The 144,179-nt window shown below is 43.1% G+C and overlaps 1 protein-coding gene across 3 annotated transcripts; it reads right to left on the reverse strand.

The window, feature by feature from the left end:
• Window positions 1-41,349: 41,349 nt before the first annotated feature.
• On the reverse strand, window positions 41,350-113,783 carry LOC129820974 (PDZ and LIM domain protein 4-like). 3 transcript variants are annotated; one of them, XM_055878159.1, is made up of 7 exons: window positions 113,454-113,783; window positions 92,746-92,897; window positions 67,797-67,884; window positions 53,142-53,416; window positions 52,192-52,367; window positions 45,133-45,286; window positions 41,350-44,473 (listed from the first exon to the last, which is right to left on the reverse strand). In XM_055878159.1, the coding sequence occupies exons 1-7, from the start codon at window positions 113,544-113,546 to the stop codon at window positions 44,269-44,271; spliced, it is 1,143 nt and encodes a 380-aa protein (XP_055734134.1). In that variant the 5' UTR covers window positions 113,547-113,783; the 3' UTR covers window positions 41,350-44,268. The 3 variants fall into 3 exon arrangements, with proteins under 3 accessions (XP_055734134.1, XP_055734142.1, XP_055734150.1); XM_055878167.1 differs by lacking the exon at window positions 113,454-113,783 and adding an exon at window positions 94,692-94,911; XM_055878175.1 differs by lacking the exon at window positions 113,454-113,783 and adding an exon at window positions 94,719-94,904.
• Between the last annotated feature and the right edge of the window lie 30,396 nt (window positions 113,784-144,179).

Raw genomic sequence — 144,179 nt, forward strand, 5'->3', positions numbered from 1 at the left:
CAAAGCCTACTAGATGATAAATTGTTTAGAACTAGGACAGAAGAATTTATAACTGACTTTTTTAGACATAACATAGGTACAGCAGATCCCCATATTGTATGGGACACTTTTAAGTGTGCCTTTAGAGGCCATGCAATTCAGTACTCATCTATAAAACAAAAGCAATTTCGATCAAAAGAGTCCATATTAACAAAGGAAATTGAAGGACTAACAGTACAGTTAGATAACAATAAAAACGGTACCATAGAGGCACAGAATAAGTTAGAGGAAAAACAAAAAGAAATGGAGGAACTTATTCAAGAAAGATCCAGTGTAATATATTACAAAAATAAAGCGAACTGGATGGAATATGGGGAAAAATGCACCAAATTCTTTTTCAATTGTCAATATAGAAATGCTACCAAAAAAACGTATTAAAACTTGTTACAAATGATGGAGTCACGCATGATTCACCAAATGATATTTTGAAAGAGGAAGTAAAGTACTTTAAGAATATATTTTCGTTTCAGGCTCCTCCATCTCCACTAACTGAAACTAATTGTATGGATTTTTTCCCTAATAATAATGTAAAATTAACATCTGTACAGAAAGACTCATGTGAAGGCCTAATTACAGAGGAGGAACTACTTGATGCAATTGGGGACTTTAAGGATGGGAAAACTCCAGGACTGGATGGCATACCAGTGGAAGTATACAAACATTTTTTTGATATACTCAAATGACCATTATTAGCTTGTTTTAACCACTCCTATATAAATGATAGATTATCAGACACGCAACAAGAAGGTGTGATATCATTATTACTGAAACAGGACCCAAGTGGTATATATAAAGATCCAGTCCATTTAAAAAATTGGAGACCTCTTACACTTCAGTGTTGTGATGCAAAAATCCTAGCAAAATGCTTGGCGCATAGAATAAAAAAAGTTTTGTCAGATATTATTCATCCTAATCAGACAGGTTTTTTACATGGACGATACATTGGAGATAATATAAGGCAAGTACTGGAAACATTGGAACACTATGAAATATCGGGGACACCAGGCCTGGTTTTCATAGCTGATTTTGAAAAGGCTTTTGATAAAGTACGACTGGAGTTTATATATAAATGCCTAGAATATTTCAATTTTGGGGAATCTCTTATAAAATGGGTAAAAATTATGTATAGTAACCCTAGGTGTAAAATAGTAAATAATGGCTACATCTCAGAAAGTTTTAAACTATCTAGAGGAGTAAAACAAGGTTGTCCACTATCGGCATATCTATTTATTATTGCCATCGAAATGTTAGCTGTTAAAATTAGATCAAGCATTAATATTAAGGGATTAGAAATCCAGGGCCTAAAAACGAAGGTGTCATTGTACGCTGATGATTCATGTTTTCTTTTAAAACCACAACTAGAAACTCTCCACGGCCTCTTAGAGGATCTAGATACATTTGCTATCCTCTCTGGATTAAAACCAAATTATGATAAATGTACCATATTACGTATTGGATCACTAAAAAATACACATTTTACATTGCCATGTAGTTTACCAATTAAATGGTCTGACGGTGATGTGGACATACTCGGTATACAAATCCCAAAAGAAAGAAATGATCTCACTCCAATAAATTTTTATAGAAAGTTAGCAAAAATAGATAAGAGCTTGCTACCATGGAAAGGAAAATACCTGTCTATTTGTGGGAAAATCACCCTGATTAACTCTTTAATCATATCACAGTTTACCTATTTGCTTATGGTTTTGCCTACACCTAGTGACCTGCTTTTTAAACTATATGAACAAAAAATATTCAATTTTATTTGGAACGGCAAGCCAGATAAAATTAAAAGGGCCTATTTATATAACGAATATGAATTCGGAGGGCAGAAATTATTAAATATTAAAGCATTAGACCTCTCACTAAAGGCATCAGTCATACAAAAGTTATACTTAAATCCAAACTGGTTCTCTAGTAGATTGGTACGAATGTCTCATCCTATGTTCAAGAAGGGCCTTTTTCCCTTTATTCAGATTACACCTGCTCACTTTCGGTTGCTTGAAAAGGAAATCATTTCCAAAATATCTTTATTTTTTAAACAAGCCTTAGAAAGTTGGTTGCAATTTCAGTTTAATCCACCTGAAAGGACGGAACAAATAGTACAACAAATCTTGTGGTTAAATTCAAATATAGTAATTGATAAAAAAAACTGTATTTATCGAAGAAATGTTTAAAAAAGGTATAATTTTTGTGAATTATATCATAAATAGGACTGGTGGAGTAATGTCACACATGCAGCTAACACAGACATATGGAAATGTCTGCTCTACCCAAAATTACAACCAATTAATTGCGGCATTACCACAAAAATGGAAGAGGCAGGTGGAAGGGGATAAAAGTAAGGAACTTGTATGTCGGCCTTATATTAAAGAACATAAATGGTTAAAGAAAAGTGTGATAAATAAAAACATATACCAATTTCATTTAAGGACCAAAAAACTTACAGCTGTGCCATATAAATTGCAAAATAGTTGGGAAGAGATTTTCGATGTACCCATTCCATGGCACATGGTTTATGAATTGATACGCAAAACAACGCCGGATTCAAAACTTCGAATTTTTCAATTTAAATTATTGTACAAAATTCTTGCAACTAATAGAATGTTATATATATGGGGGATACAATCTTCCCAGCTCTGTAGATTCTGCTGTGAGGAGGCAGAGTCATTATACCATTTATTTTGGTATTGTCCGCATGTAGCTCGTTTTTGGTCACAGGTCCAGGAATGGTTGAAGAATTGCAACATTTGCGTAGAACTAACGCTACAGATAGCAATACTGGGGGATCTGAAAAGCCATAGTCAATCAATCAATAATATAATAATTATTTTAGCAAAAATGTTTATTTTTAATTTACAATCCGTGGAAGCTATGAGAATAGGAAGATTCAAATCTTTTGTGAAGCATCACAGCACAGTTGAAAAATATATGGCAAATAAAAATCCAGAATGGATGATGTTGGAAGATAGATGGGAAAGGTTGAGTGGAGCTGAAGGGTGGGACTAATAACAAGATAAACAATGTAGGGCATACGGGATCTGTGAAATGTGTATAGGTGCGGAGCTATTGTGAAATAGCACAGTTACAAGTGGAAATCAAACTGGATGTACAACAGAAATAGAGGAAGGACTAAGAACAAACAAAAGAGAACTATTATAAAGTAGACTGTGTCTGTAAAATGTGTATAAGATGTATAAATTGAAGGTAAAAACAGAAATGTTTATCTGTTTACTCCAATTCGGGGATCGGTGGTAGGGTTTGCGGGGAATAATAATAAAGGTATACTCTTTAAAAAAGTATGTATGTCTATGTAGGTATGTGTATGTATATATGTGTATATGTATGCATACGTGAATGGATATATATATTTACCCCAAAAAATATGGGGGATTGGAAATGATGCAGACAATTACATTGGAAGTAACATTCTTTCCGCAATATTAAGCTGATCCAACCCCCCCCCAAAAAAAAAAAAAAAAGACAAAAGATTGAAGTGTGGTAGTAGGTGCCAGGCGCACTGGTTTGTCTCAAGAACTGCAAAGTTGCTGGGTTTCCCGTGTGTATCAAGAATGGTCTACCACCCAAAGGACATCCAGCCAACTTGACACAACTGTGGGAAGCATTGGTGTCAACATGAGCCAGCATCCCTGTGGAAGGCTTTTGACATCGTGTCGAGTCCATGCCCGACGAATTGAGGTTGTTTTGAGGGCAAAAGCGAGGGGTGCAACTCAATATTAGGAAGGTGTTCCTAATGTTTTGTACACTGTGTATATGGAAGTAGTTTAGTGGGGGAAAAGGGGTTAAATATGGGTAACCCCCCCTCACATCCCTCCTCAAATTGGTTGTTGATAATTGCTAGACAACCATTTTCAGGTCTTGAAGTAGATTTTCAAGCTCGGCCACTCAGGAACGTTCACTGTCTTCTTGGTATGCAACTCCAGTGTAGATTTGGCCTTTTTTTAGGTTTTTGTCCTGCTGAAAGGTAAATTCATCTCCCAGTGTTTGGTGGAAGCAGACTGAACTTGATTTTCCTCTAAGATTTTGCCTGTGCTTAGCTCCATTCCGTTTCTTTCTTTATCCAGAAAAAACTCCCCAGTCCTTAACAGTTACAAGCATACCCATACCATGATGGAGCCTGAGCCACCACCATGCTTGAAAATATAGAGAGCGGTATTGACGAATGTGTTGTATTGGATTTTGTAACGAACGTTGTTGGAAGGATTGGACCAAGGTGCAGCGTGGAAGGCGTTCATCATGTTTATTAATGTGAACCAGCAACAAAACAATAAAGAGTAACAAAACGAACGTGCAGCTTTGTAGTGCAAAAGGCTACAATACAAAAACAAGATCCCACAAAAAACAGGTAGGAAAAGGTTGCCTAAATATGATCCCCAATCAGAGACAACGATAGACAGCTGCCTCTGATTGGGAACCGTACCAGGCCAACATAGAAATAACAAAACTAGAATGCAAACCCTAGTCACACCCCGACCTAACCCAAAATAGAGAATAAAGGATCTCTAAGGTCAGGGCGTGACAGATTTACCCCAAACTTTTTATTCAGGACATTTTTTGCAGTGTTACTTTAGTGCCTTGTTGCAAACAGTATGCATGTTTTGGAATATTTTTTATTCTGTACTTCCTTCTTTTCACTCTGTATGCTACCATTAGGTGCCCTTCTTTGCAAGGCATTGGAAAACCTCCCTGGTCTTTGTGTTTGAATCTGTTTGAAATTCACTGCTCGACTGAGGCACCTTACAGATAATTGTATGTCTGGGGTACAGAGATGAGGTAGTCATTCAAAAATCATGCTAACACTACATTATTAGTCCATGCAACTTATTATGTGACTTGGTAAGCACATTTTTTTCTCCTGAAGTAAACACAACAAAGGGGTTAAATACTTATTGACTCAAGACATTTCAGCTTTTCATTTTTTATTAATTTGTAAACTTTTCTAAAAACATAATTCCACTTTGAGGGGAAAACTGAAAGCAAACTGTTATTGGCAGAGAGGTTTGGAACTTTAACGTATATATCGCCTGGCCAAAACTCCACCATGCAAAACCTGCTGATTAGAAGGTCCTGCGTAGATTGCATTTTCAACTAGTAAAACTATTAGGAAATTACACGGATCACATTTTTTCACACCTTAACAGTGTTAGGGCCAGATTCAATCAAAACCGCTTTAGTCGACATCTGCATAGCAGATTTCTTTTATGGTATCGGAGGTAGAACTGTGTTAGAGCTGTCAAATCCACAAGCGGCTCCCGGCATTATACTTAAAGCGGACAATTCCTATGCTGGAATGTGAGATGTAATCTACACCTCGATTTAAGATCATAGAAATCCTCATTATTATTCAATTTTAGTGTAATTATTTCTATACAGCCTACACTTTCTCCTTCAGAACTTCTAACTGCGAGTGGAGTGGGTGTGCCTTCGTGAAAATGATTGCAAGAGCAGCTGCTCACTGATTTGATGGCTCCAATGCAGTTCCACCTACAACACCGCCAAAACATCCGCTATGCGGGTGTCTGCTATCACCGGTTAACGCTTGATCTGATTGAATCTAGGCCTTCCACCAGCTGTTGTAAATATAGAACAAAACACAGGAAAAATTGAATTTGGACTGCACTGCACTCTGGATATACCTGAGGTCATCCTGCTCTTTTAAAACATAATCCATTGTAAATGAATCAGTAACTCGAGCAGAGCTTTGTTACATCCCCATAGACTCTTACTGCCCTGGCCAACTTCAACAGCAGCTTATAGAGAGAGAATTTGTTTACACTGACCTCAGTGTCTATGGTGGACTGGAAGATGTAATTGCTGTAGCTCCATCATTCCACACAGCGCTCCTGCTCCACCCCAGTGAGGTTGACATGCAGGCTGGGGATGTAGCCCAGAGCAGACAGGATTCTGACCAAGTCCAGGCTGTAACTTCTGCACTTGCTCTCCTCCTCCTGTCCATTCACCATTTTTATGGGAATGACGGCCTTCATCCATGCATCGCTCAGGTTGCCCGAGTCTGGGATAAAACAGTGGTGGGGGGGCTGTCCACCAGAAAGATTACGGAGAAAGCGCTGAATCCATTGTGAATGGTGCTGGCACGGAGCAGGAAGAAAGTCTCTCGAAAGCATCCCCACTGCCCCAGGAAGGCTATGGAGTAAAGCTTCAACCCAGTAACCACTTCCTGACTTCTTCACCTTACCTTAGCCGTACCTCACCTTACCTTAGGAGTATATGGCAGCAAGGGAGCACTCTGTACATTCTCTGTTCTGGCCTTTGTGTACACATTAACCCCATCACACTAATGATTCCCAGCCTCTAGCATCGGCAACCTGTCTATGTCTGCGTGATTGATTGACTAGCACTCGCTCAGACACATTTCAGACTGGGACCAAAACATCCACAATCTTCCAACCTACAACCAGTTGTGGAAAAAGTATCTAATTGTCATAATTGAACAAAAGTATAGAAACCTTAATAGAAAGTTCTCAAGTAAAAGTAAAAGTCACCCAGTAAAATACTACTTGAGTAAAAACCTAAAAGTATTTGGTTCTAAATATACTTAAGTATCAAAAGTAAAAGTATAAATCATTTAAAATTCCTTCTATTAAGCAAAGCAGGCGGCACCATTTTGTATTTTTTAAATGTATGGATAGCCAGGGGCACACTCCAAAAATCAGATCAGTCTTCAGTCAGTCTTTGTCATTTGTCCCTATTTAATTACCTAGTAAATAAATAATTAAACCAATTTGTGTAGTACTGAATCATAAGTAAGGCTCAGGTTTTTGCAGATGCAAGGAGGTTATGACTGTTCAGAATGATGATATGATACGAGGTTGTGATTAATAAGTTGACTGTTTGTAGATGTGAAAGTTACAGACCTTTTAGAGTTTAATTCGGGAGATGGTAACTTTTTAAAGAACCGCTCTCGTGGTGCCCCAGATCCTAATGAGTTACTTGTTACATGATTAATTTAATCGAATAACAATTAAACATAATTAGTTAATTAGATAATAACAGTTTTCAGAATAATGTTAAAGTCAAGTCACGACATATTGGTGCTGCCGTGCAAGGAATTTAAGACAAAAAAAGGATGAAAGGAAGGAATTCAGTCTACAGGAATTGTGTAGCAAATTATACCCCAAAAACCAGTAGGCAGGATTATCGTTGAGTGGTGTGTGTGTGTGCATTTCCTTTCGACTCAGATACCAGCAGAGATTGTCTCCGGTGTTGTATACCTGACAAAGGGTCAGTGTGTCGGGTGAATTATTAATTTCCAGAGCTAGGACATAAGTGCCAGCCGATTTAAGGAAATTTGAGAAGATATATTAGTTTGCCTGAAGCAAAGTACTATCTCTCTGTCTCTCACACTTCAGGAACGTGATGTTTGGGTAACATTGCTAGCAAGAAACGCTGATTGGGTTGAACGTGAGACGTCGTTAGTAAACCCCCGTTCCCAAATTGAAGGGGACCTTTATGTGCTTGAAGTGAACATTATTGTGCAAGAACGGCTAGCTTAGCATTAGAAGCTAAGCTAACAAAGAAAGAGAAGCCATTTTCTTTGTTTACAGCGAAATTCTGCGCTTTGGGTGACAGAAGTGAAGAATAGGCATTTACAGTAAGATTTTTTTTAAAGTACTAAATTCAGTGTGAGGGCAAAACGTCTTTTCACATCTGTAACAACTGGTTACACTTTATAGTATCCAACCAATCTCAACTGATTGGATATCGTTGTCTCATTCGATTTAAAAGGAAGTTAAATTGCCAAATATTTTATTTTTACCAGGTTGATCATTCGACTAAGGACAAAATACATTTCTTCCAACCAATGAGCCCTTTTAAACTTGTCAATCTTAACCTAGATACAGAAACACTTTCAGGTTAATTAAAGTTTAATTCCCATATAGCCTATACATGTATGATTCATTCTTAACATTGCTAAATCAATTAAATGTGCTTTTGCAAGTTCATTGAAGTCCAACTCCAACATTATGCAGCTTCCAACCAGTCAAAACCCAAACTTTACAAAACAAAATAATAATAATAATAATGAGCAAGCTATCAGAGGGGGTGCCCCCCATTCCCCTGCTAATAAGTGAACCCTCACCCACAGAAAGATTGATTGCTGACCTCAGCAGCGATGCAAACCCAAACCTAAAGGGCTGAGTATGTTAGATCACAATGCCATAAGTGAAAAACGGCGACAGACGCCCTCCACAATAGACCATCAGGCACAGGCCTTGTAAAAGTTCTCTCCAGTTTAGCCCTGAACTATGGCCTCCAGCAGAGATTGACAATTAAAAACCTGTCAAAATGTTATGACGAAGAACTAGCACAAAACCGTCTTCCACAGGAACAACTCGATTTAGCCAAAAATAAATATGACGAAGTCCATGCAAAACTAGATATATCTGACGAGCTAGCTAAAAACAAGGGCAAGCAACTTGATACCCTGCAAGCAGTTTTGTGTGACACCACTCAAAGCAATAATGTTCTATTTCAAAACCTGCAGCCCGAAGATTAGCAGTTAATGAAGATAATGACCAAGTTGGATGTCAAAACAGCGAAACTCATTGAAGTCGCTGTTCAAATGAATGATGAGAGAACCCAGGTGAGGAAGGTGGAAAAATGATATCTAAGCAAGCGGAGGAAATTTCATCACTGAATCTCTCGCTCTGCACTCAATACCTTACCATGCAAACCATGACAGATAAGTATGAGGCCGAACGGAGCAAGTGCGACACTCACGTGTCCAAAATGATGCAGCAGAATATCACCCTTAGGTAGCATTTGGAGGAACTCCAGAACAGTCATGCACTACAGCGTTACTACCCAACCAAGCAACCGGAGCTCGGTACACAAAGGAGTGAAGACACAGAATGTTTCAGACTTTACCTCTCTCAGGTGTCCCTTAGTCTTTTCCTCTTGGCCATTCGACAGAGTAATATGATGCCTCTTCACCAAAATAACCTAAGCTTGGCTTCTCCTCTTGGCCTTTCAGCCCAAGATTCCCCATAGGTTGAAGACAATCCTCTCCACGCTCTTTGCGCAGAATGCCTTGACAAAATTATTGAAAATTTCCGCACCTTTGGCCCCATTCAGGGAAGCTAAATGACACTGAGACGTTCTTAGCAGATATAGAGGAAGCCTTGGATGGCTACCTGAACGCTACGGATACTGACAGGCTTTACCTGTTGAAGCAAACGCCGAATAGATGCAGCCACCAGGGGGATGATAATCTGTTGACGATGTGCTCATGAGGAGTGAGACATGGTCATACCACCTCAAGGAGATGGATCATGTTCCTACCCAACTAGGTGCAGCCAGGGCTAAATTGTTAGTCATGAAAGGACAGTCGTGCAGGACCAAAGTAAATTATGTTGGACTTCCGATGGGTGTTGAGGGCATCCTGCCACAATCTAGCAGAACCCAGGCAGTCCGCAACATCAAAACTCCAACAAACCTTCATGAGGTGCACCTTTGACCCGTCTTCTTCAGAAAGAGACCCCATTAGTTTGGGATGCCACTCACGACGAAGCTGTGACTTCCTTGAAAATCTTGCATTTTGAGGCACCCTGCCTGGTATACCCCAAAGACAATACTTTATTTTTGGAAGTAGATTTCTCAGAACACTGCCTTAATGCTGGGTTGTACCAAGAATACGACCAAGACTTACACGAGAAAAACACTAAACCCTGCTGAACATAAATACTCACACTGTTAAAAAGCACTGCTGTCGACAGTCTGGGCAGTCAAGCACTTCACCAGTTAAGTCGGAGGACACAAATGGATCATAGAAACATGTCACCAATCGGTGAAATTTCTGACGAGCCAACAACTCCAGGAGGGAGCGGTACACAACAGCAGGATAGCGGATTTGGCTAATGATACTGCAGAGACATGATGTGATAGTAAACTACGCAAAAGGGAAAAACCTGCCTTTGGGTGGGGCTTTGGCGGTGTGACAAAGCTGTGGTAACGATGACACCGACTTCAAACCGTCCCCATGTGACGTAGCTCTGGCGTTGCCTTCGAACCATCACTACTTCGAAGAGAACATACTGTACCAGTCAAAAGTTTGGACACACCTACCCATTCAAAGGTTTTTCTTTATTTTTACTATTTTCTACATTGTAGAATAATAGTGGACATCAAAACTATGAAATAACACATATGTTATGTCATGCAGTAACCAAAAAAGTGTCAAACTAATCAAAATCTATTTTATATTTGAGGCTTTTTTATTTGTGATTCTTCAAAGTAACCTTTTCTTTGACAGCTTTGCACAATCTTGGCATTCTCTCAACCAGCTTCATGAGGTAGTCACCTGGAATGCATTTCAATTAACAGGTGTGCCTTGTTAAAAGCTAATTTGTGGAATTTCTTTCCTTTAATTCCTTTATTCGAGCCAATCAGTTGTGTTGTGACAAGGTAGGGGTGGTATATAGAAGATAGCCTTATTTGGTTAAAGACCAAGTCCATATTATGGCAAAAACAGCTCAAATAAGCAAAGAGAAATGATAGCCCATCATTACAGGAAGGTCTGTGAATCCAGAACATTTCAAGAACTTTGAAAGTTTCTTCAAGTGCAGTCGCAAAAAACATCAAGCGCAATGACAAAACTGGTTCTCATGAGGACCACCACAGGAAAGGAAGACCCAGAATTTCCCCTGCTGCAGAGGATAAGTTCATTGGAGTTACCAGCTTCAAAAATCGGCAATTAGCTGCACCTCAGATTGCACCTTTTAATTTTATTGATTTATTTCACCTTTATTTAACCTGGTAAGCTAGTTGAGAACAAGTTCTCATTTACAACAGCGACCTGGCCAAGATAAAGCCAAGCAGTGCCACACACACAACACAGAGTTACACATGGAATTAACAAGCGTACAGTCAATAACACAATAGAAAAAAATAAAGTCTATATACAGTGTGTGCAAATGGTGTGAGGAGGTAACGCAATAAGTAGGCTATAGTAGCGAAGCAATTACAGTTTAGCAAATTAACACTGGAGTGATAGATGAGCAGATGATGATGTGCAAGTAGAAATACTGGTGTGCAAAAGAGCAGAAAAGTAAATAAAAACAATATGGAGATGAGGTAGGTAGATTGGGTGGGCTCACAGAGTTCAAGTTACAGACACATCTCAACATCAACTGTTCAGAGGAGACTGCGTGAATCCTGCCTTCATGGTTGAATTGCTGCAAAGAAACCACTTCTAAAGACACCAATAATAAGAAGAGACTGGCTTGGGAGACTTGCTCCATGCAAACCATTTCAATTTCAGCTAGGCAAAAAGACCAGCCAATATGCAGAAGTTACTGGAGTACTTATCACCCTGCAAACTGCTGTGGAACACGACTTGTCAGAACTTGCAATCTGCACTGACTCAAACTATGCCGGACTCACCTTCTTATGCCACTTGCTGTTTTGGAAACAAAAGCACATGACTACTTGAAGTGGCGAATGAGTAAAGAACAAAGAGCTCCTTCTAGCTTGTGACGACCTAATAACCAAACACGACCTACAGGTGCATTAGAAGAAAGTCAAAGGACACTCCAAATCACCTTCTTGTGACAAACTTGGCAACGACCATACCGATAGCTTACCGAAATCTGGTGCAATTCACAGCACTCCTTGGGTGTTTGATGCTCAGGACACATTGATCACTGGTGCCCCCATGGTGTCACGCGTAGCTATGTACTGTAGCACTGCGGGAAACATCTTCATACGAACATAACGTGTTGCTAAGTCATTCATTCCAGAATGGTGACCTGCTTCCCCAATGCAACCCCAAGTGAGACCCTTGCCACTTTGATGGCTTTCTTGTCTGATCCTGTCAATCACCCAGTGACCGAGCTGGCTTTGGCAGGCTCACATAACTTGCGTTGGCTGTACACCACTTAACAGCACCTCACACTTGTAGATTACCTACTGGTATATGTTACAGAAACCAATGCCACGCAAAGGTGGGTGGTTCCCAAAACACACAGGTGGATAATGAAAGCTCATGCCCACAACAATTCATGCAGAGGCCATAGGGAGGTCAAGGCTAAATGCGAAGCATTTGGAAAGGTGGCCCACTGACCTCACATGGAGCAAGACGTGGTACAATGTGTGAGGGGGTGTCCAGTTTGCTGACAGTTTCAATCTTCCAAGCCACTTCACAGAGTATCTTACCCTTGGAGCTTGATCCAGATCGACTGGTTCGGCCCAGGTGCCAGGTCGGCAGGAGGCAACAAGTATCTCTTCACTGTGACTCTTCACAAAGTGGGTGGAGTCCCTGCCAGCAACCAGTGACACAGCGTAAACCACGGCCATTCTCCTGCTGAACCACGTTTTCAGTCATTTCATCCTGCCAGGAGAAACCGTGGACAGCGACTGAGGAAGCCATTTTCTCGGCTGCTGCAATGACTGAACTATGGGAGGCTTCTGGTAGTCAAATCCAAACTCCACATCGCGTACCACCCTAGGAGCTCCAGCAGAGTAGAAAGGAGCAATCAGACAATCGTCAGAATCCTGAGGAAATATGTGACAGCCAACAACAAAAATTGTGACCTCAAAACTCCCACTGGTAATGATGGCAATCAGAGGTCCACAGGAATAACATAATTCGAGATGACGCTTCCACTGCATCTCCTGTACCAACCGGAAGATGTTGCTGCAGCCACCGCATACACGGCTCATCAATACGTGGCTGACTTGCAAGCCCATCTCCAGACTACCTTCGTGTTTGCTCAAGGAAAGATGGAAAGAGGTGCAGAATTATGACAAAAAGGCCTCACACCAGGAGTTTGAGGTCGGGGATAAGGTCTGGTACTACATATACACTAAACTTGTGGGCGTCGCCAAAATGTTCCTGCCCCACTGGACCACACGAGATTGTGTTCAAGCATGTGGGAAGGTCTCTCCAGAACACTATTCTGGTGGTAAATACGCACGCTACTCTCATGAACAAAGCCCTCCTGTCGGTAGGAAAGCTGATAGAGGTCATGAACCATGACTATGCCCATGTCTAAATAGTTTGCTTGTTGTCAGAGGATTTTCTCTGTGAAGTTAGCTCTTCTATGGATCACCTGGCAATGAATAGAATTCCCTCATATCTAGTGCCCCTTTCAATTGTGCACAATATATTGACCTCAGCTATCACAACCACAATAAAGCCATTACAGTCACACCTGGTCTGGGGTCTGCAATTCCAATACATGTTGATGTTAATCGTAAGGAAGTGTGAATTTTACTGACGCTGACGATTGTTGAACTAGAGAACATCTATATGTTGAAAGGGTTCTAAATGTAGGATTTTGGCACGACAACACCCACGTGAAAATCACCACACCCCCAGTCATAGCTTATCAGGAAAACAATCCAGATTTCTATCTCACCCCATGCCTGTTAATGTGTACTCCAACCAAAGACGTCCACTACCTTTGCCATAGCAAACCATTCGTCAGGGATAACACTTTGTGGCCTTAAGCCTATCACCAGCGAAGAAAGCTGTAGAGCCAAACTAACAGCAAGAGATGGGGTCACCACCACACAAGTGGAGGTGGTAGGGAATCAACGGCTAGTTAATTTAGCCCCTTTTTAAAAATGTGTTTTGCCTAAAATGACATACCCAAATCTAACTGCCTGTAGCTCAGCCTGTGAAGCAAGGATATGCATATTCTTGGTACCATTTGAAAGGAAACACTTCGAAGTTTGTGGAACTGTGAAAGGAATGTAGGAGAATATAGCACAATAGATCTGGTAAAAGATAATACAAAGAAAAAAAACAACCGTTCTTTTGTATTTTTTTTACCATCATCTTTGAAATGCTAGAGATAGGTCATAATGTATTATTCCTGCCCTGGTGCAATTTAGCTGATGGCCACTAGATGGCAGCAGTGTATGTAAAACGTTTTAGATTGATCCAAGGAACCATTGCATTTCTGTTCAAAAATGTTTGTCAAGACTGCCCAAATGTGCCTCATTTGTTTATTAATAACTTTTCATGTTCAAAATTGTGCTCTTTCCTCAAACAATAGCAGGGTATTCTTTCACTGTGAAAGCTACTGTAAATTGGACAGTACAGTTAGATTAACAACAATTTAAGCTTTCTGCCAATATCAGCTACAGTTGAAGTCGGAAGTTCACATACACCTTAGCCAAATACATTTAAACTCAGTTTTTCACAATTCCTGACATTTAATCCTTGTAAAAATTCCCTGTCTTAGGTCAGTTAGGATCACCACTTTATTTTAAGAATGTGAAATGTCAGAATAATAGTAGAGAATTATTTATTTCAGATTATATTTCTTTCATTACATTCCCAGTGGGTCAGAAGTTTACATACAATCAATTAGTATTTGATAGCATTGCCTTTAAATTGTTTAACTTGGGTCAAATGTTTCAGGTAGCCTTCCACAAGCTTCCCACAATAATTTTTTGGCCCATTCCTCCTGACAGAGCTGGTGTAACTGAGTCAGGTTCGTAGGCCGCCTTGCTTGCACACATTTTTTCAGTTCTGCCCACACATTTTCTATAGGATAGAGGTCAGGGCTTTGTGATGGCCACTCCAATACCTTGACTCTGTTGTCCTTAAGCCATTTTGTCACAACTTTGGAAGTTTTCTTGGGGTCATTGTCCATTTGGAAGACCGATTTGTGACCAAGCTTTAACTTCCTGACTGATGTCTTGAGATGTTGCTTCAATATATCCACATAATTTTCTTGCCTCATGATGCCATCTATTTTGTGAAGTGCACCAGTCCCTCTTGCAGCGAAGCACCCCCACAACATGATGCTGCCACCCCCCGTGCGTCACGGTTGGGATGGTGTTCTTCGGCTTGCAAGCTTCCCTCTTTATCCTCCAAAACATAACGATGGTCATTATGGCCAAACAGTTCTATTTTTGTTTCATCAGATCAGAGGACATTTCTCCAAAAAATGCAATCTTTGTCCCCATGTGCAGTTGCAAACCGTATGGCTTTTTTTATGGCAGTTTCGGAGCAGTGGCTTCTTCCCTGGTGAGCGGCCTTTCAGGTTATGTCGAAATAGGACTCCTTATACTGTGGATATAGATACTTTTGTACCTGTTTCCTCCAGCATCTTCACAATGTCCTTTGCTGTTGTTCTGGGATTTATTTCCACTTTTTGCACCAAAGTACGTTCATTTCTAGGAGACAGAACACATCTCCTTCCTGAGCGGTATGATGGGTGCGTGGTCCCATAGTGTTTATATTTGCGTACTATTGTTTGTACAGATGAACATGGTGTCTTCAGGAGTTTGGAAATTGCTCCCAAGGATGAACCAGACTTGTGGAGGTCTACAATTTTTTTTCTGAGGTCTTGGCTGATTTCTTTTGATATTTCCATGATGTCAAGCAAAGAGGCACTGAGTTTGAAGGTAGGCCTTGAAATACATCCACAGGTACACCTCCAATTTACTCAAATGATGTCAATTAGCATATCAGAAGCTTCTAAAGCCATGACATAATTTTCTGGAATTTTCCAAGCTGTTTAAAGGCACAGTCAACTTAGTGTATGTACACTTCTGACCCACTGGAATTGTGATACATTGAATTATAAGTGAAATAATCTGTCCGTAAACAACAATTGGAAGAATTACATGTGTCATGCACGAAGTAGATGTCCTAACCGACTTGCCAAAACTATAGTTTGTGAACAAGACATTTTTGGAGTGGTTGAAAAACTAGTTTTAATGATTCCAACCTAAGTGTATGTAAACTTCCGACTTCAACTGTATGTATGCGGATGACTCAACACTATACATGTCAGCCACTACAGCGACTGAAATGACTGCAACACTTAATAAAGAGCTGCAGTTAGTTTCAGAATGGGTGGCAAGGAATAAGTTAGTCTTAAATATTTCAAATATTTGGGACAAATCATTCACTTAACCCTTAACCTCAACTAAATCTTGTAATGAATAATGTGGTGAGCAACTTGCTCAATGTATTGAGCAAGTTGAGGTGACTAAACTGCTTGGAGTAACCCTGGATTGTAAACTGTCATGGTCAAAACATTGGGAGAAGTCTGTCCATAGTAAAGTGCTACTCTGCCTTCTTAACAACACTACCAACAAGGCCCTAGTTTTGTCGCACCTGGACTTCTGTTCAGTCGTGTGGTCAGGTGTCACAAAGAGGGACTAAGGAAAATTACAATTGGCTCAGAACAGGGCAGGACGGCTGGCCCTTAAAAGTACACAGGGAGCTAACATTAATAATATGCATACCAATCTCCCATGGCTCAAAGTGGAGGAGGGATTGTCTTCATCACAACCTGTTTTTGTAAAATTTGTTGACAAGTTGAATGCACCAAGCTGTCTGTTTAAACTACTAGCACACAGCTCGGACACCCATGCATACCCCTCAAGACATGCCATCAGACACCTCTTCATTTTCCCAAAGTCCAGAACAGACTATGGGAGGTGCACAGTACTACATTGATCAATTTTTTACCTTTATTTAGCTAGGCAAGTCAGTTAAGAACAAATTCTTATTTACAATGACAGCCTAGGAACAGTGGGTTAACTGCCTTGTTCAGGGGCAAAATGACAGATTCTTACCTTGTCAGCTCGGGGATTCGATATTGCAACCTTTCGGTTACTAGTCCAACGCTCCAACCACTAGGCTACCTGCCGCCCTGTAACTGCACAGAACTCTATTCCACATCATGTAACTGATAACAAGCAGTAGAATCAGATTTAAAACGCAGATAAAGATATGTGGAACAGCGGGGGCTGTGAAGAGACAGACACAAAGGTACAGACACACGCGTACGCACACAAGCCCGAGCACAAAAACTCCACACTCATACGCTCTAATATTGTTGCATGGCGGTATTATGCATTTTCAATTGTAGATATGTGGTGGTGTAATAATATTATATGATGTACTGTTTTGTCTTTTGTTTTATATGTACTGTACATATTTTTTCTTCTTCTCGCAACTTCAAAGTATACAGTATCTCCATGTGGTTATTCACGTGCACTATTCATCTGGAATGTGTCGTGTGTGCTCTGGCATGTGTGAAAGGGAAGAGTTCAACTTGTAGGCCTGCATATAAATCTAGGAACCTGTTTCCACCAACTCAACACACCAGTTCCCAGGGCGAATCCACGGCCAAGCGAAAACGCCACAACGTCTCTAATCGCCAAGTGATTCTTGAGAGAAAATCAGTGCATGGTGACATAATGTCCATGTTGGTGTGTTTTACAGCTGAACCACAACCACAGATAACAAGACCATGCTTCTTAGAGATGTTGGCGAGTCAGGTGACATTTGTAACAGCACACACTCTCCACTAGATGGCGATCGTGATCCAGAAGTGAGTTGGGAGGGGAGTAGTAGCCAATAGCACAAGAGCATGATGAGGCAATGAGCAATGATGACAATCACAATATAATGTAAGAATGGAATCAAATCAGATCCAACGCCTGCACACTTCTTATGTCATCCTCTGGTAACTGTTTATTTCCTTTTGAGATCACATTGGGAATGACTTGCCAAATGACAAATAAAGATATCATTGCACCCTTACTGTGAAACGAAGCGATGTTATCTCGTCAATACATGACGATGTCTCAACAACGTCCTCCTGGGAAAGTACTAGTTAAGCATTTAGAAGGAACCAGGATGGACAATCCCTAATGAGTTATCAGATGCCTTCTTAAAACCCTACAGCAGGGCTATTCATTTCAGTTCCTGGAGGGCGGAACCGTTTCTGGTTTTGGATTTTTGTATGGTTCTTCATAGAATCTATTACTGAGACGAGAATTGTATTGGATTCATCGTTTGTCTGCTATGTCTCCTAAAGGTCTAAACCAAAGGTTTAATGTCAAAGCATTTGTTACATGAATATGTAGATTTGTTCTGCAGTCCTAGTATCCACTGGGTCAGGTTGTATGTATGTATATATTAGATATATTTTCTGTAAATACTACATGTGTTAGTTGTTTTTGAAACAGGTCACTATAATTATATCTACAGCCACCACGTGTCCTGTGCATAATGGTTATATGCGTCGGTATTCCAACAGTTTCCAAAGCATTATATTTTTTTACTGTTGCCTAGGTCTTAACTTGGACCAAATTGTACGTACACTACATGGCCAAAAGTATGTGGATATCTGCTCGTCGAACATCTAATTCTAAATCATGGGCATTTAATATGGAGTTGGTCTCCCCTTTGCTGCTGGAAAGGCTTTCCACGAGATGTTGGAGCATTGCTGTGGGGACTTGCTTCCATTCAGCCACAAGTGCACTAGTGAGGTCGGGCACTGATGTTGGGCGATTAGGCCTGGCTCAAATCGTCGTTACAATTCGATCTCGACAAACCCTTTCTGTATGGACCTCGCTTTGTGGGCAGGGGCATTGTGAGGGGAATTGTCATCCTGAAAAAGGAAAGGGCCCTCCCCAAACTGTTGCCACAATGTTGGAAGCACAGAATCTTCTAGAATGTCATTGTATGCTGTAGCGTTAAGATTTCCATTCACTGGAACTAAGAGGCCTAGCCCGAACGATGAAAAACAGCCCAGACCATTATTTATCCTCCACCAAACTTTACGCACTTTGCATTAGGCAAGTAGCGTTCTCCTGGCATCCGCCAAACCCAGAAATGTATATATTCTGGGATGTGAGCACATAGTCTGTTTGACTTGACAAATAAAGCAGTGAATTGGGAGCATAAACAGTGTGCTGGCCTTCCTGTTCTTCACAAGTCTTCAAAGAACAATCCCGTTTAGGGTTCTTCAGAGGCACTAAAATGGTTCCCATATGACACTGGTGTCAAACTCATTCCATGGGAGGGCTGAGTGTCTGCGGGTCTTTGCTCCTCCCTTGTACTTGATTGATGAATTAAGGTCACTAATTAGGTAGGAACTCCCCACACCTGGTTGTCTAGGGCTTAATTGAAAGGAAAAAAACAAAAACCTGCGGACGCTAAGCCCTCCATGGAATGAGTTTGACACCCGTGCCCTGTGACATTGCAATCAAGAACCTTGTTTGGTTCCAACTTGCACCTATATTTTAAAATATATTGGAGGATATATCTGGAGGATTTTGCTAAGATACGTAGAATATTCCCGTAACAAACGGAAAACTGGACACTCAAACGTCTGGGGAACATTACTGGTAACATGACAAAAATATTCTCTCTCCCTAGAATAGTTTGCTGGGAATAGGGTGCCATTTGGGACACAGACTAAGGCTTTGTAGGAAAGGCCTCTGACTGAATCAACGTCCAAATAGTCTTGTGGTACAATGGATATGGGGCAATAGCCAATCGGCAGAGAGCAGGAGCAACTTTGTTGATTTGCCTCTCTCCTCTGAAACCATGGAGCTGAGTAGAAAACAAGTAGTGCCCACATTCACAGGCTTCTTCTGTCTGACATCAGCCTCTAAGTTCTGCTGCTGTGTCAGTGTTCATGATGAAAACACCACAGTAACTTTAAAGTGTTCGGTAGAGAACAACGTTCAAATGACCAAGGACAAGTCAGGCATTAGACATTGATGTTCCTTTTTGGCTCACAGATGGTTATGTTGAATCAGGGAACTTCAATCAACTTTGGTTGACGTGGGCATGGAAGGGGGGTAGATAGGGTGTGGATGTTGGTTATACACACATGCTTTACAAGAAACACGAAGAAACAGTTTCCACACACACACACACGCGCAAACACACATGCTTGTTTTACAATCCTTGTTGGGACCAAACAATGAATTTCCATTCAAAATCCTATTTCCCCTAACCTTTCATCTAACCCTACCCTTAACGTTAAACCCCAAACCTTAATCCTAAACCTAATCCCTAACCCTAACGCAGAACTTAACCCCTATGCCTAAAATAGCCTTATTCCTTGTGGGGACAGGCGAAATGTCTGCCCTTCTCCGAATTTTCCTTAATTTACTATCCTTGTGAGGACTTCTGGTCTCCACAAGGATGGTAAAACCACACACATCACAACTGTGTTGGTGTGTGAGGACCATGATGGATCCTTAGTGAAGTGGAAACAGAGGAACTTGAATCTCTCAAGCCACTCCACTACTGCCCAGTCGATGTGAATGGGGATTTGCTCGGCTGTCCATTTCCTGTAGTCCACAATCAGCTCCTTTGTCTTGCTGACATTAATGGAGCGTTTGTTGTCCTGGCACCACACTGCCACGTCTCTGATCTCCCCCCTATAGGCTGTCTCATCGCCGTCGGTGATCAGGCCTACCACTATTGTGTCGTCAGCAAACTTAATGATGGTGTTGTGTGCGGCCAGATGAATAGAGAGTACAGGAGGGGACTAAGCCCGCACCCCTGAGGGGCCCCCGTGTTGAGGACTAGTGTGGCGAATGTGTTGTTGCCTACCCTGCATCCTCACATAGGTGTTCCACCTGCCCAGGTGGGAGTGGGAAGTGTGAAGCTCAATATTGATTGCATGATCTGTGGATCTGTTAGGTCGTTATGTGAATTGGAGTGGGTCCAGGGTGTCTAGGATGATGGTGTTGATGTGATCCATGACCATCCGTCATGGCTGTGGGTAGATTGATGGTAGATAGAGATTCGCCTGGCTTTTTTATACACAACACACGCAATATTTATTTTTTGACGTTCTTTCAGAACTGTCCTTAATCTAAACCAAACATCTCTCTCTCTCTCTCTCCACAATAAAAAAAAAAGTTGTGTACCGTGATCTCTGCTGCCAGAGATACCTGATTTAGCACAGTGGAAGTGGGGGCTTTTCATAATGTGGTCCATAAAAGAGAAGATCAATGTATTCTGATTTCAGATGAATTCATCTAAATACTTGTGTATAGAGCAGGGGTGGGCAACTCCAGACCTCGAGGGCCTGATTCATGTCACACTTTTTCTCCATCCCTAGCAAACACAGCTGATGAATCAAATTGCATTCTAAACTGAAGATCATGATTAGGGGATTATTGGTGTCAGGTGTGTTTGCTGTCACAGTTTTGCCCCAGCTATCAGGCCCTCGAGGACTGGAATTGCCCACCCCTGATACAGAGCTTTGTAGAAACTATCAGTAGTGTAGACAGCACTAGTCTACTAGCTAATTTTATATACAACCATCTGGTGTAGACTTGCTAACACAATGCTTGACCACATAAAAAGCACAATGCAAAAAATAGACTGGCCCTGTTTTTTTATTTAGGTGAATAAGTTAATTGGTCAAATAATGTCGGCCAACACAAAAATACATTCTGCCCCTTCTGGGAAAGAAAGCCATGGACCAAGTATTCATTTGACTCTTTAAATAGTAGCATAGCAGAATGTATTTACCATTGTAAGCAGCAAGGCTACATAAGCAGCACTGGGGGGAGATGGGGTTAGAGGGGGGGATGGTATAAATGACATGTCTCTCAGCGATGCCCTTCCTGGGCAGGATGTTGATTCGTAGCAGATATGAACAATGTGGCACCAGGATATGTCGACATATTAAAGGGAAATTTGAACCAGTGTGTGGAACACCTGCGGTAACAGGTGGAGCCTGGCTGGGTGCTCCTCAGGGCTCAGTACAGGGTCCCATGCAGGGAGTTTGGAGCGGTAAGTGAAAGCACCTCAAGGACATCAATCAGCAGAGCTCCTCTGTGCCCTAGCAGCATGTCTGGATCCCTGCCTTCATGCTCTGGTTCTGGTTCTATTAATCCAGCCACCTCATAATTACCCTGCAGGGTATTGCAGCATCCTCTCTACTGGCATGCCATGATTTGTGCATTCTCACAATAACAGCTCATTGTTTCAGCAAACTCTCCCTCTCTCTCTTGCTCAATGTTCACATTTTCAGCCTCCCAGGGCTGCGATTCTCATTTTGCGATTGGCTGGTAATGACTTCATGCTTTCTAACAATATAATATACTGATTTGGTTTTACTCAGGCTGTCTTTAGGAAACCCCAGCACATCTGCGGCGGGCTCGGCCATTATGTCATATTAACTCATCTATAATTACACCACTCATGTCATTTCGAAGAGTAGCACTATGGATGAGAAGTATTGGGGATTTTTGTGTTCTGGATGTGCGTCCAAGAGGTTATTTGCTTTTCATGAACTTCATATTGTGGTCAGTGTTTTAGTTGCTGGAAAAGCAGGAAGAGAGAGAAAAACGTAGTAGTCATACCAAGAACGAATAATGATGTTGGCAAAACCTTATGGAAGCTGCATACATTCCACGTAAAAAGACTATGCTCATTCTTATCGGTAGTGTGCAGCTTGGAAATCTCATGAATAAAAAGCAAGGCTAAATTAGACTCAGGCCTAGAGTCAATCCGTAGCGCTGAAGATCCACAGTATAGAAAGATTGAAATGTAAAGACAATGTTTCCGCATTCGCGGAGACTGCATTCATGGTAAACGCTGCATATGTCCGCTCAATCAGAAATGACCTTCAAATGTAAATTGCCCTACTGACTGAATCTAGCCCTTACTCTTCAAGTACGCGAAGTCGGAACTTGTCCAGTTGTGTGATGCTCGGAGCGACAGTGTCAACAGGGGCTAAATGACAAAGGCATGCATATCATTCTTTATCTTTCATCTGTCAGTAAGATCGAAGACACTCCCTGCTGTACTTTTATTTATGTATTTAACTAGGCAAGTCAGTTAAGAACAAATAATTATTTACAATGACGGCCTACCCTGGCCAAACCTGGGCTAAATGTGCGCCGCACTATGGGACTCCCAATCACGGCCGGATGTGATACAGCCTGGATTCGAACCAGGGACTGTAGTGACGCCTCTTGTACTGAGATGCAGTGCCTTAGACAGCTACGCCACTCAAAAGCCCAGACATACTTAGTCCAGACACAATTGCCTGAGCGGTCATATCACGGCTATCTTCTTTTATGAAGTTGATGCCAAGTTGTTGATGGAAAAGGAAGCCTTGTCTCTTTTCTCACAGTGGCAGAGAGGCCAAGGTGGCAGTCCCACGGTTGGCCTGTTAATCTCAGTGCCCGCTGGTGTTGCACTTTTCATGCAGTTGCTATGGACACCACTAAAACACTTCACCCGCTGCTCTGAGAGAGAGAAAGGGAGAGGAGGAGAGAGTGGAGGGGTAGAGGCAGAGTGTATGAGATTGAACGAAAAAACTGAAAGGAGGGGGTGCAAGCAGAGAGAGAGAGCTTGTACAATAAATAGTCAGAGAGAGCTTGTACAAGAAATAGTCAGAGCGAGAGAGAGAGAGAGCTTGTACAATAAATAGTCAGAGAGAGAGAGATTGAAAGAGAGGGCGAGCGAGCTGGTACCTGGTGCCACTTTGTTCATATCTGCTACGAATCAACATCCTGCCCAGGAAGGGCATCGCTGAGACACATGTCACTTATACCATCACCCCCTCTAACCCCATCTCCTCCAATCAGTCCTCGAGGGCCTGATTGCTGTCACAGTTTTGCCCCAGTCCCAGTTAACACACCTGACTTAAAAAATCACCTAATCATCATCTTCAGTTTAGAATGCAATTTGGTTCATCAGCTGTGTTTGCTAGGGATGGAGAAAAAGTGTGACACGAATCAGGCCCTCGAGGACTGGAGTTGCCCATCCCTGCTCTATACACAAGTATTTAGATGAATTCATCTGAAATCAGAATACATTTATCTTCTCTTTTATGGACCACATTATGAAAAGCCCTCACTTCCACTGTGCTAAATCAGGTATCTCTGGCAGCAGAGATCACGGTACACAACTTTTTTTTATTTTTAGAGAGAGAGAGAGAGAGCTTGTACAAGAAATAGTCAGAGAGAGAGAGATTGAAAGAGAGGGCGAGCGAGCTGGTACAGGAAAGAGTCAGAGAAAGAAAGACATACAGAGAGAGAGAATTATAGAGCGAGAGAAGCTCCTGCCAGTATTGTTCCTGAGAGGGGACCTCCGGCCGTACAGTCTTTTCTGGCCTAATGTTTGGGACAGCTGAGCTTGTCTTTCCTGTTTCCTGTCTCCATCAATCCATCCCTGACTGGCCACCCCCTCAGACAATCTGCAGGAATTTGAGGAAAATACTGACTCATACTCTAACAATAATGACCAAAAAAGATAGAAGGAAAGTCTGCCCTGGAAGCTGTTTCAAAGGTTAATGAAAGGATCTATGCTCTGTAATGTGCATGTTTGACCCGGGATCAGACTGCACATTGGCACTGATAAATGTACAACTTCGATACCAAAATATGAAATGATTCTAATTACAGTGAATTTAAATGTGAATATTTGGGATATATTGTACTTGTTTGAGAGCACTTGGATGATGGCTTACTCTATCTAAGCAGTGTTGTCATAGATTGGGAAAGGAGAAACAATGTCACGATCGTGTACTGGAGAGAATGAGGACCAAGGCGCAGCTGGATATGAATACATCTTCTCTTTTTTTATTTAAAAGACGAAGATGAACACGACACGAAACACTTTAACAAAACTATACAAAATAACAAAACGACCGTGAAGCTACAAACGTTGTGCATAGACAGACATGCTACAAACGTACTGACATAGACAATTACCCACAATTAATGAGAGCCTATGGCTACCCTAAATAAGGCTCCCAATCAGAGACAACCGACATCAGCTGTCTCTAATTGGGAACTCATTCAGGTAACCATAGACTCTTCTAGATCACTCACCAACATAGACAACGCTAGAACTCTACACTAAACACAAAACCATATCTTACACCCCATAACCCCTTTACCAAATAAACACCCAACACCAACAAAACATAAACATTACCCATGTCACACCCTGACCTAACTACAATAATAAAGAAAACCAATAATACTAAGGCCAGGGTGTGACATAACCCCCCCCTTGAGGCGCGAACTCCGGGCGCACCATACACAGTCTAGGGGAGAGTCTGGGTGGGCTTCCTTCCACGGTGGCGGCTCCGGCTCTGGTCGCGGTCCCCTCGTCACCACAGTACCTAACCACCTCCTAGGCTTTCTCCAAACGACCCCCCTCCACATTAACCCCATTGCATTCAGGGGCAGTTCCAGACTAAGGGGCAGTACCAGGGTAAGAGGCAGTACCAGGGTCAGGGGCAGTACCAGGGTCAGGGGCAGTACCAGGGTCAGGGACAGTACCAGGGTAAGGGGCAGCACCAGGGTAAGGGGCAGCACCAGGGGAAGGGGCAGCTCCGGACTGAGGGACTGCAGCTCCGGACTGAGGGACTGCAGCTCCGGACTGAGGGACTGCAGCTCCGGACTGAGGGACAGCCCATGGCTGGCTGACAGATCTGGCTGCTCATGGCTGGCTAACTGATCTGGCTGCTCATGGCTGGCTGACGGATCTGGCTGCTCATGGCTGGCTGACTGATCTGGCTGCTCCTGTCTGGTTGGCGGCTCTGGCAGATCCTGTCTGGTTGGCGGCTCTGGCAGATCCTGTCTGGTTGGCGGCTCTGGCAGATCCTGTCTGGTTGGCGGCTCTGGCAGATCCTGTCTGACGGACGGCTCTAGCGGCTCCTGTCTGGCTGGCGGCTCTAGCGGCTCCTGTCTGGCGGACGGCTCAGTAGGCTCATGGCAGACGGGCGGCTTTGCAGGCTCATGGCAGAAGGGCGGCTTTGCAGGCTCATTGCAGACGGATGGCTCAGATGGCGCTGGGGAGACGGATGGCTCAGATGGCGCTGGGGAGACGGATGGCTCAGATGGCGCTGGGGAGACGGATGGCTCAGATGGCGCTGGGGAGACGGATGGCTCAGATGGCGCTTGGCAGACGGGCAGTTCAGTCATCGCTGTGCAGACGGCAGACTCCTGCCGGCTGAGGCGCACTGTAGGCCTGGTGCGTGGTGCCGGGACTGGTGGCACCGGGCTGGGGACACGCATCTCAGGGCTAGTGCGGGGAGCAGGAACAGGGCATACTAGACCCTGGGGACGCACATTAAGCCTAGTGCGTGGGGCCGGAACTGGTGGTACCGGGCTGGGGACACGCATCTCAGGGCTAGTGCGGGGAGCAGGAACAGGGCATACTGGACCCTGGGGACGCACATTAAGCCTAGTGCGTGGGGCCGGAACTGGTGGTACCGGACTGGGGACACGCATCTCAGGGCTAATGCGGGGAGCAGCAACAGGACGCACAGGACTCTGGGTATACACAGGAGGCTTGGTGCGTAATTTAGGCACTGGTGGTAAAGGGCTGGAGACACGCACCATAAGGCTAGTGCGTGGAGGAGGCACTGGTTGTACTGGGCTGGGGACCGTCACAGGAGAGTTAGTACATAGGGCTAATATAGGAGGTGCAGGACTAGGGAGGCGTACAGGAGGCCTGGTTCGTGGGACTGTCCTCTCCAGACGGGTAGCACGCACATCAGGACGAGCATGGAGAGCTGACTCAGGTAACCTCACATCCCGCACACGCTCTGTCGGGCGGATCTTGTGCCTCACGCACCAACACAGCAGCTCCCTCATCTCACTCTCTTCCAACCTCCCCAATAAATCCTTAACCGTCTCTGCATCATTCCCATTACTCCCCTCCAATCTCAGCCCGACTGGCTCAGGTTCCCTCTTAGAGGAAGCACGGGAAGCACGGGAAGTTGACGCAGTCCTCCCATCTGGACTCGCCACATTCCCCATGAGCCCCTCCCCAAGAAATTTTTGGGGTGTACTCACGGGTCTCCAGCCTTGTCTCCGTGCTGCCTCCTCATATCGCCTCCTCTCGGCTTTCGCTGCCTCCAGCTCTTCACGAGGGAGGCGATATTCTCCAGGTTGTGCCCATGGATCTTCTTCCAATTCCTCCTCCCAACTCCAAAGATCCTGTGTAGGTATGTCCTGTTGCCGCCTTCCATGCCGCTTGGTCCTATGGTGGGTAATTCTGTCACGATCGTGTACTGGAGAGAATGAGGACCAAGGCGCAGCTGGATATGAATACATCTTCTCTTTTTTTATTTAAAAGACGAAGATGAACACGACACGAAACACTTTAACAAAACTATACAAAATAACAAAACGACCGTGAAGCTACAAACGTTGTGCATAGACAGACATGCTACAAACGTACTGACATAGACAATTACCCACAATTAATGAGAGCCTATGGCTACCCTAAATAAGGCTCCCAATCAGAGACAACCGACATCAGCTGTCTCTAATTGGGAACTCATTCAGGTAACCATAGACTCTTCTAGATCACTCACCAACATAGACAACGCTAGAACTCTACACTAAACACAAAACCATATCTTACACCCCATAACCCCTTTACCAAATAAACACCCAACACCAACAAAACATAAACATTACCCATGTCACACCCTGACCTAACTACAATAATAAAGAAAACCAATAATACTAAGGCCAGGGTGTGACAAACAACAAGTGGGATGATCTATGAGAATGGGATTTTTTTGGTGAAAGGTACTCCACAGGAGAGGATGTGTTCGGTGTCATCCCATTTGACAAATTCCCTCGAATTTTAGCCAAGTTTGGTGGAGCTGACATGTTTCTCAAACCTAAAGCCATCTGTTTGGTTTTTATATCCAGTTTTATGTGCATAACTATAAGAAGGTGCATATTTACTGCATTGCATGTGTTTATAAACCCACGGCTCATCTCATAGATGGATCTCAGCCACTCTCAGACCTTGGCTGCTCGCGCTGGATGTAAACAAACTCCCAAGGATAGATTCCCTCTGTGTCATATTAACCACAGGGCAATGGATGATCAACGTGTCCTTAAACAATGCCAAAATACCGTATGCATTCATGCTTGTTCCACTGATGGACAGCATTCCTTTCTATTCTTCTTCTCTGCTCATGTAGTTTCTTTTCCCAGGCGTTAAGGGAGGTCAAGATCCCCCCCGGTCTGTGAATGTTTTCAAACCCAAGACATTCTTTATTCTCAATCCCATTTTGATGAGTCTACGAGCACAGCTCCCCCCAATAAGAACTAGCCAAACATTTGGAGGTTCAAGGGATCCTTCATAAATCCTCATAAAGCAGTGGGCGGAATAAACATGGTTACAAAACCAAGCCAAACGCACAAGATGGGGCATGATGCTCCTCTAGCCTTGTTATTATTGCGTTCTTGCACTGCACAATGATGCAATCTAAACTGAAGTGTTATTTGCAAGGCGTGTAAGTATCAAATAAGCCAGCGCTCTCCTGTGTTGTGTGACAGAGGCGCATTGGAATGGAATTTGGTTGCATCTCAGAAATGTCCTCTGATACTGAAAAGAGAGAGAAATAGTTCATATCTACAACCTCTCTCTTCATCAACCAAACTATGTTTACACACCATTACATTACTGTACGTATTCACTTGAAAGATTTTGGAAATTGAACTATTTCAAGGAATGCTCATAGATGAAGATAATTCCACCTCATTAGAAACGCTTTCATCTTTCAAGTTTTGCTGCATCTTTCAAATCAAATCAAAATCAAATCAAAGATTATTTGTCACGTGCTCCGAATACTACAGTGAAATGCTTACTTACAGGCTCTAATCAATAGTGTGAAAAAAATGTGTGTGTGTGTGTAGGTAAGTAAAGAAATGAAACAACAGTAAAAATACATTTGAAAATAACAGTAGCAAGGCTATATACAGACATAGGTTAGTCAGGCTTATTGAGGTAGTATGTACATGTGGGTATGGTTAAAGTGACTATGCATATATGATGAACAGAGAGTAGCAGTAGCGTAAAAGGAGGGGTTGGCGGGTGGTGGAACACAATGCAGATAGCCCGGTTAGCCAATGTGCGGGAGCACTGGTTGGTCGGGCCAATTGAGTTAGTATGTACATGAATGTATAGTTAAAGTGACTATGCATATAAGATAGACAGAGAGTAGCAGAAGCGTAAAAGAGGGGTTGGGGGGGGGGGGGGGCACACAATGCAAATAGTCTGGGTAACCATTTGGTTACCTGTTCAAGAGTCTTATGGCTTGGGGGTAAAAACTGTTGAGAAGCCATTTTGTCCTAGACTTGGCACTCTGGTACCGCTTGCCATGCGATAGTAGAGAGAACAGTCTATGACTGGGGTGGCTGGGGTCTTTGACAATTTTCAGGGCCTTCCTCTAAGGTCCTGGATGGCAGGCAGGTTTGCCCCAGTGATGTACTGGGCCGTACGCACTACCCTCTGTAGTGCCTTGCGGTCAGAGGCCGAGCAATTGCCGTACCAGGCAGTGATGCAACCGGTCAGGATGCTCTCGATGTTGCAGCTGTAGAATCTTTTGAGGATCTCAGGACCCATGCCAAATCTTTTTAGTTTCCTGAGGGGGAATAGGCTTTGTCGTGCCCTCTTCACAACTGTCTTGGTGTGTTTAGACCATTCTAGTTTGTTGTTGATGTAGACACCAAGGAATTTGAAGCTCTCAACCTGCTCCACTACAGCCACGTTGATGAGAATGGGGACGTGCTCGTTGTTCCTTTTCCTGTAGTTCACAATCATCTCCTTAGTCTTGGTTACGTTGAGGGATAGGTTGTTATTCTGGCACCACCCGGCCAGGTCTCTGACCTCCTCCCTATAGGCTGTCTCGCCGTTGTCGGTGATCAGGCCTACCACTGTTGTGTAGTCTGCAAAATTAATGATGGTGTTGGAGTCGTGCCTGGCCATGCATTTGTGGGTGAACAGGGAGTACATGAGGGGGTTGAGCACGCACCCCTGGGGAGCTCCAGTGTTGAGGATCAGCGTGGCAGATGTGTTGCTACCTACCCTCACCACCTGGGGGTGGCCCGTCAGGAAGTCCAGGATCCAGTTGCAGAGGGAGGTGTTTAGTCCCTGGTTCCTTAGCTTAGTGATGAGCTTTGAGGGTACTATGGTGTTGAACGCTGAGCTGTAGTCAAGTAATAGCATTCTCACATAGGTGTTCCTATTGTCCAGGTCGCAAAGGGCAGTGTGGAGTGCAATAGAGATCGCATCATTTGTGGATCTGTTTGGGAAGTATGCAAATTGGAGTGGGTCTAGGGTTTCTGGGATAATGGTGTTGATGTGAGCCATTACCAGCCTTTCAAAGCACTTCATGGCTACGGACGTCTGTAGTCATTTAGGCAGGTTGCCTTTGTGTTCTTGGGCACAGGGACTATGGTGGTCTGCTTGAAGCATGTTGGTATTACAGACTCAATCATGGACATGTTGAAAATGTCAGTGAAGACACCTGCCAGTTGGTCAGCACATGCCCGGGAGCACACGTCCTGGTAATCCATCTGGCCCCGCAGCCTTGTGAATGTTGACCTGTTTAAAGGTCTTACTCACGTCGGCCATGGAGAGCGTCATCACACAGTCGTCCGGAACAGCTGATGCTCTCATGCATGCCTCAGTGTTGCCTGCCTCGAAACGAGCATAGAAGTGATTTAGCTCGTCTGGTAGGCTCGTGTCACTTGGCAGCTCACGGCTGTGCTTCCCTTTATAGTTTGTAATTATTTGCAAGCCCTGCCACATCGGACGAACGTCAGAGCCGGTGTAGTATGATTCAATCTTAGCCCTGTATTGACGCTTTGCCTGTTTGATGGTTCGTCGCAGGGTATAGCGAGATTTCTTGTAAGCTTCCGGGTTAGAGTCCCGCACCTTGAAAGTGGCAGCTCTACCCTTTAGCTCAGTGCGAATGTTGCCTGTAATCCATGGCTTCTGGTTGGGGTATGTATGTACAGTCACTGTGGGTACGACGTCCTCAATGAACTTATTGATAAAGCCAGTGACTGATGTGGTGTATTCCTCAATGTCATCGGAAGAATCCCGGAACATGTTCCAGTCTGTGATAGCAAAAGTGTCCTGTAGTTTAGCATCTGCTTCATCTGACTTTTTTTTTTTATAGACGAGTCCCTGGTGCTTCATGCTTAAATTTTTGCTTGTAAGCAGGAATCAGGAGGATAGAGTTGTGGTCGGATTTACCAAATGGAGGGCGAGGGAGAGCTCTGTACGCTTTGTACTCTTTGTGCGGAGTACAGGTGATCTAGAATTTTTTTCCCTCTGGATGCACATTTAACATGTTGATAGAGATTTGGTAGAACTGATTTAAGTTTCTCTGCATTAAAGTCTCCAGCCACTAGGAGAGCCGCCTCTGGGTGAGTGGTTTCCTGTTTGCTTATTTCCTTATACAGCTGGCTGAGTGTGGTCTTAGTGCCGGCATCTGTCTGTGGTGGTAAATAAACAGCCACGAAAAGTATAGCTGAGAACTCTCTAGGCAAGTAGTGTGTCCTGCAATTTATCACAATATACTCTACTTCAGGCGAGCAAAATCTAGAGACTTCCTCAGATTTCGTGCACCAGCTGTTGTTTACAAATATGCACAGACCGCCCCCCCCCCCCCCCTGGTCTTACTGGAGTGTGCTGTTCTATCCTGCCGGTGGAGCGTGTATCCCGCTAGCTGAAAATCCATGTCGAGATTCCGTGAAACATAGGATATTACAGTTTTTGATGTCCCGTTGGTAGGATATTCTTGATCGTACCTCGTCTAGTTTATTGTCCAATGATTGCACTTTGGTGAGTAATATTGACGGTAACGGCAGCTTTCCTAGTTGCCTTCTGCGGGTCCGGACGAGGCATCCGGCTCTTCTTCCTCCGTGTCGCTTCCTTTTGCGAATAATTGGGATGTCTGCCCTGTGGGGTGTTTGGAGAATATCGTGTGAGTCCTGCTTGCTGTTGTTGTTGTTGTTGTTGTTGTTGATGAAAAAATCTTTATCTAATCTGAGGTGAGTGATCGCTGTCCTGATATCTAGAAGCTCTTTTCTGCCATAAGATATGGTTGCAGAAACATTATCTACAAAATCATTTACAAATATCGTGAAAAAAACCACATAATAGCACAATTGGTTAGGAGACCGTAAAACGGCGGCCATCTCCTCCGGCGCCATTTTCTCAAGCTGCATTGTTCTGATGGTGGATTGGGAATAACAAACATACCACTCTTTAATACCCTAGTATCTAAAGCGATTAACGGCAGGTTTCACAGCAATGTGATCTCAGGGCAATTCGTATTATTCTGTATGTAAATCTGTGACAATCCGTTTAATATAATATTTTACATTAGGTTACCTTATGAAGGGAATAGCGGTCATACAAAATAATACAAATTAGAGGACTTACAGTATCATTATACGTCTGACCCGGTCGTAGAATATCATACGAATTGGATGATGCAATTTATCATACCTCTCGGAGGATGTATAGTAATGCACTTTATCTGAGACCAGGTTGCTTGTTGCGCTGTAGCAACAAAGGAGAATTACTAATGGACACAGACACATAAAGATACAATACACAACAAAAGTGAGGTGAATTTACGCAGCAGGTTAGTTGAATTAGGTTACATTTAGAATAAGGGTTAGGGGAAGGGTTAGATAAAATGCTACAGTTGAGCCAATTGCAACTCGAACATGCAACCTTTGGATTGCTAGACTGTCACAGATTATGCCCAGCCATCCTCTTAGACCGACCTCCCTACCTTAGTTTCTGTCTCAAGTAACTACACCATCAGTAGGTACAGTGTCATACGTCTTGGAGGTGCTCAGAAATAGGTCAATATATATTTTGTATGGCTCTGAGGCCAGGCTGTTTCACAGGCACCCATCCAATAACTCACTACAAATCACAACTGTTGGGAAAAAAACAGGTTGGTACCATATGGAAGGGGAGGAGAGAAATGGACTGAAGAAAAGGAGAGATGAAGTGACTGAGTGAATGATTGAGGCCTGGTTTTAGACACTAAATGGAACAAAGCCCAACAGTGGGCTCCATAAGCAGAATGGACTGAAAGGAATCCTGCACATCAAGTGAATGAGCTGCGTTCCTATTTGATCCTGTTCATCAATTACACCAGGGGAATGTGGAGGGAGAGGACAGGGAACCACACACCTAATGCTTTCCAGATACAGCACTTTAATCTCCCTCTGAGCCTTGGAAGAATATATTTATTTGTTTAGGTGTTAGAAGTTAGAACCCTCCAGCGGAATCATTCTAAGACAATATCACTTGATTCAATGAAAGATAATTAGCTTAGATGTTGTATATGCATCAAATCAACATGTTATTGGTCACATACACGTGTTTAGCAGATGTTATTGTGGGTGTAGCGAAATGTTTGTGTTTCCAGATTCAGCAGTACAGTAATATCTGACAAGTGATATCCAACAATTTCACAACAATACAACAATCTAAAGTAAAGGAATGGAATTAAGAATATATAAATATTTGGACGAGCAATGTTGGAGCAGCAAAGGCTAAAACACAGTAGAATAGAATATAATACAGTATATACATATGATATGAGTAATGCAAAATATGTCAAACATTTCAAAGTAACTAGTGTTCCATTATTCAAGTGGCCAGTGATTTAAAGTCTATGTATATAGGGCAGCAGCCTCTAAGGTACTACTGATGGCTATATAACAGTTTGATGGCCTTGAGATAGAAGCTGTTTTTCAGTCTCTCGGTCCCAGCTTTGATGCACCTGTACTGACCTCACCTTCTGGATGGTAGCGGGGTGAACAGGCAGTGGCTCGGGTGGTTGTTGTCCTTGATGATCTTTTTGGCCTTCCTGTGACATCGGGTTCAGTAGGTGTCTGGAGGGCCGGTAGTTTGCCCCCGGTGAAGTGTGGATTCCGATTGGTTAGACCAGCATTGAACAGTCCTTGTTTGAGTTTTTGCCTATAGGAAGGGAGGAGCAAAATTGATTCGTGATCAGATTTGCAGAAGGGAGGGCAGGGGAGGGCCTTGAAGGCATCCAGAAAGTTGGAGTAGCAGTGGTCGAGTGTTTTAGCACCGTGAGTACTACAGTCAATGTGTTGATAGAACTTCTGTAGCGTTTTATACAAATTTGCTTTGTTTAAAAGCCCCAGCTACAAAAAATTTGGCCACAGGATATGTGGTTTCCAGTTTGCATAAAGTCCAGTGAAGTTCTTTGAGGGCTGTCGTGGTAACGGCTTGAGGGGCAATATACACAGCTGTGACTATAACCGGAGATAATTCTCTTGAGAGATAATACGGTCGATAGTGAGGTATTCTAGGTCGGGTGAACAAAAGGACTTGAGTTCCTGTATGTTATCACAATCACACCATGAGTAGTTAATTATGAAACACACCCCCGCCCTTCTTCTTTCCGGAGAGACATTTATTCATGCTTGTGCGATAAACTGAGAACCCAACTGGCTGTACAGATTCAGACAGTATATCCCAAAAGAGCCATGTTTCCGTGAAACAGAGTATGTTACAATCTCTGATGTCTCTCTGGAAGGAAATCGTTGCCCTGAGCTCGTCAACTTTATTATCCAGAGAATGAACATTAGCTTTCTTCCCGGCTGTATGTAATAACACAAGATTTTTTGGGACAATAATGTAAGAATTAAAAAAAAAAAAAAACACTGCAAAGTTGCCTAGGAGCTAGAGGCAGGGCTGCCCTGTCTGTTGGCGCCCTTTTCAGGCGTTTTGTTGCCGCCAAGCCGGACAATTTGTCGCTAGGTTAAAAGCTCTCACAACACACTCCTCACATCAAGTTTATTCTGATGGACAGTCAGCTAGCTGATGCTGAAGTAGTGACGTTGGCCACAATACACAATACAGACAGTTACTGAGAGACATGAAGTGTTTATTTTCAGCTCAGGCTCAGTGTTTAGAGTAGAACTGAGATGAGTTGAAACACTGGAGCTCAGAATTATTTCCATGGAGCAAAGGTCTCTCACTCTGTGTCTCTCCCTCTCTGTCACGTAAAGTAACTTCATCACTACATACAGTGCCTTCGGAAAGTATTCAGACCCCTCAACTTTTTCCACATTTTGTTACGTTACAGCCTTATTCTAAAATGGATTTTTAAAAATAAATCCTCAGCAATCTACACACAATACACCACAATAATAAAGCAAAAACAAGTTTAGACATTTTTGCAAATGTATAAAAATAAAAAACGGAAAAACCTTATTTACATAAGTATTCTGACCCTTTACTATGAGACTCGAAATTGAGCTCAGGTGCATCCTGTTTCCATTTATCATCCTTGACGTGTTTCTACAACTATATACCTATGGTAAATTCAATCGATTCTACATGATTTGGAAACCCACACACCTGTCAATTTCCAAGATGGCGTAGCAGTTCAGACGTCTTTGTCTTGTCGTGCCTCGTGTATATACAGTGGGGAGAACTTGAGTATTTGAAACACTGCCGATTTTGCAGGTTTTCCTACTTACAAAGCATGTAGAGGTCTGTAATTTTTTTATCATAGGTACACTTCAACTGTGAGAGACGGAATCTAAAAAAAATCCAGAAATCACATTGTATGAATTTTAAGTAATTAATTTGCATTTTATTGCATGACATAAGTATTTGATCACCTACCAACCAGTAAGAACTCAGTCTCAAAGAAAACCATTAGTAACACACTACGCTGTCATGGATTACGCACCGGAGACACAGCGCTGGCGCAGGATATCCCAGGCCGTAGAGACGTACTGTGCACGCGCACTGGAGACACCGTGCGCCACCGCATAACACGGTGCCCGACCAGTATGATGAGCACGGGGAGTTGGCTCAGGTCTCCAACCTGACTCAGCCACACTCCCCGTGTGCCCCCCAAAAATGTTTTTTTTGGAGCTTCCTCTCGGGCTTCCTTGCTAGCCGAGTCCCTGCGTAACGCTGGACTGATTAAACCAAGATGGAACTCTTTTGCCTGAATGGCAAGCGTCACGTCTGTAGGAAACCTGGAACCATCCCTACGTTGAAGCATGATGGTGGCAGCATCATGTCGTGGGGATGTTTTTCAGTGGCAGATACTGGGATACTAGTCAGGATCGAGGCAAAGATGAATGGAGCAAAGTACAAAGAGATCCTTGATGAAAACCTGCTCCAGAGCACTCCAGACCTCAGACTGGGGCAAAGGTTCACCTTCCAACAGGACAACAACCCTAAGCACATAGCCTAGACAACGCAGGAGTGGCTTTGGGAGGCATGAAAATAGCTGTGCAGCAGCAATCCCCATCCAAACTGACAGCGCTTGAGAGGATCTGCAGAGAATAATGGGCGAAACTCCCAAAATACAGGTGTGCCAAGCTGGTAGCATTATACCCAAGAAGACTCGAGGCTGTAATCACTGCCAAAGGTGCTTTAACAAAGTACTGAGTAAAGGGTCTGAATACTTATGTAAATGTTTTATTTTAGTTTTTTATTTGAATATATTAGCAAACATTTCTAAAAACCTGTTTTTGCTTTGTCATTATGGGGTATTGTGTGTACTGTAGACTGATGAGGGGAAAAAACTATTTAATACATTTTAGAATAATTTTGTACCTTAACAAATTGTGTAAAAAGTCAAGGGGTCTGAATACTTTCCGAAGTTAGTGTTTAGCTGTTCTGCCTGCAGTTATGGAACCCCTACCTGTCCCAGACCTGCTGTTTTCAACTCTTAATGATCGGCTATGAAAAGCCAACTGACATTTATTTCTGATTATTATTTGACCATGCTTGTCATTTATGAACATTTTGAACATCTTGGCTCTCTCTAATTCTCTCCTTCTCTCTTTTCTTTCTCTCTCTCGGAGGAACTGAGCCCTAGGACCATACGTCAGGACTACCGGGCATGATGACTCCTTGCTGTCCCCACTCCACCTGGCCTTGCTGCTGTCCCAGTTTAATTTGTTCTTCCTGCGGTTATGGAACCCCTACCTGTCCCAGACCTGCTGTTTTCAACTCTTAATTATCGGCTCTGAAAAGCCAATTGACATTTATTCCTGATTATTATTTGACCATGCTTGTCATTTATGAACATTTTGAACATCTTGGCCATGTTCTGTTATAATCTCCACCCGGCACAGCCAGAAGAGGACTGGCCACCCCTCATAGCCTGGTTCCTCTCTAGGTTTCTTCCTAGGTTTTGGCTTTCTAGGGAGTTTTTCCTAGCCACTGTGCTTCTACACCTGCATTGCTTGCTGTTTGGGGTTTTAGGCTGGGTTTCTGTACAGCACTTCGAGATATTAGCTGATGTACGAAGGGCTATATAAAATAAACTTGATTGATTTATGTGCCTCTGGTAATTTTTTAATATTTGTTTTATTTAACCTGTATTTAACTAGGCAAGTCAGTTAAGAACAAATTCTTACTTACAATGACAAAAAGACAAAAGGTGCCTCTACAAAAAGACAAAAGGTGTCATGCCCTGACCATAGTTTGCTTTGTATGTTTTATGTTTTGTTTGGTCAGGGTGTGATCTGAATGGGCATTCTATGTTGTATGTCTGGTTTGTCTATTTCTATGTGTTTGGGATGATATGGTTCTCAATCAGAGACAGGTGTTTTGCGTTGTCTCTGATTGGGAACCATATTTAGGTAGCCTGTTTTGTATTGTGGGTTATTGTCTATGTGTTAGTTGCTTGTGTCTGCACTATTATATGTAACGTCACGTTCGTTTTGTTGTTTGTATTAGTTTGGTTAGGTTTTCTTCATAAATAAATAGAAGAATTTATTCACTTCACGCTTCGCCTTGGTCCTCCTCTCTTCCACATTACGATGAACGTGACAGAATAACCCACCCTCAATGGACCAAGCAGCGTGAAATGGAGGAACAGTGCTTTGTGGAGAAATGGACTTGGGAGGAGATTCTGGACGGTAAGGGACCCTGGGCACAGGCTGGTGAATATCGCCGCCCAAAAGCTGAGCTGGAGGCAGCGAAAGCGGAGAGGCGGCGGTATGAGGAGGCTGCATGTAAGCGCGGCTGGAAGCCAGAGAGGCAGACCCAAAATTTTCTTGGGGGGGGGGGGGGGGGGGGGGGCACACAGGGAGTGTGGCTAAGCCAGGTAGGAGACCTGAGCCAACTCCCCGTGCTTACCGTGGAGAGAGAGCGACCGGGCGGGCACCGTGTTATGCAGAGATGCGCACGGTGTCCCCGGTGCACAGGCATAGCCCGGTGCGGTTCATAACAGCACCTCGTATCGGCCGGGCTAGATTGGGCATCGAGCCAGGTGCCATGAAACCGTCTCTACGCATCTGGTCATCAGTGCGTCTCCTTGGGCCGGGGTACATGGCACCAGCCCTACGCATGGTGTCCCCGGTTCGCCAGCATAGCCCAGTGCGGGCTATTCCACCTCGCCGCACTGGCATGGCTACGGGTATCATTCAGCCAGGTAGGGTTGGGCAGGCTCGGTGCTCGAGACCTGTAGTGCGCCTCCACGGTCGGGTCTATCCGGTGCCTTCTCCACGCACCAGTCCGCCTGTGACAGCCCCTCGCACCAGCCCAGTACCACCAGTGCCTACACCACGCACCAGGTTTCCTGTGCGTCTCCAGAGCCCTGTATGCCCTGTTTCTCCTCCCCGCACTCACCCGGAGGTGCGTGTCTCCAGCCCAGTACCACCAGTGCCGGCACCACGCACCAGGCTTATAGTGCGCCACGGCAGTCCAGTATGCCCTGTTCCTTCTCCCCGCACTCACCTTGAGGTGCGTGTCCCCAGCCCGGTACCACCAGTTCCGGCACCACGCACCAGGCCTACAGTGCGCCTCGGCACACCTGAGCTTCCCGTCTGTCCAGCGCCGCCTGAGCCGCCCGTCTGTCCAGCGCCGCCTGAGTCGCCCGTCTGTCCAGCGCCGCCTGAGCCGCCTGCCCGTCGGGAGCCGCCTGCCCGTCGGGAGCCGCCAGAGCCACCCGCCCGTCGGGAGCCGCCCGCCCGTCGGGAGCAGCCCGCCCGTCGGGAGCCGCCCGCCCGTCGGGAGCCGCCCGCCCGTCGGGAGCCGCCCGCCCGTCGGGAGCCGCCCGCCAGTCCGGAGCCGCCCGCCAGTCCGGAGCCGCCCCTCAGTCCGGAGCCGCCCCTCAGTCCGGAGCCGCCCCTCAGTCAGGAGCCGCCCCTCAGTCCGGAGCCGCCCCTCAGTCCAGATGCCCACCCAGACCCTCCCCTATAGGTTTAGGTTTGCGGCCGGAGTCCGCACCATGGGGGGGGGGGGGGGGTACTGTCACACCCTGACCATAGTTTGCTTTGTATGTTTTATGTTTTGTTTGGTCAGGGTGTGATCTGAGTGGGCATTCTATGTTGTATGTCTGGTTTGTCTATTTCTATGTGTTTGGCCTGATATGGTTCTCAATCAGAGACAGGTGTTTTGCGTTGTCTCTGATTGGGAACCATATTTAGGTAGCCTGTTTTGTATTGTGGGTTATTGTCTATGTGTTAGTTGCTTGTGTCTGCACTATTATATATAGCGTCACGTTCGTTTTGTTGTTTGTATTAGTTTGGTTAGGTTTTCTTCTTAAATAAATAGAAGAATGTATTCACTTCACGCTGCGCCTTGGTCCTCCTCTCTTCCACATTACGACAAACGTGACAAAAGGCCTCCTTCGGGGACGTGGGTTGGGACTAAAATATAGGACAAAACACATATCACGACAAGAGAGACACCACTACCTATTTGTACAAATGACCTTGACTAACCTGTACCCCCGCACATTGACTCGGTACCAGTACCCCCAGTATCTAGCCTCGTTATTGTTATTAATATTGTGTTTATTTTTATTTAGTAAATATTTTCTTAACTCTATTTCTTGAACTGCATTGTTGGTTAAAGGCTTGTAAGTAAGGTCTACTACACCTGTTGTATTCGGCGCATGAAACAAATCAAATTTGAGTTGAAAACTACATCAAGAGAGACCTAAGACAACAACACAGCATGGCGGAAACACATGACAACAAAGCATGGTAGCAACACAACATGGCAGCAGCACAACATGGTAGCAGCACAAAAGATGGTACAAACATTATTGGGCACAAACAACAGCACAAAGGCAAGAATGTAGAGACAATAATACATCACGTGAAGCAGCCACAGCTGTCAGTAAGAGTGTCCATGATTGAGTCTTTGAATGAAGAGATGGAGATAAAACTGTCCAGATTGAGTGTTTTTTGCAGCTCGTTCCAGTCGCTAGCTGCAGTGAACTGAAAGAGGAGCGACCCAGGGATGTGTGTGCTTTGGAGACCTTTAACAGAATGTGACTGGGAGAACGGGTGTTGTATGTGGAGGATGAGGGCTGCAGTATGTATCTCAGCTAGGGGGGAGGGTTTTATAAATAAGCATCAACCAGTGGGTCTGTGACGGGTATACAGAGCTGACCAGTATCTCTATTATTAAAATAGATTCCACTTAAATTGTACATGCTACTGTGCATTGCAAATATATGAATGAAAAGAGTAATGCATTTGAACTGTAATGGTGAAATGTTTTAAGCTTCTGTGAAAGCTTTCTTCTATACAAAGTTGGAGGTCTTTATCATGTTCTCCATGCTTGATTAAAGTATGAGACGACTTCCTAAACGCCATGTTCCTTGCTGCAGCTGTTTAGGGATTGACTTGTGACCAGCAGCATAACATATGTGTCGCCAATGTGGAAAATGTTACCCTATGCCTGTTAAGATGAGTGTTCAAAGCCTTGGATTAGTCACTAACTGTTGGCCACGTTGCTAAACCACATCACTCTTATATTGACTGAATCATTTAAATTAATGACTGGGACTACAAAACAGACCAATTTCTCTTCCTTCTCTCTCCCTCCCCCTGTATCTCTTCCCCTCTCTCCTTCTCTCCCCTTTTGCTCTCTCTCTCTCTCCCCTTTTGCTCTCTCTCTCCCCTTTTCTCCCCTTTTGCACGCTCTCTCTCTTTCCCTCCCCTTTTGCACGCTCTCTCTCCCCCCCATTTTGCTCTCTCTCTCAAGGCGTTAAGACATATTTATTGGGGTATGAAGGGCTCCCCTGCCTTCTGTTTCTGATTATAGTTAACTATTGAATCTCAGCCATACATCACAACTGTATGGTAAACTTGACATTCGATCTTAAACGAACCACAAACTTCTCATATTACATCAAGTGCCACACAATTTTCTCCAAAAACATTTTGTGGGGGTAAAATGTGAAGAAAATCATTATGTGTAGGTTTTGGATGACACAATTTGAACATAATCCAAAAAGGCAGTTTTGTGTTCAAAGTCTGCTTGTAACAAATTGAAACATGGAGTACTTGTTGTCACAGGCCCTAGGAAGTGGATGTCTCTGGGTTTGGATCAGTCAATTTGTGTTCATCCAAAATGGCACCAACCCACTGGGCACACACTGTTTGAATCAATGTTGTTTTCACGTCATGTCAATGAAATTACGTTGCACCAACGTGAAATAGAAGTTCAATTGACATCTGTGACCAGTGGGGATAGCAGTGCACTATGTAAGAAATAGTGTGCCATTTGGAACGCAAGGCGTTGACTCCGAGCTGTAGGTCTGAATACATGCTGTGGGTAGAGTGCCTTGTCATAGCCAGTATATACAAATCCACAAAATGGAACCCTATATCTATGTAGTGTGTCCACAGGCAAGCAAAAGTACTACTCTCCAAACATTTCACAATAAATACAGCATGCCTGTAAAATAAATTCTCAATCATGGGTATGATCTTAATACTTTTTTTCACTTTATTATATCTTAAAAAAGAAATGGAAGAAACCAGAACAAAATGTGTCGACAAAACAATAAGTTAAAAATGAGAGGATTCTGTGACTAAACACGGTAAGCACTTAAATGACACAGACGTGTGAAGGCAGAGTGACAAGTTATGTTTGTTAAACAGCCATGACGAAACAAATATGTACAATTAGAACTAAAACACCAACATCATGACAACATCATTTCACATAATTTACAAAGAACTACTGTCCTAGTTGACATTGCAGTAGCTAAACATTGGGGTCACGGTGGATATCGAATAGCAATCACTTTGAGATGGAGTTTTTCATTCAAATTAAAATAGCACTTTTCATGCAACTATTTCAGTTCACCGTTTGCTGTCCCTAAGGCTGCATGATTATGTACATGGCCACATATGTAAGTGATCATAATTCATCCAACACTTTCAGGGGTAGATACTTTTTGCTCCTAACACAGATATTTTTGTCACTTCCAAAAGCACATACAGTACCAGTCAAAAGTTTGGACACACCTTCTTATTCAAGGGTTTTTCTTTAATTTTGACGTTATTTTAACATTGTAGAATAGTATTGATGACATCAAAACTATGAAATAACACATATAGAATCATGTAGTAACCAAAAAAGTGTTAAACAAATATTCTTCAAAGTAGCCACCCTTTGCCTTGATGACAGCATTGCACACTTTTGGCATTCTCTCAACAAGCTTTACCTGGAATGCTTTTCCAACAGTTTTGAAGGAGCTCCCACATATGCTGAGCACTTGTTGGTTGCTTTTCCTTCACTCTGCGGTCCAACTCATCCCAAACCATCTCAATTGGGTTGAAGTCGGGTGATTATAGAGGCTAGGTCATCTGATGCAGCACTCCATCACTCTCCTTGGTCAAATAGCCCTTACACAGCCTGGAGGTGTGTTTTGGGTCATTGTCCTGTTGAAAAACAAATGATAGTCCCACTAAGCGCAAACCAGATGGGATGGCGTATCGCTGCAGAATGCTGTGGTAGCCACGCTGGTTAAGTGTGCCTTGAATTATAAATAAATCACAGACAGTGTCAACAGCAAAGCAACCCACACCATCACACCACTTCCATGCTTCACGGTGGGATCCACACGTGAAGATCATCCGTTCACCTACCCTGCGTCTCACAAAGTCACGGAGGTAGGAACCAAAAATATTTAATTTGGACTCATCAGAACAAAGGGCAGATTTCCACCAGTCTAATGCCCTTTGCTCGTGTTCGTTGGCCCAAGCAAGTCTCTTCTTCTTATTAGTAGGGGTTTCTTTGCAGCAATTCAACCATGAAGGCCTGATTCACACAGTCCCCTCTGAACAGTTGATGTTGAGATTTGTCTGTTACTTGAACTCTGTGAAGCATTTCATTTCTGAGGCAGGTAACTCTAATGAACTTATCCTCTGCAGCATAGGTAACTCTGGGTCTTCCTTTCTTGTGGCAGTCCTCATGAGAGCCAGTTTCATCAAAGCGCTTGATGGTTTTTGTGACTGCACTCAAAGAAACTTTAAAAGTTCTTGGATTGACTGACCTTCATGTCTTAAAGTAATGATGGACTATTATTTCTCTTTGCTTATTGGAGCTGTTCTTGCCACAATATGGACTTGGTCTTTTACCAAATAGGGCTGTCTTCTGTATACCACCCCTACCTTGTCACTACATAACTGATTGGCTCAAACACATTAAGAAGGAAAGGAATTCCACAAATGAACTTTTAACAAGGCACACCTGTTAATTGAAATGCATTCCAGGTGACTGCCTCATGAAGCTGGTTGAGAGAAGGCCAAGAGTGTGCAAAGCTGTCATCAAGGCAAAGGGTGGCTACTTTGAAGAATCTATGATATAAATATATTTAGATTTGTTCAACACTTTTTTGGTTACTACATGACTCCATATGTGTTATTTCATAGTTTTGATGTCTTCACTATTATTCTACTATGTAGAAAATAGTAAAAATAAAGAAAACCCTGGAATTAGTAGATATGTCCAAACTTTTTACTGGTACTGTAAATCCCATACCTCCCTGGAAATGTAGAAGTATGATTCATTTAGTGGCCTGGCTGTGACTAGATATATGTTAAAATCAAACAAGAAAAAAACGACACACTCTTTCAAATACGTTCCCTTAGCCAACAATCACTGTCTATTTCAACAAAATGTGCCAAAAAAAAAAAACACTAAACAATTGTATATTATTCCCATATGTTTCTAGATTCACCGGCTGGATTTCAATATTTTCCATGGCCTTGTCCTGCGTCTTTGCTCCCCACAGCTTTTTAAAAGCTGCTTACAGTGGAGAGACAAAAGGCTTTCTCGTGTGGCACTGGGTTGCACCTCAACAGATGTAATAAAGCCGGGGTTCTTTAATTGTATCAGTAACAGTATGAGAAGCAGTGAAAGGTTAATTCCATTCTCAGTCAGGTGCTTGACCCGATTCCATTCCGCTAACTGTATTGTAGTCGGCAGAGTTAAAAATAGAAAACCATCCCAAAATGTGAGAGGTCATTCTGTTGAATTTGCTTATGTTTCAACATAGTCTAAAAGTGCTATTGACACAAAGAAAAGCCCCCCAATTTTAGTAAAATAGGTTGAATAAAACATCGTTTTTTTTTTACTCAGCAGGTGTAAAAAAAATTCATCCATCCGAAATAGGAATAGTACGCTGTAAGTGTGAAAGAATTAAAGAGAGACTTAAAACCTTTGGAAACTCCATTTTCCCACTCTCTAGTATCCAACTCTAAACTGATATTTCCTGGCAACAGCTTGGACATGTAGTGCATTGGAAATGGAGCACATTTATACGGGCTGGGAGCTGTGGATAAGACTGCAGGCACATGTCTGAGGGGGGACTGTGTGAGAGACAGACACGTTCAGACCAGTTCAACCTTGGAGTTGGGGTAGACGGCGACCACGTCATATCCCTCCGGCGGCTGTACACGGGCCATGGCGTGGGTCTCACAGTACAAGTTCTCCTCGATGAAGAAGTAGCCCCTCTGCTTGAGGTTCAGGCCGCAGTCATCACACATGAAGCACTCTGTGTGGTACAGTTTGTCTCTGGCCTTCACGATGGTTCCCCTATACGGACAGAACATAACCAGGTTGTTAGTGTCATGTCAAAGATAAGTGGTTCTCAAGGTTATATAAATAAAGAGCTATTTGATTAGCATTCATTTTCTTATTTAACTATGTCACTGTGCATTCAAGTGACCAGTAATTCTATTCATGGACGTGGGTATTTGCATTACCAATAAGGATTACATAGCTTCACAACGGCCAGAGCTCATTGGTTGAATTTGAATATCCCCTGTATCCGGGCCTTTATCCTAACCACTACCGCCTATAACAGTAGGTAAATGCTTTAGTGCCCAGCCTAAAAACCCCTGTGTAAACAGTCTATATAACAGATCCATAGTACTAAGCCTCCACAGCAGTCTCTTGTTCAAATGACATCGCTGTTTACCCATGGTGCTTTAACAGTGTGGGGATTACCGGCATCTCTGGGTTCCTGAGGAGGAGGGCGTGGCACAGAGGTTTATTCATTCAAAGCGATATATGGAGATCCTTTTCCCTCTCTGTTATTAGCTTGGGCCTGTTGGAGCAGGACTACATAGCATCCCAAATGGCACCCTATCCCCTGTAGTCTATGGTCAAAAGTAGTGCATTATATAGGGACTACGGTGCTATTTGTGACACACCCCTATTGTGCAGCGTCATCTCGGTTTTTTATGACTTACACTATGCCGTTGCCACAGCGCGTGCACTGGGGTAGTTTCTGTAGGCCGGGCATGGGGCCCATGTGGCCGGGGATGGGGCTGCCCAGTTTAGGGACTGGGGATCGGTCCGGGGACCTAAGGCCTCTCACTCCAGACATGTCAGTGGGGGACACACCTGTGGACACAGACACACAAAATAGCACCTCAGTTCATTTTTCAAAACATAATTAGCATGATTACTTATTCAACTTATATAGCGCAGTTAAGACACGTTTAGATATTGTAAATCAACGTAGTTCCCCCGGGGAGATGTTTCCTCTAGGTACAGATCTAGGATCAGCTTCCTGTCCCCCAATCCTAATCCACGATATCAGTTGGATAAAATGCAAAACTGACCCAAGATTTAGGGGCAACTTCACCCTATACCAGTATATGAGAGCTAGAAAGGCAGCAGTCAGCCATGGGTGAAAGCATGGAGATGGAAGAATGAATGGTGTTCACACTTGGCTCAGGGAGGCACCTAGGTCAGCTACTGTCCACAACAGACATCACTCCTCAGTAAGCACTCCCTTCACTGGTGTGTGTTAACCTCAGAGGGCATGGCAGGGGTACAGGCAGAGGGCCAGGGTGGTGCTCACACGCTGTCAGCCTCTCTACCTCTTTCTCTCTACCATACCCTCCCCTCTCTCTCTCTGTACTGTATTACCTACAGTATCACTCCCCCATCTTCCTTTCCCTATCTCTACCACTCACTCCCTATCCATCTCCCTCCATTCACATTTCAGGGGTGCCAGGGCTGATGTGAGATCCTGGCACACAGCAGGAACACATCAATTAGGAGAGGAGAGAGAGGCTGCTGCCTGGCAGAGCAAATATTTCACATTAAGGAGCAGATCATCACCACACCAGAGTGTCACAATCACACTCTCCCTGAACCACGGAGTGATGAGGTGCCAGCAGGCCCCATTGACCCAGCACGCCACTGCCTCTGGCTCTGGCATGGCCTACCCATCACACTGGTGAACTACCTGGCACAAAGAAGTTTACAACACTCCAACACTAATGCTGTGACCGTTTAAAAGGTTGGAGTAATAACGGTGTCTATTTTTACTGTAATAATTGCTGTATTCAGCCTGGTCTCAGACTAGACGTAACATAGTAAATGTAAATCCGGAACACTCAAATTAGCATATGTTATATTTGGTATGGTTACATGAGACAGATGCTTACTTTAGGCAAAAATGGAAGTAGGGTGGTTGGTCGGGGGGGATGGGTAGACGAATAACACAAATGTCTAGCAAAACAAAGGTTGTATGTTTGAATCTCATCATGGATAACTTTAGCATTAGCAACTTTACAACTACTTAGTACTTTGTAGATACTTCGCAACTACATGTCGTTAATACATTAATGATAAAAAAAATATTCTTTCAAAATTAAGATGTTGATTTAGTTATGGATCCATAACAAATTACTATGGGAATACAGTTGAAGTCGGAAGTTTACATTCACCTTAGGCAAATACATTTAAACTCAGATTTTCACAATCCCTGCCATTTAATCCTTGTATAAAGTCCCTGTCATAGGTCAGTTAGCGTCACCACTATATTTTAAGAATGTGAAATGTCAGATTAATAGCAGAGAGAAGGATTTATTTCAGCTTTTATTTCTTTCATCACATTCCCAGTGGGTCAGAAGTTTACATACACTCAATTAGTATTTGGTAGCATTGCCTTTAACTTGGGTCAAATATTTTGGGTAGCCTTCCACAAGCTTCCCACAATAAGTTGGGTAAATTTTGGCCCATTCCTCCTGACAGAGCTGGTGTAATTGAGTCAGGTTTGTAGGCCTCCTTGCTCGCACATGCTTTTTCAGTTCTGCCCACATATTTTCTATAGGGTAGAGGTCAGGGCTTTGTGATGGCCTCTCCAATACCTTGACTTTGTTGTCCTTAAGCCATGTTGTCACAACTTTGGAAGTATGCTTGGGGTCATTGTCCATTTGGAAAACCCATTTGCGACCAAGCTTTAACTTCCTGACTGATGTCTTGAGATGTTGCTTCAATATATCCACACAATTTTCCACCCTCATGATGCCATCTATTTTGTGAAGTGCACCAGTCCCTCCTGCAACAAAGCACCCCCACAACATGATGCTGCCACCCCCGTGCTTCACGGTTGGGATGGTGTTCTTCGGCTTGCAAGCCTCCCCCTCTATTATGGCCAAACAGTTATATTTTTGTTTCATCAGACCAAAGGACATTTCTCCAAAAAGTGTAATCTTTGTCCCCATGTGCAGTTGCAAACCGTAGTCTTTTTTATGGCAGTTTTGGAGCAGTGGCTTTTTCCTTGCCGAGCGGCCTTTCTGGTTATGTCGATATAGGACTCGTTTTACTGTGGATATAAATACGTTTGTACCTGTTTCCTCCAGCATCTTCACAAGGTCCTTTGCTGCTGTTCTGTGATGGATTTGCACTTTTCGCACCAAAGTACGTTCATCTCTAGGAAACAGAACGCGTCTCCTTCCTGAGCAGTATGACGGCTGCGTGGTCCCATGGTGTTTATACTTGCGTACTATTGTTTGTACAGATGAACGTGGTACCTTCGGGCATTTGGAAATTGCTCCCAAGGAAGAACCAGACTTGTGGAGGTCTACAACTTTATTTCTGAGGTCTTTGCTGATTTCTTTTGATTTTCCCATGATTTCAAGCAAAAAGGCACTGAGTTTGAAAGTAGGCTTTGAAATACATCCACAGGTATTCCTCATATAGGCTAATTAAAATAATTTGAGGTAATCAGAAGCTTCTAAAGCCATGACATAATTTTCTGGAGTTTTCCAAGCTGTTTAAAGGCACAGTCAACTTAGTATGTAAACTTCTGACGCACTGGAATTGTGAAACAGTGAATTATAAGTTAAATAATCTGTCTGTAAACAATTGTCCTAACCGACTTGCCAAAACTATAGTTTGTTAACAAGATATTTGTGGAAAGGTTGAAAAAAAAAGAGATTTAATGACTCCAACCTAAGTGTATGTAAACTTCCGACTTCAACTGTTTACTGGACTAAGATTGAATCCTACTAAATCGGCTCTGACCCTCGTCGGGTGTGGCAGGGCTTGCAAACTATTATGGCCTACAAAGGGAATCCCAGCCGCGAGCTGCCCAGTGACGCGAGCCTACCAGACGGGTTAATTGCTTTTTATGCTCGCTTTGAGGCAAGCAACACTGACGCAGGCATGAGAGCACCAGCTGTTCCAGATGACTGTGTGATCATGCTCTTCGTAGCAGATGTGAGTAAGATCTTAAAACAGGTCAACATTCACTCGGCCGCGGGGCAAGACAGATTACCAGGAAACGTACTCAGAGCATCCGTGGACCAACAGGCAAGTTTCTTCACTGACATTTTCAACCTCTCCCTGACCGACTCTGTAAAACCTACATGTTTCAAGCAGACCACTATAGTGCCTATGCCCAAGAACACCAAGGTAACCTGCCTAAATGACTACCGCCCCATAGTACTCACGTCTATAGCCATGAAGTGCTTTGAAAGGCTGGTCATGGCTCACATCAACACCATTATCCAATTCACATACCGCCCCAATAGACCACAGACGATGCAATCTCAATTGCACTCCACATTGCCCTTTCCCACATGGACAAAAGGAATACCTACGTGAGAATGCTGTTCATTGGCTACAGCTCAGCGTTCAACACCATAGTGCCCACAAAGCTCATCACTGAGCTAAAGAACCTGGTACTAAACACCTCCCTCCGCAACTACATCCTGGACTTCCTGACGGGCCGCCCCCAGGTGGTAAGGGTAGGCAACAACACGTCTGCCATGCAGTTCCTCAACACGTGTGCCCCTCAGGGGTGTGTGCTTAGTTCCCCCCTGTACTCCCTGTTCACCCACGACTGCGTGGCCAAGCACGACTCTAGCACGATCATTAAGTTTGCTGAAGAGACAACGGTGGTAGGCCTGATCACCGACAACGATGAGACAACGTATAGGGAGGGGGTCACAGTGTGATACCAGGACAACAACCTCTCCATCAACGTGAGCAAGACAAAGCAGCCGATCATGGACTACAGGAAGAGGACGGCCAAACACACCCCATTCACTTCAACGGCGCTGTAGTGGAGCGGGTCAGGAGCTTTAAGTTCCTTGGTGTCCACATCACCAACAAACTGTCACGGTCCTAACACACCAAGACAGTCATGAAGAGGGCACAACAAGGCCTATTCCCCCCTCAAGAGACTAAAAGATCTACAGCTGCACCATCGATAGCATCCTGACAGGTTGCTCCACTGCCTGGTATGACAAATGCTCGGCATCAAACCATAAGGCACTACAGAGAGTAGTGCGTATGGCCCAGTACATCACTGTGGCCAAGCTTCCTGCTATACTAGGCGGTGTCAGGGGAAGGCCCAAAAAAGTGTCAAAGACTCCCGCCACCCAAGTCATAGACTGTTCTCTGCTACCATACGGCAAGTGGTACTGGAGCACCAAGTCTAGGTCCAAAAGACTCCTTAACAGCTTCTACCCCCAAGCCATAAGACCGCTGAACAATTAATCAAATGGCTAACCGGAATATTTGCATTGACGCCCCCCCCCCCCTTTATTTTTTACACTGCTGCTACTCAATGTTTATTATCGATGCATAGTCAGTGTAGCTCTACCTACATATACATATAACTTCAATTACCTTGACTAACCTATACCCCCGCACATTGACTCGGTACCGGTACCCACAGTATATAGCCTTGTTATTGATATTTTTATTGTGTACGTTTTTTTACTTTAGTTTATTTATTAAATATTTCCATCTCTTATTTTGTTGTTGGTTAAGGGCTTGTACGTAAGCACTTCACGCTACGGTCTACACCTGTTGTATTCGGCACATGTGACAAATACAAATTGATTTGTGCACAACACATCAGCTGTCTGTGACCAGGTGAGGAAACCTTTCCAAGCCAAACCTTCATATCGTAATCGGTAACCTCTACACACAGCTTACATCGTTGTCACCATATTAGCGTCATAGTCAACACACCTATTAGAACTAATGCATTAGTAAACACGCTACAATCATGCTGTACAGTCTACAATCAGCAGCAAACAGTTTAGCAGTTACACCGGAGGGCCCCGGTGGCAATAAATTAATAAAACCAAAAGCTCACCTTGACTTGGAAGAGTTCCAGTGTTGGATAGCCATAGCCAGCTAGCTAAGCATAGCATCCTTCTCTTTTTGAGCCAGGTATTTGAGTAGGCTAAACTAGCTTTATTCGTAAAGACTACTGACAAGTCTAGATGAATAAAGTTCATAGCATGTGATCCCCCTAATCTGTACTAAAAAGAGAGTTTCCACCCATTTATCTTAGTTATTAGAGCAGCTTTTTATACAACAGATAGCTCCCGGGTGGCGCAGTGGTCCAGGGCACTGCATCGCAGTGCTAGCTGCGCCACCAGAGTCTCTGGGTTCGCGCCCAGGCTCTGTCGCAGCCGGCCGCAACCGGGAGGTCCGTGGGGCCGACGCACAATTGGCATAGCGTCGTCCGGGTTAGGGAGGGTTTGGCCGGTAGGGATATCCTTGTCTCAGTATGTAAAATTTAATAAAATGTATGCACTCTACAATAAAAATATCAATAACAAGGCTATATACTGTGGGTACCGGTACCGAGTCAATGCTAAATGACTAAAATGTAAATAGCTACGGCTAATGGGGGGTCACATTTCTGGATAAACAGACAAACAAAATAAACATTCTGTAACCTTGTCTATATTTCTTATTTTCTTAACAACCTCAAATGTTACACTCCTACACAGGGGGTTCAACCACAGGCAGTACAATGTGTTCGTCACATCTGCTCATCCTCAAAAGTAAAGTACATTGTAAATACATGATCGCTTCCCTCCCATGTCTGTCTTCGACCATTATATGTATACAGTATCTTTGACCACAATAAGTGGTGGATTCTTCAGTGATTGGTATAGCTGGGGAGTTCAGTATTATAATAAGCTGAGAATCTCGTCATGCAAACGTCTCCTCTCCTCTTGTTTTCACCCTCCGCACTGTCTGACACCACAGATGGTCAAATCAGAGCCTGTGGGGCTACATCATAACAGCGCCTCGTGTTGGCGCTCCATTGAAATCCCAGGGATGCCGACATTGTCAAAACAAGAGCGTATTCCTTTTAAAGGATGAGGATGACAATATCACACGCAGTCAAATGCTCCTCTCCATCTAAAGGTCAAAGCTGAGCTGGGAAATAGAAAAAAAAATCCTTCAGCAGAAGATAATGCAAGCATTCCCACAGACAGAGAGCAACAACCAGAAACAGGCAGACAGAGCTTTAGGGCGAGTCTTGTATAAGCCCCAAGGTGTGTAAGCATCGCACCAGAAGCTTAAACCAGGTGTCCATGACGCCTTTTGCGGTCGTGAAAAAAAAAGAACAACTGTGCAGGAGGCGAAATCGGTGGCGATTAATCTAATTCTGTTAAAACCATTATTGACTTTTCGTTCTTCCTTAATCCCTTTTCACACCTGCAAGTGATTAGCACCAAATTCAAAGAATAACATGGGACTGGTGTTGATACAAAACCATCTCAATGATCTCCAACAGACAGCATGACTTGCTCCTGGGGATAAGCCTGTCTGTTTGGGTTCTCCTTGAAGAGGTGCGATCTGGCCACGACACTGACGAAAACACAACGCATCACTTCTAAGGAAAACAGTGAAAAAAGTTTGAAAGAAACACCAGGAAGTCATACTTCTCTGTTTATTGTCTTTCATAAGGCTGTGTTGCGGTAAACTTTCTCCCCCCCCCCTTTATCATTTGACTTTCAGCTCTCTCGGCCTATAAAAGGAAAACTATGCCAACGCTCCCTCTCCTCTCAGGGACAACACGTGCTACAGTGCACATACAGTCATGTGGCTGGAAAAGATCACACGCTCCACTTGCAGAAGAAAACAATTTAGCTCAAATATACAAACATATATCTAACATACATAAACAGGCACGTTGTTTAGGTAAACTGTAGGGTGAATGGAGACTCATTTAGAGCAACAAATGAGGGTACCTCCATCCTCTGCCTCCAATATGCCTTGTAGGTATTTGAAGGAGCCGGATTGTTTGGGTGCGGAGACTGGCTCCTCTGTGTCTTGCAGCATCTTGTACACATCTGACTCTGTAGTGACTTCAAAACTATGACCGTTTCCATTACGGCCCATTGGAGAACGCATCGGAGGCTCAGGGCTGAAAGAGACGAAGACAAACAAATAAAGTTGTTTTCAGTTTGAATTCAGTGTGACCAACAGCTTCTGTGACTGAAATGTCGCCACTAACTGTTGCACTGTTCATCGATTTCATCTGTGAATGCTGTGACTTATTTTGGGGGGTAAAATAAATGCAGTTTTAAGAAGGGAAAGGGAAAAGGGGATGCCTAGTCAGTTGTACTGAAATCTAGAGTACAACACATGAAAACATGACACAACACTTATTTCCTAATGTGGTCCTCACACTGACATATTCACATTGACATGGTGCATCTACCAGAATATCTTGAAATGACTGTAGTCTAAGGTCCTTTTTTTCCATTGAAGTAAACTACGCTGAAGGTTCATCCATTCCACCTTGGTATTCCTAGTCCAAACAGGAGATGGACCCCATTTGCTGTTCACAGTCTTTCCACACAACCCACCAGAGAGAATCCTCAAGCTCCATTATGCCAATAGTGCAAAACATTAAGCACTGCTCTGTGAATATCAGCACCGCTGATCTATCTTTTCTGATCCTGTCAAGATACAGTGCACTTGGTCTTCCTCCACTCCGGAGGGACCCTACAAGGTGAACTTCACTGTGAGGCCCTTGGAGGCCTTGGGAGGGGGAATGTGTGCAGTCAGCACAAACAGCAGGGCCCAGAGGACATCTCTGGGCGCTGTAGGTTGTAGCCTAGGAGAACACACACATTTACCACACATCCGAGAGACCACGCGATAACAAATGGATTTCCCACTCCACATGCCTTACCTGTGAGGGGAACTCAGGCTCAGGCCGCCCATTTGTTTTGGCAAGACCCTGTCTCGGTCTCCGTTGCTGCCGTTGTTGTGTGCGTACATGCTGGCTGGGTTGTTGTACTGCGCGTGGTTGGACTGCTTGGAGGTGCCGTTGTTGAGATGCGGCAGCTCGGGAGTGTGGGAGGGTTTTCGGCTGTAACCGCTGCTGTTGTTCCCCCTGCTGTAGCTGCTGCTGTAACCACTGGTGTATCCACTGGTCATTGGTCCAGTGCTAATGGGTCGGAAATTCTAGAGAAGGAAAGAGCAGAGGAGTCATTAAGAAAAGTATGGTTATTCCCAATGCACTTCTATGTCGTTGTCATAGTTTATTCATGGTAACATTAAGGTGAGTGTTTGCACAGAGGCAAACACATTTTGCATGGACCTGCGTCAACTCTCCAATGACGTAACCAAATATTAACTGCAGACTTCCACGAACTACACTGATAATCGACAGTATATTGCGTGGGACATGCGTGTTCATCTCTCCAGCCAAGCCACAGATAAGGATGGGTTGCAATATTGTGTTAACGTCATCCCTTTTCTAATGGCTGGTGTTAGTGGTATGACTGTCATGCAAAATATAGTGGCTGTTGTGGGCTGCACACAATCTTAGATCCTCTGTAAATATGTAATCTAAACTGGAGTGACTTGTTTAACGGTTGTGCAATAAGAGTACTGGAGACAAAGTTGTCATCCCTCACAGCTAGCCTGTTGATTCACCTGTGTGTGCACATTGAGTGGTGGGTTAGTTTGAGTGGTTGGCCGCAGGAAGCGGAGGTTCACAGACTCTCCAGGCAGGCAGGCAGCAGATGTGGCCTGGTCTTTGTTCCCTGGCCCAGACCACCCATGCCCGGGCCATCGCTAATCACCACTCGGCTGAGCCCTCGATCCCACACCCCACAACCCTACCCCAAGCTGCTTCGCCAACCCTGGGCTTGGTCCATACCTCCGAGCCCTCTCCCCTCTCGGCAACAACAGTAGAAGAGGCAGAGCAAACATTTGAGTGTATTGTATTACCAAGTGTTCCTGGAGCGACAGTAAACTTGGCCTTTTTACGACGTGTGGATGGATTCCAGCGCCTCCTTCAAACAGTTACAATAGAAGCCACAGGAGCCCTGAGATCACCAAGAGGAAGAGTGACAGGACTGCTGAAAGGCTTGGCAAACACTTTGGCTATACCATACCCTAATGAGAGTGAGTGATGATTTACTGTATCAAGCACGGCAAATGAACACAAAAGTTTTGATGTTGCCTATTTACAGTAGAGTGGTCGTTTTCACAAACAGATGGAGCGAGGGAGAGGTAGAGACAAAAGCCTGCTTCAAATCCTTGGCACAAGGGCCGGCGCCAGAACGAATCAGTTGGACGGCTATTTGATTTCCATAGGGGGCATGTTTTTTTCACTGGACTTCCTATGTGTGCATGCGCTTGCTTGTGCACACATTTTTTAAATACCATAGGCAGAGTTTCAAGTTTGGGAAAGCTTACAACTTATACTACAATTTCTACCGATCTGCGTGCCAATTATGGTTTTCACATGTGCATTTTCGTTTCAATAACAACTTTTACGTTTTTCAAAATCATTATCAAGTGGTTAATCATAATCTGAATTAAAATGATAAAAATCTAAAAGTAAAACTTAAACTAATGTGAGAGTACCAGCCTCTGCCATATGGGCACATTGATAAACCGTGATCCATTGGCGGCTAAAGAAATGGAACTGTATCCTGGGCCCTCTATCCTGGGCCCTCTATCCTGGGCCCTCAGAGTTCTCTCGCCAGTGAGCTCAGGACAGACAGCTGTTTTTGTGCAAGGGAAACATGTTCAGGTATTTTATGACTTTGACTGGATATAGGTATATGATCATCAGATCATGATATTTTGGTCTTTCACACCGATGCTTGGTGATTATCGAGGCCAGGAAAGTGTTGGAAAGATTTTTCAAATACTGTGAGGAACTATTATCATATATATATGTATGTATAAATGTATGTATAAAAAAACGGACTTCGTTGACTTACTGTGTGAGGTAAAGAAAAAAATGACTTGCGAAGCTCAGCTTATTAGTGGTGGAAGTAGTGAGTTAACGCTTAGCTTACAATTCCGGCGCCCCCGCAGAAATCTAGTTAACATAAAAAAAGCCCCATCAAAATCTGTCTGTTTAAGCTAAAGATTTGTTATTATTTTTGCACGGGCTGCATTTCAATCCTCCGCATCCGCCGATATCGCCCTTCCGCATCCGGGATGAAAGGTGGCAGAGCTAGAGTAGTGTTTGTGACACTACTCTAAAAACTCTAAAAATGACTTAAATGTAAATGACTTAAATGTTTGTCAGACCATGAGACATCCTGAAAATCTATCTTCTCACAAAAACACCTGTAGCGTCCGAACAGTCTACAAAGTCTTATGGACACTCTGTTGAAATATGAGACTCTTATGAGCACGATGACGTTCTCCGTTTTGTTCTAGGATGCCTACAAGCCTCACAAGACTTGTCTAAAGTCGGTACAGCCTCTTCTGCTAACTTCTGCCTGTAGTGTCCGAATGGTTTGGGCTACAAAGTTTTATGACCATTCTATTGAAAGTTGACTCTTACGAACACGATGTCATTCTCTGCTTTGCTCTAGGGCGCCCACAAGCCTCAGAAGCCCCAAACATTACTATCTGTTGGACTGACGATGTATGTTATAGAGCTTACTGTCTCACGTGAGAAAACGTCCCACCTCCGCGTTATCGTGCTGCTGTGCTGTTTGTTGCGACTTGGCTACCTGCCAAACTTAGTTTTTTACTGTTAACTGTTTAATCAAAACTCTTCATTTAACACATTTACCAATGTCTTAGTTTTTCCACCCTCAACTTTTTTCATTCAACTTTTTCACCCCGGACGCTTTAGTACCTGGATACCAGCAACCGAGCCAGGCTACCAAGAGCTCAATTCATACAACGGTCTCTATAGAACTACTATAGAACTAAGTCCTTACTTCCAGTGTGTGAGTGTGACTCCAATTGTTGGCCCGTACATACTGTAACTGTATGTTTTGTATCTCCCAAGACTACATAAACTCCCGACACAGCTCCGAGAGGATACACCAAATGCTAACATGCAGCCGGCTGGTGTGTAGCAAGGAACAGCCGGCGACCTGTTGTCACGGGGAAAGGTTTGATGGATACCTTAATTTGTGAAAAATGTATTGATCTTGATGCAGCTAAAGAAATAATTATTACTCTTCAGGAAGAAAAAAAACATTTGACCAAGCACCTGGAAGGGAATAAGGATTCCATGAGACTATCGGCATCTTGTCCGCTACTGCACTCCTCTACTAGCTTGAACCAGAAAACGGCTGCTCATTGTTAGACTCCAGGTGACACGTAAATGGATGCGTGTTGGAACCAGAAAGAATAAGAAGAATCATTCTTGGCGCGCCTGCCTTCTTCCCCAGTGTTCCGACTTAAGACTTTCAAAACGCTTTGAGCCCCTGTACCAGCTGTCTTCTGCCAGGGACTTGGGTGTTCCCTCCATGGCTGTGGATATCCCTTCAGCTACCTCTCCCTGTCCTAGTCAATCAATTGCCTGGGCACAGCCTGGACCCCCGAGGTGTGCCATAGCAGGAAGTCAACTGTGTGCAGCTCACCCTGCCCTAACATAAATAACCTGTGCATGTCTACCTCTGCAAAGCCTCCCAGCAAAGCAAGAAAAGCGATTAAGAATCCCAGAAAAGTTTTACAAATTGCCCACATTAACATATGTATCTTAAGAAACAAGTCCATGAAATCAATTATTTGCTAATAACAGATGACATTCATATTCTGACAATCTCTGAAACTCACTTAGATAATACCTTTGATGATACAGTGGTAGCAATACATGGTTATGAGATCTACAGAAAATACAGAAATGCTAAAGGTGGAGGTGTGGCTGTTTATATTCAGAACCCTATTCCTGTAAAGCTTAGAGAGGATCAATTGTTAAATACCGTTGAAGGAAAATGGCTACAGGTTCATCTGCCTCACCCAAAGCCCATTCTGGTGGTATGCTGCTATAGACCCCCAAGTGCTGACAGTCAGTATCCGGATAACATGTGTGAAATGCTTGTATGTGATTGAAATATTGACTGGCTTTCATCAGGCTGCCCACTCAGGAGAAAGATTCAAACTTTAGCTAGTGCCTGCAACCTGGTTCAGGTTTTTAATCAGGGTAGTTACAAACAGCACAGCAATGAAATCATCAACATGTATTGATCACATCTTTACTAATTCTGCAGAAATTTGATTGAAAGCAGTATCCAAATCCATCGGATATATTGATCACAATATAGTAGCTTAGGAAAACCAAAGCTCCAAAAGCTGGGCCTAATATAGTGTATAAGAGGTCATACAATGAGTTTTGTAGTGATTCCTATGTTGTTGATGTAAATAAAATAAAAATTAACCTTTATTTAACTAGACAAGTCAGTTAAGAACAATTTCTTATTAACAATGAGAGACTAGGAACAGTTAACTGCCTTGTTCAGGGGCAGAAGGACAGATTTTTACCTTGTCACCTCGGGGATTCGATCCAGCAACCTGTTGGTTACTGGCCCAGTGCTCTAACCACTATGCTACCTGCCATGGTGTGTAATGGGAAGCAACCAGACTCTGCACTTGACACTTATGAAATTGCTTATTCCCAGTTGCTAACAAGCATGCACCCATTCAGAAAATGACTGTATAAACTGTTAAATCCCCATGTATTGATGAGGAATTGAAAAACTGTATGGATGAGGCAAAATAAATGGCAAATAGGTCTGGCTGTACAACCGATTGGCAAACGTACTGCAAATTGAGAAATCCTGTGACTAAACTGAATAAAAATAAGAAACTACACTTTGAAACAATGATAAATTACAAAGAATGATAGTAAAAAGCTTTGTAGCACCTTCAATTACATTTTAGGAAAAAAGGCAAACTCAGCTCCATCATTGATTTAATCCGATGGCTCATTCATCACAAAACCCACTGATATTGCCAACTACTTTAATGATTTTTTCAAACTTAGGCATGACATGCCAGCAACAAATGCTGACACTACACATCCAAGTATATCTGACCAAATTATGAAAAACAAGCATTGTAATTTTGAATTCTGTGAATTAAGTGTGGAAGAGGTGGAAAAAGTATTGTTTTTTTATCAACATTGACAAGCCACTGGGGTCTGACAACTTGGATGGAAAATTACTGAGGATAATAGAGGATGATATTGCCACTCCTATTTGCCATATCACCAATTTTAGCCTACTTGATAGTGTGTGCCCTCAAGCCTGGAGGGAAGCAAAAGTTATTCCCCTAGCTAAGGATAGTAAAGCCCCCTTTACTGGCTCAAATAACTGACCAATCAGCCTGTTATAAACCCTTTGTAAACTTTTGTAAAAAGTTTGACCAAATACAATGCTATTTTACAGTAAACAAATTGACAACAGACTTTCAGCACGCTTATAGGGAAGGACATTCAACAAGCACTTACACAAATGACCTATAATTGACTGAGAGAAATTGATGATACAAAGATTGTGGGGGCTATTTTGTTAAACTTCAGCGAGGCTTTAGACATTATCGATAGTCTGTTCTTGGAAAAACGTATGTGTTATGGCTTTACACCCACTACTATATTGTGGATAAAGAGTTTCCTGTATAACAGAACACATAGGGTGTTCTTTAATGGAAGCCTCTTCAACAAAATCCAGGTAGAATCAGGAATTCCCCAGGGCAGCTGTCTAGGCCACTTACTTTTTTTCAATATTTACTAACGACATGCCACTGACTGAGTAAAGCCAATGTATATATGTATGCGGATGACTCAACACCATACACGTCAGCTACCATAGCAACTGAAATGACTGCAACACTTAAGAGCTGAAGTTAGTTTCAGAATGGGTGGCAAGGAATAAATTAGTCCTAAATATTTCAAAAAACTAAAAGCATTGTATTTGGGACAAATCATTCGCTAAACCCTAATCCTCAACTAAATCTTGCAATGAATAATGTGGTAATTGAGCAAGTTGAGGAGACTAATCTGCTTTGAGTGGTCCAAACATATTGATACAACAGTAGCTAAGATGGGGAGAAGTCTGTCCATAATAAAGCACTGCTCTGCATTCTTAACAGCACTGTAGGACCTCAACAAGGCAGGTCCTACAGGCCCTAGTTTTGTCGCACCTGGACTACTGTTCAGCCATTTGGTCAGGTACCACAAAGATGGACTAGGAAATTGCAATTGGCTCAGAGCAGGGCAGCATGGCTGGCCATTGGATGGACACAGAGCGCTAACATTAATAATATTTATTCACTTCATCACTACTTGTATTTGTGAGAGGTATTGACATGTTGAAAGTACCGAGCTGTCTGTTTTATCTACTGGCGCACAGCTCGGACACACATGAATATCCCACAAGACATGACTATGTGGCCTCCCAAGTGGTGCAGCGGTCTAAGGCCTGAGGCGTCACTACAGAGCCGGGTTCAATCCAGGGCTGTGTCGCAGCCGGCTGTGACCAGGAGACCCACGAGGCAATGCACAATTGTCCCAGCGTCGTGTGGGTTAGGAGGTTTGGCTGGCCTGGATGTCCGTGTCCCATCACGCTCTAGCAACTCCTTGTGGCAAGCCGGGAGCATGCACACTGACTTCAGTTGCCAGTTGTACGTTTCCTCTGACACATTGGTGCGGCTGGCTTTCGGGTTAAGCAAGCATTGTCTCAAGAAGCAGTGCAGCTTGGTATGGTCGTGTTTTGGAGGACGCACGGCTCTCGACCTTAGCCTTTCCCAAGTCCGTACGGGAGTTTCAGCGATAGGACAAGACTAACTACCAACTGGGGAGAAAAAGGGGTTTAAAGTACAAAATAATAAATAAATAAAAATTATACACCTCATGGAACAGCGGGGACTGTGAAGCAAGACAAACATAGGTGGTAGTAGAGTAGGGGCCTGAGGGCACACACTTAACATGTTGTGAATTTATTGTAATGTTTTTAAAAATGGACAACTGCCTTAATTTTGCTGGACTCCATGAAGAGTAGCTGCTGCCTTGGCAGCTAATGGGGATCTATAATAAATAAATACACATTTTATTGGCTAATAGCAGTAAAGCCAAATTCAATGTTTCATCCCCCCAAATTTTTTATAGGTTAAGCGGTCTTAAAATTCCACATCAAATAGCTAAATTATCGTTATGACCATCTTAAAACACTTTCATATGTTAGCTTAGAACCCCCCCCCCCCCTCCTCCTCCTCCTCCTCACCCCCCCATCACCTCTCCCCTGACTTAGACAGGGCTTAGACTCTAGAGGGTTAAGACAATCAGAACTCAGACTCAGACTCCCCAAATGGGCATCTTCCTACATTTGTGCAGGGCAGGTAAGCTACTTCCATGTGTGCTCAGGCGCGCATGCTCACATGAAGCACTCCAAACAAAAGACAATGAAAACAATTGACAAAACTCGTAAATTATGGTTATGAAATAAACCAAAACGTGTTTCTCACAAGTGTAGCAGGTTGTGAACCCCACAAACAATGTTTCCATTCCAAGAATGAGAAGGGTAAATGACTGTAGCCTAATTAATACATGCATTAACAGAAATGTATGTACCCAAATGATGGGGATTAATGGTACACTTCATAGGCCTACTGGTGACATATGTAATGGGGAATTGATCAAAAATAAACAATCCAAATTCAATGTTTCATCCCCCATAAAGGGCAACCAATTCACACAACAAAACAATGAATGGGCAAGAATTGGCGGGAGACAACTGAGCGCATTCTGGAGAGCTGAGTGCATGAAATCTGGAGAGCCGCGGCATATCTTCGCCAAAATTATACTCAAGACACATCTTCACACATATTTTAGATGCTTTTCACTGACAGTCGCAAATAATCAGCTAGGTCTATTGCCACGCGGGCTTCATGGGCCTATGCGTTTGTGAAACTATCCACAGCAAAAAAAAAATAAAGAAGCTAATGATCCTCTGTGGCTATGTCATGCTGTCTGGCCAAGTATTTTTGATGATTTTATTTAGACAGGAGTAATTATATCATTTTGTCAAAACATGAATTCACTTTAGGGGAAGCCATGATCTGAACAGTGCTCCGTGCACATGTAAACGTTCCTTTCCAATTCGCAAGTGGCTGCCCTGAAACCAGAGATCTATATATAATGACGAGTTTCTCATGCCTCTGCCCTGACAATGGGAGTCGTTGTCCCAAAGGCGGGAAGGCAGGCGGGCAACCTTAGGTCTGCATATAAAGCCCATGGAAATGCATTGGGCTTATTATGGATACATTTTGGTGAGTGAGCCCTCCCGCTTCCTCTCTGCCGAAATGCTCTCACTGAAGAAAGCATCCGAGTGAGCAAAACATCGCCCCTCTGTTTTACTACTGTATATGTAGCCCATGTATCTGATACTGTCTGGCTGAAGAGTACGACATGCCATACTATTTTTGTCCAAACATCATCACATACATGTTCTACACATACTGAGACGGAGGGGCGCCGTTCAATTTGCTCGGATGCTTGATCTGAGATTGATGCGTCTTTCTGTCGGCCCGCGTTTCGGTAAAATAAATGATCCATATTTCAAAACTTTATTTGGAAGGTTCCCCCATAAAGCCAGCCCTGCTTGGCACACATGTGTTGCATGTTTCTGTCTCAGTTGAACGCTGAGACTACTTTAGATGGCACACTTTTCCATAATATGCACTGTTGGCCTTGTGTCTGCAGCAAATAGATACAGTATTTGCTTTCAGTGAATGGCAGATTTATAAGGCAGTACATCTGGTGAATAGTTTTTCAAGTGCCAGTTTGGTAACATTCAGGACCTGTAAGTGCTTTCAAGTTGCTCTTAGGTATGTATGGAGGCTACCATTATTTTCATGAAATAAATCAAAGTAAGCAGACTGTCCCATTAAACTGATTTATCGTACCTATGCCGGTCTGAAGTGGTGATTTTAAAACAGGACACATAAAATATATTTAATGGAAACCGTAGCGACTGGTGACACTCCTTCCACATAGAGTGTGTGCTTTGTTAAATCATATCTAATCACCAGATAAATCACTTAGTAACCTTATCTTGTTTTTCAAACTAATGCAATCAAACCTAATGTTGCTATATTATGACCAGTCACTCTTTCAGTCTCTCACATACAGTGCCAAAATGGGAAAGACTGCTGAAGAAGATAATCGATTAAATACTCTCACATTCTTTGAGCCTTGACTACGACCAAAAAAAAATAAAGACTTGGAGAAAGCAGTATTTATGAGAAGCAGTTCTGTCTGCTCGTAAATTTAGACCGTCATTAGATTTCACTGACCTGTTTTACAATGGTGGCCAAGCATGGCCCTTGGTTCTGGGTGACTGGCTGCTGAGCCTGTGTGCCTAGCCAGGGGGGAGGAGCTGTGTTGGAGTTATGCCTTTAGACTGGGGCCCGTTTAGACAGAACCACAGGACTCCTGGGGAAATCAGCCCGACTTAAAGCTACTCGTATTAATAAGCGCTGAGAAAGGAGGGGGGGGGGGGGGGGGGGGGGACATTTACTGCTGCTACTTCAGTCGATAGACTGCAGAATTTGGTCAGGGAGAGGTACAGGAGAGCAGGAGGAGGAGAAGGAGGAGGGGGGGAGGTAGAGGAGAGCAGGAGCAGGGGGAGGAAAAGCAGGAGGAGGAAGAGGAGCTTAATTGAAGCCATATGCTTGCTTCTGACTGGGCCCTCAGCTCCCCTCTCTCTCTCCGATTCAACTCCCCCTCCCCCACTCACAGTAATCCCCAGGCCTGGGCAATTAAACTTTTCACATGGCGCTCTGCACCACTAACCAAACAAACCAGCTCGTTATTGTCCCTGTTCCTATCCCAGAGTGCAGGGCTAAGAGACGCCCAGGGACGGTGGGTCCAGGGCTGGCTGGAGGCAAGCAGACAGACAAGAGGCTAGCTAGCTCTTTGCTCTCCATGGCCCCATCCGCTCCACAGCGTGCTGACAAGAGGGAGAGAGACACCTCTCTGGGCCAACCCAAATACAGATTGACATTTTTGGGGATTACCGTCTGATTAGTACTACTTCACCCAGGACTGGAAACAAACAACAAAATAAGTTGGGTCACAAATTTACGATCTGAAGTCCTGGATGAATGTGGTGCAGTGAATGTGAACTCTCAATGGCACTGTGTTGATTGGATTTATTATTATATTTTTTTTTTTACAGAGAACAAGGTTTTAATTGAACCGCTAAACATATTTGACAGAGGTAGAGTACGACCTCTATGGAACGGAGCATAAAATCACTATTGAAAATAACCCATAAGCACGTCACAATTAGACTCTATTGTCAGGGTTCTGTAATTGTATTTATTAGGCAGACGATCTTATCTGACAGGTATACTGGAAGACCAGCGCACTTGTTCTATTCATAGAATAGATTCTGTCGCAAATGGATTCTATGAAGTGAAACGAATTCCAAGAAATGGAAAAAGTACAGTCTCAAGTCATGTATCGCTGTCAGCTCTCATAAATTCCAGTAAGGATAATCCTCTCCCTCTTGCCAGCTTGGCAGTGCGGCTTGAGAATGGAACCTTAGTGACGTGAGTTCCAGCGCTTCCGCATTCTAAAGCGCCGGACTTTCCAATGGCCACTGCTAAAGACACAATGGTGATTTTATTTAGCCTGAAGAAAATATGCAGAATGGCATACAGTGGCTAGCTGTGGCCACCTGTAGACCTACTTCAACATACTGTAGACCACAGGCCTATTTTCCCTTATTTATTCTAATAATAATTTCAAAATTAGTCATTATCCTTCCTGGTAATCGTACAATATTCTTGTCTGTTGATGAGTAAGATAAGGTTATGGAAACAATCAATATCTTCCTCCTGTTTTTCACCTCTTTCCAGTACGAGGATGCCACAAATAGCTTCAGTTTCGTAACTGTTCAGGTTTAGATCCAAAAATGTATCATTCAACTGTATGAGAATCTCCCATGTTCCCCTTGTTCAAGGAAACATCTCACCACTTCCTTGTGTCACTTCCTGCTAGCTAGAACTCCCATATGCTGGTCGGGAGTTCACATGTGGTGTCTAATGTGTCTGGAGCACCATCAGCATCGTTAGATGCCGGTCATCTCTTTCAAGGTAAATTAAACGCCTGGAGGAGGAAACAACCATGGTCATTTATTTCAAAATCGAATCCAAATCAATGTGTATTGGTTGCGTACACAGTTTAGCAAATGTTATAGCAGATGCAATGAAATGCTTATGTTACTAGCTCCTAAATGCGGTCAAATGTGAAACGAGTACACAAATAATCCAAATAAATAAATCAAGTGTCGTAACGACCCCAATTAAAACCCCAAATAGCACTGTGACAGTAATCCAAATGTAATCTAAGTACATACACCATATTAATTTACACAAGAATGATATGTACCGAAGTAGATATAGAGCCATTTAGAGAATACAGTATATAAATACACAGTGAGAAACGGGAAGTGTCCAGTGGTTTAATGTCTCTACAATACGGGACATCAGCGTTGGCTGTGTGTGACTGAGTGATGTGTGTGAGTGTATGTGCATGTGTTTGTGAGTACGAGGTGTGTGTGTGTGCTAATTTGTGTGTTTTGTGTGAATGAGTGTGCATCACCTAGTGATGGCTGTTCAACAGTTTGATGGCCTGGAGATAGAAGTTGTTTTTTAGTCTCTCTGTCTCTGATGCACCTGTATTGTCTCCGTCTGGCAGACGGTAGCTGAGTGAACAGTCCGTGGCTAGGGAGACTGAGGTCCCTAATGATCTTCTTGCCCTTCCTTTGACACTCTTGCTGGAGGGCAGGCAGCGGGCCCCCGGAGCTGCGCTGGCCGCACCATTCTCTGGATAGCCTTGCAGTTGAGGGTGGTGCAGTTGCCGTACCAGGTGGTGATGCAGCCCAACAGTATGCTCTCAATTGTGCATCTGTAGAAATTCATGAGGCTCTTTAGGGTCCATGCCAAATTTCTTCCGCCGCCTGAGGTTGTATAGGCGCTGTTGAGCCTTCTTCACCACGGTCTTGGTGTGGTGAGACCATTTCAGGGCCTCATTTGGGCTAACTCAAGGGACCAACCAACAAACTGTTTCCCTTTCATGTTAACAAGCCTCCACCTAAAGCAAATTAAGCTAATGCTACTTACTCACTTTGCCATTTTTAGCTCTCAACCTTAAGTCTATTAAAAAGGAGCCAGTCTTTCAGTAGAGAGTAGAGTGGATACAAGGTTTCCAAACCTCCCTCTGTAACTTATCCAGGAGGTAGAGCAGCATTCTCCGATTATACACACACAGGAGACACTGCTAGCATGCCTGTCTCCGTTTATATACAGAGTTTGAGTTGATAGTTCCCCTTCGCTCAGACTTCAGCTTGTGTCGAGATGGTGAAATACAACATTCCCAATCCCCAGGACCCCTCTCAGGGAATCTGCCTGTCTCATCGGATTGCCTGAAGGCTGTAATGGGGTGGTCTTTCACCTCCTGTATCACTAGGACGATTTATGTTATGACTACCATGTTTACAAGAGCAGTATATCAACCAGGTACCCCAAGACCATTAGGAATATTTAGAATAAGGATCAGTGGCTTTGACTTAATAGATGTTACACGTGTTAAGCAATAAAATATCTATGCAGATTTCTGAAGACAAAAAAAGACTGTAAACTCAGTCGCAGCTACATGGAAAAAACATTCACCATATTCACCTCAGGGATAGAACGCACTTGTTCTGTATGGAACCTTTCACCATTCGTATAGCTCTTTCATTCAACATGTCCACCAGCCTGCCTACTGAAGCGGAACTCAATACATCTGTCTGCTGTGTATAGCGTCAACATTCAATTGATGAAGTCATGAAATAAGTTCAGGCCTTTGTGTGACCATTCATCCCAGTTTACAGGGATCGCTACACTGAAGGGACTGGGACATGGGAAAGCGCCCCAACATGACAACCAACGGCAACAATAAAAGATGAATGGTCACTTCTCAGAATTCCCGGCCACAATACGCTCATTGTCTGCTTGTTTTCGTTACACTTTGCTTCACCCTCTGTTCAGTATCGGAAAACGCTGCAAAGTTCACCGGCAACGCCTCGGCTTGCATCTGGATAATTTCTTTTGGGAACCATCGAGGCAGCAGTATATCAGAAGATAATCTACACTGAACAAAATGATAAACACAACATGTAAAGTGTTGGTCACAGGTTTTATGAGCTGAAATATAAGATCCCAGAAATGTTCCATATGCAAAAAAACGTATTTCTCTAAAGTTTCATGATAAAATTTGTTTACATCCCTGTTAATGAGCATGTGTCCTTTCCCAAGATAATCCATCCACCTGAGAGGTGTGGCATATCAAGAAGCTGATTAAACAGCATCATTACACAGGTGCACCTTGTGCTAGGGAAAAGAAAAGGCCACTCTAAAATGTGCAGTTTTGTCACACAACACGCTGCCACAGATGTCTTGAGTTTTGAGGGAGTGTGCTATTGGCATGCTGACTGCGGGAATGTCCACCAGAGCTGTTGCCAGAACATTTTATGTTAATTTCTCTACCATAAGCCGTCTCCAATATCATTTAGAGAATTTAGCAGTAGGTCCAACCGGCCTCAAACCGCAGACCACGTGTAACCACGCTAGCCCAGGACCTCCACATCTGGCTTCTTCACCTGCGGTATGGTTTGATACCAGCCACCCAGACAGATGTTACAACTATGGGTTCGCACAACCAAAGAATTTCTGCACAAACTGTCAGAAACCGTCTCAGGGAAGCTCACCTGCGTGCTCATTGGGGTGTTGACCTGACTGCAGTTCGGTGTCGTAACAAACTTCAGTGGGAAAATGCTCATCTTCGATGGCCACTGGCATGCTGGAGAAACGTGCTATGCACGGATGAATCCTGGTTTCAACTCAGGCATTCTATGGGCGAGCGGTTTGCTGATGTCAACGTTGTGAACATAGTGCCCCATGGTGGCGGTGGGGTTATGGTATGGACAGGCATAAGCTACGGACAACGAACACAATTGCATTTTATCGATCACAATTTGAATGCAAAGATACCGTGACGAGATCTTGAGGCCTATTGTCGTGCCATTCATCCATGCCATCCCCTAATGTTTTAGCCCCATGTTGCAAGGATCTGTACATAATTCCATACTCACCAGACATGTCACTCATTGAGCATGTTTGGGATGCTCTGGATCGACGTGTACGACAGGGTGTTCCAGTTTCCGCCAATATCCAGCAACTTTGCACAGCCATTGAGGAGGAGTGGGACAACATTCCACAATCGACAGCCTGATCAACTCTATGCAAAGGAGATGTGTCGCGCTACATGAGGCAAATAGTGGTCACACCAGATACTGACAAGTGATCCATCTATCTACCTTTTTTTAAGGTATCTGTGACCAACAGATCAATATTTTTATTCCCAGTCATGTGAAATCCAGATTAGGGCCTAATGAATTTATTTCAATTGAGTTCCTTATATGAACTGTAACTCAGTAAAATCTTTGAAATTGTTGCATTTATATTTTGTTTCAGTGTATATAATCGTATCTATGGCTCTTATTTGCATGTAAACAAGTGCAGCTCATACCTGTGGTGACTCAGTCTCCAATGTGGCCATGTATGGACTTGTCTTGCCATCTTCAATAACATTTGGAGACCAGACTTTGTCTCCTGACCTGAAAGACAATACCCAGGAAAGAGAGGCTAGGGTTAGATAAACAAGGACTCTGTATCTATAAAATACTAAGGGGCTTTTAAAGCCGTCATATCTGCTCCTATCAATTTGTGTTCACAGGTTATTTGCTCACAGCAGTCACTAAGAAGATGCGATTAAATTCTGTTATTACTGGATATGATTATGCTAGAGTGGAATGAAAATTGACTAAACTCATGACACATGCACCATAATACAGTTAAGTAAGCGAAAAAAGATGATGACTTGAACTTTCGTATTAAATATCACTAACCACTGCTAAATATTACCGGGATATGGTCCGGGGATGAAATATTTCACTGTGCTCCAAAATAAGCTTCACTTCTTCATTTTACACAGTATCAAGTGTCAGGTTTCTTCTCAGCATGTGTTTTTGTTTAGCAGGCGTAACACTGGCTGCTGAGTATGACCACATTCCAATGCATTTTAGAGATAAAGTCATCTTTACTGCACATCAACAGGAAAACTATGGCATGAACTCACAACCCTTGGCAAAACTTTCTCATGATACCTTTTTTATTCACTTCAGTACCACTCAATATAACGGTCTGTGATTACATACTTTAGGACTGAACCAAGCCTAGACAGTCAAAAATATTATCTGTGCACACCAATCTTTACCTTGCAAAACATCCTGTGGCGTACTGGATTAGCATCGAATAGCCCCCGCGAAATGCAACTTTTCAGGGAAGTTATGAACCAATATACACAGGCAGTTTGAAAAAGATAGCCTTTGCTTTCCTAACAGAAATTTGCATCCTGTAGCACTAACTCCAAAAAGTTCTGGGACACTGTAAAGTCCATGGAGAATAAGAACACCTCCTCCCAGCTGCCCACTGCACTGAGGCTAGGAAACACTGTCACCACCAATAAATCTGCGATAATTGAGAATTTCGATAAGGATTTTTCTACCGCTGGCCATGCTTTCCACCTGGCTACACCCTACCCCTGTCAACCACCCTGCGGTTGAGGGGTCACTGGAACTTGCCCAAGCCTCCCACATTTATCCTTCACCAAATCCTGATAGCTGATGTTCTGAAAGTGCTGCAAAATCTGGACCATTACAAATCAGCCGGGCCACAATCTGGACCCTCTCTTTCTAAAATTAACCGCAGAAAGTGTTGCAACCCCTATTACTAGCCTGTTTAACCTCTCCTTCGTATCGTCTGAGATCCCCAAAGATTGGAAAGCTGCCACGGTCATCCCCCTCTTCAAAGGGGGAAATACTCTAGACCCAAACAAGCTACAGACCTATATCTATCCTACCCTGCCTTTCTAAGGTCTTCGAAAGCCAAGTTAACAAACAAATCACCAACCATTTCGAATCCCACCGTACCTTCTCTGCTATGCAATCTGGTTTCCGAGCTGGTCATTGGTGCACCTCAGCCACACTCAAGGTCCTAAACGATATGATAACCGCCATAGATAAGAGACAATACTGTGCAGCTGTATTCATCGACCTGGCCAAGGCTTTCGACACTGTCAACCACCACATTCTTATCGGCAGACTCAACAGCCTTGGTTTCTCAAATGACTGCCTTGCCTGGTTCACCAACTACTTCTCTGATAGAGTTCAGTGTGTCAAATCGAAGGGCATGTTGTCCGGACCTCTGGCAGTCTATGGGGGTGCCACAGGGTTCAATCCTCGGGCCAACTTTTTTCTCTGTATATATCAATGATGTCGCTCTTGCTGCTGGTGATTCTCTGATCCACCTCTGCGCAGAGGTGGATTCTGTATACTTCTGGCCCTTCTTTGGACAATGTGTTAACTAACCTCCAGACGAGCTTCAATGTCATACAACTCTCCTTCCATGGCCTCCAACTGCTTTTAAATGCAAGCAAAACTAAACGCATGCTCTTCAACCGATCGCTGCCCGCACCTGCCCACATCACTACTCTGGACAGTTCTGACTTAGAATATGTGGACAACTACAAATACCTAGGTGTCTGGTTAGACTGTAAACTCTCCTTCCAGACTCACATTAACCTGTCTAGGATCAGCGTGGCGCTAGCGGCACACCCCCCCCCCCCCACTGAAAAACCAGTGCCGCGAAATTCAAAAAAAATATTTTTTTAAAATATTTAACTTTCACACATTAAAGTCCAATACAGCTAATGAAAGACACAGATCTTGTGAATCCAGTCAACATTTCCGATTTTTAAAATGTTTTACAGGGAAGACACAATATGTAAAGATGTACATCTATTACCTAAAAACACATTAGCATAATCCACCATCTTTTATTTGTCCACCAACACCAGTAGCCATCACCAATTCGGCTAAACTAAGATATTTATAGCCCCTAACCAACAAAAAAACTCATTAGATGACAGTCTGATAACATATTTATGGTATGGGATAGGTTTTGTTAGAAAAAAGTGCATATTTCAGGTAGATGGCATAGTTTACAATTGCACCCACCATCACAAATGGACTAGAATAATTACAATGAGCAACGTGTTTACCTAACTACTAATCATCAAACATTTCGTAAAAATACACAGCATACACGAATCGAAAGACACAGATCCTGTGAATACAGACAATATTTCAGATTTTCTAAGTGTCTTACAGCGAAAACACAATAAATCGTTATATTAGCTTAGCACATAGCAATTAGCAGCCCAGCATTGATTCTAGCCAAAGTGAGCGATAAAAGTCAACATCGCCAAAAGATATTAATTTTTTCACTAACCTTCTCAGAATTCTTCCGATGACACTCCTGTAACATCACATTACAACATGCATATACAGTTTGATCGAAAATGTTTATATTTAGCCACCAAAATCATGGTTAGACAATGTGAAATGTAGACAGGCTGGTCAGAAAATGTCCTTGCGCCACTTAGACAGTGATCTACTCTTATACATAAATACTCATAAACGTGACTAAAAAATATAGGGTGGACAGGGATTGATAGACAATTTAATTCTTAATACAATTGCGTTATTACATTTTTTAATTTATCCTTACTTTTCAATACAGTTTGCGCCAAGCGAAGCTACGTCAAAAAACATGGCGTCCTAAGCCACTAAAATGTTTCGACAGAAACACGATTTATCATAATAAAAATGTCCTACCTTGAGCTGTTCTTCCATCAGTATCTTGGGCAAAGGATCCTTTCTTGGGAGAAATCGTCTTTTGGTGGAAAGCTGTCCTCTTGCCATGTGGAAATGTCAACTGCGTTCGGGATGAACTGAAAAGCGTGCCCAACTTTTCACATCGTTGCAAAAATAAATGTCCCAAAATCGCACTAAACGGATATAAATTGCTATAAAACGCTTTAAATTAACTACCTTATGATGTTTTTAACTCCTATAACGAGTGAAAAGATGACCGGAGAAATATAACAGGCTAAACTAACGCTTGGAACAGGTGCGCGCCGGGGTCCTCTAGGCTCATGACGCAGCTCCCAAAGAATGACTAGCTTCAGGGTTTTTTGATTTGTAGGGCCTGTGAACGCGCAATCGACCCCGTTGGAATCGTCATCACGTAAAGGCATCCAGGGGAAGACGTAAGAAGTGTCCGTATAGTCATAGCAACGACAGTGCCCTTTTAAATGACTTCAGAAGAGTGGCCAACATTTCTCAAATCTGACTCCATGTCAGGGAAATTGCTGTAGAATGGGCTCTGTTCCACTTAGAGACAAAATTTCAACTCCTATAGAAACTATAGACTGTTTTCTATCCAATAATAATAATAATATGCATATTGTACGATCAAAGATTTTGTGGGAAGCCGTTTAAAAAATTAGCCACATTAGCATAAATAGTCTAAACAGCGCCCCCATCCCCAACAGGTTTTAAGCATCTCCAATCCAAAATTAAATCCAGAATCGGCTTCCTATTTCGCAACAAAGCATCCTTCACTCATGCTGCCAAACACACCCTAGTAAAACTGACCATCCTACCGATCCTTGACTTCGGCGATGTCATTTACAAAATAGCCTCCAACACTCTCCTCAGCAAATTGGATGCCGTCCATCACAGTGCCATCCGTTTTGTCACCAAAGCCCCATATTTTACCCACAACTGCTACATGTATGCTCTCGTTGGCTGGCCCTCGGTTCATATCCATCGCCAAACCCACTGGCTCCAGGTCATCTACAAGTCTTTGCTAGGTAAAGCCCCATCTTATCACCATAGCAGCGCCCACCCGCAGCACATGCTCCAGCAGGTATATTTCACTGGTCACCCCCAAAGCCAATTTCTCTTTCGGACGCATTTCCTTCCAGTTCTCTGCTGCGAATGACTGAAACCAACTGCAAAAATCACTGAAGCTGGAGACTCATATCTCCCTCACTAGCTTTAAGCACCAGCTGTCAGAGCAGCTCACAGATCACTGCACATAGCCAATCTGTAAATAGCCCATCCAACTACCTCAACACCATATTATTTATTTTATTTATTTGCTCGTTTGCACCCCAGTACCGCTACTTGCACACTCATCTTCTGCACATCTATCACCCCAGTGTTTAATTTGCCAGACTGTAATAATTTCGCCACTATGGCCTATTTATTGCTTTGCTTTATCTTGGCCAGGACACAGTTGTAAATGAGAACTTGTTCTCAACTAGCCTACCTGGTTAAATAAAGGTTAAATAAAAAATAAAATAAAATAGAGTTCATAGACAGTGATGGTTGTACGCCGATCTTTCGTCAAGCATGAAACTTGACTATAGATACTCGAGAGCTTGGGACTATAAGGTTCTATCTGCAAAACAATAATTCTAAAATGAGATAATTGGCTTTAAAGTTCCAAAACCCTCATTGGTTTGAATGGTGTCAGCTATTTTTATCTTGCATTCTTTTTAACATAAATTCAGGGATTTAGAGTACTACAGTGCCTTCAGAAAGTATTCATACTCCCCTTATTCCAAATGTTACAGCGTGATTTCAAAAGTGATTAAATATATGTTTCGTATCCATCTACACACAATAACCCATAATGACAAAGTTAAAATATGTTTAATATTTATTGAAAATGAAGTATCTCATTTACATAATTATTTACACCCGAGTCATCTTTGGGTCACCCGAGTCTTTTTGGTTAAGTTTGAGATTTCCACACCAGGATTGTACAATATTTGCACAAATTCAAGCTGTCTAGTTCATTATTGCTAGACAGCCATTCAAGTCTTGCCATAGATTAAGCCGATTTAATTCAAAACTGTAAATAGGCCACTCTGGAACATTTAATGTCATCTTGGTAACCAACGCCAGTGTATATTTGGTCTTGTGTTTTAGGTTATTGTCCAGCTGAAAAGTGGACAATCTCCCAGTGTCTGCTGGAAAGCAGACCAGGTGCTGCTCTGAGTTTGCCTGTGCTTAGCTCTATTACATTTATTTTCTCCTAAAAATCTCCATAGTCCTTGCTGATGACAAGCATACCCATAACATGAAAATATGAAGAGTGGTACTCAGTGATGTGTTGGCCCCAAACATAACGCTTTGTATTCAGGACATAGTGAATTTATTTGCTACATTTTTTGCAGTTTTACCTTAGTGCCTTATTGTAAACAGGATGTATGTTATGGAATATGTATGTACAGGGTTCCTTTCTGTCATTTAGGCTAGTATTGTGGAGTAACTACAATGTTGAACCATCCTCAGTCCTGTCACAGCCATTAAACTCTGTTTAAGTCACCATTGGCCTCATGGTGAAATCCCTGAGTGGTTTCCTTCCTTTCCGGCAACTGTGTTTGGAAGAACGCTTGTATCTTTGTCGTGACTGGGTGTATTGAGACACCATCCGCAGTGTGATTAATAACTTCACCATGCTCAAAGGGATATTCAATGTCTGCTTTTTACCAATAGGTGCCCTTGTTTGTGAGGCATCAGAAAACCTCCCAGGGTCTTTGTGTTAGAAATTCACTTAGACTGAGGGACCTTACAGATAATTGAAATGGGGTACAGAGATGAGATAGTCATTCAAAAAATTGTTAAAAAACATAAATTCACACTGAGTGAGTCCCTGCAACTTAGAATTGTAATGAATACTCAGAGAAAAAGGTGTAGATTCACATACAGGTGTTTATTTTTCCAGGTGAGTAACTAACACAGGTGATATCAAATGAACAAAAATGAAAGACAGGGCTACGTTCAAGAACAAACAGAACACAAGGTTGACTTAGAAAATAAATGCAGTACCCCCCCATGAGTGAGTTCTGAGTGTATGCGGCCCAGGCCATATACCGACTTCTGCGAGGCAGAACATTGTTGGTAGAGGTACGTCTCTATTTCTTGGTTCAGGCATTCCGTCTGCCTATTGGTCTGGGGATGGTACTTGGATAGGCTGAGGGCGACCCCCCAGTCAGTCACAGAAGGCTCTCCACACCTGGGAGACAAACTGGGGCGCACCGTCAGAGACGTGGTCCTCCGGAATGCCATACGGACAGAACACTCAGCCAATTCCATGGCGTTTGGTTCCTCTTCCTCATTTACCTGACACATTTTTGAAAAACGGTCTACCATGACAAGGCTGGTGGTGTTACCAGAGGATTCAGGAAGGTCTGTGATTAAGTCAACAGCTATGTGGGACCAGGGTCTGTGAGGGATTGGCAAAGGTTGAAGCTTACCGGAAGGGAGATGACGAGGGCTTTGGTTTTGGCGCAGACTGGACAGGAGTACGTAATCCCTTACGTCGGATGCCAGTGAGGACCACCAGAACTTATGAGCTAGAAGTTCGGTGGTTCGTGTAATGCCTGGACTTCCTGACCCCAAGGACGTGACACCATAGCATCAGTTGGGGGTCTAATAGCTGCTGGTACGTAGCTCTTCCTAGCTGGTGTCTCAGGAAGAGCCAGGTCTGAGGTTAGGGCTTCTTGTATGGCAGAGTGAATCTCCCACTGTACCAGTCCCATAATGCAAGAGGAAGGAAGAATGGGTGTAGGGGCCGAGTTACTGGTCGGAAGGTCAAACTGGCGGGAGATCGCATCAGCTTTTACATTTCTTTCCATTGATGTAACATGGAAATGGAAGCGTGTGAAGAGCCCAGCGAGCTTGTCTGGAGTTTAACCTCTTGGCCAACTTTGATATATTCTAGAGTACAATGATCTGTTAGGATGAAGTGATGTTCTGCACCCTCCAGTGGCACCACTCCTTGAGGAACAGCTTGATGGCAAGGGGTTCTGTTCCCCACATCGTAATTCCGCTCAGCGGAGGATAACTTCCTGGAGAAGGCACAGGGATGTGATTTGAGGTGTTCCCACCCGCTGAGAGATTATGTCTCCTACGCCAAAGGCATCCACCTTCAGGGTGAAAGGAAGGGTTGGATCAGGTTGGCGAAGGACAGGAACTGAGGTGAAGAGGCGTTTCAAGTTGTCGAAAGCAGTCAAGGCGGTATCAGTCCATTGAAGGGTCCGGGGTATTTTGGCTGCTAAGGTCAGTGAGGGGAGCGGCAGTAGAACTGAAGTTCCGAATGAACCGGCGATAGTAGTTGAACCCAATGAAACGCTAGAGTTCCTTAACGGTGGAGGTTGTCGGCCAGTTACTGACAGCGGTGACTTTGTGCTCATCCATGCTGACCCCTCCAGGTGTCAGTACGAAACCGAGGAAGTTCACCGAGATACATGGAAGGTGCTCTTTTCAGTACTCAAAAGATTATAGTCAAGGAGCCGTTGAAGAACCTTTTGCACCTGCTGCATGTGTTCCTTCAAGGAGTGGGAGTAAGTCAGGATGTCATCAATGTAGACGATGAGAAGGTGGTTGATCATGTCCTGGAAAACCTCGTTCATAAAGGATTGGAAGACAGCAGGGGCGTTAGTAAGGCCGTAGGGCATGACCAGGTATTCATAGTGCGGTGATGAGGTCTTCCATTTGTCTCCTTCACGTATATGGACAAGATTATATGCACGTCGCAGGTCGAGTTTTGTATAGATGTTGGCGCGGCCCACTTGTTCAAGGGTCGCTGGGATCAGAGGAAGAGGGAAACGGTTCTTGATCATGACGTCATCCAGGGAACGGTAATCAATACATGGGCGGAGACCACTGTCCTTTTTTCCAATGAAGAAGCTGGACGCAGCCGGGAAAGGAGGACGAATGAAACCATTTGAGTGCGTCAATGTAGTTCTCCATTGCCTCCTTTTCCAGGATAGGGGGTAAACACAGCCCTTCGGTGGGGACACTCCAGGAAGTCAGTCAATAGCACAGTCCCCTGGGCGATGTGGTGGCAGAGCAGAGGCCTTGATTTTGCTGTACTGGGTGGATTCAGATGGTATGGTGGGTGGCACTGCGAGGCCTCAATGGTGGTGGCTCTGCAGGGTAGGTGAAGACAACTGGTGAAGCAGGTAGAAGACCAGGACAGTAGTTCACCTTGTCACCACGAGATGGCAGGGTCGTGACGACAAAGCCAGGGGTGTCCGAGGATGAGTGGCTGTTTGGGTGATGAGAGTTCCATGAGTTGAATTGTTTCGGAGAGGAAGACTCCAATCTGGAGGGTGACACTGTCAGGTGCATAATGAAGCCCGTGCCCAATGGTTGCCTGTCCAGGGTGTTAATCCTTAAGGGAGGGGTGACAGGTGTTAGATCAATGTCAAGCTCTTGTACTAGCTGGTGATTGATAAAATTACCTGCTGCTCCAGAATTTATCAAGCCATCTACGTACTTAGTAACCCCCTTCATGGTTATCAATACTGGGATAGAGAATTGCTTCTGGGAGATATTTAGAAGTAAGGACACGCCTATCTGAATGGCAGCAGAGGGACCCTTCTCATCTCTGTGGGGGGGGGGGTGAACAGGGCAATGGCTGAGTAGATGATCTTACCCTCCACAGTATAGGCAGAGCCCTCCTTGGATCCGCCTTTGACGTTCGATATACGGGAGAGGAGCACGGCCCAACTGCATGGGCTCTGGAAGACTCAGACGGGATGGGGGAAATCATGGAAAGAGAAGGTTTCGGGTTCCTGGGTGGCAGAGTTCATCGGCGATGAAGATATGAATGTATTGATTTAAATCCTGAAGGTCACCTCCACAGGCCAGCACCGCCCGAAGTTCCCTGTTGAGCTCTCGTCTTTAGACGGCAAGTAAAGCAGCCTCACTCAATCCACTCCCTGCAGCCATGGTGCGGAACGCGAGGGCATACTCGGCAGCTTAATTGCATCCTTGTTGAAGTTCTATGAGGAGGTCTCCTATAGGACGACCGGAGGGAGAGTGATCGAATACCTCTTTGAAGAGGGTGTGGAAATGGGTCTCGGATCCGAGTTCTGTGCTGTTGGCAGTCCATATGGCGGTGGCCCAATCCAGGGCTTTGCCTGTGAGTAGAGACAACAAAATCCAACCTGCTCTTGTCGGTGGCGAAGTTAGTGGGGTTGTGCTCAATGTATTTGCTGCATTGTATCAGAAATCCCTGACATTTCCCAGGTGAACCGTCATTTTCCAGGCATGGATATGAATGAAGGAGGGCTATGGGTTACGATACCTGGCATCGGAGGAGTAGGAGTAGGAATAGGCTGGCGGAGATGACGGCAGATTTCCTCCATACGCTCCTCTTACTGGGTTAGGCGCCGCTGTAGCTCCGCTGAAACCATTCCGTTTTTAGGTGAGGTACTCTGTAATGAATACTCAGGGAGAAAAATTTGTAGATTCACGCACAGAGCGCGGCAGGTGTTTATTTCACAGGAGGCAGGAATCGTGGTCACAGTCAGGCAATGATCCTACACAGGTAGGCAAACAGGCAGGGAATCAAAACTAGGACTGAAGGCTATAACGTCTGAGCAGACCCCCTCCGTCTGAGCAGACCACCCCCCGGGCTACTAACTTTAAACGCCGCGGGCTAGCTTAGTGGAGGCCTCACTGCTCCATCTACGGCTGCCCCCTGGACACTATGATCACTTGGCTACATAGCTGATGCCTGCTTGACTGTCCATTAATTCACGGTACTCCATTCCGTTTATTTGTGTTTTATCTGTCGGCTCTGTGCTTTAACTCAGGATCTGTGTGTAGTTAATCCGACCCTCTCTGCCTAGTCGTCGCCATTTTTACCTGCTGTTGCTGTGTTAGCTGACTAGCTGCTGTTATCTCACCTGTTGTTTTAGCTAGCTCTCCCAATCAAGACCTGCAATCACTTTATGCCTTATTGTATGTCTCTCTCAAATATCAATATGCCTTGCATACAGTTGTTCAGGCTAGTTATCATTGTTTTGGTTTGCAATGGACTCCGTAGTTCCACTCTCCGTACCTCTGATACCTCCTTTGTCCCACCCCCCACACATGCGGTGACCTCACCCATTGAGACCAGCATGTCCAGAGATACAACCTCTCTTATCATCACCCAGTGCCTGGGCTTGCCTCCGCTGTACCCGTGCCCCACCATACCCTGGTCTGCACATTATGCCCAGAATCTATTCTACCACGCCCATAAATCTGCTCCTTTTATTCCTTGTCCCCAACGCTCTAGGCGACCAGTTTTGATAGCCTTTAGCCGCACCCTCATCCTACTACTCCTCTGTTCCTCGGGTGATGTGGAGGTAAACCCAGGCCCTGCATGTCCCCAGTCACCCTCATTTGTTGACTTCTGTGATCAAAAAAGCCTTGGCCTTATGCATGTCAACATCAGAAGCCTCCTCCCTAAGTTTGCCTTACTCACCGCTTTAGCACACTCTGCCAACCCTGATGTCCTTGCCGTTTCCGAATCCTGGCTTAGGAAGGCCACCAAAAATTCTGAGATTTCCATACCCAACTATAACACCTTCCGTCAAGATAGAACTGCCAAAGGGGGAGGAGTTGCAATCTACTGCAGAGATAGCCTGCAAAGTTCTGTCATACTTTCCAGGTCTATGCCCAAACAGTTCGAACTTCTAATTTTAAAAATTAATCTCTCCAGAAATAAGTCTCTCACTGTTGCCGCCTGCTACCGACCCCCCTCAGCTCCCAGCTGTGCCCTGGACACCATCTGTGAATTGATCGCTCCCCATCTAGCTTCAGAGTTTGTTCTGTTAGGTGACCTAAACTGGGATGTGCTTAACACCCCGGCAGTCCTACAATCTAAGCTTGATGCCCTCAATCTCACTCAAATCATCAAGGAACCCACCAGGTACAACCCTAAATCCATAAACATGGGCACCCTAATAGACATTATCCTGACCAACTTGCCCTCCAAATACACCTCTGCTGTCTTCAATCAAGATCTCAGCGATCACTGCCTCATTGCCTGTATCCGCCACGGGTCCACGGTCAAACGACCACCCCTCATCACTGTCAAACGCTCCCTGAAACACTTCTGCGAGCAGGCCTTTCTAATCGACCTGGCCCGGGTACCCTGGAAGGAGATTGACCTCATCCCGTCAGTTGAGGATGCCTGGTCATTCTTTAAAAGTTACTTCCTCACCATATTAGACAAGCATGCTCCGTTCAAAAAATGCAGAACCAAGAACAGATATAGCCCTTGGTTCACTCCAGACCTGACTGCCCTCGACCAGCACAAAAACATCCTGTGGCGAACTGCAATAGCATCGAAAAGCCCCCGCGATATGCAACTGTTCAGGGAAGTCAGGAATCAATACACGCAGTCAGTCAGGAAAGCAAAGGCCAGCTTTTTCAAGCAGAAATTTGCATCCTGTAGCTCTAACTCCAAAAAGTTCTGGGATACTGTAAAGTCCATGGAAAACAAGAGCACCTCCTCCCAGCTGCCCACTGCACTGAGGCTAGATAACACGGTCACCACTGATAAGTCCGTGATAATCGAAAACTTCAACAAACATTTCTCAATGGCTGGCCATGCCTTCCTCCTGGCGACTCCAACCTTGGCCAACAGCCCCGCCCCCCCTCCGCTGTTACTCGCCCAAGCCTCCCCAGCTTCTCCTTTACCCATATCCAGATAGCAGATGTTCTGAAAGAGCTGGAAAACCTGGACCCATACAAATCAGCTGGGCTTGACAATCTGGACCCCCTATTTCTGAAACTGTCCGCCGCCATTGTCGCACCCCCTATTACCAGCCTGTTCAACCTCTCCTTCGTATCGTCTGAGATCCCCAAGGATTGGAAAGCTGCCGCGGTCATCCCCCTCTTCAAAGGGGGAGACACCCTGGACCCAAACTGTTACAGACCTATATCCATCCTGCCCTGCCTATCTAAGGTCTTCGAAAGCCAAGTCAACAAACAGATCACTGACCATCTCGAATCCCACCGTACCTTCTCCGCTGTGCAATCCGGTTTCCGAGCCGGTCACGGGTGCACCTCAGCCACGCTCAAGGTACTAAACGATGTCATAACCGCCATCGATAAAAGACATTACTGTGCAGCCGTCTTCATCGACCTGGCCAAGGCTTTCGACTCTGTCAATCACCATATTCTTATCGGCAGACTCAGTAGCCTCGGTTTTTCTAATGACTGCCTTGCCTGGTTCACCAACTACTTTGCAGACAGAGTTCAGTGTGTCAAATCGGAGGGCATGTTGTCCGGACCTCTGACAGTCTCTATGGGGGTACCACAGGGTTCAATTCTCGGGCCGACTCTTTTCTCTGTATACATCAATGATGTTGCTCTTGCTGCGGGCGATTCCCTGATCCACCTCTATGCAGACGACACCATTCTGTATACCTCCGGCCCTTCCTTGGACACTGTGCTATCTAACCTCCAAACGAGCTTCAATGCCATACAACACTCCTTCCGTGGCCTCCAACTGCTCTTAAACGCTAGTAAAACCAAATGCATGCTTTTCGACCGTTCGCTGCCTGCACCCGCACGCCCGACTAGCATCACCACCCTGGACGGTTCCGACCTAGAATATGTGGATATCTATAAGTACCTAGGTGTCTGGCTAGACTGCAAACTCTCCTTCCAGACTCATATCAAACATCTCCAATCCAAAATCAAATCTAGAGTCGGCTTTCTATTCCGCAACAAAGCCTCCTTCACTCACGCCGCCAAACTTACCCTAGTAAAACTGACTATCTTACCGATCTTCGACTTTGGCGATGTCATCTACAAAATAGCTTCCAATACTCTACTCAGCAAACTGGATGCAGTTTATCACAGTGCCATCCGTTTTGTTACTAAAGCACCTTATACGACCCACCACTGCGACCTGTATGCCCTAGTCGGCTGGCCCTCGCTACATGTTCGTCGTCAGACCCACTGGCTCCAGGTCATCTACAAGGCTATGCTAGGTAAAGTGCCGCCTTATCTCAGTTCACTGGTCACGATGGCTACACCCACCCGTAGCACGCGCTCCAGCAGGTGTATCTCACTGATCATCCCTAAAGCCAAAACCTCATTTGGACGCCTTTCCTTCCAGTTCTCTGCTGCCTGCGACTGGAACGAATTGCAAAAATCTCTGAAGTTGGAGACTTTTATCTCCCTCAACAACTTTAAAAATCTGCTATCCGAGCAGCTAACCGATCGCTGCAGCTGTACATAGTCCATCTGTAAACTACCCACCCAATTTACCTACCTCACCCCCCATACTGCTTTTATGTATTTACTTTTCTGCTCTTTCGCACACCAGTATCTCTTCTTGCACATGATCATCTGATGATTTATCACTCCAGTGTTAATCTGCTAAATTGTAATTACTCGATTTATTGCCTACCTCATGCCTTTTGCACACATTGTATATAGATTCTCTTTTTTTTCTCTACCATGTTATTGACTTGTTTATTGTTTACTCCATGTGTAACTCTGTGTTGTTGTCTGTTCACACTGCTATGCTTTATCTTGGCCAGGTCGCAGTTGCAAATGAGAACTTGTTCTCAACTAGCCTACCTGGTTAAATAAAGGTGAAATAAAAAAATAAAAAAAATAAACTGGTTCTCACAAACGAGCTAAGAAAAGGCTTAGAGTCAAAACGAACAATACCTCACAAAGGCACAAACAGAATGAACTGAACTAAATAGGAGCTGAAGAGACCAGGTGAGTAACTAACACAGGTGAAATCAATGAGCAAAAATGAAAGACAGGGCTACGTTCAAGAACGCAAAGAAACATTACACAAGGTTGACTAAGAAAATAAATACAGAACCTTACAATAATGTGACTTGTTAAGCACATTTTTACTCCTGAACTTATTTAGGCTTGCCATAACAAAGGGGTTGAATATTTATTGACTCAAGACATTTAGATTTTCATTTTTAAATAATTTTTGAACATTTCTAAAAACATTATTCCACTTTAACATTATGAGGTATTGTGTGTAGGCCAGTGACCAAAAAAATGGCAATTTAATCTATTTTAAATTCAGGCTGAAACACAACAAAATCTGGAATAAGGCAAGGGGTGTGAATACTTTCTGAAGGCACTGAAGGTAAATAACACTGAACAGAACAAGGCCATGACAATAACTCAATTTTGACAAAAATGCAGATAGAATCTTATAGTCCCAACCTCCTGTACTGTGTCTAACATGAATACAGGCACAGATATTTGTAGCGTAATCCCACAGTATTCCTTGTTATTAGTTTAGTTCACCATGCTGAGACAGCCATCCGAGTGAACAGGAACAACAGGATGGTAAGGGGTCAAAAATGTATTGTGTGCTCTCTGTGTGTCAGGTGACTTTGTACAATAAACCCCATTGTCTTTCATTTATCACAAAGTATTTTGCCTATCCTGGCTGGGCCCATCCATGTACTGTAAATACAAAATATTTTGCCATTCTTATACTGTATTGTTTTTCCTGTGTTAATACAATAGCCTAGTCTTAATTTATGGCCTGCGCTCCACACCCCAGACATGGAGAGAAAATTGCTTCAGCAAGATTTAGAACTTCCTATAAAACCATAGGGTAATAAAAACGTGGAATACAAATGAAATGGCATTATATAGCTTGTTTAATGGCACACCGTTGGGAATGGGGGGAGTAAATGACTATCGCCGTCACATAGAAAAACAGACTTCTGAGGGAGGAGTTTGTAATGCTTTTTGGAATTCCTGAATCATGTCGGGGGGGGGGTCCCGTTGCTAGACCATTTGCTGTTACAGTATATGGGCCAACCGCAAAAGGGCAATGCCATGACATCACAATGGCCCCAGCGAGGCAGCAGAGTGCAATGTGCGTGTGTAGAGGAACAAAGACGTGTTTCCCCTCCACTCATTCTTCACCTGGTCAGTCGGTCAGTAGTCTCACCTACGTACGTGAACGCAGGCAGGCCTCTGGAGCAGGAGACAACAATGAGGCCTCTGAGTTCTCCACTAGTGGAAACTTCAAAACTGAAGGATGAGGTCACTCCGGATTCAGCTGGCATGGCTGTGGCGGGTGAGGCAATGCCTCAGAAATGATCACAGAGGTGTTCGTATCAGGGCTGCTTTATGGGTAAGTGTTTGATGGATGAGCTGCAGACAGCGTGGGACGATCTATGCCTAGGACATCCATCCAACCCTCCCTCTTTTCCAAGGATACAACACTTTATATCCCAGGATGTTTGTTTCCTTGGATACATAATACGAAAGCTCTATTGAGCAAGCCAATTGGTGGCATATTACATTCGCTATAATACAAGGAACCATAGAACATGTCAAGGAGAACATACACTATATATACAAAAGTATATGGTCACCCCTTTAAATAAGTGGACCCGGCTATTTCAGGCACACCCGTTGCTGACAGGTGTATATAATTGAGCACACATCCATGCAATCTCCATAGACAAACATTGGCAGTAGAATGGCCTTAAGAGCTCAGCGACTTTCATCGTGGCACCATCATAGGATTCCACCTTTCCAACAAATCATGGCATCCTAGCTAGAGCTGCCCCGGTCAACTGTAAGTGCGGTTATTGTGAAGTGGAAAAATCTAAGGGAAAACAAGGGCTCAACTACGAAGTGGTAGGTGACACACGCTCACAGAACAGGACCGCCGAGGGCTGAAGCGCGTAAAAATCATCTGTCCTCGTTTGCAACACTCAGTACCAAGTTCCAAACTGCCTCTGGATGCAAGGTCAGCACAATACCTGTTCGTCGGGAGATTCATGAAGTGGGTTTCCATGGCTGAGCAGCCGCACACAAGCCTAAGATCACCATGCGCAATTCCAAGCGTCTGCTGGAGTGGTGTAAAGCTCACCACTATTGGATTCCGAAGCAGTGGAAACAAGTTCTCTGGAGTGCAGAATGATGAGCAGGTGTCCACATACTTCTGGTCATGTAGTGTAGATTTATGAGTGGAAACTTTGAGAGCGGCAGAGAGACTGACGGAGTAGGCAGCAGACATTGTGATACGCACCAATAGGACAGGCACAATGGAGCATATTGTTTTTGGTGATCCAGTTTAGCGTGTCCCGCCAATATTGAGTCAGTGTGTGAGGGATTAGTGAAGACGGTCTGCGAGTGATCAGAGCCGTGCAGACCAACGGCCTTTCACTCTCTCCTCGCTGGCCTCCAGTGCCAAGAGACAACTGGTCAATGAGCACGCTTTTCGTTTTCACGTCAAATTGAATATCCTTCTCCTACTCCCCTTGCTCGTAAATGAGTGTGTGCATATCGCTGTCAAATGAAGACGATAGAAGTCTCTGAAATGAAATGGCCCAGTGTCAGGGTATCATTATGAGTTTCGACAAACCTTCCCATCGGTCAGATTTTCCGCTGTCTGACTCTGCTGGGTTTTTAATTTCCTGATTTGGTTGAGGCGGTGGATGTGGATGGTTTATTTTGGCTGTGCAGGGATTTCATGCTGCATTGACTAAAGGGGAGAAACTACCCTCAGAACAAGACGCTGATCAACAGCATTACCTCTTGCTAGATTGAGGCCTTCCTGTTGCTATCAAATGCGTCTCAACTCCTCTTGATCCCTAACTGAAACCAGTTTTTTAATAACGCACTGTTATAAATCAAAACCATCAAGCTGCTACTTCGTTATTGGTGTAACGTGAGACGAGATCAAATGTAGTCTCTGGTCTCGGAGACAAAGTGGATTTTAAAACCACACCGTATGGGGTCTTCTCACCAGACCTGGGGGTCACTTAGTAGATTATTGGTCTGTGAGATGACAAGATCAATGACCGCAGCAGAGCTGTAGTCTCCCCTCCCGACTCCACCGGCTCCCTTGATGTGCCATTTACGACCACAACAGAAGTGGAGGACAGGGGAGGGATTTTCCCTATCTTTGGCTGTTTATTTTCTCTTTCCTAGTAGGAGTGCTATATTGACAATCCCTGTCCCATTCATAATTCCTCAGCTCTGACTCACTGTCCAGACAGTCAGACCAGGAAAACAGAGGCACATCCACCAGGCTATCTTTGTCTCTCTGTTTCTCTCTCAAAATCAAATTAAATCTTAATTGTCACATGCACTGAATACAACAGGTGTAGGTAGACCTTACAGTAAAATGCTTACTTACAAGTCCTTAACCAACAATGCAGTTTAAAAAAAATACCACCACAAAAGTAAGAGATAAGAATAACAAATAATTAGCGGCATTAGGGGCATTAAATAACAACTCTCCCTCGGTCTCTCTCTCTCCGTACTCTCTCTCCTTCCTCAGGTCTCATTACTTCTCTATGTTGAACCTGCCAGCCCAGCAGGGCTCTTTCCACAGGCTCTGACCACTCGTGGAAACGAATAACCGTTGTCGGTCTCGCAGCTCTTTGTAACCACCACTGCTTACTTCAAGGGAAAGAGGAGGGATCAGAGAGGAGGAGGGGGAGAGGAGGGAAGACTCAGGGGTTGGGAGGTGAGATTCGCCACAGCTGGTCCATGTCTTCATTGAGACTCAATAGGCAGAAGATATACAGGCTAGCTTAGGGAAACTTGACATGTTTCAATAAGACCCTGGCCTGCCGGGTTTCTGTCCGCCCGGCACTGACACCACAGTGAACTTGGAGCAGGGCCCGTTTCGAAACAACCTTTCGATCAGGCTGCTATAAATGCGGAACTAGCAGAGCCATTGAACATCACAGCGCAGTCCAGAGGGAACCTGTCAGGGACTGGAAATGGAGCAGCATAGTTGGATGGGTTGAAGTGGTGACTCAGTGTCAAGCTCTACTAAAGCTGGCCTGTTGCTCTCTTCCTCCTCCTCTCTCCTTCCTTCCAACTGCTGTGTGACAAATGCATTATTGACACTATTTCTTGATTCAGGGGCAGTGTCATTTCCAAAAACAGATGCTCTTCCAAGCCCAGGTTTTTTGAACATTTATTTGTTTGACTCTTGCTTTCATGAGGCTCTCTGGTCAGCTACCAAGGGCTCATAGCTGCTTTAAAAACGGGTTACGAAAAAAGTATTTAAAAAAATAAGGTCATGAAAGTAATGAATTCAGTGGCATAAGTAAGACATTCTTGTACATAAGTGCCTCAGGCTCCACTGCAACCAATGTCATTTGGGTTCACAAGCAGACCTGTAGGCTTATATACAGTATTTATCCAATGGCAGCACCAGAAAATTACAGGCCTCAGCAGCCTGACAGTTTGAGTCCTTTATAGCTGAGACTTTTAATGAGGGCTTGGTCTGTTGTTCTCAAAAATATAATTTTCTGGGTAAGTCAACTTGGCCCCTGCCTCTTCTGGTCCTTCCAAACAAAAATAGAACTTCATTTTGGTTGCACTAGTTCAATACTCTCCAGTAAACATTACCCAAGTCATTTTTCATAGAGCACAACATTCCTGTTGTCAAGAAATCAATCAAGTCAGCTTTATCCATATTGAGACACGCAAAATCTCCCCTCCCTTGTGCTTACTGTAAGTGTGAATGGAATTTCCCTTCCGTCTTCCAACTGACTGAGGTTACATGCAGTTAAAATATATATATTTTTTTACATGACATAAAGTGAAGCAGGCTAGGAGAGAAATCCAAAGCTAAGCTACATGATGCATGCAATCTATGTAATTGAATTTCCATCCACACACATAGTGAAAATCTGGGCCGTAAAATAACATTCTTACGCCCAAGTGGATTCTCTTGCTCCCTCACTCCTTTGCTCCCTCCCTCATACCTCTCACTGAAACTAACTGCACGTGTATGCTAGCAGCTCATTTCCTCTGGGGTTGGCGCAAAGCGTACATGCTCATCTGCGCAACACACACTCCCTGGATTCAGCAGCCCAGGCCAACAGCAATTACCCAACGGTGTAGTGAAAAAGGTCACATACCAGGAAATACCGGGGCTGCTGCTGTGTTCACCATGCCGTCATGTGACCTGAATTTCAAATGTTCTCATTACGCCGTGGAGAATAGTAAAGAATGCGAAAAAAGCATTAACTTTGGCATTTAATCTCTAATCTACAGTTATGGTTTCCCTAATCATTTGCTCATGACTGATTGAAAAGTGCATGAATTTCATGAGGTAGAGGCTAATAAAATAAAGATTTTTGGGATTCTGGATTCTACACAAAAACGGAAAGTTTCTTCTGACAGGATAAAACGTTGAGCTCAAACACAAATCCATGTCTCCTGCTCATCTGATGGATCAGGTTACCCATGGATGTGGAAATCAGGCTGATTCTCCTTTCCTTTCCATTGCATGTGCAAAGTCTGCTCCAGGCTGACGATTAGTTTCATTCTGGGTCTAATGTTCACTTCACTACCCTAGAAGGATAGAGGACATTTTCATCCTGGATCTGTTGTCATCCCAAACCTATTCCAAACCGCAGTAGGTTACTCTTCTCATCTGGGAATTTCAAAACGTCTATTGGAAAGCTGAGAAAAATACTAATCTTCCACTCTGCTTCATCCCCATTTCTGAGTTATCCCTTCTAAATGGCAACTGACTGTTTAGACTGACGATTTCCATTGAAATGGAGAATTTTCTGTGTTGCATTACATCATAATGCTCCTGTCCTCTCCAATACCAAAGACTCATCCCCAATGTTCCTGAACTAAGAATTATGCATTGCTGTAAGCAGTGGAAAAAGCCATTGCACCCAACATAAGCTGCTGAATATACAATATCAATCTAACTGTCCATTTAGGAGTCCATGCTCTGCCACAATGTGTATGCCTTACTGAATGTGATGCAAGGGTGCTCTGTTGGAGTAGAGAATTGATCACTTTGACTGGCTTCCACGAGTGATTGAAAAGAGCATTATACACTATATTTACAAAACTATGTGGACACCCCTTCAAATTAGTGGATTTGGCTATTTCAGCCACACCCATTGCTGACAGGTGTATAAAACCAAGCACACACCCATGCAATCTCCATAGACAAACACTGGCAGTATAATGGACTTACTGAAGAGCTCAGCGGCAGTCCGACAGACAAATCTGAGTTTGGCGGATGCCAAAAGAACTCTGCGTGCCCGAATGCATAGGGCCAACTAAGGTTTGGTGGAGAAGGAATAATGGTCTGGGTCTGTTTTTCATGGTTCGGGCTAGGCCCCTTAGTTCCAGTGAAGAGAAATCTTAACGCTACAGCATACAATGACATTCTAGACGATTCTGTGCTTCCAACTTTGTGACAACAATTCGGGGAAGGCCCAATCCTGTTTCAGCATGACAATACCCATGTGCACCAAACAAGGTCCATACAGAAATGGTTTTTTGAGATCGGTGTGGAAGAACTTGACTGGCCTGCACAGAGCTCTGACCTTAACCCCGTCGAACACTTTTGGGGTGAATTGGAACGCCGACTGCGAGCCAGGTACATTTTTTAAAATGTATTTTATTCTATTTAACCTTTTTTTAACTAGGCTAGTCAGTTAAGATCAAATTCCTAAATACAATGATGGCCTACCCCGGCCAAACCCTAACCCGGACGATGCTGGGCCATTTGTGCGCCGCCCTATGGGACTCACAATCACGGCCGGTTGTGATACAGCCTGGAATCGAACCAGGGTCTGTAGTGAAACCTCTAGCACTGTGATGCGGTGCCTTAGACCTCTAATCGCCCAACACCAGTGCCAAACCTTAATAATGCTCTTGTGGCTGAATGGAAGCCCGGCAGTATTGTTCCAACATCTAGTGGAATGCCTTCCCAGAAGAATGGAGGCAGTTATAGCAGCAAAGGGGGGACCAACTCCATATTAATGCCCATGATTTTGGAATGAGACGTTCGACAAGCAGGTATCCACATACTTTTGGTAATATAGCGTATATAAACACAACATGCAACAATTTCAAAGATTTTACTGAGTTACAGTTCATATAAGTAAATTACTCAATTGAAATAAATTCATTAGGCCCTAATCTATGGATTTCACATGAATGGGAATACAAATATGAATCTGTTGGTCACAGATACCTGAAAAATAGGTAGGGGCTCGGAACAGACACAGCCTAGTGTATAGGTCCTGGATGGCAGGAAGCTTGGTCCCAGTGAATAATGGCGCCGGAGGGGATGGCTGCCGTTTTATGGATTCTTAACCAACTGTGCTACTTTGTTTGTTTTTCGCATTGTTTGTAACTTATTTTGTACATAATATTGCTGCTACCGTCTCTTATGACCAAAAAGAGCTTCTGGATATCAGAACAGCAATTACTCACCTCGAACTGGACGATGATTTTTTCTTTAATGAGTCTGACGCGAAGAACTTACTGCTTCCCCGAGACCAGGCTCAAATCCCTGTCATTCGCGTGAATAAAATATGGAAATACAGAGGGCGGAGATTGGGGTGCAAGCTGTAGACCACACCATCTACCAAGAGAGTTTTCATCTATATGATTCGTAGCCGTCTATTTACCACCACAAACCGATGCTGGCAATAAAACTTCACTGAACGAGCTGTATAAGGCCATAAGCAAACAATAAAATGCTCATCCAGAAGCGGGGATCATACTAGCCGGGGACTTTAATGCAGGCAAACTTAAATGAGTTTTACCTTATTTCTACCAGCATGTCACATGTGCAACCAAAGAAAAAAAAGACCACCATTACTCCACACACAGAGACAAATACAAAGCTCTCCCTCGCCCTCCATTTGGCAAATCTGACCATAATTCTGTCCCCCTGATTCATGCTTACAAGCAAAAGCTGAAGCAGGAAGTACAAGTCACTCACTCAATACGGAAGTGGTCAGATGATGCGGATGCTACGCTACAGGACTGTTTTGCTAGCACAGACTGGAATATGTTCCGGGATTCATCCAATGGCATTGAGGAGTATACCACCTCAGTCACCGGCTTCATCAAATCAGTGCATTGACGACGTCATCCCCACAGTGAGCGTACGTACATATCCCAATCAGAAGCCATGGATTACAGGCAACATCCGCAACGAGCTAAAAGCTAGAGCTGCCGCTTTCAAGGAGTGGTACACTAATCCGGACGCTTATAAGAAATCGTGCCTTGCCCTCAGACGAAGCATCAAACAGGCAAAGCATCAATATAGGACCAAGATTGAATCCTACGACACCGGCTCTGATGCTCGTCGGATGTGGCAGGGCTTGCAGACTATTACGGACTACAAAGGGAAATCCAGCCGCGAGCTGCCCAGTGACGCGAGCCTAGCAGACAAGCTAAATGCCTTTTATGATCGCTTCGAGGCAAGCAACGATGAAGCATGCATGAGAGCACCAGCTGTTCCGGACGACTGTGTGATCACACTCTCCGTAGCAGATGTGAGTAAGACCTTTAAACATGTCAACATTCACAAGGCCGCAGGGCCAGACGGATTACCATGACATGTATTCAGAGCATGGGCGGACCAACTGCCAAGTGTCTTCACTGACAATTTCAACCTCTCCCTGACCGAGTCTGTAATACCTACATGTTTCAAACAGACCACCATAGTCCCTGTGCCCAAGAAAGTGAAGGTAACCTGCCTAAATGACTACTGCCCCGTAGCACTCACGTCAGTAGCCATGAAGTGCTTTGAAAGGCTAGGGCTTCCGGGATGATTGTGTTTTATTTATTTTTTATTTTTTTATTGAATATTCGAAACATACAATATACTTGCAGTGAAGCCTACATCATACCAGTCATCCAACAGATTCCCATTCAGAGCGACACACAGAAGCATCCAGGGTCAATGTCCTGCTCAAGGGCACGCTGACCGATCTACCACCAGGCCAAAAAACATGAACCCGAACCCTTCAAGATCCCCCCCACAGTTCCTTAATAGCTGTCCCTCAACCATTCGCGACCCCTCCCGCAGTCCCCCCCCAAGAAGAAATTACAATTAATTCCATTCCCCACCCCCAAGAACCTCCCAATGCACCAACAACCAAGATAATGAACTAAAGAGAAAAAAGGAAAAGACAGAAGAAAACCTCAAACAAAAATGCAAGAAAATCATGAATAATACATTTAAAAGGATATCAAGGAGAACTAAAATCATAACAGTGCCAACTGTATATGTTTGTGTGCATGTCTGGCAATATTACATGTATGTGTGTGTTCTTGTATGTGTTTATTGAATGAGAGTGTATGTATATGCATGTGTACAAACACCTGCACGCTATCAGCCTCAGTAAAACCGCCATTAGTTGTATTCTATTCATTGACTACAGCTCAGCGCTCAACACCATAGTACCCTGGAACTAAACACCTCCCTCTGCAACTGGATCCTGGACTTCCTGACGGGCCGCCCCCAGGTGGTGAGGGTAAGTAGCAACACATCTGCCACGCTGATCCTCAACACTGGAGCCACCCAGGGGTGTGTGCTCAGTCCCCTCCTGTACTCCCTGTTCACCCACAACTGCATGGCCAGGCACGACTCCAACACCATCATTAAGTTTACAGACTACACAACAGTGGTAGGCCTGATCACCGACAAGACAGCCTATAGGGAGGAGGTCAGAGAACTGCCCGGGTGGTGCCACAATAACAACCTATCCCTCAACGTAACCAAGACTAAGGAGATGATTGTGGACTACAGGAAAAGGAGCACCGAGCACGCCCCCATTCTCATCGACGGGGCTGTAGTGGAGCTGGTTGAGAACTTCAAGGTCCTTGGTGTCCACATCACCAACAAACTAGAATGGTCCAAACACAGTCATTAAGAGGGCACGACAAAGCCTATTCCCCCTCAGGAAACTAAAGACTTGGCATGGGTCCTGAGATCCTCAAAAGGTTCTACAGCTGCAACATTGAGAGCATCCTGACTGGTTACATCACTGCCTGGTACGGCAATTGCTCGACCTCAGACCGCAAGGCACTACAGAGGGTCTAGCCTATTTAAAACAAGTTGTTATTTCGTTTGAATAGAATTTGATTAGAATTCTCTTTTTAGGCCTTATCAATAATGAATTTAACCTTGCTTATTGACAATGTTTGGCATGTCCATGCTCAGCCATAATGCAATTAAGAGTAGGCATAGCCCCTATATCAGTGTGAATGCTATTGAAACCATGCAATTACTTAGAACAAAGTGGACTGCAAATGGGTTCAAGTTAACCTATTTAGCAAAAATGGAATAGATCTAGATTTTATTATTTCATTTCTTTAAGCCATTTAACAAACTATAACGGACTAACATTGGATTCGGAGTTGATTTCAAGACCATACATAAAATACCATAAATACACAACCTGACGCAGCCACGTATTTGGGGTCCCAAGTGGTGCAGCGGTCTAAGGCACTGCAACTCAGTGCTTGAGGTGTCACTCCAGACACCTCGACACCCTGGTTTGAATCCAGGCTCTATCACAACCGGCAGCGATTGAGTCCCATAGGGCGGAGCACAATTGGCCCAGCATCAACCGGGATTGGCCGTTGTAGGCCGTCATTGTATATAAGAATGGGTCCTTAACTAACTTGCCTAGTTAAATAAAGGTTTTAAAATAAAACAAAGTGGAGCATGTTCTGATTGGCCAGTGAGGGGGCCAAGCCTTGATTCACCCACAACTTGTTTATTCATTAAAACCCAGCCCTTTTGCGCCAACACCACCAAGTGCACCGATTATAGTAATAATAGCCAAAAATATGTCTGCCCTGAACCTATAGTGCTACCGCGTACGCATAGATTTACCATGGCGTTATGTTTGTTCAAATAGAGCCCACAGTCACACTCCCATGTTGACGTACCTGATTATTGCCAGTGTGAGCTCCCCCATGCAGGCCTTGATCCTGTTCTGGGCCTCCATGTGTGTCATGGTCTCTGTGCTGTCTCCATTGATGACCAGGATGGTGTCTCCAGGACACAGGTCCCCCTGTGCTGCCTTACTGCCCGGTGTCACCTTAACACCAAACAAAAGAGAAGATATTAGGGTGGAAGTGCCACACCCAGCCAAAATCCAATAATACAGCCGGTATATTCAGGGTGTAATGTGACCCCACCCCAGAACTATAGGTTTACATTTTCTATTGCCAGTTGCAGTGAGTGACACAGCAAAATTAGAAAGCGGACATTTAAAGCGTTATTGGTAAGCCGGGCAGTTCGAACTCTTTGACGTTTGACTACATTGAAGTGAGTGTCAATACAGTGAAAGCAGTCAAGGCAGCAGGGCGGCAGGTGGTTAGAGCGTTGGGCCAGTAACCAAAAGGTTGCTGGACCGAATCCCCGAGCAGACAAGGTAAAAAAGAATCTGTTGTTCTTCCCCTGAAGAAGGCCCACTGTTCCTCGGTAGGCAGTCATTGTAAATAAGAATTAATTTGTAACTGATTTGCCTAGTTAAATATAGGGTACTACTATGACCCATAGGGCTCTGGTCAAAAGTAGTGCATTTTATACAAAATAGGGTGCCATTTGAGATGCACTAAGCCCATGAGTGCTGTCCATCAGAACACACACATAGCCTCTGTCTAATACTAGGAGATACATTGCAGGTTCCTTTCCGTCATCTCACTCCAGATATATAAAGCCCCTGTGGATGTCTTTCTGGGCCCCATAAGAGGGGCGGGGGAGAAAGAGAGAGAGAAAGGTGGGGGGGGGAGAAATAGAGAGAGGGGGGAGCGAGAGAGATTTCTCCTCCTTCCTCTGGGTACATTTTACCTTTACAGAAACAATTGTTTACACATGACAGCAATTTTCCATAATGATCCTCCTCCCTCCCTCCATCCTCCCATCTCTTTCTATGCCTGCATCACCGGACATCTGGATTTGGCAGTTAAACAAAACCACCAAGCATCGCAATGTTCCGTCCCCTCATACAACCAGGCCAGTCTTACTCTATGACCTGCCCGTATGCATGGATACTTTTACCTCCCCTGCAACGTGTAAACTTTCTGTTGGACCGAACCCAAACCAATCTATACATCAGGCCGAAGGAAGATGTTTAATAACCGGTCATAAAACTAATGGAGCTCCAGTTTGTTAAAATGTCAGACGCACTATTCTGTAATCAATGTCTTCAAGTGTTTCACAGCCATTAATCTTTATAGAAGAGCAATCACAACGTGATCTCATAACAAATATGACCTATTACCCTGAATGCTGTCTGCAAGTTACATTAGGATGTATTATCATTGGAACCAATGGTTGAAAGACAACTTTGTGTTAAAGAACATTTTGACAAAATAAATCAAATAAATGGCAGCTAACTGTTTAATGATTTGAGTACATGAACTGTGAAAACAATGTTAATATCTCACATTATGCAAATGAAATTGCATTTGAACAATGACCTGAAGGTTATCTACATCAGGGGAGCAGGCTGGCACACTGAGCAGTGCTTTGCTTTAAGAAGAAAAGCACGTAAATTCATTGTCCGTGAAAAACTAAATCGCTGAGACGTGTACAGTCTCTGACTCCCTTCTCAGTCCCAGTTTCGGTAAACTGAGGGGTCACTGCCGTGGGATCTGACTAGGGCTGAGTAAACAGAGCTACAGTTCATTCGGAAAGCATTCAGACCCGTTGACTTTTTCCATTTTTTGTTTACATCACAGCCTTATTCTAAAATGTATTAAAATTGTTTTTTTCCTCATCAATCTACACACAATTTCCAATAATGACGAAGCAAAAACACGTTTTTAGACATTTTTGCAAAAAAAAAAAAAAAAAGGAAATATCACATTTACATAAGTATTCAGACCATTTACTAAGTACTTTGTTGATGCACCTTCGGCAGCGATTACAGCCTTGAGTCTTCTTGGGTACGACGCTACAAGTTTGGCACACCTGTATTTGGTAAGTTTCTCTCATTCTTCTCTACAGATCCTCTCAAGCTCTGTCAGATTGTATGGGGAGCGTTGCTGCACAGCTATTTCCAGGTCTCTTCAGAGCTGTTCGATCGGGTTCGGGCTCTGGCTGGGCCACTCAAGGACATTCAGAGACTTGTCCCGAAGCCAAATCTGCATTGACTTGACTGTGTGCTTAGGGTCATTGTCCTGTTGGAAGATGAACCTTCACCCCAGTCCGTCGTCCTGAGCACTCTGGAGCAGGTTTTCATCAAGGATCTCTCTATACTTTGTCCATTCATTTTCCCCTCGATCCTGACTAGTCTCCCAGTCCCTGCTGCTGAAAAACATCCCCACAGCATGATGCTGCCACCACCATGCTTCACCGTAGTGTGCCAGGTTTCCTCCAGACGTGGTGCTTGACATGCAGGCCAAAGAGTTCAATCTTGGTTTCATCAGAACAGAGAATCTTGTTTCTCATGGTCTGAGTCATTTAAGTGTCTTTTGGCAAACTCCAAGTGGGCTGTCATGTGCCTTTTACTGAAGAGTGGCTTCCGTCTGGGCACTCTACCTTAAAGGCCTGATTGGTGGAGTGCTGCAGAGATGGTTGTCCTTCTGGAAGGTTCTCCCTTCTCCACAGAGGAACTCAGGAGCTCGGTCAGAGTGACCATCGGATTCTTGGTCACCTCCCAGACCAAGGCCCTTCTCCCATGCACTGATAACTGTGGGACCTTATATAGACAGGTGTTTGCCATCGAGTCATGTCAAATCAATTGAATTTAATAAAGGGGGACTCCAATAAAGTTGTAGAAACATCTCAAGGATGATCAATGGAAACAGAATGCACCGGAGCTCAATTTCGAATCTCATAGCAAAGGGTCTGAATACTTATGTAAATAAGGTATTTCTGTTTTTAATTATTAATATATTTGCAAAAATGGTTAAAAACCAGTTTTCACTTTGTCACTATGGGGTAATGTGTGTCGATTGATGAGGACTTTATTTATTTAATCCATTTTAGAATAAGGCTGTAACGTAACAAAATGTGGAAAACGTCAAGGGGTCTGAATACTTTCCGAATGCACTGTATGTTGTGGATGTTTTGGCTTTGCTGCTGTGTCACAGTGTAGGAGGTTGTGTTGTTATTGCAGAGAGACAAAGACCACCTCACTCACGTTCCCTCACTAAATCTCCACAACAGGCCTTTAATTATCGCCAATACAAAACATTTCAGAGTCCAGACCCCTTCTTAGGCATATTTAACGGACTTTGAATGCATCATGATCCAGTGCATTGCTGGAGCAATCTAAACAATCTGAGTCATTCTATGAGGTGGTCCCTTTACAGAATGACACAGTTAATCAGTAACACATTCTGTTGGTGGTTAGCATATGACATTATAATGTCACACAGATAAGCCATGGGGCTTTCCAAAGACTGAGCTCCTCCCCCAAAATACAGTATGTTCTTTTTAGGATACTGCAAGATTAACAGTTTTGGTGGGGTGTGAAAATGAGCAGGGTCATAGTATTGTGTCGTGTCATCATCGTGTGCCAGAATACAGGCGAAATTCATCTGAACCGTTAACTCTGTGGTCCCGATTGGCTGTCAGGCAAGGTTACATACTTTGCTGTATACAGGCTCACATGGTGCAATAGAGGAATAATGCTGGCAACCGGACAAACAACCACTTTTGTTTGCTTGCTTGTTGGCTGATGGAAACGAAGGTTATTGCCTTGGCCTTGAGGACATTTGGGGAAAATCATTACTTTTTAGGTTACAAAATTCCCAACGCCTTTTGATTGTTGCACTCTAACAAAGAGGTTCAAATGTGCCAGTGCCATAAACAATGGAGCAGCTGTCGAGTAAATGCATTGGCTCTTTCTTTAATGAGAAGGCAAGGCCAGGGAGAGCCTGCTTGATCTTCAATGTAGCCGAGGAAAATGCCGTCGCCCATTATGCTGCGTGTATGACCGTGCGTTAGTCATTGAGTGTAATGTTCTGAATCTAATTTGTGTCGCTGAATGTCTGTTCCTTCCTTTGCAAGTGAAATTCCACTCCTTTGCGCTCCATTGACCAATATCCATCTCCTTTCTTTGTGACGCTTCACAGAGTAATACGGTAGTACGTGCCTGAATTGCATAAATTCATTTGCCATTTGTATGAAGGTAATTGAAACCATTTTGAACGCGTTAAGTGCTGATAGAAGTGGCGGCTATTTGTGCCTCGTTCTAGAGGTGCTCATGTCACGTCTTTCAAACCTGGAGGACGTGGCGGCAGGAACGTCTTGGCCGACAATATATAAGTAAATCTCATTTGGCTGTATGTCACATGGCTCTTGTTAGGTATGTGGCACAGTGACAGACAGAAAACTTTGGGGCACATGTCCCTGTGTTCAGCACTATGGTATTAGGGAAGCACAGATCATAAAACAGCAAGGGAACGAGAAAGGCCTGTAAATCTAATTTTAGGAGGAACTAGGAGGAGAAAGGAAGAATCTACTGTACAGTGGCGTCCGGAATTATTGACACCCTTGATAAAGATGCGCAAAAATGACAGTATAAAATATATATTTCAAATACTGAACTACTGTATACTGAACAAAAATATAAACACAACATGTAAAGTGTTGGTCCATGAGCTGAAATAAAAGATTCCATACATTTTCCATTGACACACAAAAAGCTTATTTCTTTCAAATGACGTGCACAAATTTGTTTACATCTCTGTTAGTGAGCATTTCTCCTTGCCAAGATAATCCATCCACCTGATAGGTGTGGCATATCAAGAACCTGATTAAACAGCATGATCCTTACACAGGTGCAACTTGTGCTGGGGACAGTAAAAGTACACTCTAAAATGTGCAGCTTTTTAACCCAACACGTCTCAAGTTCAGGGAGCATGCAACTGGCATGCTGACTGCAGGAATGTCCACCAGAGCTGTTGCCAGATAATTGACTATTCATATACCATAAGCCGCCTCCAACATCGTTTTAGAGAATTTGGCCGTACGTCCAACCGGCCTCACAACCACAGACCACTTTAACCATGCCAGCCCAGGATCTCCACATCTGGCTTCTTCACCTGCAGGACCAGCCACCAGACAGCTGATGAAACTGAGGAGTAGTTCTGTCTGTAATAAAGCCCTTTTGTGTAGAAAAACTATTCTGATTGGCTGGGTCTGGCTCCCCAGTGGGCGGGCATGGCTCCCAAGTGGGTGGACCTATGCCCTCCCAGGCCCACCCATGGCTGTGCCCCTTCCCAGTCATGTGAAATCCATAGATTAGGGCCTATTGAATTTATTTCAATTCACTGATTTCCTTATATGAACTGTAACTTTAGTTGCTTTTATATTTTTGTTCAGTATATATTGAATGTTCAAATAATGGGGAAATTGCTCAGAGAATTTTTGATATTTTTTCTAGATTTTGTTTAACAAGAATAAACAATAAAAAACTTTCTCAAAACGGTAGGGATCAAAATGATGGACACCCCTGTTTTCAATAGCTTTAAATACTTCAAATTGCGAGGATAATGGCACTGAGCCTTTTTCAAAAATGTTTAATGATTTGGAGAACACATTGGGAGGGATCTTAGACCATTCTTCCATACAAAATCCTGCCAGATTCTTGATATCCATTTTCTGCACATATGAACTGCCCTCTTCAATTCAAACCACAGGTTTTCAATGGGGTTTCAAGTCTGGAGATTAAGAAGGCCATCGCAAAATGTTTTGTGGCCAATTAACCATTTCTTTGTGGATTTTGAAGTGTTAATTGGGTTATTGTCTTGCTGGGAGATCCACTTGTGGCCAAGTTTCAGCCTCCTGGCAGAGGTAACCATGTTTTTGGCCAAAATGTCCTGGTACTGGGTAAAGTTCATTATGCAATTGACATTAAAACGGGCCCCAGGACCAGTGGAAGCAAAATAGCCCTAAAACAAGAAATATCCACCACAATATTTTACAGTAGTTATGGAGTTATTTTCTGCTCATGCATTCTCATTTCGACACCAAACTCACAACTGGTGTGCGTGGTCAAAGAGCTAGATTTTCATGTCATGTGACCAAAGCACCAGTTCCAATCCAAGTGCCAATGCCGTTTAGCAAATACCAGGCATTTACATTTGTTGGATGACATGAAAATAGAGCTCTTTGGCCATGCACACAAGTACCAGATCTTGTTTTGAGGTGTTTTGACTGATGTAATGTCTATGCTAATATGGCTCAAATTAGCTAGCTAGCTAACCAACAACTGAAACTTTGTATCTGAGAGACAATTGCTCATTGTGCAAATTGATATATGTTTTCAATAAACATTTAGAGACTAAATAGAGTTTAAATGTTGTCAACAGTCTAAGCCAACCCTGTCTGTTTTGCCCCATAGTTGCACCCACGTTGGTTTTGTTGCTAAACAACCAACCCATCTATTAAAACGGGAGTTTATTTCACGTAATAGGGTTGACCTTAAAATGAGAGACAGGGTTTTTTTTTAACCTTAAAATGAATCACTAATCACATGAAATAAAGAATAATCTTCAGAAATGACTTTGTCAACACAACAAAATAACTAGAGATTTACAATGATGGTGAAAACTGAGAAATGTTGTGGTTAAGTGGGTAAAATCTTCCTAGAAGTTACAGAGTATCCTTAGAGGGACACGTCAAAAGGCAGAATTTTGGCACTTCAGCAACTCTTTATTTAAACGGATTCATAGAATTTTCCATGTGGTCTATTTTAAAGGGCACTTAATTTAATACAGGGATTGGTAACTCCAGTCCTCAGGGGCCGGAGTGGTGTCACTTTTCCCCATCCCTAGCAAACAAAGCTGATTAAACTAATTGCGTCCTAAACTGAAGATCATGATTAGTTGATTATTGGAGTCAGGTGTGTTAGCTGGGGCAAAAAAGGGGGACACCAATCAGGCCCAAGGACTGGAGTTGCCCATTCCTGATTTAATATAACATATTTGTGCACAAATTCTACCAAAAGGCACTAATTTCATGGAAGGACCCAGATACATTCCTATCTCTGATAAAAGATAACTTCAGAGGAAAGGAAAATATAACAGAGTCCAAATGTCGGTGAAGTTAATCTCCTTGCATTTGAAAGAAGGAAACTCAGACATTGGGAGTCAAATACAGAAGACTCCAGCCTTAACTGCTCAGATAATATTTCTCTGATAAAGTAAACATCAGTGACCCCATTCAGTAGAGAAATACATAAGAACATTGACTGAAATGTCAAATATATAGAAAAGGTTTGATAAACCTTATGCACAGGATCTGACCTTGGCATAAGTGTATAGACCTACTACTGTATAGCCTTCCTAGCTAATGTTGGTTCCCAGAACACTTTGGGAAACTTATTTGTCAAATGTCCAAAGGAGAATCTTTAGGGAAATCATCAATTTTCAGGACCACACAACAGGACATACAGCTTGGACTGGCGCGTTTTAAAAGGAAACTCGTGAAAAATCCGTAACGACAAACACATTTTAGTTTTTATTTACATGACATGGAGTTGTGAACTACTGTCCAAGAGGAATTCTGTTCATGAATTAGCACCATTAGCTGGTCTTGACTTATGTCACCTCTTGCATGGGAGTTGAATTGACATTGATTTAAAAGGTTTTATCCCCTAACTGATATTTTCTGCACATCCCTTCAAAATGCTTTAACAATTACATCAGAGATCTGGCTGGCTCCCTTGGTTGGCAATTTAGATGCATGAGTCCTACGGACTTCCCGCTCACATCTCAAGCCTAATTAGCACCTTAGCTACAAACCAGCTATTGCAATCAGGATGGTGTACTGGGAGCCAGAATTTCATTGTTTAAGAATGCAGGTGTTCTAGATCATTAACTCAGAGATATGCAAAGGTATATCTGCAGTCTGTGTAAAATAGAGGGCCGCTGAGGACCTGGATTTAAATTATTTACACCCTTAATAGAGATGAGCAATAATGACTCTATAAAATAAATTATTCAAATACTGAGCTATATGCCAAAAAAAACAGAAATTATATTATTTTATACTAATAAAATTGCTCAGAAAAAATATGAAGTAATACTTTTTTAATCAAAAAAGGTAAGGGTCAAAATGATTGAAACCCCTAAAGATTCTTATAACTAAAGTAGTCATAAGTGTCGTATTTGGTCCCATATTCCTAACACGCAATGACTACAAGCTTGTGACTCTATAAACTTGTTGGGTGCATTTCCAGTTGGTTTTGGTTGTGTTTCAGATTATTTTGTGCCCAATAGCAGTGAATGGTAAAAAATGTATTGTGTCATTTTGGAGTCACTTTTATTGTAAATAAGAACAGAATATGTTTCTAAACACTTCTACATTCATGCGGATGCTACCATGATTAAGGGCAATCCAGAATAAATTGTGAATAATGTTGAGTGAGAAAGTTACAGAGGGTCAAAGATCATACCCCCAAGACCTGCTAACCTCCCCTGTTATTGTAATGTTGAGAGGTCAGTATGTCTTGGGGGATATGATCTTTGACCCTCTGCAACTACTGTGGTTTATACAGTGCCTTCTGAACTCATTCAAACCGTTTGACTTTTCCACATATTGATACGTTACAGCCTTATTCTAAAATTAATTAAAACATGTTTCCCCATCAACCTACACACAATACCCCACAATGACAAAGAAAAAACTGTTGTTTTCTTTATTCAAATGTATTAAAAATAAAAACTGAAACATCACATTTACATAACTATTCATACCCTTCACTCAGTGCTTTGTTGAAGCACTTTTGGCAGCGATTACAGCATTGAGTCTTCTTGGGTATGATGCTACAAGCTTGGCACAGCTGTATTTGGGGAGTTTCTCCAATTCTTCTCTGCAGATCGTCTCAAGCTCTGTCAGGTTGGATGGGGAGCGTTGCTGCAAAGCATTTTTCACGTCTCTCCAGAGCTGTTCGATTGGGTTCATGTCCGGGCTCTGGCTGGGCCACTCAAGGACATTCAGAGACTTGTCCCGAAGCCACTCCTGCGTTGTCTTGGCTGTGTGCTTAGGGTCGTTGTCCTGTTGGAAGGTGAACCTTCGCCCCAGTCTGAAGACCTGAGCACTCTGGAGTAAGTTTTCATCAAGGATCTCTCTGTGCTTTGCTCTGTTCATCTTTCCCTCGATCGATCCTTGGCAAAGTCCAAGTGGGCTGTCATGTGCCTTTTACTGAAGAGTGACTACCGTTTGGCCACTCTACAATAAAGGCCTGATTGGTGGAGTGCTGCAGAGATGGGAGAACCTTCCAGAAGGACAACCATCTCCACAGAGGAACTCTAGAGCTCTGTCAGAGTGACCATCGGGTTCTTGGTCACCTCTCTGACCAAGGCCCTTCTCCCCCGATTGCTCAGTTTTGTGGGTTGGCCATCTCTATGAGAAGTCTTGCTGGTTCCAAACGTCTTCCATTTAAAAATGATGGAGGCCACTGTGTTCTTGGGGACCTTCAATGCTGCAGACATTTTTTTGGTACCATTCCCCCGAACTGTGCCTCAACACAATCCTGTCCTGGAGCTCTACAGACAATTCCTTCGACCTCATGGCTTGGTCTTTGCTCTGACATTCTCTGTCAACTGTGGGACCTTATATAGACAAAGATCAGTGCTTTTTCAAATCATGTCCAATCAATTGAATCTTGCACAGGTGGACTCCAATCAAGTTTTAGAAACATCTAAGGATTATCAACTGAAACAGGATGCCCTCAAGCTCTATTTCGAGTCCCATAGCAAAAGGTCTGAATACTTATGTATATAAGGTATTTATGTGTAGATTTTTTTTTAAACATTTGCAAACATTTCTAAAAACCTGTTATTATGGGGTATTGTGTGTTGATTGCTGAGGATGATTTTTAAAATCACTTTTAGAATAAGGCTGTAACGTAACAAAACGTGGAAAAAGTTAAGGGGTCTGAATACTTTCTGAAGGCACTGTAACTAGCCCCATGGGTGATCCAAGCTGGATTCCTTACCACTATCATGGGTTGTTTTTTTTATATCAGAGTTGACTACATTAGACACTTTCATTGTGTGTTATGGTAAGCATTTCACTGCAAGGTCTACACCTGTTGTATTCAGCGCACGTGACAAAAAAAAACTTTGATTTGATATGGAGTGGATCTGATGTTATTTTAAGCACTGTAGATAAGGTATTTAGGTGGTTACATTTGTCATATTTCACACATGTACAAGTGAAATGTGTGTTTTGCATATCCCACTCTTTAAACTTCAGTCCTTGACAAGAGTCACTAGAGACTCAATGCAACAAGAGGATAGAACACATTTCAAACGTTGCTTGTTAGGGTGAGGTTGCAGAAACAATGGAATGGAGAGAGGGGTCGGAGATCAGCCATTATTGATGGAGACCCTGGAGCAATTAGGGTTATGGGCCTTGCACAAGGGCACGTCGACAGATTTTTTACCTAGGGGAATTGAACCAGCAAACCTTTTGGTTACAGGCCCAACGCTCCTAATCGCTAGGCTACCTGCCACCCTGTGATTTGTCCGTGGGCACAAATCACACCCTATTCCCATAGTGCACTAGTTTTGACCAGATCCCTATGGACCCTGATCTTAAGTAGTGCACCACATAAGGAATAGGGTGTCATTTGGGATGCCAACAGTGACTTTTTATAGTGCCAGCGATGCAGTTTGGGTATTGGTCTAACTGGCCTAAGGAAGATTTTCTGAGAAAGCCTTGTCTAATAATGTCTTGGTACAATAAAATCCACAAGCATGATATCAGATGATCAGCACTTGCACTGCACAAAGTCATGGTACTGTAAACCCTTGAAAGCTATTTTATTTTTATTTTACGTACGCTAAGCAAGGATGTCAATGGCCTAGAACAGTGGTCCCAAAATGTTTATAGTCCCGTACCCCTTCAAACATTCAACCTCCAGCTGCGTACCCCCTCTAGCAACAGGGTCAGCGCACACTCAAATGTTGTTTTGTTGCCATCATTGTAAGCCTGCCACACACACACTTTACGATACATTTATTAAACATAAGAATGAGTGTGAGTTCTTGTCCACAACACGGCTCGTGGGACGTGACAAAGAGCTCTTATAGGACCAGGGCACAGATAACAAATAAATAATCAATCATTTTGCTCTTTATTTGACCATCTAACTTATAAAACTTTATTTGATCATCAATAATAGAGAATAACTCACCACAGATTAATGAGAAGGGTGTGCTTGAAAGGATGCACATAACTCTGCAATGTTGGGTTGTATTGGAGAGAGTCTCAGTCTTAAATCATTTTCCACACACAGTCTGTGCCTGTATTTAGTTTTCATGTTAGTGAGGGCAGGTGGGTACAGTGCGTGGTTGCAAAGGGCATCAGTGTCTTAACAGAGCGATTTGCCAAGGCAGGATACTCTGAGAGCAGCCTAATCCAGATATCTGGCAGTGGCTTCTGATTAAATTACATTTTCACAGAACAGCTTGTTGCAATATCAATGAGGCTCTCTTGTTATCGGTAAGTGGACTGGAGGCAGGACATGAAAGGGATAATGAATCCAGTTGTTTGGGTCATCCGTTTCGGGAAAGTACCTGCGTAATTGCACACCAAACTCACTCGGGTGCTTCGCTATATCACATTTGACATTGTCCGTCATCCAGCTATGACGCATAGAATTCACTGGCTTGTATGTGAAGCAGTAATTGTTTCAAAAAAATCTCCTGCCATGTCACTGATGCGTCATGAAACAGTGTTGTCTGACGAAGACATTGTCTGTATAGTTTTTTGGCCTTTTCCCCCAGGATTGTCCCAGCCATATCCACAGCAGCAGGAAGAATTAAGTCCTCCACAATAGTATGGGATTGCTTGTCCTAGCCACTTGGTAGTTCACCATATAAATCGCTTCTAGCACCTTCTTATTAACGGAATCTGTTGCTTTTATACATGTCTTACTACTTGAAAATCGTCTTAATTCTCACTCAAAAAAACTCCCGTGGCTTATTTTTCAAATTGGCATGTTTTGTTTCTAAATGTCTGCACAAGAGTGAAGGTTTCATCAAGTTGGGAGATAGTACTTTTGAACATATAACACACTGTGGCTGAGGAAAGGCACTACTCTCAACATAAGTGAACCCCAAGTCAATGTAGTTCTCATCCTATTTGCACAACTTCATTGGTCCAACGTCCCTGTCTGTTGTTCGGTGCTTTCACGGGTAAGGGGGCAGTAGCTCTTCGGCTGCATCAGATTCACAACTGTCAGTGTCCATGCTAGCTGGACTAACAACAAATGTAGAATTACTGATGCTAGCATTGGATGTGCTCGTGGAAGCAGAACAACTTGTGTCATCGACAGGTGCAGGTGTAATACCGCTGGTAGTAGCAGTACTACCAGTAGAGCTGGTATGTGTCTCTTTGGACACATTACTTTCTTTTTTTAAAATCATTTATCCATTATCGAGCAATCGGAATAAGCAGCAGCTACGTTTGGCTACATACGGACCGTTAGTAGAATTCCAGCAAGCGAGTAACGGTTAATGCAATTGGATGTTAATTATTTGACCAGCCTACCTGTATTTGACATTGTGGTGTTATTTTTCTACACTAGATGGTTTAATTTGATTTTTTCCGGTGAAACGAGGCTAATCAGGCGAGAGAAAAAAAACTCACCCAAATGTCTAGCCCCGTTGGAAAATATAAAATTTGGGAATATCTGGCCTAGAACATGAAAGAGGCTACTTCAGGTGAACTTGAGTCAGTCTCCCCTTGTGAATCTAAAAATTACACCCCTGGTTGCAGTGGTAGTTAAAGAGTCTGGAGGCTTGCAGCTGAGACAACACCTGGAATCCCTCAGTAGCACCACAATCTCTGATGAAAAACAAATGTCAACGCCCAGCACACTCCAGGACGCCACCACTGTTTACCCTGACTGACTATTGGCTACTGCCAAGTCCCCTGCTGGCCCCCTGACTCTATCAGAACCTTAGAAAATAGAAAATAGAACCTTATGGGTCCTATTTTCATAGGACCCATATTTTGAGGTAAAGTAAGGTTGTTGATGAGCTGTTAGTCAGTTATGAAAAAAAAAAATATATATACAGTGGGGAGAACAAGTATTTGATACACTGCCGATTTTGCAGATTTTCCTACTTACAAAGCATGTAGAGGTCTGTCATTTTTATCATAGGTACACTTCAACTGTGAGAGACGGAATCTAAAAAAAAAATCCAGAAAATCACATTGTATGATTTTTAAGTAATTAATTTGCATTTTATTGCATGACATAAGTATTTGATCACCTCCCAACAAGTAAGAATTCCGGCTCTCACAGACCTGTTAGTTTTTCTTTAAGAAGCCCTCCTGTTCTCCACTCATTACCTGTATTAACTGCACCTGTTTGAACTCGTTACCTGTATAAAAGACACCTGTCCACACACTCAAACAGACTCCAACCTCTCCCCAATGGCCAAGACCAGAGAGCTGTGTAAGGACATCAGGGATAAAATTGTAGACCTGCACAAGGCTGGGATGGGCTACAGGACAATAGGCAAGCAGCTTGGTGAGAAGGCAACAACTGTTGGCGCAATTATTAGAAAAAGGAAGAAGTTCAAGATGACGGTCAATCACCCTTGGTCTGGGGCTCCATGCAAGATCTCACCTCGTGGAGCATCAATGATCATGAGGAAGGTGAGGGATCAGCCCAGAACTACACGGCAGGACCTGGTCAATGATCTGAAGAGACCACAGTCTCAAAGAAAACCATTAGTAACACACTACGCCGCCATGGATTAAAATCCTGCAGCGCACGCAAGGTCCCCCTGCTCAAGCCAGCGCATGTCCAGGCCCGTCTGAAGTTTGCCAATGACCATCTGGATGATCCAGAGGACGAATGGGAGAAGGTCATGTGGTCTGATGAGACAAAAATAGAGCTTTTTGGTCTAAACTCCACGCGCCGTGTTTGGAGGAAGAAGAAGGATGAGTACAACCCCAAGAACACCATCCCAACTGTGAAGCATGAAGGTGGAAACATCATTCTTTGGGGATGCTTTTCTGCAAAGGGGACAGGACGACTGCACCGTATTGAGGGGAGGATGGATGGGGCCATGTATCGCGAGATCTTGGCCAACAACCTCCTTCCCTCAGTAAGAACATTGAAGATGGGTCGTGGCTGGGTCTTCCAGCATGACAACGACCCGAAACACACAGCCAGGGCAACTAAGGAGTGGCTCCGTAAGAAGGATCTCAAGGTGCTGGAGTGGCCTAGCCAGTCTCCAGACCTGAACCCAATAGAAAATCTTTGGAGGGAGCTGAAAGTCCGTATTGCCCAGCGACAGCCCCGAAACCTGAAGGATCTGGAGAAGGTCTGTATGGAGGAGTGGACCAAAATCCCTGCTGCAGTGTATGCAAACCTGGCCAAGAACTACAGGAAACGTATGATCTCTGTAATTGCAAATAAAATGCAAATTAATTACTTAAAAATCATACAATGTGATTTTCTGGATATTCCGTCTCTCACAGTTGAAGTGTACCTATGATAAGAATTACAGACCTCTACATGCTTTGTAAGTAGGAAAACCTGCAAAATCGGAAGTGTATCAAATACTTGTTCTCCCCACTGAATAAATATATACAATAAGCTTATATATATATATATATATTATGTATTGTTTTATAAATTGATATTATACAGGATTAAAGCTTATTATATTGATATAATTTGACCCCCACAGTAAGCTACTGTCTTGTTAGTATCCTCATCATAATGTGGGTGTTGATAAAAGTACAACAGATATGCCAACATAGACAGTCTGTCCTGTGTCATGTAGCAAAATTGTAGCAGGTTTGTTTGGGACTTCTTGACAGAGCAGAATTATGTGGTAACGGTCACATTTCACAATGAAAGCATGGCAGCACGCTACACTTCATTCATTCAACACTACTTTCCCATGCCTCACCACTTCAAATTGTATAATAAATGGAAAGTGAACAGAACACCTAATAGATACAGACTTTGTGGGTGTTTGGGCTAACAAACAGCAGCCATAACGACACAAAGTGGTGAGTCTGGCACACTTGAATAAACTTTGTGTTGCAACTATCCACCAGCTCATGCCTCAATCTCACACAATTCGTGCAAATATGTACAAAAAGTATTTCAACAGATTTAGCGCATTTTTGTGTGGCTTAATTGGTGTGAAAAGACACATTTTTGTAATTTGTCAAAAAATACACCAATTTTCGTGCCACTTCATTCATATGAAAATTATTTTTGGGGTGGCAAACTACGGAACAAACTTTCGAAGGTTTTTAGAGAAATGCACGATATGCAATGGTCTTCTACAAACAAATGGGTTAACAGCCCAATATTGCTAATCAACCAGGTTGTCACCAAAATAATTATACTATAATAGTAGCAGTTTTGTATTTTTATTAATGCCAATACTGTTTTCTTTGCTTGTTTTCAGTTAATAGTTTGGGATATGGGGCACTTGTAGTAGCCCTACATTATTTTCTTCATAACGCATTTCATTTTTCGTGGAGCCTACATTACACAATTTTCTTCTAAATGCATTTAATACAAGGCTCCACTTTTTAGTGTACATTACACCATTTCTTTCATAATGCATTTTATTCAAGGCTATGTCGAGTTTTATAAGGGTTGCCAGATTGGATGAAAAAAAACAGATACACTACAGGTCAAAAGTTTTATAACACCTACTCATTCAAGGGTTTTTCTTTATTTGTACTATTTTCTACATTGTAGAATAATAGTGAAGACATCAAAACTATGAAATAACCCACATGGAATCATGTAGTCATGGAATCATGTTGTTTTATATTTGAGATTTTTCAAAGTAGCCACCCTTTGCCTTGACACGCTCTTGGCAATCTCTCAACAAGCTTCATGAGGTAGACACCTGGAATGATTTCAATTAACAGGTGTGCCTTGTTAAAAGTACATTTTTGAGCCAATCAGTTATGTTGTGAAAAGGTAGGGGTGGTATACAGAAGGGAAGTTAGGAACCAATATACACAGGCAGTTAGGAAAGCAAATGCTAGCTTTTTCAAACTGAAACTTGCATCCTGTAGCACAAACTCCAAAAGGTTCTGTGACACTGTAAAGTCCATGGAGAAAAAGAGCACCTCCTCCCAGCTGCCCACTGCACTGAGGCTAGGAAACACTGTCACCACCGATAAATTCAAGATAATTGAGAATATCAATAAGCATTTTTCTACGACTGGCCATGCTTTCCACCTGGCTACCCTTACCCCGGTCAACAGCAACTAGCCCAAACCCCCCCATTTCTCCTTCGCCCAAATCCAGATAGCTGATGTTCTGAAAGAGCAGCAAAATCTGGACCCCTACAAATCAACCAGGCTACACAATCTGGACCCTCTCTTTCTAAAATGATCCGCCGAAATTGTTGCAACCCCTATTACTAGACTGTTCAACCTCTCTTTCATATTGTCTGAGATCCCCAAAGATTGGAAAGCTGTCGTGGTCATCCCCCTCTTCAAAGGTGAGACAGTCTAGACCCAAACTGCTACAGACCTATATCTATCCTACCCTGCCTTTCTAAGGTCTTCGAAAGCCAAGTTAACAAACAGATCACCGACCATTTCGAATCCCACCGTACCTTCTCCGCTATGCAATCTGGTTTCCGAGCTGGTCATGGGTGCACCTCAGCCACGCTCAAGGTCCTAAAGGATATGATAACCGCCATAGATAAGAGACAATACTGTGCAGCTGTATTCATCGACCTGGCCAAGGCTTTCGACACTATCAACCACCACATTCTTATCGGCAGACTCAACAGCCTTCGTTTCTCAAATGACTGCCTTGCCTGGTTCACCAACTGCTTCTCAGACAGAGTTCAATGTTTCAAATCGGCGGGCCTGTTGTCCGGACCTCTGGCAGTCTCTATGGGGGTGCCACATGGTTCAATTCTTGGGCTGACTCTTTTTTCTGTATAGAGAAAAGAGGTCTTCTGTTTCTCCACATTTATTGATTAATTAATTTCCCATCATGAAAATGCATCCCCATTACCCAATCAAATACCTTCATCGTAACAAAAAAAATCCAATCTGGCAACCCTCAAAATCCAACATAGCACCAGTATCCCAAAGTATTAAGCAAAAACAAGAATGGAAAAGAGCATTGGAATTAGTTATCAAAAATAGAAACGTGAAGCTACTATTATATTATATGTATTTCAGTGACAACCTGGTTGATTAACAATATTGGGTTGTACACATGCTTGCTTTTTTTATATAAATAAATATGGAACACAAACAAAGAACACCATTGCCCAAAATGCGTTGCTCCAATAACTTTCAAAAGATTGTTCCGAAGTTTGCCCCCTTAATTAATTTTTTCCTCTGAATGAAGTCACACATAAATGTGTGTATTTTTCTACGAGTGAAGTCACACGAAACGCACAAGAACGCACAAAATCTGCTGAAATCCATTTTGTACACATTTGCAAGAAGTGAGTGCGAGATTGTGTTACAACAACAGGTGTCACTGTGCACACACACACACACACACACACACCAAGTTTCCGCCTGGCAACCTCAGACTGCAGGCGTACGCTTAAAACGGACATTGTACATGATGAGCACATCCAAATGAAGAAACTCTCTTGGCACTGTCACCGGCCGTGAAGAGACCTGGGACTGAGCCCCTGTCAGTCTGCCCTCCAAATTCGCTGCAACGTTCTGCTGCATAGCCTCGACAAATACCTTGCATAGCCTACAGTAGCTTAACAAGTCTAACAGCTAGGTCTATATGACGAGAGGGACGCTCAGAATAGAGGGGAACAAAACATCTGTGTGTAAAAGAAACGAAGGACCTTATCCATGGTGCTTTATTAACAGTACCCCCCCCCCCCTCCCCCCCACGGCAACTATCCTTCTAACGACTGTAGGTTAATTATCTTGCGATCCTGGAGACCAGGAGCTAGGAGGGTGTATATGTCCGATGTCGAGCTGCCCTCCAAATTCTCTACAACACTGCTATTTTGCAGCCCATTATAAACCAAGACTAAACCTACAGCCGTCCACTAGATTGAGTACCCATAACCCGTAGACTAACAGTAGGTTAAAGTGGGCAAGTGAAAGTAAATTAGACTATAGCATGTCGGCATTATAGGCCTATCCAACAGCTGCGAGAGGAGAGAAGCAGGGATTTTAAGTGTCTGTGGAAGGAGAGGCAACTCAAGTATCACTCCTACAAAGCAGCATATAGGCGCTGTTTAAATATATTCATGGGTGGATTCCCACATTCTTGAAATAATCATTGATATACAGTATATATTAGATCAATGATGAGCAATGATCATAGTCTATAGAAATAATCACTGATCCGACATGACTTGGTTGGTAGCCTAGCGTAAAATCTCCTTTCACACGTCTATCGGTGATGTCTTCAAGGATGGGACGAATGGAGGACGCACAGCTTATCTCAAAACAGGGGCATAGTCTCCATTATAGGCTTGCGTTTGTCTCAGCTACACTGCAAACTTAGGCTACTTGGTCATCGTATAGAGGCTAGTGTCAACTCTAGACCTATAACAGGCTATAATAATGGACCGTAAAATTGCTGTCTCAGACGTGGCTATGCAGGCTGCAAGGTGTCTTCCATCACAATGGTTCGGGGGTAGCCCGAGAGCGAGACAGGGACTCACAATTCTTCCCGATGCAATCTGTGCATTCGGCTACATTAACAAGATAATAAACCTAGACCTATGAGGCTACTTCACTGGAAATGTACATAAAACTCCATGCCATTTTGCACAGATTTGTAAATTAACCTTCCGTTTCAACATAATAGGCTAGGCCTAGCTGTTAGACTCTCTATGCAAAGTGTTGGCATAGGCACAGGGGATTAAGGAGAACGTTGTAGCACATTTGAAGGGCAGCCTGCGGGGACTGATGCACACAACTCCATGTGTTCCCAGTCAGTGACAGTAAGAAGAGAGTAAACTCCATTTGGTGGCCTGACAACGCACTACGGCCGTTAGAATGGTATAGCATTACTTTGGGGATATCTGGTGTGTGTGTGTGTAACTTCGCCTCCAAGGACCACATTAATTTACCACTTTATTGTATAGTGTAGGCAAGGCTAATCTCCCCCCAAACTGAAGTGGTAGCGTCCAAATGAACCACATACTTAGAAAGCACCCGTTTCCCCAGCCACACCAATATAAAAAATATATATTTTACAAACGAATCAAAATAAATTTGAAAATGATTCAAATCTAAATTTTACAGTGTATAAAAATTTGAATTTTAAAACAGTTTTCCATTATTAAATTTAAACAAGTGGATCAGAAAATGGAGAACTTGAGAAATGTAAACTAATATTATATTATTCAATTTGAAGGAGTGCATTAGATCATTAGACTGGAAAGCATTACATGGATCCCCATCTGTATACGTTTTGGTATTATTCAATGGCAAATAGCCATCTGAATTCACAATTAGGGAAGTAGACGGTAACTAGCACCCTGGGGTAACTGCCCCCTGTAATTCATATAAAGACCATAGGATGTCCCAAAATTACTGTTCTTGCTTATCAAAAAATGTCCTCTTGCTTATCAAAAAATTACTTTTGGAGATATTTCAACAAAACGATGTTGTGATAAGTTGATAAAAAAATGTGTAGATATATTCCAATGAGGTTAGATTTATAATTTGTTTTTAATATAAGGAAAGCCTTAAGATCTAGCCCCTGTTTCTACCTGTCATTTAGAAAATGACTAGCCCAGTTAGTGCTAGTTTATGCTAACTTGCTAGCTAGCAACTTCACTAGCAGTAAATGCTAGCCAGCTAGCTAGTTAGCATAATATGCTAGGAGTACTAGCTAGCAATCTTACTACCAGATCGTCTGAGGTAAAATACATTCAAAAAAGATAACACAACTTAATTTCAGTTGTAAATGTTTCCACCAGTGACTGATAGCTTTACAGTTAATACAACTTTATAGCCTTTTAGCTATTTTACAAAGTATTTTATGTCATATAGCTAGATAACTACCTACATTTTTAAGAGAGAGCTTTTCAATTGGCATCTCTCTCCCTGTTTTCAGGCACAGGTGGGGACTGGATTAGGTGTAAGCAGTGCAGGATGTGGGCTCATGAGTTGAGCTCCAGTTTTACTAGGGATAGCTTTATTTGTGACCTACAGATACAAATTACAATCGTGCAATAGCAGAGCATAAGAGAGTTGCCACATCAATTTTACACAGAGTTAAGTTATTGTTATTAAATGTTATATTCCAATGTCATTTAATGGTATTATTTATATTCCATTCCAATGATTTACCCCGGTAGAAGATTATGGCATAGGGTTTCACACAAGTGTGTTAAAATCCATTTAATCAGTTTCACTTAGATTTTTTTTTTTTTTAAATGCCCATTTTCTAAAAACATTTCATGAAAAAACTAAGAAAGTGTAAACTGTAGCCATTTATTTCCCTTTATAGTTTATTTGCCTAACCACATACCATTTTTTTTCCAAACGTTGCTTTTTTGTGTGTCAGCAATTAGACATTGTTCTTAGGTGGGGCTAGTTACCCCCTAGTACCCTATGCGGTGGTGCCAAATTAGGCTAGATGAAAGACATTAGACCAAACACATCGTGAGGGTAAAGCAATCGTATTTCGAAATGAGAATAAATACATGGGAACACATTTACATACCCTCGAAATAGTTAACGGTGTACTGAAGTCTCTTCCACCGACCAGTCGAAAACCCCAAGGTGAGGGTCCATTCAATGTCACGGTGTGGGGCATAGCTGATCTATAAAAATAATATCCGTAAGAACTGGGCGATAAACTGTGCGAAATAACTAGGTCCACTACCTAGGAGCTGCTTGGCAACACTGTCTGTCGCAAAACTTTCTTCCCTACTTGATTCAACCCTAAATAATGATGTCGTCTCTGACGTGTGATGGGGCTTTGCGCTATGAAAACGCTTGACTGCCCGCTTCGTAGAGAGTTGACTGAATGGGAGGGACGTGAGCGCAACGAAACGCTTGCCTGACGACTCACCCTGAATTTAATTCTGCTGCTCCATCGATCGTTACAAAGAAACGTCAGTTGACCAGAGTGATGTGGATGTGTAGCCAGGCAAACGCGACTCTATGGAAACAAGTCCACTCTTTATGGGTTGAGGATGACAGACACTCTAGTCTAAAAGTACCTACTGTATTTTTTTAACTAAAGAAAAGAAAAGTAAATGATTGGGATGGCTACTATAAACCAGTTCCCAGGGTCCAGTTAGGGGTGGTGTGTGTGTGTGTGTGTGTGTGTGTGTGTGTGTGTGTGTGTGTGTGTGTGTGTGTGTGTGTGTGTGTGTGTGTGTGTGTGTGTGTGTGTGTGTGTGTGTGTGTGTGTGTGTGTGTGTGTGTGTGTGTGTGTGTGTGTGAGAGAGAGAAAGTGAGAGTGAGAGTGAGAGTGAGAGTGAGGGACAACATTATTTGTTCAAAACACCACCATTACCATTACTCAGACTACGGAGAGATAATATATTGTGGACTATAACCTACCCAGATAAAGCAACTGAACAATAGATAGAACTGAAAAATGATCATGTCAGCAGCTGAGATTGATTGAAAAAATGACAATGTGGGTGCATTCAAAAACACACCATGTCAATTTATTATGGGATCCTCTGGTCTCTTCCCTCATTTCCTCAGGCAATTATACAGTGACTCACAGAGTATGATTTCTGTGTGTGAGTCTATGACCTCATAGACATTCCAGCATGGCTAGGCTAGCCCTGTCTCCGAACAAAACAGACATGGGAAGTGAAGATGTGTCTGAGTGTATACTGGTGAATACTATTGAGTCAGAGTGAGTCAGAGGGAAACATATCTATACCTGCCTCAGAGTAGCCTGACTGATGTCACTGATGTCTAATGATAACATTTCGAATGGTATTGGATAGTGTGTGTGTGCATGCTTGCGTGTCCGTGAGTTTGTCTGTGATCACAATCGTTGGCAGCATTTTGCTGCTCTGTCTCTTTTCTCAATCAAATATGATTCAATGGGTTTGAAAGGTACACACACTGATTAAAATGAATGTAATTGTCAATGAGAGCCTATCAAACCAGTGATATTTGAAGTGTCCTACATGCTAAGGAGCCAGGGTAGACTTGTAGGAGACTGAGATGAGTCATTTGTGTTGCAACCTGGAGCTTTTCAGCTCTATCGCCATGCCAGTGTCTGGAGAACGACTTAATCTCTGTCAATGCAAGTGTTGCACAAACTATTGGTCATCAACCGTTCTGTTTCTAAACAATATATGTAAATTATGCCCATTCTTCCTTTTAAACACGGTCGTAATGTCTCAACACCACTAGTTTAAGGCCTTGTGTATGGCCTGCAGATGTACAATAGGTAACATTTTCGGTGAAGTGAAAAAAATCGAAGGTTTGTCTTTGTGTCTCACAGCTTGTTTGAGAGATTCATGTCGCCAGCGTTGCAGATGCTTCGTGGTACAGTATGAGACAGTATTACAGACAGTGGGAACAATGGTGGCACTGCACATTCACTGTCTAAATGTCCCTTAGGGAAATTAAAACATTTATGGAAATAATGCAGTTTAATTCATGTGGTTAGAAAATGTTGAGTGGAACATTAGAAGCAGATGTAATGGTTAGACAACCACAAAGCCAAATGATCTCTAGTTAACCTCAGTTTATAGAGCAGGCCTATACAATGTGCCCATCAGCCACGACTCATCGGGAGAGTGAGTTATGGTGATAGTGACAATGAATAGGAATGTGATGATGGTAAAGATGAAAAGGAACTATTTGCAGCTTTTCCCTGCCTGCTCAGGGTCAATTTACTTTGCTATCCGTCACTGTATTTGAAGAGTTTCATTCCAAAATGCTATGTATCAATTTTCAGAAATATTGGTAAATTAGCTTTTATTGTTTAAAGAAATTATGAAAGATGGGTGTGTTTTTTCATTATCTAATCACGGCATGGGGTTGATCAATGACAGACATGTATTTGCTTAAAATCTATCACTTCCCACTGAGAACACTCTGGTTAAATCAATGTTGTTTCCACATCATTTCAACTAAATAACTAAGGAGATGATTTAGGACATCAATATTATTATTTTTTTTTTTACAATAATATGAAATCTGTTTGTAAAACATTTACATTTTACATTTTAGTAATTTAGCAGATGCTCTTATCCAGAGTGACTTACAGTAAGTAGATTTCATCTTAAGATAGTTAGGTGAGACAGTGCATTCGGAAAGTATTCAGACCCCTTAACTTTTCCACATTTTGTTACGTTACAGCCTTTTTCTAAAAAGTATTAAATCATTTTGTGTCACAGTGCCACAGTGTCTCCTGACCCCTCCTGTCTCAGCCTCCAGTATTTATGCTGCAGTAGTTTATGTGTCGGGGGGCAAGGGTCAGTCTGTTATATCTGGAGTATTTCTCCTGTCTTATCTGGTGTCCTGTGTGAACTTAAGTATGCTCTCACTAATTCTCTCTTTCTCTCTTTCTTTCTCTCTCTCGGAGGACCTGAGCCCTAGGACCATGCCTCGGGACTACCTGGCATGATGACTCCTTGCTATCCCCAGTCCACCTGGCTGTGCTGCTGCTCCAGTTTCAACTGTTCTGCTTGCGGCTATGGAACCCTGACCTGTTCACCGGACGTGCTACCTGTCCCAGACCTGCTGTTTTCAACTCTCTAGAGACAGCAGGAGCGGTAGAGATACTCTCAATGATCGGCTATGAAAAGCCAACTGACATTTACTCCTGAGGTGCTGACTTGTTGCACCCTCGAACACTACTGTGATTATTATTATTTGACCATGCTGGTCATTTATGAACATTTGAACATCTTGGCCATGTTCTGTTATAATCTCCACCCGGCACAGCCAGAAGAGGACTGGCCACCCCTCATAGCCTGGTTCCTCTCTAGGTTTCTTCCTGGGTTTTGGCCTTTCTAGGAAGTTTTTCCTAGCCACCGTGCTTCTACACCTGCATTGCTTGCTGTTTGGGGTTTTAGGCTGGGTTTCTGTACAGCACTTTGATATATCAGCTGATGTAAGAAGGGCTATATAAATACATTTGATTTGATTTTGATTTTTATCCCTCATCAATCTAAACACAATACCCCATAATGACAAAGCCAAAACAGGTTTTTAGAAAATGTCGCTAATTTATATATATATATATATATACACTGCTCAAAAAAATAAAGGGAACACTAAAATAACACATCCTAGATCTGAATGAATGAAATATTCTTATTAAATACTTTTTTCTTTACATAGTTGAATGTGCTGACAACAAAATCACACAAAAATGATCAATGGAAATCAAATTTATCAACCCATGGAGGTCTGGATTTGGAGTCACACTCAAAATTAAAGTGGAAAACCACACTACAGGCTGACCCAACTTTGATGTAATGTCCTTAAATCAAGTCAAAATTAGGCTCAGTAGTGTGTGTGGCCTCCACGTGCCTGTATGACCTCCCTACAACTCCTGATGAGGTGGCGGATGGTCTCCTGAGGGATCTCCTCCCAGACCTGGACTAAAGCATCCGCCAACTCCTGGACAGTCTGTGGTGCAACGTGGCGTTGGTGGATGGAGCGAGACATGACGTCCCAGATGTGCTCAATTGGATTCAGGTCTGGGGAACGGGCGGGCCAGTCCATAGCATCAATGCCTTCCTCTTGCAGGAACTGCTGACACACTCCAGCCACATGAGGTCTAGCATTGTCTTGCATTAGGAGGAACCCAGGGCCAACCGCACCAGCATATGGTCTCACAAGGGGTCTGAGTATCTCATCTCGGTACCTAATGGCAGTCAGGCTACCTCTGGCGAGCACATGGAGGGCTGTGCGGCCCCCCAAAGAAATGCCACCCCACACCATGACTGACCCACCGCCAAACCAGTCATGCTGGAGGATGTTGCAGGCAGCAGAACGTTCTCCACGGCGTCTCCAGACTCTGTCACATCTGTCACATGTGCGTGTGAACCTGCTTTCATCTGTGAAGAGCACAGGGCGCCAGTGGCGAATTTGCCAATCTTGGTGTTCTCTGGCAAATGCCAAACGTCCTGCACGGTGTTGGGCTGTAAGCACAACCCCCACCTGTGGACGTCGGGCCCTCATACCACCCTCATGGAGTCTGTTTCTGACTGTTTGAGCAGACACATGCACATTTGTGGCCTGCTGGAGGTCATTCTCCTCCTGCTCCTCCTTGCACAAAGGCGGAGGTAGCGGTCCTGCTGCTGGGTTGTTGCCCTCCTACGGCCTCCTCCACGTCTCCTGATGTACTGGCCTGTCTCCTGGTAGTGCCTCCATGCTCTGGACACTACGCTGACAGACACAGCAAACCTTCTTGCCACAGCTCGCATTGATGTGCCATCCTGGATGAGCTGCACTACCTGAGCCACTTGTGTGGGTTGTAGACTCTGTCTCATGCTACCACTAGAGTGAAAGCACCGCCAGCATTCAAAACTGACCAAAACATCAGCCAGGAAGCATAGGAACTGAGAAGTGGTCTGTGGTCACCACCTGCAGAACCACTCCTTTATTGGGGGTGTCTTGCTAATTGCCTATAATTTCCACCTGTTGTCTATTCCATTTGCACAACAGCATGTGAAATTTATTGTCAATCAGTGTTGCTTCCTAAGTGGACAGTTTGATTTCACAGAAGTGTGATTGACTTGGAGTTACATTGTGTTGTTTAAGTGTTCCCTTTATTTTTTTGAGCAGTGTATATATATATACATATATATATAAAAAAAAACAGAAATACTTCATTTATATAAGTATTCAGACCCTTTGCTATGAGATTTAAAATTGAGCTCAGGTGCATTCTGTTTTCATTGATCATCCTTGAGATGTTTCTACAACTTGATTGGAGTCGACTTGTGGTAAATTCAATTGATTAGACATGATTTGGCAAGGCACATACCTGTTTATATAAGGTCCCTCAGTTGACAGTGCATGTCAGAGCAAAAACCAAGCCATGATGTCGAAGGAATTGTAATAGAGCTCCGAGACAGGATTGTGGTGAGGCCTAGATGTGGGGAATGGTACCAAAACATTTCTACAGCATTGAAGGTCTCCAAAAACACATTGGTCTCCATCATTCTTATTTGGAAAAAGTCTGGAACCACCAAGACTCTTCCTAGAGTTGGCTGCCCGGCGAAACTGAGCAATCAGGGGAGAAGGGCCTTGGTCAGGAAGGTGACCAAGAACCTGATGGTCACTCTGACAGAGCTTTAGAGTTCCTCTGTGGAGATGGGAGAACATTCCAGAAGTACAACCATCTCTGCAGCACTCTACCAATCAGGCATTTATTGTAGAGTGGCCATACGGAAGCCACTCCTCAGTAAAAAGCACATGACAGCCCACGTGGAGTTTGCCAAAAGGCACCTAAAGACTCTCAGACCATGAGAAACAAGATTCTCTGGAGTGATGAAACCAAGATTGAACAGCCTGAATGCCAAGCGTCACGTCTGCAGGAAACATGGTACCATCCCTACAGTGAAGCATGGTGGTTGCAGCATCATGTGGTGGGGATGTTTTTCAGCAGCAATGACTGAGAGACTAGTCAGAATCGAAGGAAAGCTGATCGGAGCAAAGTACAGAGAGATCCTTGATGAGAACCTGCTCCAGAGCGCTCAGGACCTCAGACTGGGGCGAAAGTTTACCTTCCAACAGGACAATGACCCTAAGCACACAGCCAAGACAACACAGGAGTGGTTTTGGGACAAGTCTCTGAATGTCCTTGAGTGGCCCAACTAGAGCTTGGACTTGAACCCGATTGAACATCTCTGGAGATACCTGAAAATAGCTGTGCAGCGACACTTTCCATCCAACCTGACACCCAAATACAGGTGTGCCAAGCTTGTAGCGTCCTACCTAAGAAGACTCGAGGCTGTAATCACTGCCATAGGCGCTTCAACAAAGTACTGAGTAAAGGGTCTGAATACTTATGTAAATGTTTTTTTATTTAAATTAATTTGCTAAAATTTAAAAAAAAAACTGTTTTTACTTTGTCATTATGGGCAATTATGTGTAGATTGATGAGGGGGGAAAATATTTCAATCAATTTTAGAATAAAGTTGTAACGTTACAACATTTGGAAAAAGCCAAGGGGTCTGAATACTGCACTGTGCCTGTCAAATATACAGTACAACATTCCATTCCAGCTAAAGAATGTATATATAGCGTTTTGTAAAAAAAAATATATATTTTACACACACACGTGAAGGTACCGATAAGCAATCATTTTTGAGAAAAAAACAAATGTAAAACATTATGGATATAGCATGTTGGAAATAAACCCTTCATATCTAATCAAACAGTTGTGTTTTTTCAGTCACCCATACACACACCAGGTGTTCCAGTTGAATGTTTAACGTAGCGCTTAGTTAAGGTTCCCGGGACAATAAACAGGTGTGAGTGGATCTCTGAGCATGCACATTAATATTTGATTTAATCAAATGGAAGTAAGAGCAAGGTCATGCGTCAATGTGTTTGTTTTAACCCGAGGGTCAGGCATCACTGTACACACTACACACGCACACACACACTAGTTAAACACAAACTAGTTATACATGCATAGTAAGATACATTACTTTAATAGTCTACTAAAGAGTTCATTTGAACTGTGTGCTCTGATAACCTCTGTCTTGGCTTCAGCTGCATCTCTCCCGGGTCACCATTTAAATGTTTAATGACACCAAGCCCTCTCATTACCTCCCGCTTGTGGATGCTTCAAATAAACCATGACCAAAATGATGGAGGGAGAATCATACAGACTAGACTAGACTTGGCTATGATGCAGGATCTGGCTAACACACGCACACATGCACGCACGCATACATATACCACCCCCGGTGCTGGATTCTCGCTGCTTTGTTTTCCCCTCAAAACTGTACAACTGAGTGCCACTGATGCCAGCTCTCTCCCTCGCTCGTCAACGGTGGCCATCTTGGATGAGTGGTCCAAACAGATTGTGTAGCAGCTGGTGGTCAAAGAGCTGTGGTTAATCATTTGATTAACAAACGCCACAGTAGGTCATTCATTGGATTGGGACTTTTATAATGTCCACTGACATCTCAGATAGAGGGGTGAGGAAAGGAGAGGAAATTATGTGATTATTATCTTTGCTAATCAGGTCAATTTTAGAGGTAGGTCAAACAGTAGATTTCATAAACAAATGGATACAGTATGTATGCTGATTTAGCTTCCATTACGTGTACACAAAGCTCGTTAGGTAACACTTGTTTAATCCAGTGAACTTGACATTACAAATACATGATACACTGCACCAAATGGAAAATTAGGAGTAGGCCTAAGTAACATTACAGTAAACCAACAAAGCATTTTACAATTACACCAATTAGAAGGCAGTGGGATTAAGTACAGTAAGCTTTCTAAAGCATTAACAATCAGTGGTTGAAAATGAATAAGGCATAGCTTAAAGGCCCAATACAGCTGTTTTTATCTCAATATCAAACCATTTCTGACGGATGACGGATCACCACCTCAAGCTGAACCTCGGCAAGACGGAGCTGCTCTTCCTCCCGGGGAAGGACTGCCCGTTCCATGATCTCGCCATCACGGTTGACAACTCCATTGTGTCCTCCTCCCAGAGTGCTAAGAACCTTGGCGTGATCCTGGACAACACCCTGTCGTTCTCAACTAACATCAAGGCGGTGACCCGTTCCTGTAGGTTCATGCTCTACAACATTCGCAGAGTACGACCCTGCCTCGCGCAGGAAGCGGCGCAGGTCCTAATCCAGGCACTTGTCATCTCCCGTCTGGATTACTGCAACTCGCTGTTGGCTGGGCTCCCTGCCTGTGCCATTAAACCCCTACAACTCATCCAGAACGCCGCAGCCCGTCTGGTGTTCAACTTTCCCAAGTTCTCTCACGTCACCCCGCTCCTCCGCTCTCTCCACTGGCTTCCAGTTGAAGCTCGCATCCGCTACAAGACCATGGTGCTTGCCTACGGAGCTGTGAGGGGAACGGCACCTCCGTACCTTCAGGCTCTGATCAGGCCCTACACCCAAACAAGGGCACTGCGTTCATCCACCTCTGGCCTGCTCGCCTCCCTACCACTGAGGAAGTACAGTTCCCGCTCAGCCCAGTCAAAACTGTTCGCTGCTCTGGCACCCCAATGGTGGAACAAACTCCCTCACGACGCCAGGTCAGCGGAGTCAATCACCACCTTCCGGAGACACCTGAAACCCCACCTCTTTAAGGAATACCTAGGATAGGATAAAGTAATCCTTCTAACCCCCCCCCCCCCTTAAAAGAGTTAGATGCACTATTGTAAAGTGGTTGTTCCACTGGATATCATAAGGTGAATGCACCAATTTGTAAGTCGCTCTGGATAAGAGCGTCTGCTAAATGACTTAAATGTAAATGTAAATTTCTGCGTAACAGTTAAGTACCTTACTGGGATTGTTTTAAATTAAAATGAACAAAAATTATTTGTTAGCCAAGAGCAATTTCTCAAGCAATAACTTTTCTAGGACTGTCTGGGAGTGGTCTGAGTGGGGAGGTGAAAACGGGAAACTTGCTGTTATCTGCAGAGAAGTTTGGAACTCTCTTTCTTATTGGTCTAACTAATTTACTGGTGATGATGGTGATGTCACCAGGCAAGCTAAAATTCCATCCCACCAAAACATGCTGAAATTTCAGGCGGTCTATTCAAACAGCTCTTATACTAAATCAAATCAAATTGTATTAGTCACATGCGCCGAATCCAACAGTTGTAGACCTTACAGTGAAATGCTTACTTATGAGCCCCTAACCAACAGTGCAGTTTAAAAAAATACGGATAAGAATAAGAGATAAAAGTAACAAGTAATTAAAGAGCAGCAATAAAAATTAAAAAAAGACATTGTCACGTTCTGACCTTAGTTTTTTTGTATTTTCTTTGTTTTAGTATGATCAGGGCGTGAGTTGGGTGGGTTATCTATGTTTGTGTTTCTATGTTGGGTTTTTCGTTTGGCCTGATATGGTTCTCAATCAGAGGCAGGTGTTTGTCATTGTCTCTGATTGGGAACCATATTTAGGGAGCCTGTTTTCAGTTGTGTTTTGTGGGTGGTTGTCTTCCGTGTCTGTGTGTTCCACACGGAACTGTTTCGGTTTTCAGTAGTGCACTTTATTGTTTTGTATCTCAGTGTTCAGTTTGTTCTATTAAAGATTCATCATAAGCACTTACCACGCTGCCCTTTGGTCCTCCTCTCTTTCTCCAGACGAAGTTCGTTACAGACATCATAATTTTCACAATTTTACAGTATTATTCCAACCTCATAGTGTGGAAATACACAGATTATTAGGTGCACCACCCCATTCACGAAAATGTTTTGCTCCTACAGAGAGAGAGTCACGTGGCCATGGCTTGCTATGTAAAGTAGACAGACGGGCATCGAGGCATTCAGTTACTGTTTGATTGGACGTTAGAATGGGCAAAACGAGTGACATAAACACATTTAAATGTGATATGATCATTGGTGCCAGGTGCGCCGGTTCCAGTATCTCAGAACCTGGGCTTTTCACACACAACAGTGTCTAGAGTTTACCGAGAATGGTGCGTCAAACAAAAAACACCCAGTCAGCGGCAGTCCTGTGGGCAGAAACAGCTTGTTGATGAGAGGTCAAAGGAGAATGGCAAGAATCGTGCAAGCGGGCCACAAACACGCAAATAATGGTGCAGTACAACAGCGGTGGGCAGAATGGCATCTCGGAATGTACAACTCGTTGGTACTTGTCACAGAAGAAGAAGCGGCTCCAGTGGGCACATAATCACCAACACTGGACAATTGAGGAGTGGAAAAACATTGCCTGGTCCGATGAATGACGGTTCCTGTTGCGTTATGCTGATGGCAGGGTCAGGATTTGGTGTAAGCAGCATAAGTCCATGGCCCCATCCTGCCTTGTTTCAACGGTACAGTCTGGTGGCCATGATGTAATGATAGGGAAATGTTTTCCTGGCACACGTCAGGTCCCTTGATACCAATTGAGCAACGTTTTCACGCCCTGAAGAATTCAGGCTGTTCTGGAGGCAAAGGGGGTCTGACCAAGTACTAGTTGGGTGTACCTAATAAACTGGCCACTGAGTGTATATAAAACACAGGGAAATCACGTTTTTGACTGCAGTGGGTCTTTAAAATCTGGTGTGAACTTTTCTCAAGTATTGTATGTAAAGCAACAAACAAACGACATTCACATTTTAGTTTGACTGTGACAGTGTAGGGGAAAGCTCTAAAGGAATGACAGTAACCAGACAATTAATCTCGAACAAGTCCTTTCAAACTGCCAGACACAAAATGGACTCCTGAAGACCAAACAACATTATCTTTGACAAGCCACAGTAGAGAAACAGGTGTTCACGAGCACTACAGATCATACATTATACAGGCTACAAACCAAAAGGAAGCACTTGATGTGAATATTTTACAGGGAATTCGTGGTTAAAGTACTATAGAGGTTATTCTCTGATAAATTGAAGGAAAGTAGCTGATTTCAGGAAACCGTTGTGCTAAAGTTAAAAGTGACTCTAGTGATGCACAGGTCAGCTGTTTGTTGCAACTAGCTCTTACAGTCTCATATCATAATTAGAAGTTGAAAATCACATTTTAAAGTGTGTAAGGTTAAGTTTAGGCTTGAACTCAAAATGTTTAAGGTTAGACTTCCGGAAATGGTGAAGCTCTAACAAGACGCGTCTGCGTAGCGTCCTCAAACTTTCGAACAATTTTAAGGCATTTTGACACAGTTTACCTGTTCGTTAATAGTGAGTTGGAAGTTAAAACATCTATTGTATCGCCAAAGCAAAAGATTCCCAATACGTCAAAGCCTCAGACGAGGCATGGAAAAATGCCCCTCACTGACAGCCCTTCTTCGGATGCTAGCTCGGAAGGAGCACCAGCATGGTTCAGAATGGAGATGGACAAGGGTATAACAAAAATCCAAGAGACACTTCTGAATACCTAAGCAAAATTGATGTACTGGTCGATAAACTCCACGAAGACCAGAAAGTCACAAAGGGACGAGTGACAAAGTTAGAAAAAGATCATGCTGACCACCAGGCTGCCATCCTGGACGTCCGCGAGGAAGTGGACCAAAAATACAAGAAGTTGGAAGACGCCATCTCTAAACTCGAGGAGAAATTTGATTATTACGAACATTTTCAAAGACGCTCGAATTTGAGACTTCAAGGCTTCCCGGTCATTATTGTTGTAATCAAATTGTATTTTGTTACTTGACTAATAATATTTTCATGCTACAAGGAACAGTCAATGTACTTCTAATTCCATATACATATAATTTAGAATTAACCTAATTCTATGCATAGCAGGTGCATCTGGCTTATAGACTAGCATCTAAGGGTATACGTTCTTTAACACCCTCAATTGGGGAGGGGTTTGGGTGGGTTTGTGGTAGAGTCAGGGTATTAGCTCACGAGATGTTTACTACTTTGTACTTTTATCATTTAATTTTTTACAAGTTGTATACACTCAACGCAATTTTGTTTCTTTCCTTTTCCTTATTTCTTATTTTCTTCAAAGATGTTGGCACCTAATAACTATACATTTATGACACTTAACATGAGGGGTACTAAATGCCCAGTCAAGCGCAAACGCATTCTGAATTATCTGAAGTAGCATAAGGTTGATATAGCTCTTCTTCAGGAGACACACCTGACTGACTCTGAGCATGATAAACTGAAGAGAGAGTGGGTGTGTAACGGCTGTCTTCGGGTGAACGAGAGGAGGACCAAAATGCAGCGTGATGATAATCCATATTTTAATAGACTACTTAAACAACGAACAAAAACAACAAACTGACAGAAAGAACCGAAGATGCTACAGTCCCGAACTAGTGAACACAGACCAGATGAACAGGAACAATCACCCACAAAACACACTACAAAACAGGATACCTAAATATGGTTCCCAATCAGAGACAATGACTAACACCTGCCTCTGATTGAGAACCATATCAGGCCAAACAAGAAACCCCACATAGGAACAGACAACATAGAATGCCCACTCAGCTCACATCCTGACCAACACTAAAACAAAGAAAACACAAAAGAACTAAGGTCAGAACGTGACAGGGTGGGTCAACTGTACTATTCATCTTTCACCTCTCGGGCAAGAGGGGTGGCCATACTCATTAATTAATAAGCATTGCCCCTTTCAGATACAATCTCAGATTAAAGACAAAGGGGGTAGGTTTGTGTTCATTCCAAGGTTTCATTAACACTGAGCCCATTACCATTGTGAATGTGTATGGGCCTAACCATGATGATTCTAAATTTTACCAAGACATCTTTTTGAAGTTAACATGCCCATCATCAGAGATAACAATGGCAGGGGATTTTAACTTGGTACTGGACGCATCCAGTGATAGATCTTCCTCTAATAGTATCAACCTCACACAGGCAGCTAAAATGTTAAAAGCAGAAATTAAACATTTTGGACTTGTGGACTTATGGAGATTTCACAACCAAAAGGTTAAAGAATACAAATTTTTCACCCCTGTCCATAACAGTTACTCTAGAATTGACGTATTTCTTATTCATGCAGCCAAGGGAGGTTTAACTACTGTGTGTAAGTACTTACCAAGATGTATATCAGATCATTCTGCCCTGCTGGCTTCAGTACCAGTCAGTAAAACACAACCACCCTCAAGAAGATGGAGGTTTGGCACATACTTACTAAATAATCCCACATTTGTAACATTTCTGAACACTCATATAGACATATTTTTTAGCACCAATAACAACTCTGCCTCCCCCCTAATTTTATGGGAAGCTCTCCTTGCATATCTGAGGGGGCAAATCATATGCTTTAGTTCGAGTGCTCGTAAGATGTATAAGGCTCAAGTAGATTCGTTGGAGAACGAAATCAGAGATCTGGAAAATGAACATAGTGTAACATTTGACGACTCAACTACAAAAATTTGACCCACAGCGATTGGAATATAACACCCTGACGACCCATAAAGCAGAAAATGCTCTTAGGAAAACCAAACTACTACGAACATGGAGATAAAGCAGGAAAGTTGCTTGCTTGGCAGATAAGACGAGAGGATGCTAGTAGAGTAATTAGCTCCATTAAGCTACCCAATAACACAGGTGTTCACAGTCCTGAGGACATTAATCTAGTCTTCATGGAGTTTTATGAAACATTGTACAAGTCTGAAGGGGATGCCCCTGCCACAATGCATGAGTTTTTGAACAAACTCAATTTGCAAACTTTAACTGATGAGGATAGAGAGCACTTGGAAAAAGAGATTACATCAGAGGAAATTAGAGAATCCATTTTCAAACACTGCTGGGGGGAAATCACCAGGGTTAAACGGATTCCCTATTGAATTCTATTGATCCTTTTTACCCAAACTAATTGAGCCTCTTTGCAGTATGTTTAATTATGCCATAGAGACAGAAAAGCTCCCAGACACACTTGAACAGGCACTGATCACAGTTTTGTTAAAACCTGGGATAGATCCTCTGCTTTGTGGGTCGTATAGACCAATATCTCTATTGAACACTTCATATAAGATTCTTGTGAAACTCATAGCTCTTAGACTGGATAAGGTTCTTCCGGACTTGGTTGATATGGACCAAACAGGCTTTGTAAGAAACCGCTCATCTCCTGATAATATCAGAAGATTATTTCATGTTATGCATTATGTAGAGAATGACCAAGAATCTGTAGTGGCAGCTTCATTAGATGCGGAAAAAGCTTTTGACCGTATAGAATGGAACTACCTGTTTGAACTTTTACAGAGGATGAATATTGGACCTTGTTGCACAAGACAGTGGCACAAGACAGGTTTGTCCCGCTAGTCCACTCCTTTTTTCTTTGGCTATAGAGCCACTGACAGAAACTTTTAGATCTCATCCATCCATCCATGGTGTTCGTATAGGTGGGCGTGAACATCTGGTCTCGCTATATGCCGATGACATTTTGCTTTACCTCACTAAACCAGAAATTTCACTCCGAGCATTAGTTGACATCCTGAAAGAATATGGGACCTTTTCAGGATATCAAAGCAAACCTATCGAAGAGTATAATTATGCCTTTTTTACAGGGCAGCTATGCAGAACCTGATCTTAGACCAGCCATTTTCTTGGAAACCACAGAAAATGACATATCTTGGATTGCAAATTCCTTCTGAAATGATTAAGACATAACAACTGAACAACACTCCACTTCTCAAAAAGGTTGGGGAAGAATTGGATAGATGGCAGGATTGACCAATTTCTCTTATTGGGCGGGTCAATTGTGTAAAGATGTATACATTATCAAAATTCTTGTACCTTTTTCAAACCTCGCCCTTTCCTATTCCCAAAGTATTTTTCAAACAACTTAATAGGAAGGTTTCTTCATTTCTGTGGAAAGGGAAACCCCCCAGAGTGAAACTCACAACTTTATGCAAACCATACTCAGAAGGAGGACTTACCCTACCTGACTTCCAGTTGTATTACTGGGTATCTCAGTTAAAGGTTGTGTGGGTATGGCAAGATACAACAACAAGTTCACCCTCTTGAGGAAAGATAGAGGAGGAGTATCTGACCCCTGCTACATTTATTTTACCATTATTTAACTAGGCAAGTCAGTTAAAAACAAATTCTTATTTTCAATGACAGCCTAGGAACAGTGAGTTAACTGCCTTGTTCAGGGGCAGAAGGACATATTTTTTACCTTGTCAGCTCAGGGATTTGATCTTGCAACCTTTTGGTTACTAGTCCAACACTCTAACCACTAGGCTACCTGCCCTTACCTTACCTTATCCAAACTAAAGCTTTGCTAGGTCTCATAAACAACCCTTTCATTAAATACACTTTAAATATATGGATTGAGGTCTGTAAACAAACAGAAGGGCTTAGATCTATATATGAACAAACACCTTTCTATAATAACCCCATTTTACCCAAAGCCCTGAGAGATGATTTTACATTTTCTTGGTTCAACAAAGGAATTAAAACATTTGGTAATCTCTATAGAGAAGGTGAACTACTATCCTTTCAACAACTGGCATCTCATTTTCAGTTACCTCAAACACATTTCTTCAAGTACCTACAGGTTAGGCATTATATTGCCACTCAGCAGGGAGGTAGGATTCAGCCCATGAGTAAACCTATAACTGATACACTGTGGCTGGAAAGGAAAGGGGTAAAAGGTTCAAGCTCTGTTGGGGAACGATGAACCTCTGAAATCATGCATGAAGTGGCATGATGACCTTGGTCTCATTGTTAAGGATGCGAAATGGGGAAAGCTCTTTTTAGATGCTCAGCGTCTTTCATTTAACAGAAGGCACAAGTTGATGCAATTCAATATTTTGCACTGGGTCTACTTTATACCAGAGAGACTGTACAGGATCAATTGTAAATATTCAACATTTTGCCCAAGGTGTAAAACGGGAGTGGGCACACTTATGCATATGTTTTTGTCCTGCCCTGAACTAAGCAATTATTGGAAATACAGTATTCAGATCTTATCACAGTCACTAATATGACGGTACCACTAGATCCTTCCCTTATTCCTCTCGGAGATGATTCTGTTCTACAAGTTAATATTTGTAGCAAAACCAGATTCATTAAATTGGCAGTCATTGCAGCCAATAAATGCGCAGCTATTATATGGAAGAGTGACACTCCACCAAGCAAGCAGATGTGGCTAAAAGAACTAACTTCCTATATTCCATCTGAAAAAATAACATACAATTTACGTAATAAATCCTTTGAATTTACTGATGTCTGGGGGAACTTTCAGCAGTTTCTAGAGACGTCACCTTAGCTGCCTCATTAATACTTTCCTCATTAATGTATTATTATTATTTGTTTTTGTGTTGAATAATTTATTTTCTAGCATGGAATGTGAAGGTCATTCTGTTTATTTTATTTTTTGTTAATCAGTGAAGCTGATATCGATAGAGGTGAGGGAGGGGGGTGTTCCTGTGTTGGGAAGGGAAGGATTTTTGCATGATGTTTACATGTTCCCATGTAGCATGGTATTTTGTGTAGGTGGAAGGAATAACGTGGCACTATCTGTATCATATTTTGTTGATTGTTAAATTGTTTTAAAAAAAATGCCAATAAAGTTATTGTACCAAAAAAATTCAAAAAATGTTAGGTTAGGGTTATGTTCAGACATTAAATGGGCATTTCACCCTGGGCAAATCTGGGCTTGTTTTCATAATGTCTGAGGAATTTCTAGGACAGTGAGATGTGTTTTACACATAATTGCCCAGGAGGAAGGCAGGTCAGGGCTTTGATCGCTGAATGATACACCCTATGACACCTTTGGTGTGTAGATGGGAGGTCTGAGATTAAAAAATAAATGTGGTCCTGCATTGTGGCATTTTGTGAAGGCTCCACGTTATACTGATAGCACTATACATTTTGTGGGTGTAGATATGGTTGTCCTTGTTCGATAGATCCATTGGACGTCTTTCCTATCGGCGGATTGATTGCTAAATATACAAGCAGACATATTTTTTCCATTTTCTGAAAGACTACCAATTGTAATGTTCGGTGTTACCTGCTCTGGCCCCCGCCCCTCCCCCAAGGTGGGATTTTTTTGAAAAGGTGGTGGACACTAACAACAATCCCTTGTGCAAAACTAAAAGAACTGACCAGATGCAACGGCTTCAAGTGATTCCTCTCATCAACACAAATTAAACGATGGAGCATCTATTAGTTAAACTCAGCAAGCTAGCTAATGATAGGTTACCTCTAACTGAGAATATTTCACATTATTGTGAAGGAAAAAAATTGGTCGGTTTCTTGTCACTTCTCAGCTGTCGTCTAAATAGATTCTCCATCAGTTCAGCCTGAAAATCAATCTGATAATCTTTGGTCACCCCATCATACTTGATAGCCGCAAGCCACTGGGGGCGGTCAATGTAAATTGTCTGCGATTTATATGAATTGTTCAGCAGTCTAAGGGCTTGGGGGTATAAGCTGTTGAGGAGCATTTGGTCCTAGACTTGGCACTCGTAGCCTAGTGGTTAGAGTGTTGGACTAATAACTGAAAGGTTGCAAGATCAAATCCCAGAGCTGACAAGGTACAAATCTGTCGTTCTGCCCCTGAACAAGGCCCACTGTTCCTAGTCTGTCATTGAAATTAAGAGTTTGTTCTTAACTGACTTGCTTAGTTAAATAAAGATTTAAAAAATGGAGTCGAAACTTCATGATCCTACCACTGAATTGAAAATGTTCTAGATTGTGATGGTTATGATAAGAACGTTAAGGTTGACAATATAGTAATCTCTATATGCCGTGGCAGAGCCAGGGTAAAATTCCCCTTTAAGTCAGAAATCTTATTAACTATTAAGTCATTAACTCCGACTGGTAAAGGTTAAGGGGTGGGATAGGCTTAAAACTAAAATCTCAACAAAAAAATCTGTTGCTGGATTTGAACCTGCAACCCTTAGAATCAGATGCTTATGTACATTTGCCACCCCGATCCACGATGTTCTTGCAAAACCGAAACCTACTTTAAAGTTACAGCGCTCACTGTTGCCCCTAGTGACCGGTTTCCATGTAATCTCCCGATGTCCTCAGACATGGATGGACTTCGAATACTGATTCGAAGCTTTTATACTGATCAGCTTTTATGACGCTGATAAAGATATCACCGCCACCTTTACAGGCTGCCACCTAACTGCTCATTCAGTCTCTCAATATGCTGAAATAAATAAATAATATTTCTCCACTGTACATTTGGGGTATCATTTTACTGCAAGAAATGCTTAATTCTGCAGTAGTTGATATTGTATCAGTGTCCAGTCAGTGTCCAGATTTTAGTTAGGCAACTATTTCATTTAAAGGCCCACCTCGGAGGACGTTCAAGTAATTCCTATTTCAAGTCAAATCTTTGTCCTAGAGCGGAAATTCTCGTTTAGGTTCCACCTCAAAGACTAACGCAGGCTGCAAATACATATTCAGGAATTGGGGGTGGGAATGTTGGGGTGATTTCCACATGTAGCAGAGAAATAACAGCAAATAGGGCACAGACTGACAGCTGTAGTGTAACTAGCTAGCATGCTAACCTTAGCCAGCTAATGAAAGTTATGTGAGTACCATTTGAGTTAATGGGTGAGCTCTGGCCATCGTCTTTCAGCTCGAAAAGGTGGATTTCTTCTGGTGTGGACGTTTAACCCATTTGAACAGGTCAGTTCCCTTAAAGTGACATTTTGAAGTCCCCATTTTGCGACTGTCTATTTTTTATACCCCTCATAATCATCACACATAACATATCCGATACTGCTATCATTCTCTTTTACCACTTCACCAAATATTTCCCAAACATTAGACTACTGTACTGGCCTTCCCTTCTATTTATTTTCATTTTAATTACAAATACTTTATAGACTTTAATAATAAGAATAAGAATTTAATAATAATTATTATTTTTGCTCAGAAAACATGGGGGGGGCAAATAAAATATGCGACAGTTGGCGAACCCTGCGCTAAAGTTTAGGTTTAGGCTATGCACTAATGGCAGATACTGTACACAATATGAAAGAAAAACCTCAATGCATCCTACAGATATGAATTGCATAACACTATACATTTATGGATTTTTAATGCCCGCTACCCACCTGCCCTTCATCCACACAATATTTCATGACCCTAAACCCGCCCAACCCATGCATCATTAGTCCCCTCCCCTTTAAGTCACCCCAACAATCCACAACTGACAAAGCAACTGACAAAGCAGAGTTAGAATGGAAGATGGATAACAGTTGTCACAGCAGAGTCAGCCAGACTCAGCTACATCCTAACCAGTCTAAAGTGAAGTGCCCACCCACCCACACAGGACACAGGACAGGACAGCAGGGTGTTTGACACAAGTTTGGTCCTGCATTTGAGATAGGCAATTATACGGTAGACTTAGCAGGAAGGCCAGGCAGGATCACGGTCTTTCATTGAGAGTGAGAGCTCTTCACCTATGAGAGGAGAGCAGGACAATGTCCGCACACAGGAGTCATGTTACCTCCAAGGCCCAGCCATAACAGAGGTAGTTAGCTAGTGACTACCCCTCAGGTCATGTCTTTCCCACCGGAGGTGTGTGTGTACAAATGGCTGGTACAGTAGCTTTAGCTTTGTCCATAATGTGAGAGCAAACCTTTGATGGGCAGTCAGCAGAAACCTGGTCTACAACACTGGATGAAACACTGCCGGACTTCAACAGCTGCCACTTTTAAAAGAGCAGATGAAGGAGAGAGAACAGAACAACAGGGAAAGGACTAGTTAAACCAGCGAGGGGTCCCTGTTTAGACAAGGAGTTTGGTGTTAGCCAATCACGGTTAACAAGGTTTTGTTTTTCTCCCAGATATATTTTAGAAACCATCTGTGAAATCACCGGCCTACTTTCAAAGACAAAGCAATTAAGAGGGTTTGAAACAAGAAGAAAAAAACAACGACTGTGAGGCTGAAAAAAAGCACTGTCTGTCTGTTTATCCTAGTGTTCCTCTCTATCCTCCGATAACAGAGGGCAGGCTCCAGCCGAGGAGCCACGGTCAACAATAGCTATCCCAAGGAGGAGGCATTCATCCTCCCCATGCCCGAGCCTTTGGTCTAGTCTTCCTCAGAAAGGCCAAACAGCACTTGTGAGAAAAGAACAAAGGGTCTGCCAAAGTTACACACCTACAGGAAATGGCTGGTGTCTGGTTTTTATTTCCACAATCCATTTTTTGGGATGCCGTACCTGCCTCACCGACGAGCCTGGTCTCATAAACTACACGTAACATAGTAAATGTAAATCTGGGACACTCAAATTAGTATGATATGCTATGTTTGATATGGTTACATAAGACAGAAGGTTACTTCTCCACAAAAATAAACGTAGGGTGGTTGGTCAAGGTGGATGGGTAGGCGTATAATGCGAATGTCTGGTAATCCAATGGTTCCTGATTCAAATCTCATAACCGATACCATCTGCAACTACTTGACACGTTTTTATTTGATTTAAAAACAAATATTTAGGGGTAGAACAGCTTTAATATTGCAGATAGATTGTGGCTTCACAAATGTATTTGTCCGCATCATTCCTCATACATGTTTTTTGTAAATAATTGCCTTCTGAAAGTATCCAGACCCCTTGACTTTTCAACATTTTGTTACATTACAGCATTATTCTAAAGTTGATTATATAGTTTTTTTCCCCCCTCATCAATCTACACACAATTCCCCATGAAGACAAATCAAAAGCAGGTTTATAGATTTTTTGGAAAATGTATAAAAAATAAACAACTGAAATATCACATTTACATAAGTATTCAGACCTTTTACTCATTACTTTGTTGAAGCACTTTTGGCAGCATTTACAGCCTCGAGTCTTCTTGGGTATGATGCTACAATACCAGCTTGGCACACCTGTATTTTGGGAGTTTCCCCCATTCTTCTCCGCAGATCCTCTCGAACTCTGTCAGGTTGGATGGGAAGAGTCGCTGCTCAGCTATTTCAGGTCTCTAATGAGATGTTTGATCGGGTTCAAGTCCGGGCTCTGGCTAGACCACTCAAGGACATTCAGAGACTCGTCAAAAAGCCACTACTTAGCTGTCTTGGCTGTGGGCTTAGGGTCGTTGTCCTGTTGGAAAGTGAATCTTCGCTCCAGTTTGAGGTCCTGAGCGCTCCGATGCAGGTTTTTATCAAGGGTCTCTCTGTACTTCGCTCCATTAATCTTTGCCTTGATCATGACTAGTCTCCCAGTCCCTGAAGCTGAAAAACATACCCACAGCGTGATGCTGCCACCACCATGCTTCACCGTTGGGATGGTGCCAGGTTTTCTCCAGTCCTGACGCTTGGCATTCAAGCCAAAGAGTTCGATCTTGGTTTAATCAGACCAGAGAATCTTGTTACTTTTACTGAGGAGTGGCTTTGTCTGGCCACTCTACCATAAATGCTTGAATGGTGGCGTGCTGCAGAGATGGTTGTCCTTCTGGAAGTTTCCCCAATCTCAAAAGATGAACTCTAAAGCTCTGTCAGAGTGACCATCGGGTTCTTGGTAACCTGACCAAGGCCCTTCTCCCCAGATTGCTCAATTTGGCCGGGCAACCAACTCTTGGAGGTTCCAAACTTCTTCCATTTATGAATGATGGAGGCCAATGTGTTCTTTGGGACCTTCAACGCTGCAGACATTTTTTGCTACCCTGCCCCAGATCTGTGCCTTGACACAATCCTGTCTCTGGGCTCTACGGACAATTCCTTTGACCTCCTCCTCTTCATCCGAAGGGATTTGACCAAAACGCAGCGTTGTTATATGACATGATTTATTTAAACAAGACGAAAAAACACGAAACGAAAACACTTGAATAATTAACAAAATAACAAAACGGAGTAGACAGACCTGGACATGGAACTTACATAAATACACGAAGAACTCACGAACAGGAACAGACTACATAAACCGAGACGGTCCCGTGTGGCGCGACAAACACTGACACAGGAGACAACCACCCACAAACAAACAGTGTGAAAACACCTACCTTAATATGGCTCTCAATCAGAGGAAATGAAAACCACCTGCCTCTAATTGAGAGCCATATCAGGGCACCCTTAACAAACATAGAAACACACAACATAGACTACCCACCCAAAACTCACGCCCTGACCGTCAAACACATACAAAATAACAGAAAACCGGTCAGGAACGTGACAATAAGTCAAGGGGTCTGAATACTGTATATATTTACAGTACCAGTCAAAAGTCTGGACACAGTGAATAGTGAAGACATCAAAACTATGAAATTACACATATGGAATCATGTAGCACCCAAAATTGTTAAACAAATCTAAATATATTTTATATTGAGATTCTTCAAAGTAACCACCCTTTGTATTGATGACAGCTTTATACACGTTTGGCATTCTCTCAACCAGCTCCCCCATGCAATGCTTTTTCAACAGTCTTTTAAGGAGTTCCCACATATGCTGAGAACTTGTTGGCTGCTTTTCCTTCACTCTGTGGTCCAGCTTATCCCAATCATCTCAATTGGGTTGAGGTAGGGTGATTGTGGAGGCCAGGTCATCTGATGCAGCACTCCATCACTATCCCTCTTGTTTGGTGGGTTTGGTGGGTCATTGTCCTGTTGAAAAACAATGATAGTCCCACTAAGCGCAATCCAGATGTGATGGCGTATCACTGCTGTGGTAGCCATGCTGGTTAAGTGTGCCTTGAATTCTAAATAAATCAATGACAGTTTCACCAGCAAAGCAACCCCACACCATCACACCTCATCCACACCATCCGACCTCCTCCATGCTTCACGGAGAGAACCACACATTTAGAGATAATCCGTTCAACTTCTCTGCGTCTCACAAAGACACAGCAGTTGAAACCAAAAATATCACATTTTGACTCATCAGACCAAAGGACAGATTTCCACGGTCTAATGTCCATTGCTCGTGCTTCTTGGCCCAAGCAAGTCTCTTCTTATTATTGGTGTCCTTAAGTAGTGGTTTCTTTGCAGCAAATCGACCATGAAGGCCTGACTCACGCAGTCACCTCTGAACACTTGATGTTGAGATGTATCTGTTACTTGAACTCTGGGAAGCATTTATTTGGGCTGCAATTTCTGAGTCTGGTAACTCTAATGCATTTATTTTCTGCAGCAGAGGTAACTCTGGGCCTTCCTTTCCTGTGGTGTTCCTCATGAGAGCCAGTTTCATCATAGCGCTTGATGGTTTTTGCGAATGCACTCGAAGAAACTTTCAAAGTTCTTGAAATGTTCCACATTGACTGACCTTCGTGTCTTAAAGTAATGATGGAATGTCATTTCTCTTTGCTTATTCGAGCTGTTCTTGCCCTAATATGGACTTGGTCTTTTACCAAATAGGGCTATCTTCTGTATAACCACCCCTACCTTGTCACAACACAACTGACTGGCTCAAAGGCATTAAGAAGGAAAGAAATTCCACAAATTAACTTTAAGCAAGGCACACCTGTTAATTGAAATGCATTCCAGGTAACTGCCTCGTGAACCTGGTTGAGAGAATGCCAAGAGTGTGCAAGGCTGTCATCAAGGCAAAGGGGGGCTACTCTGAAGAATCTAAAATATATTTTGATTTGTTTAAATCTTGTTTGGTTACCACATGATTCCATATGTATTATTTCATAGTTTAATTAATGAATTTTAAAAAATAATTAAAGATTAATTAAAGAAATTTAAGAAAAACCATGGAATGAGTCGGCGCGTCCAAACTTTTGAATGGTACTCTATATTGAACAAAATTATAATCGTAACAGGTAAAGTGTTGGTCCCATGATTCATGAGCTGAAATAAAAGATTCCAGATATCTTCCAGACTTACAAAGAGCTTATTTCTCTCATTTTGTGCACAAATCTGTTTACATCCCTGTCAGTGAGCATTTCACCTTTGCCAAGATAATCTTTCCACCTGACAGGTGTGGCATATCAAGAAGCTGATTAAACAGCATTATCATTACACAGGTGCACCATGTGCCACATTCAATAAAAGGCCACTCTAAAATGTGTATAAAATGGAATGTATATAAATGTTTGTCTATATATATATATATATATATATTTTATTTTCCCTTATTATTTTCCCCTAACCGTATCACCTCTCCCCAAATTAGAGTAAACTAATGGACAACAACATTTAGACTTCTACTTCCGGCTTAATCATACTACATACATTTTACAGACACAGTATATTTAACTACTTAGCATGTTAGCTAGCCCTTCCCCTAACCTTAACTTCTAACTCTAAATGTAACCCTAACCTTAACCACTAACCCTAAACCCTAGCCTAGCTAACGTTAGCCATCTAGCTAACGTTAGCATTAGCCAACGGACCACCTAACTAACATTAGCCACAACAAATCCTTTGTAACATATTGTACGAATTGCAATTCGTAACATACCATACAAATTGTCATTTGTAACATATCATACAAAATGGATGATGGCCATCCACAAATGAATACAAATCATACGAAATGTAACATACCATACTAATTGTGTCCCGGATTTACATTTACATTTACTATGTTACGAGTACCCCTGAGTCCAGGTTACACCGACCAACTGTGCTTCAGAGGAACAAACTGTACCTAGCTAGTGGCCTAATTGTGTTCTGTAGGCTACCACAAGTACGTGCATTTCTAAATAGAGAGAAGTGGAGGACAGAGAGAGAAAGGATACACTGTTTGTTGTTTAATGTGGTTAGGGCAATCAATCTCCCTCATTGAGACATCTTTCCCCCACACGTTGTCCATTGTGAGCTGCTAGCCTTTCACTGATGCTCTCCAGACTCAATGGGTTTGTTTGTTTGCTGGTGCTCAGCTTGTCTCCAGTTTGTTGGTTCCTTTTTCCATGTGTTTGGGTATGGGTGGTAGAACTGCTCAAAGACTGCACCCCTAATGGCCTCCTATTCCCTATGTTGTGCAGTACAAAAGTAGAGCTCTGCACAAAAGTAGTGCACTATAATTATAGGGAATAGGGTGCCATTTAGGACACAGACTAAAGGTATCTTTGCCTGATGGAAGGGTATGTAGCTGTGTACCTTATTCGTGGCCTCAGGCTCCAGTTATGGAAGGACTTTTGTTGCTTTAGCGGAAGTTTGCAGGAGAATGCCTTTACCTTCTTTGCATAATTACTTCCAGACTATCGGCTGTTTCCGTCTCGTTAAGCTGCATTCCTCTGTCAAGGAACATCAGTGAGTTGATCTTCAGTGAGAGACGTCCTCAACAACCTTTTATGGCCAACTTCAGAGATTCGAACAGATGAACTTCAAAAATCTGTCCACTGCACCGTCCTCGTCTAACCCTTTGGTGAAATGCTATATTCAATATCTGTGGAAATCTAATCTCCGCAACTGCATACAAAGGAAATTTAATTATAGGTGCACAAATGTTTGCCATTACATTCTGCTTATTCTCTCAGGTACAGTACTTTACATATTTTATTCATGTAGGTATGACATAACATGTCTTGGTATGCTTCATATTAGGTAGCCAATGAAACAAATGCCCAAAACAATATCTCTGAAATGTTTATTTCCCTTCAATTTGCGGTGTGCTGGCTTGGGTATCGTAGAACTGGCTACTCATTTAACGTATTACAATTGCATGTTTGTTTTGAGTGGCAGGCCTTAAGGGTTTTGCGCCGAGTGGTAGAATCTTTCACTCAGGAAGGAACTACATTGGCTTCTTATATCAGGTTGTGGTTACACATGGTTTCTGTCCTTAAGTGGTCAAATACGATTTAGAGTGAAATGCACAGAAGACCCGGGGGTCTGGATTCCCTCTCTAAGCTCCTCTTTGAAAGGCTGCCCATGCCTCCTCTTGGCTGCTGATTACTACAGCACATGTCTCAGGAAGTATATTTTTCTATTGCTCCCTGAGTGTTGCTAGTCAAGCACTCGTTCCAAAAGAGAATAGCCACATACCGTAGATGTAATTTGAAGGTAAAGGTGCCTGCCCCAAACCTAAGGTCAAGAGTTTTACCATTATCCATACGCTAGCCAGAAAGGAAAGCAGTTGTTCAGCAGTGCCTGTCAATCTGTCTTTCTCATTCATTGTTTATATTGCTGTGGGGACTTCTGGGGATGCCAGAAGGGTGGTTTCCAATCCTTGTGTGGTACTAGCGTATAGTGCACGCACCCCGGCTGGACTTGAGTGGCCTCCAGAGTCTCTTTAGGTTGTCATATTTCAAGCGCATGTTCTTCTTATTCTTGGGTCCTCTGCCTTAGGTGTTCTAACCACTATAAACCACTTAGGAACATTTTCATTAGAGGCTTTTGAATTAGAGGCTTGGTTCTGAGAGCTACTCCCTACTGGGAGCTCCTTCTCTGACCTGGGTCAGTGCACAGTGGTTATTTTGGTATAAGGACATGCCTTTCCCCTTGTTTTCACCCGTATTTCACCACGGTAATGGGTGGCAACCTGCTTCTACATCTGGTTTTGCTACATGTCCTTTCAGGAAAGAACTGAGTCAATATTAGTGAAGCCGTAACTCAGTGACATGTTGAACAGTAAGGGATGCTTGTGTGACAGGGCCGTTACTCAAGTGACACACACACACACAAATGGATTTGCATTGAGGCGTACTCAAGTGACACACACACACACAGACACACAGACACACAGACACACACACACGCACACGCACACGCACACGCAAACACTCCAGATAAAAGTACTAGCATCAGGACCAGAAAAGTCTGCTCACCATATGAACACAATCACAGAAATTTTACTTTATTTATCTGCCAATGAGTGATTTCACCAATTGATTGAAGGAATCGACCAGCTCAACGTCAACAACAAAACTCTTAGCCCTATTGCTGGAGAGAGTGTGAACACCACTGTCACTTCTTTCCCCAGGGAGCTCATTTTGGCTGTGATGACTGGCGCAGCTTGTAACCCGATCCTCCTCTTTGAGGGATCGCCCTTGTGTCATTCTATGGCTGGGCACCTGGACACACTAATTCCCCAGCCTAAATCTCCCTTTTGTTTTTCTGTTTTGTTCCGTGTTCTGGAGGCCAGGCAGAACAATCAGCTCTGGAGAAATGGTGCTGGAATAGTAGAGGTATACATACCTTCAAGTACCTTCAGTTCAACTGATGAAAGTTGATTAGAGTGGCTGAAACCTGATGCTGGCTGTGTGTCCCTCCTCAATCATCATTCCTGACTCTGTAGCAGAGTGCGTCTTTGACCTTTTGGCCTTGCTTGTGCATGACTAAGCAGGCAAACTCAAGACAAACCAGCGTCTGGAACCATTTGCACATCTGGAAAAACTTAACTTAAGTATAAATTAATGGGTGGAAGGGATGCCACTTTTTGAGCAAATTCTGTCACCGTATGCACAGTACTCTGCTACCAGATGCCAAAGTAGACAAAGGCATCATCATCAGACGATGGAACATACTATATCAATCAGCTTTGACACATTCCACAATCTCTATTCTCTACATTCACGTCCCTACGGTAATTGGTTTCTGTATGTCACTATGTGTGACATACCATGCATTCACCACGTCTCAGAGCTTTCAGAGCCTCTGCTCAGGTGTAAAAATAAATGCCCAAAATGGCATGTTTAAATCCAACAGAGGTGACTGAACATCTTTGTGTTTAGCTGAGAATAAATTAGACAACTGTTTCAACAAGCTGTGATTCATGGTACATCGGCACATTGAGAAAGCCCGAAAGGCGAGGCTTTACGTAAATAAATTATTACAAATATGTTACTTGTTCACAGCTCAATACAATCACACTGACACGGATTACAACTCATACTATATAGCCTACGTTACACATAAAAAACAACTAAAAAACGAACCAGTACCATGATGGAAAGCTTTACTCCCGGTACAGCTGGGAAAGAACATGGTCCTTTACTTGAGAGATGACTCACCATTTCAGGCATAAGTCTTCTCTCATACAAGAACATTGCTGACACCTAATGGACATAAATTAATAATAGCCTGAAACTGTGTGGGGAGATACTGCTATATAGCTGTACTTTATTCTGCCCCTCGGTTATTACTGTTGGACAGGAAGAGATTGTGGTACTTTGATTAACTTTGATGAAAGGTAAGGTAAGTCTTACAGTACTATCTAGCAAAGCATGGTTTCAATTGACAGTTTTGGTGCCAGCAGTTCTGGGTGTTGATTTGGGGATCTTTGCCCTGCCTGGAAAATAATCTGGGGTAAACATTGAATTACATCTATCAAATCATGGAAACACTAAGGAAAGGTTTTAAAACATCTACTGGTCATAAAACATCGACTGTCTGATATCGTCCTGAGCTAGTGGTGAGAACAATATGCCCTCTGCTGGAGTACAACACTACTGTCTTTTTACGCCGACTAAATGAGGTTACAGCTAAGGAGGATGCACTCAGAGGAACCAAAGTGACATCTACTGGACACAGAACATCGAAAAGATAATGTATTTCTCTCAAAAACAGAACTTAAAGTTTTTCTTTTTTTTTCTTTCTTTTTTTCACCTTTATTTAACCAGGTAGGCTAGTTGAGAACAAGTTCTCATTTGCAACTGCGACCTGGCCAAGATAAAGCAAAGCAGTGTGACACAGACAACAACACAGAGTTACACATGGAGTAAACAATAAACAAGCCAATAACATAATAAACAAGTCAATGACACAGTAGAAAAAAGAAAGTCTATATACGGTGTGTGCAAAAGGCATGAGGAGGTAGGCAATAAATAGGCCATAGGAGCGAATAATTACAATTTAGCAGATTAACACAGGAGTGATAAATGAGCAGATGAAGATGTGCAAGTAGAGATACTGGTGTGCAAAAGAGCAGAAAAGTAAATAAAATAAAAACAGTATGGGGATGAGGTAGGTAGATTGGGTGGGCTATTTACAGATGGACTATGTACAGCTGCAGTGATCGGTTAGCTGCTCAGATAGTTGATGTTTAAAGTCGGTGAGAGAAATAAAAGTCTCCAACTTCAGCGATTTTTGCAATTCGTTCCAGTCACTGGCAGCAGAGAACTGGAAGGAAAGGCAGCCAAATGAGGTGTTGGCTTTGGGGATGATCAGTGAGATATACCTGCTGGAACGTGTGCTATGGGTGGGTGTTGTTATCGTGACCAGTGAACTGAGATAAGGCGGAGCTTTACCAAGCATAGACTTATAGATGACCTGGAGCCAGTGGGTCTGGCGACGAATATGTAGCGAGGGCCAGCCGACTAGAGCATACAGGTCGCAGTGGTGGGTGGTATAAGGTGATTTGGTAGCAAAACGGATGGCACTGTGATAGACTGCATCCAGTTTGCTGAGTAGAGTGTTGGAAGCTATTTTGTAGATGACATCGCCGAAGTCGAGGATCGGTAGGATAGTCAGTTTTACTAGGGTAAGTTTGGCGGCGTGAGTGAAGGAGGCTTTGTTGCGAAATAGAAAGCCGATTCTAGATTTGATTTTGGATTGGAAATGTTTAATATGAGTCTGGAAGGAGAGTTTACAGTCTAGCCAGACACCTAGGTATTTATAGTTGTCCACATATTCTAGGTCGGAACCGTCCAGGGTGGGGATGCTAGTCGGGCGAGCGGGTGCGGGCAGCGAACGGTTGAAAAGCATGCATTTGGTTTTACTAACTTACTAACATGACCCCTTAAGTCAATGGTGAACTATTGAAGAGAGGAAAAAAGTAAATAATAGTGAATATATCAGTTTGCCATATTCACAGATAAGGATAGTAAACTCAGCAAAAAAATAAATGTTCTCTCACTGTCAACTGCGTTTATTTTCAGCAAACTTAACATGTGTAAATATTTGTATGAATATAACAAGATTCAACAACTGAGACCTAAACTGAACAAGTTCCACAGACATTTGACTAACAGAAATGGAATAATGTGTTCCTGAACAAAGGGGGGGTCAAAATCAAAAGTAACAGTCAGTATCTGGTGTGGCCACAAGCTACATTAAGTACTGCAGTGCATCTCCTCCTCATGGACTGCACCAGATTTGCCAGTTCATGCTGTGAGATGTTACCCCACTCTTCCACCAAAGCACCTGCAAGTTCCCAGACAATTCTGGGGGGAAGGGCCCTATACCTCACCCTCCGATTCAACAGGTCCCAGACGTGGGACCCAATGGAATTGTGATACAGTATACTGCTCGGGTGTAGCTGCTACATATGCTGATCTTGATAGTTATGTGCGCTTTCTTACCTTTTTATTGAGTTACATGTTATGCAGGCCACCATAGGAACTACAAATGAGAGGGGGGCGGGGCTCACATTCACTTTCTGGAATGTCAAGGGTTTAAACGAACCAATTAAGAGAGGCAAGGTCCTAGCCCACTTGAAAGCACTCTCGTCTGATATTATATTTTTGCAAGAAACCCATCTGAAAAATAATTTTCATAGCAGACTTAAATGTAGGTGGGTGGGGCAAGTGTATCACTCTAACTTTTCTGCCAAAACGAGAGGCACAGCGATTCTGGTACGGAAAGGAATTCCCTTTCTACATAAAACCACTATTGTGGAAAAAGAGGGTCGTTATGTGATCGTAATAGGAGAGATCCACTCTACTTCTGTAACTCTACTAAATATCTATGGGCCAAACATTGATAACCCCTCTTTTTTCAAAAGAGTCCTTGCCCTGATCCCAGATATCTCCCATACTAACCTGATCATTGGAGGGGACCTTAACTGTGTGCTAGACCAATATTTGGACAGATCCTCTACCCGGCGAACCCCCACCTCCTATTCAAGTGAATTCTTGAATACCTACATAAAGAATTCTAACTTATTTGATATATGGAGGATCACTAACCCTACGGGTAGGGAATACTCCTTTCACTCTCATGTTCACAATGTTTATACTCGAATTGACTACTTTTTGGTTGATGCTAAACTACTCCCCTATACCTGTAATGTGAAGTATCATGATAC

The sequence above is a fragment of the Salvelinus fontinalis genome, chromosome 2, assembly GCF_029448725.1.
Source record: "Salvelinus fontinalis isolate EN_2023a chromosome 2, ASM2944872v1, whole genome shotgun sequence".
Classification (NCBI taxonomy): Eukaryota; Metazoa; Chordata; class Actinopteri; order Salmoniformes; family Salmonidae; genus Salvelinus; species Salvelinus fontinalis.

What these genes read in the sequence shown, in the direction of transcription:
- LOC129820974 (XM_055878159.1), bottom strand. Translation starts at nt 113,546, where the DNA reads ATGCCCCACACCGTGACATTGAATGGACCCTCACCTTGGGGTTTTCGA. An exon ending in CACCGTTAACTATTTCGAGG is followed by an intron (nt 92,898 to 113,453) that starts GTATGTAAATGT and finishes TTTGGTGTTAAG; the next exon opens with GTGACACCGGGCAGTAAGGC. An exon ending in CGCTGTGGCAACGGCATAGT is followed by an intron (nt 44,474 to 45,132) that starts GTAAGTCATAAA and finishes CTGTCCGTATAG; the next exon opens with GGGAACCATCGTGAAGGCCA.